This window comes from Clarias gariepinus, chromosome 22 (assembly GCF_024256425.1).
Source record: "Clarias gariepinus isolate MV-2021 ecotype Netherlands chromosome 22, CGAR_prim_01v2, whole genome shotgun sequence".
NCBI lineage: Eukaryota > Metazoa > Chordata > Actinopteri > Siluriformes > Clariidae > Clarias > Clarias gariepinus.
The window spans coordinates 19,372,440-19,488,689 of NC_071121.1; the positions used below are offsets into that span (position 1 = coordinate 19,372,440).

At 36.8% G+C, this 116,250-nt stretch overlaps 2 protein-coding genes across 3 annotated transcripts; one reads left to right on the forward strand and one right to left on the reverse strand.

Annotated features, from left to right (window-relative positions):
- Positions 1-5,424: 5,424 nt before the first annotated feature.
- On the forward strand, positions 5,425-57,118 carry itga5 (integrin, alpha 5 (fibronectin receptor, alpha polypeptide)). Its single transcript, XM_053482722.1, has 30 exons — positions 5,425-5,865; positions 21,433-21,566; positions 27,263-27,363; positions 28,832-28,955; positions 29,538-29,599; positions 29,747-29,792; positions 29,888-30,016; positions 30,152-30,196; positions 31,263-31,306; positions 31,565-31,618; positions 33,435-33,487; positions 33,644-33,852; positions 33,999-34,199; positions 34,307-34,352; positions 34,431-34,544; positions 37,489-37,544; positions 39,616-39,767; positions 39,927-40,064; positions 42,203-42,270; positions 43,856-44,003; positions 46,341-46,433; positions 47,880-47,959; positions 48,092-48,172; positions 48,259-48,364; positions 49,225-49,383; positions 50,823-50,915; positions 52,246-52,359; positions 52,978-53,079; positions 53,200-53,322; positions 54,837-57,118. The coding sequence occupies exons 1-30, from the start codon at positions 5,675-5,677 to the stop codon at positions 54,915-54,917; spliced, it is 3,147 nt and encodes a 1,048-aa protein (XP_053338697.1). The 5' UTR covers positions 5,425-5,674; the 3' UTR covers positions 54,918-57,118.
- Positions 57,119-57,180: 62 nt separating this feature from the next.
- On the reverse strand, positions 57,181-105,249 carry rapgef3 (Rap guanine nucleotide exchange factor (GEF) 3). 2 transcript variants are annotated; one of them, XM_053482724.1, is made up of 28 exons: positions 105,090-105,249; positions 98,069-98,136; positions 91,274-91,318; positions 82,610-82,716; positions 80,533-80,654; positions 80,223-80,403; positions 76,956-77,040; positions 76,805-76,865; positions 76,201-76,277; positions 75,883-76,029; positions 75,691-75,797; positions 74,029-74,117; positions 70,878-70,956; positions 70,495-70,645; positions 70,285-70,367; positions 69,920-69,950; positions 67,492-67,570; positions 66,278-66,418; positions 65,965-66,062; positions 62,761-62,886; positions 61,040-61,221; positions 59,915-60,005; positions 59,380-59,430; positions 59,201-59,288; positions 58,515-58,579; positions 58,374-58,428; positions 58,210-58,281; positions 57,181-58,097 (listed from the first exon to the last, which is right to left on the reverse strand). In XM_053482724.1, the coding sequence occupies exons 2-28, from the start codon at positions 98,132-98,134 to the stop codon at positions 57,979-57,981; spliced, it is 2,598 nt and encodes an 865-aa protein (XP_053338699.1). In that variant the 5' UTR covers positions 98,135-98,136; positions 105,090-105,249; the 3' UTR covers positions 57,181-57,978. The 2 variants fall into 2 exon arrangements, with proteins under 2 accessions (XP_053338699.1, XP_053338698.1); XM_053482723.1 differs by lacking the exons at positions 98,069-98,136; positions 105,090-105,249 and adding an exon at positions 95,535-95,993.
- Between the last annotated feature and the right edge of the window lie 11,001 nt (positions 105,250-116,250).

Here is a 116,250-nt window from a genome sequence, read left to right on the forward strand (position 1 = left end):
GCACAGTGCTGTTGTCATTTGATCGGATATTTGAAGGATTGCATGAATATTCATGTTGTGCATGTTTTCCTAATAAAGTGGGGATATAAATGAATGTAGGGTGAAAGCGGTCATGACAATCCAAAGTATGATTACTCATACAGATATATAAGGTAAAGCAACATGCTTGTGCAACTTTCACTTCTGGAGAACATTTCTTTTACAAGAGTATATATAGTTTTGCAGTACACCGATATGTATTTGGTTGTTATTTGCAATAACATAAATTTGTTACTGATGTAAAAATTTAGACGGAAAGCAGAACTGCAGGGGAGGAGTTCCTCAAAGGAGCTGTGGTGGGCCTAAGCAACAAGAACAAAACATCAACACATCAGCCGTACTTTCCATGAGCATCAACCGGAGCAACAATCACTGTTGTAGCATTCAAAGTAAATAATGTTATAAAGATTGTTGTTATAGCTAAGATTTTTTCAAGTTATATTAAGTTCTATTATTAATAGTAATTTGCTTTGATTTTAGTAGTTTCCAACCTTTGGCTTCTAAAAAGTTTATTTTTAATGAAGAGAGCAACAAGAAAAAGAATCACAGAGTGTGAATGTAAAACATTTAAATAGTTGCAGAGACAGGAAAACATATACAGTGTATGTCCCTACTTGTCTGAGAAAAATACAAGTAAGTCTTATCAAATTTCAAAATAAGGTACAAACCTGTTGAATTACTATTATGTACGAGAATATAATATAGTTAAGCCTTGCATACACCCATAGTGTAAAAAGCATGCATATGTTTATTTCTAATTCTTCTTATTATTGTATTTAAGCTGTATTGTTTGAAGGTTTATGCAGGTTATATAACTATGTACATCAAAATGCTTTTGTGAAAATTAATGTTTTATTATTTTAAAAAACAAGGATGCCCACCAGCATGTAAGTACATGCATACGTGATGCATAAGTGTGAGAATAAGCATAAGCACTGCGTGTACAGTACAAGACATAAGTACTATATTTAAACAAACTATTTTGGGCGAACAGTGTGAGGCACTTGTGTGTTTTGTTGGGCCACATGTTGGTTGCTATGTGAGTGAGTGTGCCGCGTGCGTGTGTGATGTCACACTGAAAGCATGAATGGTCTCCTCCTCATTGTATGTGTAACTGGGGAAACTAAAGGAAATTAAGAAGAACTTAATTCCCATAAGAAAGCCTCATAACACCACTCATAAAGTACTTGGCAAAAAGAAACACTCATGCAGTGAAATGGAAAGAAGGAAATGTAAAATTTGACCTATTTTTGTATTAATTTTTAATTTATTGACATTTATTACTTAATATTACAGTATGTCCACTAAATAAGCTTATAAACTACAGATAACAAACCCTCCATATGATGCTAACACCCAAATCCAGCTGCATTACCTAATCTATTCTGTTTACTCATGAATTCTCCAGAGCATTAGCCAATTTTATGTTGTAATTTTTAAACTGCACCTTCCATTACTGTGTCAACGGGATTTTCACTGTAATATGGTATCATAGGCTGTTGATGAGGGATGTGTTTATTGTACAGTAGAATGCACATATCCTTCCCTGTGTCATATTATGGAGGAGAAAGACAGACAAAATTCAGTTAGTGTGGTGAATTTACAGGCACTTAGCTAAGGGGTAGGTGGGGTTGACCTTTTTTAAAGTGATGTCTACAAAGAGAGAGAGTTTATCTTAGCTGAAGACAAGTAATGAGTAATTGACTCTTTGGAAATCCTCTTATCTCTCTTCAAACTATGTATCCTCAAGCCTTTCCAGGTTACTGAGACTTTTAACCCATGTTGGTCACATGAATGCTATATTCAAACCAAAATCATCTGTACAAGTCTGATTTGGTGACAGAAAGAGAGATCATTTTAGTAGGGAAATATGTTAGTAGGGGTGATATAATGTATGGTGTAAGAATCTGGCATAACACATTACATGTGCACATGGCTTCATTTACAAAGTGTCAGAGATATCAAAGAAAATCAATTCATACAATAGCTATTTAACCAGAACACAAGTCTTCCTGTTAACTAAGTCACATGCACGAAATATGTGATGGCAGATTCTTACACCATTTTCCATTCCCAAAATGACTTCTCTATCTGATTCTTTCTATATATACGAGTAAACTAGGCTATGATTACAGTTGACCGTTTGACCCCAACAGCTGTGAATTTCCCCCTTCAACACCCTAGTGTCTTAAATAGAATATGTCTGATCACATACTTTCTCCAAATTGCTGTTAACTGTGTTTGAGGTACCTAATTTGGCTCCAGTTTAGCTGCTGAAACAGAAAGTTAATCACACAAACCATTCCATGGTAGTCCGAAGTAACTGGGCAGAGTTTGCCATTATTATATATTATATGCCACTGTTCATTAAATTACTTTCATTACATCAAATTTCATTACATACAGTAATGTCAATCAGCTGTGCTCCTTTGTAAATTGAATTAAAACAGTGTATTCTTTGTCATTTTTCTTACATTAGCTCTTTATTAAGTGGCCTACCTATTTATTTTGTAATAAATTTAAGGTCTATGTAGTGATTACAACAATGAACATATGGAGAGGACCTTTAAAAAAACCTCACTATTAGGATGCTACCTGGCTAATATAATCTAGCATTAACATACAGAAAAAGTTTAATTCCTCATACATGTCTAGTCTTTAAACAAGTTAAACAAAACATAAAGTCTTTAAACATTTGAATACACTTGGATTATAAGAAGATAAGATTTAGTAACATTTAATTGAACCAAACAGCTGTTTTACTTACAGTACTGTGCAAACATCTTGGGAACATAAGCAAAGGTGCTATCATGCCACAAGCAAAGATGCTTTCTAAAAAAATTCTGCATTAAAGAAACTTCTCTAAAGAGCACTAAAGAGTAATAAAATAAACACAGTCAATATTTTGTGTAAAAACACTTCACTTGAAAATTATCAGTACTGTTACATGCAGGTTTGTGCAGAATAGTAAATGTACATATTATTGCAGACATGATAAACATCTTTTTTTGCTTATTTTTTGTGTTTGTTTTTGCTTTACTACTCTTTACTCTCTAATGTATATTATTTTTTTCTATTATTGTGTTATTTAATGCTGTTGCGGAACTGCACATTTCCTTCAGGATTAATAAAGATATGTCTTATCTTAACTTATCCTATTTTTTCCTTCTTATCTTACTGTTGTTTTTATTAGCTTATTATTTTTATTACTAAATGAGTTTTAACTCTGCTTTTATAAAGCTGCCCTCTTTAACTGACACGTTACAAGCAGCTGCATGGACATTGACCTTGGCCTTTTCACCATGGGTTAAATATGGGTGGCTTTGCATGGGTGAAAACAATATGAATAATATAATTAACTTAAATTATACTTTAATTTATGTTTTACTTGAAAGAACTTTGGTTTGCATTATAGTTAATAGGCAAAGTAATACAACTACAAGCATAAAAGCATTAATATTATTGTGCCTTCTGTGTCTGTGCTTTATTAAACAGTTTCCATTCAATTTTCCAGTTAATCATTTCTGTGCTTGACCACACAAAACAGTACATCTGTAAAAAGCAGAAATACAATGCATCACATACAGTACACAGAGCTGAGTCTCAGACATAGTGTCACAAGTGTAGTTATGGTAATGAACTTGAAGAATGTTCCAATTATGAATTTGAATTAAATTACAAACATTTAAAAATTATTTTCAGTGAATCTCAGTTAAAATTTGTCTGATGGTTCTGCAATTTTATGAAGATGTTTAAGGGTATGATCAGGGAAACAACTGAAACCATTTACCTGTAGACATTTTCTAAAATAGACAGTAGACTGTAAAGAGTTTTTGAAATAGTAGTTATAGCTTTAGCAACATTTTAACTGAAACAGTCAGCTTTAGTTACAGACAGATTTAAAGCTTTGTTTACAATGACAGATAAGACAAGATTCCATCCTAATAATTAATAAACGCATTTCATGTAAATAAAATAGGGTGGGCATGGTGGAACAGTGGGTGGTGTATTATTTACACACAGCTCCTGGGTCCATGATTTTGTCCTGAGCTTGGTCCAATACACAGACATGTATTTTCCGTTAGTGTTTGCGTGAGTTTCCTCCAGGTTCTCCAGTTTCCTCTCAAACTAGATTAGTTATGCTATTTTTTAACAACAGATTCATTTTTGGCTTAAACTAAAAGAGAGTCAGTAATATTAATTGTTTAAATTAAGCAACCTAACAGGAAATACCTAGACAGCAAGAAAAACATTCCAGTCATATTTTCCAGTATTTCTGATCACTGGAAAATGTGTGGGTTAAAGAAAATGTACAATGAAAGCTGAAGAGCTGATCCATTATCCTATACTGGTTTTCATATTTTTTTAAACTCAAACCCAAATGTCTTAAGGGTATAGCTACCCAGTACTTATAACCCATATGTGCTTTTCGAAAATCCCATTTTAGATTAAATCCCATTTAGTTTCAGAATTACGTACTCTCCTGGGAAAGCTTTTGACTAGATTTGGGAGTAGATCTGTGGGGATTTGTGCCCACTCAACCACAAGAGCACTATTGATGTCAGCCACTGATGTCATGCAAGGGGGTCTGGTATGTAGTCAGTGTTCTAATTCATCACCAAAGTTTTCAGACTGGGGTTAAGGTCAGGGATCTGTACAGGCCACACCACAACAACCTTGAGGAACTATGTTTTAATGGATCTAGCTTTGTGCTCAGGGACAGGGAACAGGGCTGCACTAAGTCACACTGTTTCAGTTAAGGGAAATCCTAATGCATCTGAATACACATTTCAGACAGTTGGTTGCTTCCACGTATGTGGCAACAGTTCCGGGAAGGCCCACATATTGGTGTGATGGATAGGTGGCTAGATACTTTTGGCCACATTGTTTAGTAATTAATAAGTTTTGGAATATCTACTTAGCAGCTTTTAAACTCGGCAGTTAGATAATTACTGCTAAATAATCTGCTAAAACACAATATGATTACAACATTAAAACATATGAAAATGGTGATTATTATTATGATATCTCTCAAGATCCCAGATGCTTTACAGTTTGCGTAATTTACATCAAATCTGTATTTCATTATTTTTACATTTGGGCTACTTTTTAAATTAAACAAACTTATTATATACTGTAGTTTTAACAAGTAAAAAAAACTTTTGAAATATAGCAGATTTATTAAATGCATGAAAGAAAAAAAAGGAATGAGACGTGTATACAATTCAAATTCACAGTGAAAGTTCCTACTGAAATACTGTCGTTAGCTTCAATCCTCCACAAACCCCCCTAGCATTCAGAGCTCAGGCCGCGCAGTTCAGAGGCTCCGCCCACACGCAGCTTATCACGACTCCCCCAATATTACCGCAATTAAGAGAGAAAGGGAGCGGAGGAAGGAGACGGTGGAACCGGAGCGTGCTACAGTGACCTGAGTTGGCGAAAGGAAGAGAAAACACATTAAAGGCTTCTACATTGAAGGTCGATTTAAGGAACGTACAAAAGACATGAGATTTGCCTAGAGTCTGGTGGGTTTATTTTGTACCGATTGAGGAGGACGCCATTTGACTCGTCACCTTTGTTGAAAAGAAACGGGCGAGTTTAATAAGTCGATAGGTGGACTGACACCTCGGGTATTATGGGATCCAAACGGCACCGCGTAAGCACGGCGGCAACTTTATTCCACGCAGGCTGCTCACTTTTAATCACTTGCATTTTTCCTTGGACCGCCGCGTTCAACTTAGATGTAGAAAACCCGTCGATATACAGCGGACCAGCAGGCAGCTACTTCGGTTATTCGGTGGACTTTTATATGGCACAGTCGGCACGGTGAGTTCAGTTTTCTGTTTAGTTTCTTCATGTGTAAAATGTAGCTCAATGTTTGTGACTGAGCAGTGTATACTGTATATAAACTATACATCAGTTAAAGTTTAACTTCATTTTCACAGTCTTAGTTTTAAAAACGTTTACAATAATAATAATAATAATAATAAAAGATGCCAGAACTCAGTGAAACTCTGCGTAAGGTTTTCAGTAAGCAGATCTTCAGCACAGGAGTCTCTCCAGTTGTTTTAAGTCCAAGCTCAGTATGTGAAAAGCCATATAGATGAAAGTCTTATTCACAGCTAGAGACTGACAGTCTCTTAAAAGTTTCACTGTTTGTTCAGGATGATCCCTAACACTGAATTTTGCGTGAACAGAGAACCCTAAAGACCCCTCTTTGCTGGACTCTACGCAGACCTTTTAATAAAACTCTCCTTTGTTTCCTGCCTACCTAATAACTGCATAATGCAGCAGTGTTTCAAGCCATATTTAGTGCATGTACAGGGGAAGGTTTGACGTCAGCAACAGGAAAGTGATTCAGCTCTTGAGAAGGGAATTTGGAGTGTTCTGTAATTGCCCCTGATTGTATGCAAGTTACTAACTCACCCCACAGGGAGGATACAGCCCACATTACCACAAACTAACCTTGGATAAAGGATACTGCAAACAATAGTGATGATACCTGAAACTTTTAACTTCTTCTTGGGTATAAATTCTACATTTCATACATATCATTTATATGTGTAATCTGATTTTGAGAAGTGTTTTGTATTCTATCACACAGCTCGGTCACTGTCCTCCCTTTGCAAGACAGACTGAGATGCCTTGGCGCCAGTGTGACTCATTGTTATAATGAGTAAGACCCCAAGCTTAGATCAGAAATTTAACAACTTTAATACATCATGCCTTCCTCTGTTTTTCCTATGAGACGCAGTGACACACTGACTAGACATTTGCGATGACTGTGTTGTCCGACCTGTGAATTGGCTGTCTGTTTAGAGTGAACAAGAAAGATGTTGATTGCCTCGCTTACATCGGTGATTTTTTTTCTAGATGTTTTGAGGAGGAAAAAAAATCATTGGTTTGGGGTCAGATAGTGGTTGTTTAGGTTCACAGGCTTTTGAATGAAAGGTTAGAAACTTTCTTGTTCTTGATCATAGACAGAACCTCATCAGATTGCAATGGTCTAAGGACGATTGCTCAATATGGATGGGATATAATGACCAGCTCTGTCTGTTTTTGTTGTTTTGTGCCTGTTTAAGTACTGCTTGTCGTAAGACTTTACATTAAGTGACATTCAATTTAATGTGATAGTTCATTAAGAGCTCTGTGTGTGTGTGTGTGTGTGTTGGTTCATTCATCCATGTAGCTCAGAGAGTATATGAGGTAAATCTTTTTGCAGCCCTCTGCTAATGTAATTTTACATGGTTTTTAAACCCCTCACCCAACTCCCATATTTCATGCCATGCAACCCCCACCCTCTCCATCTCCCTCACTCTCATGAGCTATGAAGTCACAGCAAAAACAGCAGCTGCTCTTACTACCATTACTTCATCTGAACCTCAATTTCCCATGGAACCTTGCTGACAAAAAACTAAAAAGTTTCAACTAGGATTTGCAAAAATTTTCAATGTACACAAACATTTTTGTACATCTGTTCGAAGCCAAGGTTTCGAGAAAGAAGGGAGGCTTGCCCGTAGTCTACCTTATTTCATTCAATCACATTCAGTCTTCATCATATTTCTCATACATTTTTGCATGGATGACTGGCATTTCACTAAAGCTGAGAAAATTAAACACTTTTATTTTCATGTGTGCACCTGCTTCTGTTTGAACAGAGAGTTTTTTTTTAACGGCCACGGCTTTTCGGACTCTGTTTTGTGGTGTGGTTGTTGGGAGTTGTCAAATACAGAAAGTTGGATTTGTTCCAGCCATACCCTGAGCCAGCTGTTTGAAGCTTCTGCAATGCAGAATCTACACGAGTATTTTCTTTTACTTTTTGTTGTATATTAAAAAAATCCTTTCATCAGAACTTTGTAATGCCTCCATAGAGACATGTATTGTAATCGTATGATGTTGCTTGACTAAATTCTAATTAAACATTGCGAAGACTGAAGAAGAAGACCGCTTGAGGGCAGGGTTCACACACTTGTAAACTTTGCAAACTGTACAAATGGACTCTGTTTTATCATGTCATGGCCGGTCCTTAAGGATTTAAACATTTGCAAAATGAATGGCAAAACATCTGCTTATTCTCTAGAGCTGAACATGTTTTCAGCTCTATTTTGTCAAATATTTAGGCTTTACGACAGAAATTTTGGGTTTTCAATCAAAATGATTATCTTTAGCTAAAGCATTAGAAAAAACGTAATTCATTGTGTGGAGGAGTAGCGCATTCCACTCTCTCTACATAGCATGGAGATAAGGAGAGAGAGCTCTTTAGCAGCACTAGGTCAGAGATCAGGGTCTAAACATTGGATTAAATTTTCACTGGGGAGGGTAAAGAATATTTAAAAATGGAAATATTTTGCATGCATATTTATTCATTTTAGAAAAAGCTCTTTTGTTTTGCCTGGGCCCCTTACTTACTGTATTAGAAGATGCATGAAAAAAAATCTGAGAATTTTATTGCATGTTTTACATTTAAATAACAAGGACTACTTTGTAGCTTGAGATATTTAGGCATGGCTTCAAATGTGCTTAAAAGCTTATTTCATTTTAAAAGAATGAATTGTTTTCTGAATTGAATCCATATAATTTAAGACTGCAGTAATGTTCAACTATTTTACTTGTTCACGTGTTTCACATGTCATACATCATATGTGAGACATTTAATGTGCATATTACATTTATTGTTATTTTGAACTTGATCCATGATGGTAATGCCTCATGTAAATTGGTGGATGTTGGGTAAGGGTAAAATGCCAAATCAATATTTTTCCAGGGTTTAAATGGTAATTTAGCGATTTTGGAATTGTTAAAAGAATTTTGGTATCTACTTTTTGTTAAATTCAAGAAATATCTTCTAGTTATTCACCCACTGTCTATTCTGTGTGAAAATCAACAAATTTGTGCAGACCAAGCCACAGAGCATTGTTCCAGCCAATCAGCAAAAAGCTCTTTTTTGTTTCAGCTAATCAACAAAGTGGTGCGGACCATGCCCCTGATTGCTGAATTAGCTGGAACAATGCTCTGTGGCTGGAATAATGCTCACAATCCCTTGTTCCACATGTCCACAAGTAGTGCCCTTGATTAGTGGTTAGAGTGGGATTCGGGATTTAGCCTTGTGTTAGAAGCTAATTAGCTTTGTAGCTTGCATCAGCCATGAACAGGCCAAGGTAATTCTAAATGACTTGGACGCAAATACTAAAGAGACAGTGTTGTTTAAGATGACCTAACATTATCAGATTGGTTATGTTGCTTCTGTGCCTGGTTTTGAAAGTGTTTTTGTCTGGCAGATGAAAAAGTGGGCAAAAGTAATGATAAAGTCCAAAATGAGGCAGAGATTGCTCTATTTCTTCTTGACAAGTGGATAATGTTAATTTTACTATTTTGTACAATCATTATATTAGTATTGCCCCCATTGTGTAGGTAAATGTCACATTTGTGTGACGGGTTATGCTAAACTAAAAGGTAAAATTTGCTCATGGACATTCAGCTTAATTTTTGGTTTATCAAGATATGCTGTTGCTGGTGTTGGTTGTTGTGCTGATGTTGGTTTGGTAGATTTGTGGGCATTGACATCTGGAGCTGGTACGCTGGGAAACCATCTATATGAGAAAACATCAGTATGGGTAATTATAAAACTATAGCATTTAGCAAATTATCACAAATAACTTTAATTTTATGATCACTGAAGAAGACCTGGCTGAATTTCGATTTGTTATAAGCGGTGCATTGTGCAGAAAGGAGTGAATTTTATATCAGAGTTTTTAGAGATATGAGAAGTACTCGTAGCTTGACATCAGTTGCCAGCTGACTATTAGCTAAACCTGAAATTAGCAGTTATAAATAAAGGAGGCAGAGATTTAATCTGTTATTTTAAGATTCATTTAAGAATACAATAATTGATAACAATCTCATAGGAAAATAACTGAAGGACTGGGTAATGGCTTTCTAGCTGGCTTAGGTAGGTTTATTTTTTAAGGGCCTAATATTTCACCTTCCCTGTACATGCTAAGTCTGTGGTTTTGTTAAAGGCTTAAAGTACTCCATTATATTTTGATGCCATGTTTGTGTGTTTGGCTGTTATTTGTTATTTGTTTGGCTGTTATTTATTACTGTTTAGCTAGCCCAGGTGTGTTGGGGAGAGCTTCTGAAGAAGCACTTGTAGGATCATGTTGTTTGGTTTTTGCATTTAGATATCTTGTATAACACACATTTCTCCAGAATTGATTATTATACTTTTAAGGACGATTTGTCCCAATAAGCTGCTTATTTTATTATTATTGTTTAGAAATGTTGTGCAGAGGTAAGTGTTGAAGCTAAACTTTTTATTGTAATATGTTTTATACACTTTTCTTTGTCCTGGTTAACGATTCAGTATTAGCATAGCTCTTTTAGCTGACTATAATCTGAACCCTGTTTTTGGGAGTTAATGCGGATAAGCTTGGTCAGTACCGGAACAATAGTAGGTTCCCCTGTGCTATCTAGAGACGGTTTTATTGCCTGTCTGAAAAGGCTGGTTTGAATAATGGGCCCCTGTCCTGATTAGTATACATTCTCTTCTCGTGGTAAAGGACTCAGTTGCTGAGTCACGGCAGGTCAAATTGGCCATGTACAGTGCCCTTAGGCACCAAGCTCTGGCTGGTGTTCAGTTGATGTGAAGAGCACTTGGGGATGCATTTATATTCAAAATGCTTTGTTTTGAAGTAAAACCAAAGCTTCGATTGGGTCAATTATAAAAAGGTTTCTTTAAAAATGTGCCTGCCTTTGGGCAAATAGTTGATTTAGCAGAGACGGACATAAAGGGGTTGATGCTAATGGTTAGTTGCTTGTCCTGGAGTCTTTGCTTTTTCCTTTTTTGTAAATGAAAAAACAATGCAGAGTTGTAACTTTTGAGAGGTGCGACATTGCATTGCTGTTGACGTATGAATCATGATTATTTTGGGCTCGTCCTTATGTCTCAGACAAGGTGTGAAACCACACTGTTATGTTCCTATGCTGCATGTAAAAAAAAAAAAAAAAAAAAGCAATTATAGGGTTACATTTGTGCAAAGTGTTAGCTGAACAACATTGTTATGAGGAAACAAACATTATCTATATTCCACTGCCTTGTACTTTAGACCCCAGGAATGCATGGGATGTTCCTACCTAATCACTTCTTTGTTTTTGATGATTAAAAGGTGACCTAAGTCTTGGTTTGTAGGTGTTCTGCTGTGGTAGATGTTATCCTTTGGCAGGAAATGCTTTCGTGGTTACAAAAGATTCTAAATGATGGTGTTTCTGATCAACAGGAAAGTTCTACAAGGTAGTAGCGTATATGATCAATTTCTCATACCATGGGAAGAAACCTGATTATACTTAACCTGGTTATGGTGTGTGGAATCCCCATAGTATAACGTCATCTCATTTTCTTGCGTTCTGTAATAATTAATGACTATTCCAATGATGTAGTGGAAATGAAGCCAGCTCTTTAAGTGAGAGCTTCAGTCGTTTAAGTAGAACCTGGTTTTAGCATCATCTTTTGGGAAGCAAATTCTGTACAGCAGCATGAAGCTAATCAGATGCAGGTTCGAAGAGCAGACTGACCATTCAGACAGGGCATACCAAGTGGCTAGAGCAGCATCTGCTTTTTTGCTGAATGTTTTGTAATTGCCTGCCTGGAGTCTGAATAAATCATTTGGTAATATTAATATGCAGTGCCATCTTAAAGTACTTTTGGGATATTTATAGTTCAGGTTCTGCACTTGAATAAATGTATGAGTTCAGTTGAGTTTTACTGATTTTATTTATGTAGCGCTTTTAACAACAGACATTTTCACAAAGCACTTTTATTCTGGATTTTAAAAAAATGCATTGATTTTTAAAACAAATGAAATATTACAGTCAGTCCCTAATGACCAAGCTGAAGGTGGCAAAAAAACTTCCTGAGTCAACATGAGGAAATATTTTGAAAACAACCAGATTTATAAGCAAACCCATCCTTAAGTGGGTGATGCCAGATAGAGCGAATTACAAATAAATCCATAAATATGCCTGAATTATTTTCTTTGCCTTATTTTAATATATCTGTAATATTTAACAAATTGAGATTTAATAATTACTAGCTGAGAAAAGTAAGCTTGAATAGTTAAGTATTATTATTATTATTATTATTATTATTATTATTATTATTATTATCTTCCACTGAAATGGTGTGTGGCAGCAGCCAAAAAGTTAAAAAGTAAAAATCTTACTGGATTAGCAGACTTGTGATTACAGCGGCAATGCATGTTTTTAGGGTAATTCCATATGAGATCATATCATGGTCACCATCTCTGATTTGGCTGCAACAAATTTTTGTGAGTGCTCCTATGACTAATGCACCAACTTGATCTTAATGATTAACATATAAAGGTCCTTCAAGATCTGGCCCTTCAAATCTATCTTTTACAAAGGGGCAATTATATAATAAATTTTAAAGTCCCCTACATTAAATAAATCGGTAAGTCATGAGTGCACAAAGTGGGTGAATCCTCCTAACCATTAAGGCACTTGCCTTTTGTTCAGGGTACTCACAAAATATGTTTCAGCCAAATTGCGGTCAGTCAAAATAAGATCCTTGGTTGATTTCCATGGGGACTCTAGAATAATCTGATCGGCAGTACATATATTTGCACCTGTGATTTAAAACTCAAAAGTGAATGATGCGAGTGTGTGAGAGTAGGAGTACTTTGCCTTTGTCTTTTTCTGTTCTACAGTACATAACATGGAACCATAGCTAATCAATCCAAGCTAATAACTGCTTCCCTCTGGTCATTGTAAATCACTCTCATGAGAAGATAGGCATGAGTAGGGGTTATACAATGTAAGAGAAACCCTTGCAGGACACTATGCCTGTAAACATTAACACCTAAAGACAATTTTCTGTAGCAAATTTACCATGATCCCCGTTGGGTCATGTCCTAATACCACTTTTTGACAGATTGAGCATGAGTACAAGAAATTTCATTTAGATATATTTAGATACTTGCCTATACTGAGTACTGATACCAGTACCGGGTGTTGTCCCACAGCACAAAATAAACGGAACTTTTCAGAGTGCCTGTTGTTGCTGGTGTGTAAACCATGAAAATGTTTAGCATGTAGAATAACACCTGTGCAAAGTAAAATCCTCATCAACCCTTCTGTCATGCTTTTATACACACTTATGCTTTGTTTTTTAGAGTAAGAAAATTATATTTCATTACATGCAACTATGCCATATTCATATGTCTGATCATTATAATTAACAGTAAATAAATCTCTGGGCAGGAAATTGCTTCCTTTCAAACGTCAGCTTTTTGGAATCATTCAGCACCATGGCAACATGTTGGAAACAGCAACAATGTATCAAGTCACAACACAAACTATTTACAAAATCTATGTATATTGACCATTTCTCACCACAGTCAATGTTTGAAAGCCAAGGATAAATGTTTTAGAAAATAAAAGATTATCTTGGTTGTGTTGTTTTTGTCATGTCATCAGTGACGAAACTTTTAACTTGTGTTGCACTCATGATGTAGTTATCTTTTTTAAGCTAGTGTTTATAACTCCATTGCCCATTTGCATTTATAAAATCATTTTTCATTGTATTTTTGTGTTTTGTTACTATTGTCATAGAAAATGCCTCTGAAAGTGCCTGGCAAGCAAACAAGACAATGAAACACCAAGAAATGTACTGCCAAGCTTTGTCAGCAAGACCGACTAAAGAGAGTTGTGCTGTTAGACTAGCAGTACTGATTAGAGTGAGATGCATTGCTAAGTTTGCACATAAAAGTTATAGCGACATATAAAACCTATGAGACTTACATGTATGGATTGGCAAGCATTGGCAAATATACTATTAGCTGTAGATGATGATTTTTGATTTCATTCTGATTCCTTTCTGATGAGTAATTCCATCTCAAATCAACCAGTCGAAGAGAGATTTTCCACCATCACTTCTCAGATTTTGCTGATTTTTTTTTTTCACCAATTGTTGGTATTGGCAAGAAAACAAAAACCCCCAATTTTTTTGTCCCAACTCCCACTCGTTAAATAATGGCATCCATCTTGATTTTTGGCCTCGACGCGCTTCAAGACGTGCCACACTCCTTTTTGAAATCCTCTTTTTCTTGATAACTCACTTGCTATATGTCATATGGAGATGAAACTGGGTATATTTATGTAATTTTTCATGTAGATTCAGATTCTGCAATCAAATATATATCGTGATAAATATTTTTGGCCATATTGCCCTGCCCTAATCAAGATAATCAGATAGTTTTGTTTTAGGGGGCACTGCTCACATCTGTGCAACATATAGTCACGAGAATCCAAAGAACAGACGAGCTTTGCCATCAAGTCTTTGTAATCAGATTATGATTAAGACAACAAACTACATTGGAAAGATTCAGTAAATAAATTAACATGAATGAAACACACTCACTGCTTTTGTTTTTCTGCACTTAATTAGTACCAAGAAAAAGATGATGCAATCACCAAGTTCCTTGAGTGCGAGGTCACTCATGGAGTTGGTTGGAGATAATTCAACTTTCTGATCAGTATGAACCTGAATGGTTCAGTTACAGGATACTGTTTGACAGTGATACAGGTATCTTACATGTACCACCATAAAATGACACATTTACTGGTATATAAGGCTTATTGTATAGATCCATGTACATTCTCTGTATATAAAATGTGTATCAAATCGTAAAACATTTGCAAAACCTGGACAATTAATTTTTGATGATTTCTATAAAACAGGGCATAACACACCCCTGGTTTTTATTTATTTTCAAGATGAGGTGATGTAAAGTAACCCCTATTTTTTTGGGTAACTTATATACATGGGTTAGGGTTAGACCTTGGGTTCTGGGGGGTCGGTAAGGGGTACCCCCCAAATTTTTTTTTCAGAAATATCTCCATAACCACAAGAGTTCCAAAATTCTGGTTTTAGAATCTGAATCTACAAGAATTACATAAATATACCCAGTTTCATCTCCATTTAACATATAGCAAGTGAGTTATCAACAAAAAGAGGATTTCAAAAAGGTCCACGTCTCGAAGCGCGTCGAGGCCAAAAATCAAGATGGCTGCCATTTTTTAACGAGCGGGAGTTGGGACAAAAAAAATTGGGGGGTTTTATTTTCATGGCAATACCAACAATTGGTGAAAAAATCAGCAAAACCTGTGATCATGTGGTGGAACCCACTGGTTGATTTGAGATGGAATCTCGCCCTGATCAAAAAATAAAATGTTGTTGGCGTAAGTGGACCACAGGGTAAATATTGCAAGATAAACGATACATTTATACCTCTTTTGTTGTCAGTCTTGTGACATCTTTTTGCCTTGCATTTTAACCCTGAGTGAAGATGAATAGTTTATCTAAATATGTACAATCACTCACTCTTCAGAAGCAGAACTAGTCTTTCTGGATAAAGTTTATCTAGATGATGTGACAGGCAGGATCATCTCCACTAAAAATGGATATAGTTATACACCTATCTGACAAAGTAACCAAGCATCTACACAAATGTGTTCTTCATTTTACACCATTAACTGATAATGGTGTCTGTGAAATTACAACTCATTTGTTAAATTTTTGTATGTCTTGACCATTGAGCACATAGCTATAGGCATCTTAGCTGAATCTTTCTTATTTCAACTTAGTCAGTGTTTCTTATCTTAACAGTAAATTAAGGCGTAAACCTAGGCTTACACGATATAGTTCATACAGTAAATGCTACCCATTCTCATACTGGTCAGAAGGATGAGTAACTAAGCAATATAATTTGCTGGCATGACAAATCTTAAGACACTTTAGACTCATGTTCAGTTCAGTTGTGAAGCTGTGAAATAATGCTAAGGTATAAAACTTTTAAAAAGTATTAAAAAAAAACTTCTTTTTTCAAGGTTCAGGGTCTTAAAGTGTAACAAAATTAGGAAAAGGGTAATAACTTTTACCAATAAATTGAACCAAATTTGTTTCTGAAACCCAACAATACAGCAAGATTGTTCTCTTATTTTGCCTCTGCAGAACGCTGTGATATTATCATAATGTAGGCTCCGAATGGGTCTGTATTGTAAAATTTTTGAGTAGCAATATATAGAATTTATTGAATTTTACTTAGGATGGACCATTATTCAGCTAAGAGTCAATTAAGAGTTTGTATAATAAAGAATTGCTCATTGAGTTGTTTTGCTGTTTTCTTTGACTGCATGACCTCGACAGCATCTGTTAGATAACATACAGCAGACTAGCTGCCATTTTTCTCTTTTCATCTGCATACCTTTGGGGCCAAAAGACAGAGGAGCTTGTTTAAATATGCCTACCCATGAAAAGCCAGTTTATGTACAGTTTATGAACCAGCTGCTTAATGATAGTGATAAATAGCTTCTGGCTCAGTAGTTTAATTACATCACTCTCACTCACTCATCTTCTATACCGCTTTATCCTGTATTCAGGGTCGCGGGGACCTGGAGCCTCTCCCAGGAGACTTAGGGCACGAGGCGGGGTACACCCTGGATAGGGTGTCAATCCATCACAGGGCGCACACACACACACACACACACACACACACACACACACACACACACATTCACCCACTACGGGCAATTTGGGAACACCAATCAGCCTAACCTGCATATCTGTTGGAAGAAACCGGAGTCCCTGGAGAAAACCCACCAAACATGGGGAGAACATGAACTCCATGCACATAGAGACAGGAATTGAGCCTGGCCGGGAATCGAACCCGGACCCTGGAGGTGCAAGGCGACAGTGCTAACCACTACATCACTACGTCCTTACAAAAATAATCTTAATCATTCCTGAGCAACCTACTGAGCTTCCCCTCATGTGTTTAAGTCATAAATATTTTAGTACATTCATACCATTTATAATTGTGGATTATGTTAAATGAGTAGGCTGATAAACCAGTGCTTTTTTTTCAGTAGGTTTTAAGGAATTTTAAAGAATAGTGCTCAAGTGACATAAGGTTCACACCTGGGCAGACGGTGACCATGTGTGGCTTGGGGAGTGTTTGAGACTGGTAAAATGTTTTTTTTTTTGTTAGTTTTCTTCCCCCCTCACCACCTTTAGAGAGTCTAGAGAGTGCTAGATGTCATATCAGCATTTTTTTACCCAACTTTCAATATGGCAGTGCCACATATTTGGTCTTATTAGCAAAACCGCACAAGTTTAATGTTTGAGCTGTAAACACTTTTTAGCCTGACTCTGACAGCTGGCTTTTTCCAGCGTTCTGTTGACTGCTGTTGAGACATTTGTTTGCTGCAAAAGTGCTGACGATGTTTTCTTCACTTGTCAGCAGATTGTTCATGTCTTAACATTAATCAACAAGTGTCTCATTTGCACTATATCAACGATTTGTGGACACCTAATCAATTATACCAGTGTATGATTTTTGAACATCCTATTCCAGACTTGGTTCTCTCTCTCTGCGCTCTTCTAGGAAAACTTTCCACTCCATTTTTGAGCTTGGATATTAATACTTGGCTACAAGGTCTGGGGAGCAGTCAACATGCCAGTTCATTCAATGGGGTGACCAATGAGGTCCGCTTGATTCTTGGACAACCATGATTTTATGGGCTTGGCTATATGGACATGGGCATTGTCATGCAGGAACAAATTTGGACCTCTTAGTTTCAATGAAAGGAAATTCTAGTGCTACAAAGTCATGCTATCCAATTTGTGATGACTTGTAGTGTAAAGAGCAGGTGTCAATGTACTTTTGGTCATCTAATGTACATTGTGATTTTAGTTTATTTTATGATAAAATATTTCTTAATGATTTAAAATAGTTGAAATCCATTTTCAGGAGCACAGTCTCTGTCTCAGGTCTGTGTGTGTAGTATGCGTGTTCTTTCTATGTGCTTGGTGGATTTCCTTCGGGTACTCGAGTTTCTAATTGGTCTTTCCAAATTCCCTGTAGAGTGTCTGTGTGTGTGTGTGTGTGTGTCTGTGTGTGTGCACCCTGTCCAGGATGTACACCGCCTCATGCCATGAATCCCCTGGGTTAGGCTTCCCGCCTATATGGGCTAAGCCATCTAGAGAATGAATGAATGAATGAATGAATGAAAGGCATTAAAAATATAAAATAAATAATAATTTTACAATAAATGTACAATAAGTAAATAAAAATAAATTGGGTTGGGGACCACTGCTCTAAATGCAAATTTGCATTGATTCAACCATGCAAATAAATACATCAGTAGATTTTTTTTTTCTTTTTTGTCTCTATCTGTCCTGCAACATAAATGTGACATTTTGATTTGGCAATTTGGTTAAAATAGCTTCTAGCTTGCCTTCCTAAGTAATGTGCCAGGCTCTCACCCTTCACCAGTTTACTGCACTGGAGGCTGGCTCTCTTATCTTAGCATATTTTCGACAACTAGCATTCTTTGACCCAAAGCAATCAAGCTGTTATTACTTTGCTAACATTAGCCCAATGTTTAAGAATTTAACAGGGAGAGAATGCAATTTAGGCTAGACTGATTCTCAAACTGATAAAAGGCCATTACATGCTAATTGGTGCTTATTTAGAGTTCTTTGAGATTACAATCAACTATTGTGTGCTTCTCCCTCTCTCTCTCTCTCTCTGTGTGTGTGTTTTCCTGTTTTTGTTTCTTTAAAGTGTTTTCCCTGTTCAGAGAGCATTTTTATACAGTTTTGTAGATATCTTACTATGTGTATAAGATACATCAGTGTACAAATGTTACAAATATTTGTGCAAGCCAGATAAAGAAAATTCAGATGGGTAAAGTTAGCATTTTCCAAAAGTTCAGTAACTTAAATGAAAAAAAAAACAAAAAAAACATGCAGACACATGTGTAATTGCAATGTGTAATTTTATTCAATAACTATAAAAATGGGAAGTTTGATTGACATGGGAGCATGCAAGTAACGTTGGGGAGACTCCACAGACTGTTGTGTTTTACAGAAATATTGTGCACCGGGTGGGGGTTATGTTGCAATTGCCATTTGTGTTTCTACCCGCAGAACCACTTACAAGATGTTTTTTTTGATTGTTTTGATTTTTTTTTTGTCATTCACACTATTCTGTGCCAATCCTAAATCACAGTAAATAAGTAGCTTCTGAAATACTCAAACTAGCCTCTGTTTTTTAAGAACCATGCTGTGGTCATCAAGACCACAATGTTCTCTGTTCCGGTGTTTAACTAAAGGTTTTGACCTTTTTTGCATTAGGTTGAGTTATTGCAGCATTATTCTTGTCACATTGTTGACTGATAGGAAAGAGTCGTGATTGAACAGAGGTACATGTATTGCTAATAAAGGGACAAGTTATATTAGTTATATTAGATGGAAAGATTGACCGGATAGGTTTCTTCCCCAAATGACATTACTACCAAGAGTTTACAGAGTTTTGGTAGCTCTGGGATGTTCCCTGTGTGCAGACACATGGCGGAAAATCTGACATTTCTCTCTCTGCCGGAAGAAAGCAGTTTTGTCCCCATCCCCCACCCCTTTAGGAAAACAAACAGAACACCTACTTTTGTCTTTTTTTTTTTTTTTTTTCTTTCCAGAGCTCTGTCTCTAACCAGGCAGACATTGCCTGTAGAAGTCTCCAGCCCAGGGACTGGGTTTTCTTTTGTTTCTCGTCCCCCCCAATATTCTGATACATTTGGTAGCATGCAATTTTTTTTTTTATTAAAACCTCCATTGAGATGTATGTTTTGGATTACGTAGTAAGTATAAGCTCTGTGAGGTTACCCCTAGTCATGCATCACTGACAGCAGCCCAGGGGGCAGGAAAGGGTGTTCTCTTCCTGTAGGCTTACCCCATCCCCCACTAAAGCTCACAGTGCTTATGACCCCTTTCGCATGCCTAAATGGACTCAACTTAATGATTGTTGAAAAGCAGGGGTAAGCTAACAGACTGAGGACTTGTCTGTGCTCTACCTATCCATGCCCTTTCTTGGGGTGTGCAGCGTTTCTCATTTTGTAGCTTTCTCTCTTAAAAATTCATTTTATAGTTCCCAACATTTCTTTGTTTTTTTTTTTTTTCTGGTGGCAATGTGTTCTTTTTTTATGTTTGCAATTCCCCTACTTGTTAGCACTGTGGCCTCACACCTTCAGGGCGGGGGTTCGGTTCCTGTGTGACACCCTGTGCTTGGTGGGTTTCCTTTCGGATATTCCAGTTTCCTCCCACGGTCTTAAGATGTGCACAGTAGAATAATTGGTGTTTCCAAATTGGCTGTAGTCACAGAGCAGTGTGTGTGCTTGTGTGTTCTGTGATTGATTGGCACTTTGTCCCCTGGGATAGGCTCCAGACCTCATCTGACCCTTAACAGGATAAGCAGGATAGAGAAGTGTGAGAGAGTATTTTTTTTTTCTTCCCAAGGCGAATACAGATGTGTATATATTGTTTTATATTGAAATTTACCTTCATTTTTTCATTAACTTTTGTGTACGTAGTTACATTTATCAATGCTGTTTCCTTAATGTTTTTCATCATTTATATTACTTGATTTATTTACTGCAAAGTAGGGCTGCACAATTAATCGCATAAAAACCTAAACTGCAGTGTGTACCTGTGCAATTATTTAATGGCAAAATGCTGCCATTTATTACGGAAAATATACACACAGGCCTCCGAGATATGAGGGGTACTTAGTGCTCCCACATTAATCACAGCTCTACAGACAATCAGTAACGCTGTCCTTCGAGTGTGTTACGCCACCCCAACGGTGCGTGAGCGAGCAGTTTGAAAAGATGTGGTTGGCTGGCATCACGTGTATCAGATGAAACACGTGATGGTCTTTGGCCCTCTCGACTGAGTGGTAGTGGTAACCTTAATGTGGGAGTCCCTTAGTGATGGAAAGGAATTGGATACGACTAGGGAGAAAATCTGAAAAAAGGGGAATATACACACATGCATGAATTGTTTTTCAACAATTTTTTTTCCCACTTGCACGAAATAAGAACACGTAAGTAAGTGCAGTGATTAGTGATCTGACGGTGAACCTGGCTCCATTATTTATTGAGAGAATTTTTGTGCTCAGTATGGAGAAAATGTTTTGTTGCAAAGAAGTGTGTATGGAATGGATAAAAAAGTTCAAGGAAGGTTGCAAAAGTGTTAGCCATCAAGGAGGACACTTCTGCCCACACCGTTGATTAAACTGCCAAAACTTTGAGGTATTAAAGCATCCCTCCTACAATCCTGATCTTGCTCCATCCCACTTTCACTTGTTTGGTCTCCTGAAAGCAGCCCTACGAGGATAAAGATTCACTTCTGAAAAAGTGAGGACGCCTGTGCATGCGTGCTGCGCAGCTTAGCCTTAAACATTTTTTAATGAAGGAAAAAGAGAGCTTTTTGACAGATGGACAAAGTTTATTTAAAAGCAAATTTCTTTATTTCTTTTTCAGGGATGCTAGTATCATAATTGGAGCTCCAAAAGCTAATACCAGCCAGCCGGACATCAAAGAGGGAGGTTCAGTGTTCTACTGTCCATGGAGCCGTAACCTGTCTGACTGTCACAGCATAGAGTTTGACAGGCAAGGTAAGGCTCACGTACTCAGTTTTCAATAAATCTTTACTAGTGTGGGCATTCTTTTTAGATGTACGTGTGTTACAACTGCCACAGCCCTAAAGTCTTATATAACACTTGAATTTAGCATTGAGACATCAGCTTCCACGCATACTGATGTTGACAGATACTCACATTTTACTTTTATCAATCAACGTTTTGCTTAAGCTAGTGCATATTATTCTTGTCTTCCCTTCTATCTCTTTTTTCACTTCAAAACATCTATAGAATTTTTTTTTTAAAGATGTGGAGGAGGAGAGGTGTTAGTGATGAGTTTCTGGAAATCCACATACAGACATACGGTTAGCGCTGGGCCTTTTAAATATGGCCTAGAATGTAATACATATACACCTTATTTTCTGATGGCATTCCTGAGGTCATTTCTCGGAGATGTACTGCGGTGGTGATGTTTACAATGTGTTCTGGAGAATGTCTCGGGATTGCTCTTAGGCTGATAATGGATTCTATGGTGAAGAAAAGACTATTCCCAATCTCCTAGTGAGAACGAAAGAAAATTGGTTTAAATTGATTACACATTTTAGGATTCAAATCAAGAGAATTGTGTACATTTCGATGAACATGTGCTTCATGGCCTGTATCAGTGTAGTCAGCAGACCCAGGGTTGTACTGGGCCAAGCCATCAAGTTTATCAAACACGTGTAAGGGAACAGTGAAATGTGTACTGTCAGTTGAGGCTTCCTGGCTTGTTTCTTAGGGAATTAGATTTATTATTTGTAACTTAGGCATAAGAGACCCGCTCCTAATTTCAACTGAAGTTCAACGCTTCCACTTTTTTCTTGTTGCATAAGGAAAGCTATGCACTTTTTGCAGTTGTGCAACAGTGTAATCATAAAATATAAAATACAGTACTCAAATTTGCTGTATCAAGTATATTATCAAACTTATGTAGGGTTCCAACCCAGCGCAGGGCAAAAGCAGACATTCACCCAACCAAATCATATACTATGAGCATTATGGAAAACGCCAGTCGGTCTATACTGCATGCCTTGGCATTACCCCGATATATATCCGCGCACGATATATCTACACACAGTGGAATGGCTTAAGAAGATTCCACATTGATTCTCTCATACAGATCAATGTTCCTCAAGGTTATTAAACAGAAGATATATCCTGCTTCAGCATGCAGTACAAACTGTTATTAGCAACGTTAGCCTCACAGTTTGCTTTAATTCAGCAGACGAGCTTAACAAAGAATAACTTTAAAACAGTAATGCTTCCCGCTTCAGGCTTTAACTGTTACAGTCAGGAATTGAGAATGTTATGAATGGTCTCTTGTTGAGGGCGGAGTCTGATGTTAAATGTTTTACACACACACACACACACACACACTACTTTCTTAAATTAAAACACACATCTCTGCTGTTTTTTTTGTCTGTTTTGGGCAAATAAAATGGCGACTGCTTGGCAGAGCTAAGCCTCACGCTGGACGAGGGTCTCGCCATCTTCCCCCCCCTCTCAGGAATATTGTAAGCTTCACGAATAACACAGATGCGTAGAATGTGTTTAGAAAGAAAATGTTTGCAAATTTAAATGAGGAAAAAGTGAGGGGATGTATTTGTACACACACTGATGACCTGTGAGACAAAATTATCAATATTTTTCGAATAGGTCCCCTTCAATCTTGTTACCCCATCAGTTTTTAAAACATGGTTCTCTATAAACTTTTAACAATGCCTTTATCAATGACTGCATTTATTTATTAATTCAATTAACTGTCACACAGTGGAGCACAGTGAAATATTTTCCCCCCCGCATATCCCAGTTAGCAAGCTATTAAACCCACTAACAAGTGTTTGTCTCATGGTTTTACAGCTGTTACTACACCTAGATATTAATAATGTGTTGGACAGTTTTATCTCCTCCTTTGCTTGATACAGGCCAAAGTGACCCTTCTGAAACATAGTAACATGCTGTTCATGACTATAGAAAAGTCTACTTAAGAAATGAGAAACTACTTAATGCATCAGTTAGGGTTAAAAAAATTGTTGCCAGATGAAAAATGTTAATCGCTGCAGTAATTAAATCCAAATGGTGACTTTTTTTTTAACATGGGAGTTGAACCTGAGACACCCTAGCTGACTACAGACTCCTATATGATCTCACTCTGCTCTCCATCTCATCTCTTCTGTGCTCACCAGGGGGGAGGTGAAGTGATGACAATTTTTTTTGACCACACGGACACACAGACACACAGACACGGGGACACACGGGGACTGGGGGACGGAGGGAGACAGAGACAAATACACAGACATACACGGACACGGTTGGACACACGGTCGGACACACACACGGACAGACAGACACACGGACACGGAGAGACAGACAGGGACAGACAGACACACACGGACAAGGACAGACAGGAGTGGAGCTCAAGGCAGGACTTATGCCTTGAAAGGATCTAATCAATACCAATATCTAATCTATGTTAATTAAATATATGGTCAAACATTTGGGCCCCTTTATTTTATTGATTATAAAAACAAAAGGAAAGGCAGGCTGACAAAAGCAGAAGGATAAAGTCCGACAGGTATAGTGCTATATTATCTGCTTAAATTGCTTCAGGGCTTATTGGAATCTTTTTCCCAGTGCAAATTTGAAATGACTCAGAACAAAGCCTTTAAGGCAAAGAATTGGAATGTTCTGCGATGGCAAAGCAAACACTTGACTTTATTTTAATTTGAAATGCATTTTGTTTGCTGAAGATAAATGCCCCAATATCAAGCAGGAACTTGATAGTTATCATGTTATATTGTTTGAACAATTAATGGCTCAGAGTTCTGTCTTTCGGTTCGACCCCTGGATTGCATTCGTTGTTAAAAGGGGTAAACAATCACTGGACATAGCCAATTCAACAGTTTGGAATGTCCTGAAAAAAGAAAGAAGCCAAGGTCTGCCAGGAAAAACATTAGCTATTGGTGACAAACACTGAGCTGTGCACCCTCCCCCCAAGCAAAAAAAGGGATCTCACCAATACCCAACACAGAGCCCTGATGAGGAACTCTAAATGTACTTAATAAATGAAAAAAATTATAAAAATATTAAATATCAGCTATACAACAAGATACTGTACAAATTTCTCATCATTGGCAAAAATCTCAAGGCCAGATTGGAATCCACAAAACAATGATGAGATGAGGTACAAATGTTCTGAAACCAGTAATAACCTCTACCAAAGTAATGGAAAGACCAAAGTGTGAAGAAAGATCTAGCTTATCATCCAAAACGTACAAGCACATTAGTCAAGACTGAGTTGGGTAGTGTCATGGCACATGCATGGCTGCTTCTATACCAGGCTTGGACATTTTTATTGATGATGCAGCACATAATGGTAGCAGCAGGATGAATTCAGAAGTCTACAGAAACATTCTAAGTGGCAGAAATGTCTTCGAGCAGCTAGATATTGCTGTTAAACACAGTGTTAACATAACAAAGTTTATTGGGATAATGGTGGAAGTTTTTTTTTACTGGCCAAGTCAATCACAACACCAATGCAACTGATAAGTTCACCTCTTGAAGAGGAGACCTAAGGGAGCGTTGGCCTCATATTCTTACACAATACGCGTGTGTTTGTGTGTCCTCCATTTCAGTCTGTGCGAATGTAATATAGACAGATCTCTTTCCTCTGTACTTGACAGGAGAAAGGCTTGATTGACACTTAAGGTCAATGTCATCCTGGAATAATATTAAAAGGTGATGGAGTGGTAGATGTTGTGATGTATGTTGATGAGTAATGTGAAAAGAGGTAAAAAACACAGTGGGATAAAAAAGGGAAAAAAGAGAAAGAAAGAGCTCGAAACCAAGCCAAGTTAAGGAGAGCAGAAGCACATGTGATGAATACCATATTTTACTTGGACCAAGGTTCTGTTTTTTTTTCCTTTTTCTTTTTTTTTTGTCAGTAAGGTTGGGTCCAGACCCCCTTCACTGAGTTTATTACAGAGCCTGACTTGAAGAGACGGAAATGGATGATGTTACCGCCAGATGCCCTTTCCCCTCTTACCCTCTTTCTCCCACTCATCTTTTCACAATTCCACAGGGCCCTGTTGCATCATGCTCATAAGGTTATAGTGGAAGTTGAGAAATATTTGTGGCAAAAAAGTATGAAAAAAGGACAAAAAGACATTTGGGTTTTTAGACGTTTTTCGAGCCTTTGGACGTTTAATTGAATGTCTCCGGTAAGATGTCTCAGAGATGAGTGTCATGTATCTATTGACCAGGTGCCAAGAGTATAACCTGGAGTTGTACAGTACATGTACACTCACCTAAAGAATTATTAGGAACACCATACTAATACGGTGTTTGACCTCCTTTTGCTTTCAGAACTGCCTTAAGTCTACATGGCATTGATTCAACAAGGTGCTGAAAGCATTCTTCAGAAATGTTGGCCCATATTGATAGGATAGCATCTTGCAGTTGATAGAGATTTGTGGGATGCACATCCAGGGCACAAAGCTCCCGTTCCACCACGTCTCAAAGATGCTCTATTGGGTTGAGATCTGGTGACTGTGGGGGCCATTTTAGTACAGTAAACTCATTGTCATGTTCAAGAAACCCATTTGAAAAGATTCGAGATTTGTTACATGGTGCTTTATCTTGCTGGAAGTAGCCATCAGAGGATGAGTACATGGTGGTCATATAGGAATGGACATGGTCAGAAACAATGCTCAGGTAGCCCGTGGCATTTAAACGATGCCCAATTGGCATTAAGGGGCCTAAAGTGTGCCAAGAAAACATCCCCCACACCATTACACCACCAGCAGCAGCCTGCACAGAGGTAACAAGGCATGATGGATCCATGTTCCCCCTTTCTGTTTACGCCAAATTCTGACTCTACCATTTGAACATCTCAACAGAAATTGAGACTTATCAGACCAGGGAACATTTTTCCAGTCTTCAACTGTCCAATTTTGGTGAACTTGTGCATATTGTAGCCTCTTTTTCCTATTTGTAGTGGAGATGAGTGGTACCCGGTGGGGTTTTCTGCTGTTGTAGCCCATCCGCCTCAAGGTTGTGCGTGTTGTGGCTTTACAAATGCTTTGCTGCATTCCTCGGTTGTAACGAGTGGTTATTTCAGTCAAAGTTGCTCTTCTATCAGCTTGAATCAGTCGGCCCATTCTCCTCTGACCTCTAGCATCAACAAAGCATCTTCGCCCACAGGACTGCTGCATACTGGATGTTTTTCCCTTTTTACACCATTCTTTGTAAACCATAGAAATGGTTGTGCATGAAAATCCCAGTAACTGAGCGGATTGTGAAATACTCAGACCATCCCGTCTGGCACCAACAACCATGCCATGCTCAACATTGCTTAAATCACCTTTCTTTCCTATTCTGACATTTAGTTTGGAGTTCAGGAAATGGTCTTGACCAGGACCACACTCCTTAATGCATTGAAGCAACTGCTATGTGATTGGTTTATTAGATAATTGCAATAATGAGAAATTGAACAGGTGTTCCTAATAATCCTTTAGGTGTGTGTATCTATGTGTATTGTGTTCGTATATAGGTGGAGATATAGATATACTGTAAAATATATATATATATATATATACTGTATAATATACCTACAATGTATCGGTGTGTATGTTCCTAATATGGGCGTAGTTTCACATTGTGACCTTTTCTCTCTTGCAACACAACCTTTATAGGAGATCTCAATGTGACCATCAACAGTGTCGAAACCAAAGCTGAGTTCAAATCCCACCAGTGGTTTGGAGCAACTGTACGTGCACATAAAGACTCTGTGTTGGTAAGAAATCCTGTTTGAATTTTGGCTGTCTTTATTGCCACAATTTTTTCTTTCTTTACTAATAAAAGCATACTGTTTACAGAGTATTCTTGTGTGCACAGCACCTTTTGCTGCTTGAGTACATTCACTTTTTATTTGTATAGCGCTTTTAACAAAGAGATGATATAAACCTTGAGAGGAACCAGACTCAACAGGAAACCCGTCCTCATTTGTGTGAACGGATAGCACGGATTAATGTGCATCATACTGAGACTGGTAGTTCAGTATAACAGGAGATGTGTTTAAGTTAAAATTGAGGCCAGTTCGTTTTTGGAGGCTCGGGTAGACTGTAGGAAACTCTAGTCCAGTCCTGAAGTCACAGGTCCTCAGAGAAGAGCTGTCTGCATCACCCGAGGACAGGACCGTCTTCGTGGATTTGTGTGCACTATTCCCAGTCACCACGCTCATCCCAGGCAGATCAAACAGGGCATCCATGCAACGAGATCTCCAACCAGAAGCAGGACACCAGGACGAGTCAGACAGGTCAAGGGGTCAGAGGGGGTCTGAGTCACTGGCAGCTCAGGAGTGACATGTATAGCTTGACAGAAAGACAGGTAGAGGGAACGAGAGAGAGAGAGAGAGAGAGTAGTGGAAAAGGAGAAAGCAAAAGAGAAGGAGAGATGGCAGTTGGGTATGGTCACAGTCAAACAGTGTATAGTGTGAAATGTATTTTTCGTGCAGAGTGCAAGCAGGGACTCCGGCAGGACTAACTATGACAGTGTAAAAGGCAGAACCAGAAGGCAGAGCCAGAAGGAAACACATCATACATTAATTGGCCACCACAGACTCCTGACCTTATCCCCACTGTGTAGAATGTAGAACGACTTTTTCACACACGCAGACAGACAGACGCAGACAGACAGACGCAGACAGACAGACGCAGACAGACAGACGCAGACAGACAGACGCAGACAGACAGACGCACACACAAACTTGTAAACACAGCCAGAAAGAAAACACACATACATACACACACAAAATAAAAAAAAATGCTGTACGTCCAAAGACATGGTCACAGTGTTGAATGACTATACGAGTGATGCACGCATACTGAGCCCGAGCATGGAAGACAATTACTGCTCGTATTTCAATACCTCGCTCATCAATATTTTTGCTTGTTTTGTAAAACAATTGCAGGCAAAAGTACTGACAATCCAAGGTTCCACTGTGTGTATGTATATATGTATACGTGTAAATACATACATATGTACAGTACATTTATGTGGTATTAATAAAGTACAATGTAATCTAGTTAAGAATTAAACCTTGTGGTTTAAAGATAAGACGTGTATTACTACGTTCTTCTTTCCTTATAGTTATTTAACACCATATGTAGCAATTACCTTTTTCAACTCCCTCAATGGTCTCATCCGTGTGTGTTTTTTGTGTAACTGACCTCTAACCTCCATCCTTGTTATTGACCTCTTAGGCATGTGCTCCTCTCTACTCCTGGAGAACCCAACAGGACATTCCTCAGTCAGATGTCACAGGCTCCTGCTACCTTTCCATTAAAAACTTTACCAAATTTGTGGAGTACGCACCTTGCCGCACAGGTATCTATATACATTTATAAATTTGATAGACACCCTTATCCAGAGCAACGTACACTCATCACATTACACACTACATCTAAATATTACAGCATTTATAACATTTTAAAGTGGTTTTGTTTTGGCTTATAGTTATATTTAATGTCATGGATTGTCTGCAAGAGCAAGATAGTTCCTGTTATTACTTGCATTCAAGCAACAATAAGCAGTCAACATCTGATTGTCTGTCTCTTAAGGTTAATGAGACAAAAAATGTCCTCCTGAGAAAAGTTACTTAGATTTTACAAAAAGCTGACATCACAGACTTCTTCCATAAATGTTGCATAAAATACTGCATAAAAATGCAAAAAAAAACAAACCCTACACAGCATAAATGACTGATTGTTATATTTCCCCAATCCCTGTGTACGAGCTGTTACTATAGAAACAATATAAACCCATCACACATGTTAATCAGAATTGCCGTTTGAGCTGAGCATTTAAATAAAATAACCCTTATAATAAGCTTTTGATTAATCAAATTAGAGAATTCAACCATGCTGCAGTTTAATAATAGTTTAAACTTGAATAATTCATGTGTTTCAGAATTCCATGGAATGAAAGGCCAAGGTTACTGCCAAGGTGGATTCAGTGCTGATTTCACCAAGGTCAGTAGTTGTAATTATTTGAATTCAGTTTACTTTTTTAATGTAGCAAATTTAACAAAAAATAATGCCACAAAGCAGATTTGCATTTACGTGGATGTGCTTTTAATGTGTTTGTTCAACTGGTTTTAATTTACTGTTGAAATACAGGATGGAAAGGTAGTTCTTGGGGGACCTGGCAGCTATTTTTGGCAAGGTAAAACTAGCAGATCCACAGTGACCAAACTACTGGTGTTTTTCCGGATACAGCAACATTTTAGTATTTAATGTGAAAGTCTGTTTCCTTTTTAGGACAACTTATCTCTGCTGTTAAGGAGGAGATCATCAAGGCTTATTACCCAGGCTATTTCCTCACATCAGTGGCAGGCCAGATTCAGACCAAGCAGAAAAAAGAGATCAACTTTGATGACAGCTACATGGGTAAGGTTTTTCACAATTATAAATGTAAGAAATAATATAGAAAAAATGTTGTGCATTTGTTAGTGTACTTAAATAAAGTGATTGTGTACAACTTCTCATTAATCTATCATGCTGTTTTTGTGATTTGACTTTTAGGTTACTCTGTTGCAGTAGGAGAATTTAATGGGGATGAAGATGAGGGTAAGAAATAAGACCACTCAGCTGGTTTTCCTATGGGAAAGTTCCTTGCCTAGTGCATGTGTCTGCTTTCTAGCACATATCACCACCTGGGAAAATAGAAGGAACTCTCAAGTTATCTGGCGGTGACTAGTGTTGACAAGATTTGTTTAGTAAAGCACTGCAAACACTTTTTCTTATTAATTTTTTTATTAAATAAAATAAGCACTTGTGATAATGATGTAGGTTATAGAATCTGGAAACCGGAACAAATAGTTGTTATGTATGAATTTAGTGAATTTAAATTGTAGCTTTATGACAGTAAATATTTATTTAAATGTTAAGTATTTTTATCACTGATTCTCTCTTCAAAATGAGCTATTTTTAACCTACCAGTCAGGTCTCCTTTATCATTCAACAAAATCTAAATGAGGGAAGGGCAACCAGAGATGGTCAATTTAAACTACTGCTCGTGCGGTGTCATAGAACTGTGTGACACACTTTGTGTAAAGTGATATCTGGCCTGTATTACATACATGAGCTCACATGAGCTAAATAGTGTTCAGAGCTTCAGAAATTAAAATCTCATAAATACGTAATTTCTGTAAATCATTAATTTTTTAGATTTTTAGAGTTGAATTTTTCATCATCATGCTCACACTACAACTGCAATGGGAAGATAAAAAAAATAATAGCTATGGAGTGGAGTAGAGAGAACATGAAGATAAAACTGTAATATGTAGTTAGGTTTTGCCAGCAAGCAAACATTAACACACACTAAATAGCTCAAATGTAATCCAGATAATTGCACCGATTAAAATCACTGTAGACTGAAATCTGATTCTCATTTTTTTTTACACTTCACAACTCTTCTCTTAACTGCTCTTTAAACTATATTTAAATCTTGTATTTTGTGATTTTGAATTTTAAACTCAATTTGTATTGAGTATTTTTTTTATTAATATTTACTCTTTTAACACATTTTTTTTGGTAAATTAATTTTACCCCTATTTTTTTGATTATGCAAGTATTTTTCTCATCTTTAAGACCTATTTCTTTCTTGTTTTATTCTGTTTATTCTTTGTTTCAGACTTTGTGACAGGAGTTCCTAGAGGTGTACTTCTCCATGGACAGGTAACATGTCAGGATTACTTTTACATGGCATTATTTTGGTTAAATTATGCTTATTTTTGTTTTTGAGGTAGGGGTTTGAAAGTAAGTCTGATTATAGTAAAAAAAAAAAAAAAAAAGAAAAAGGTTACAAAAAAATACTTGTACAAAAAAATACGAAAAACAAGTTGCTTCATTGAAATCTCGGACCTAAATTGAGTTCTAGTTATATAAAAATGCATATCTTACTAAAATCAAATGTTTTTAATGTATTTTCCTCAGGTGTCTATTCTGAATGGCTCTTTGGAGACCATGAAAATCTTTATTGGTGAACAGGTGGGTCAAGCCCTGGTGACATCTTTACAACTTTTACTGTGTGGTGACTGAAAAACGTTTAATATTATTATGCATTTATAATAATGAAATAAGGATTTTTTTGTTTCTGGCTAGTATTGGATTTAATATCCTTAGTAGTTTATACACTATATAGTTCACATAGTAATACAATTTCCATTTTCTCTATGTTTGGAGTGCAAAGAGGTTGGTTTGCTTAAAGATCACTTTGCTGTTTGCTAAACTTCTGCTTCAGGTTTGCTTTATAATTTGCCAATCTTACTTAGCCATATAGGCTTGCCATAGACAGATTACATTTACTGGGATGCTCCAACAAACAAATGAATGGAATCCTGGCTGTTGACCCATAAAAGCAGTAAATGACTAAGTGCTTGAGAGGAGCTATGCTGTAAACAGAAAGCGGACTAAAGCCACATCAGACCTGTAGTGGACCAGTAAGAATACAGAGTCCTCTTTCAAATAAACTTGTAATGTGAACATGAAAACAACAGAATGCCTTTTATCTTAGTCTACTTTTTGGTCCACTTTAAGGATGTTCTCAAACATTGGTCCTTTCAGTTCTCAAAATGAACTAAGAGCAATTAGTCAGCATTTATTGCATATGTGAGGTCTCAAACTTTGATCTAACTGAACTGAGACCACATTGGGATTGTAGACAGGTGACGTGCTTTCGCACTGGGATTCTGAAATATAGATCAGCAATTCTGCCATATTAATTCCAAACCTGGCCTTTAAAACAGTGGAGCTTCTTTTCTAAATAAAAAGCAATGTAAGGTTATATTTTTTTGGGCTGTAGTTGTTGCTAGCTTACATGAACTGAATTTCTTACGTGGTAGAAAATCATATACTGTCAAAGAATTGCAAAAACTCGTGTTTTATAAAGGGGTTTAGTTTATTTTCTAGGCTTAATACCAGTGGTGACATCCCTATAAAATATCACATATGTTTTAATGTACATGTAATGTGCAAAATGTTTACAAGAAACAAAACAAAAGCAGCTGGTCTCAGTTCAGTTTGCTTCAAGTCTGTGTTTCAGTTTGCTTAACCTTTGCATTGTGAACATAAAGCGCTCAAGGTTTGCTTTGCCCTTTACTATTGTATTTTATCCCTATAGGCTAAATGGAGATTAGTGAGCTACAGGGAGTCAGTTGCCTTTCCATGTTCACGAGTTTGTTAGTAATAGTAAAAATATAATATGGGTTAGATTCCAATTTTAAAGTTATGCATTTTATTAAAAAAAACAAAAAGTAACAAAAAACAAAACATACAGTTCTTACATTTACTCATTTGTTTATAGAACAGTTTAGCCAGGGCCAGATTGGAGGTGATGTAACCATAGCCAGAGCTTCAGGGAATATATAACATGAGCAGAAAAAGGACTGAGGCTATATCCGAGCCAAATCAGAGACCCGGTTTCTTTTTCAAATGAACCAACACTGTGCACACAAAAACAACTTGTATTTTTTTTGTTGGTCCACTTTAAGAGCATTGAGTCTTGTTTGTTTAAAAAGAATTAAATGTGAAATCACCCTTGGACATATTGAAGGAACCAACCCCAAGGTTCTGAGTATCAAGTTGATCTCTAGTCAAACGAAATATATTAATTCATACACAAGTTATTTATTACTAATTTATTATTACAAGCTATAAATATACTAATACTGTGGTTGAAATTATGTTACAGCTTATAAGAATACTATATATACAGTATTATATAGCTAAAGTACTAACTTTGTTGTAATTTCATTTCATTAGTAAGTTTGGGTGTAAATGAGTAATTTCCTCGAATCTCCTACAGATGGGCTCCTACTTTGGCTACGCTGTGGCTGCTACAGATCTCAACAATGATGGGTTAGTGATTTTAACACATCTCTATATTTTAACACATCCCTTTAGGTTTGCTTGTATTTTTTTTATATATACCATTGTGTATTACTGTGTGTATAAATATGTATTACTGTGTGTATTGGTTGCTTTTTATTTTCATTTAAATCTTGTCACTTCCAGACGTACAGATTTGTTGGTTGGTGCTCCCATGTTCATGAAGCATGACTCTGATGGGAGGTTGGAGGAATTAGGGCGAGTGTATGTGTATCTACAGACGGGTCCACTGGAGCTTGTTCCACATCTACCTCACCTCACTGGCACTCAAATTTTCAGTCGCTTTGGCAGCTCGATAACACCACTGGGAGATCTAAACCAGGATGGCTTTAATGGTCAGTACCAGAGCTTTGATTCATATTGTCTCTGCTTCTATCTGTATCCTTTAGTTATTTTTCTGCAGTTAATCTTATACAAAAGGGCTATCTTTGTACATTCCTACATTTTATTTGTAATATGCTCTTTATGTCTGATCCATTAGATGTTGCTATCAGTAGTCCATTTGGTGGAAAAGATGAACAAGGATTGGTTTTCATTTACAATGGATATGCAAAGGGACTCAGGGAGAAGCCCTCTCAAGTGATTGCTGGTCAGTGGTCATCAGTTACCCCTCCTTCTCCTCCTGCAAGTTTTGGCTATACCATGAAAGGAGGAAAAGACTTGGATCACAATGGCTATCCAGGTGAGAGCTGGATTAATCACAATATTTGAGCTTTGTATTTTGGTGATGTAAATCCAAAGATGGAAATGGATGGATCCTGTCTCTCTCCTGCCCTTTGTTTAATATAGATCTCATTGTTGGGGCTTTTGGAGCTGACAAGGCAGTTCTGTACAGGTAAGCCAGGTATCAGGTTATGTGCAGTCAAATTAAAGTCTGTACACAAAAAAATAAATGCTGTGTTTCATTCTGCAGATCTCGGCCAATTGTTAACACAAGTGCCTCCTTAATTGTGTATCCGACAATGATTAATCCTGAGGAGAAAACCTGCACCATCAGCAGTGGAAACCAAACCACTCATGTTTCTTGGTATGTGTTACTCTAATTAAAAATTTCACTATTATATATTTGTGTGGTGAAAGTAGACTTGAAACATGGGTTTGCTTGCAATAAGTGCATCAAGTCATGAACATCACCAAACTGTTGCATTTTTCCACTGCTGCTGTTTCAAGCTTCTACTATTTCAGTTGTTTGTTTTGGGCGTTACTCCCCTTTTTTTTCTTGTCTTCAGGAGGTGAAATCCCAGTACTGGCCAGTCTAAAACTTTCCACACTTTTCCCCTATGATGAAACCTTGTGTGGCAGTGGGTTTTGTGTCATCATTTTTGGTTTAACATTACATTATTTAAGTGTACAAGAATATATCCTCCCTGTAAAGTGACGCTTTTCAAAAGTGAAATTAATTATTAGGTATTTTGCTATTCTCAGACCAGTGGATACGCAAGTCAAAATAAGAGTACTTAAAAAAAACAAAAGTACCACTTCAGCCTTTTTTAGTGCGGTAGAAGCATCAAGTACATGCTCTTTAAGTACAAACGTACTCCGCAAAAAGACAGATTTTTTTCGGGGATATCTATTTTACTAAATTACTAAGACACGTGTAGGTTTAAATACAGTTAAGTTGATACTGTTGATAACATTACAGTACCAGTCAAGTAGAGATTTGTTTTCTGCAGAAATATAGTATAAAATGTCCATATATAAATTTATTATTATTATTTTAACGAGAATGATGGTATCAATGCTTTACAAGTTTTATATATATATATACAAATATATATATATATATATATAACCTTGAAGGCATTACAAGAGAGAAAATGTTTTAGGTCTTTTTTTGTTTTAACAGAAGTAAAAGTAGTCAACCTTCACGGCTTATAGTTTTGTTTCAAGGAAGCTGTCGCTTTTCAGATAATATGAATAAATCATTGAGTAATTTGGTTAAAAAAGAAAGATTTCAGTTTCTAATAGTCTGTGTTGTCAGTGCCCAGATAAATGCGTTGTTTTTTTTGTTTTTTCCCCATGAAGGCAGATGAAAAAGTGATTACTGGAAGATTATTAAGTTACTGAAGCTAATGTAAAAGATCCCTGGACATGATGTAATGACTTGTTAATAGAAACAATATTTGACATTAATTAAACGAATGGAGAGCAGCATTGGTATCGTCTTCCATTACTTTGGTTGTTACACTAAATAGTTGCTTCCATGCCTGTATAATGCAAGTAAGTTGGTCTATGCAGTTAAACAAGGGCATACTGCAAGCACACAGAATATAAAGGTTAAAGGACTAGCCAAAATTAGCTGTGAAACGAATACTAAATGCATAAATGCTCATAACTCTTTTTCTCAGTGTGTTAGCTAAATCCCTTCCAATCTTACCTTAACAAGTGAACCTGTTCGAGAAGCTTGAAAAAAGAGCCAGAAGAATCTGCAGGCCAGAGATCAAGTGGGTGAGATCCATTGCCCAGATACTGTAACTGTCAATCATTTTTGTAAACTAGTATTGGTGGAAGGTCAGGTCATAGTATTGTGTGAGTAATAGTGAAAAAAAGCTTATGTTTAAATAAGATAATAATAATAATTAAAAAAAAAAATATATATATATATATATATACAAATAAAATCTTTTATCAAAAAATGTAGCGAGTAGAAGTTTCTTATGGAACTTATAGAAAATAAAACACAGATGCACAAAAAAGTCTGGTAGTGAAGTATTTGTGCTCACTTCTGCCTTAATAAAAAAATCTGCTTTACCGATAAGTATTTTTTTGATAACCTGTAAGTATACATTTTGTCGTGTACCTCTTTAAACTAGACGTCACTCATTAGTGTCAGTATTAAAGCAATCCAAAGGACAGTAATGTTACTCTACAGAACGATGATGGTGGTGTTTTTAAAGGCACTATTTAAAGAAACAATCTGCCTTTGTAATTGAGGGTGGCCCCATGTTGTGGCGTTATGGAAGGAAGGTTGTTAATCCGACAACATTAACATTCAGCATGGACTTGATTTCCAACATTCTTTTATGCAGCAGACGATGAGCAGGAAGGTGGTAAAATGCAAGAAACCATTTCCGTTGTCTGTATGTAGAAATGTGCATCCTGGATTTCCTCCATCTGTTAAGAGGAAACTGCTCTGGGCTACAACGTTTTGCCTTTGCTAAAACTTCTGCCCTTCCCCTTGTCTGATTCATACAGGAAAAAAGTGTGTATATACACGGCTTGATTGCAGCTTGTTGCCTGGTAATGTTGAAACTGTGGTGGGGGAGGAGTGGGGAACTGAAAGAGGGAGAGAGTTAGGAGAGCTGACAGTGACTTTGAATGAGATATTGTGTAGTGGTGGAACACAGCTGGAAAACATCAGGGCACGCCAAGCTGCACATGCGTGTAGGACCGTGCATACATATACACGTTGTGCAGAGCAAACACATGCTTAGGGGTACACATGGGAATGTACTCCTATTTATTGCAGCCTAGGTCATGAGAGGTCTGGATTTTTTTCCCTCTATTTACTCATGTTTGTTCTCATTTATAGCTTTGTCTGTTGGCTGGTCTTTTTGCTGTTTATTCTGGCTTTTTAAACTTCTTTATAAAAAAACAAGTTATGTTACAGAAACAGAAAAAAGGTAAAATTATAAAGTCTCTTTCATGTGATTGTTCTAGTGAAAGTTACCTTAAAATGCACTTATAATATGCTAAATTACAGTCTGATCCTCTCCTGGCTTTCTGGAATTTTTCACTGAAGAAAGGCATGTTTCTTTTCTAGAAGAGAATTGCCTTGGCCCAGTTCTACTTAATCACTCAGCAGTGATGTTTTCTTTGCCAGATGTTGAATTATGAAACATTAAAACTTTAAGAACAGTCTCTGTATGGGAAACTGAATGTTCAAATCTGGCTTGATTAATGCAAATATATTTAAGGATATTTTGCCATCTTCACAGCTTTAATATTTCCATCTGCTTCACTTTGTGCAGCGTCAACTTGAGCTTCTGCCTTTCAGCCAATGGGAAGCACCTTCCAGAAAATCTAGGTGAGCCACAGTCCACATCTGCCTCCTATTATGCACATATAGTGGTGCTTTGCAAAAATAGCCATATGCTTTGACAGGATTTTTTTTGCCTTTATTTTCCGTCTCATGCTTGACAGACACGTCGCATCCTCACTTACTATGTGTCTAACTATTTTTGCTTATCCAGTTTCAGTGTTTTAATTTATGAGTATTCTTTATCCTACATGACCTTTCCATGGGGTGACTTTATTAGTTAACCCACTAAAAGAGACATCCAATGTGCTGTCCAGTCCTTGGTTTTGGTTGTCCTGAACCCTAATTGATGAGGCTGTAAATTGATAGCTAACATTTACAGAGTAATATTTGGCCAACTAGTTTGCTAGATAATCACCGTTATATAGAACTGGGTAAACAAATACGTACAGTGATACCATAGCATTCAGACTTCGCCTTTAACACTGAAATTTTGCAGAAATTTGCCTTGGCATGCAAAGCATTTTCAGCATATGAGTGAATGAACTGAGCTGAACCAAGTGCTGGTTAAGTTGAGTGTAGGTTCGAAAGCCAAGCAAAGCGAGTTTTTTGGCAAATTTTAGTTGAATGCACCATGGGTCCCAAGAATATTAAAAAGGATGGTAGCAAGAAGAAAAGGAAGCCACTTTCACTTTTGTTTTTAAAGTAGCTGTTACCAAGAAAAATCACCTTTAGTGTAATAACTGTTTTTTTGTGTTGTACAGTGGGACAAAAAAAGTATTTAATCAGCCACCAATTGTGCAAGTTCTCCCTCTTAAACAGATGAGAAAGGCCTGTTGTTTTCATTATTTATATATCTCAACTATGAGAGACAAAATAAGAAAAGAAATTTAGAAAATCACATTGTGGCATTGTTAAAGAATATTTAAATTATGGTGGAAAATAAGTTACCTGTATTAATGGCAACTGTTATCAGTATAAAAGACACCTGTCCACAACCTGAAACAGTCCCACTCCAAACTCCACTATGGCTAAGACCAAAGAGCTCTCAAAGGACACCAGAAACAAAATTGTAGACCTGCACCAGACTGGGAAGACTGAATCTGCAATAGGTAAGCAGCTTGGTGTGAAAATATCAACTGCAATTATTATAAAAATAAAAGACATACCAGACCACTGATAATCTCCCTCGATCTGGGGCTCCACACAAGATCTTACCCTGTGGGGTCAAAAAGATCACAAAAACAAAAATCCCAGAACCACACATGGGGACCTAGTGAATGACCTGCGGAGAGCTGGGACCAAAGTAACAAAGGCTACCATCAGTAACACACTGTGCCACCAGGGACTCAAATCCTGCAGTGCCAGACGTGTCCCCCTGCTTAAGCCAGTACATGTCCACGCCCGACTGAAGTTTGCTAGAAAGCATTTGGATGATCCAGAAGAGAATTGGGAAAATGTCACATGGTCAGATGAAACCAAAATAGAACTTCGTGTTTGGAGGAGAAAGAATGCTGAGTTGCATCCAAAGAACACCATACCATTTTTCATAGATGAGTTATACCTATGATGAAAAGTACAGGCCTCTCTCATCTTTTTAAATGGGAGAACTTGCACAATTGGTGGCTGACTAAATACTTTTTGCCCCACTGTATATATGGTCAGTGTAAGAAGCGTCACTGCTATGAACATCTTCTATTAGTTACATCTGTGCATTTAATGATATTAGAAGTTTGCTTCGTTTTTGTTAATTTAACCCATTTCCTTCTTGCAATATGCGAGAAAAAGAATTTCACTGTGCAGTAATGTATACAGTATGTGACAAATAACGGCTTAAATTATTATTAATGCTATTTCATTAAGTTCAATTTATTATTGAATCTTGCTGTCTAAAACTGTTTTACTTACTATTTTAAGTTTTTTTTTTATTTTATATAGTGCCTACCTAGCAACTGAAACATAACCTTGAAGATCAGGCAAAAGTTTTGCGCTATTTTGCAAAAATTACTTTTTCTTCTACAGATTTTTTTTCTTTTCCCTTGTCACCTTTAAGGCAATTTAATTAAACAACCAAATTTGTACAGTGAAGAATCATTGTGGGTTTGTCATTGTGTTTTAGTGTTTAATGTTGAAGTGCAGCTGGACCAGCATAAGCAGAAAGGCGCTGTTCGGAGGGCGTTGTTTTTGGACACCCACCAGTCCACCCTGCTGAGGAAACTTAAAGTGCTCAATGAAGCCAAGGTGTGCCACGAGACAAAAATCTACCTGAGGGTGAGTTAAATCAATGGAATTCTGTAAAAAAAAAAAAAAAGGGTAGATAATTACCTGGCTACTTTTCAGAAATACACTGCAATCTTTGTTTAGATTTCTTTTGATTTTTGTGATTATATCTAAGCCTGTCTCTGTTTGTTCTTCGCTTTTCTGTTTCAGGATGAAAAGGAGTTTCGGGATAAGCTCTCATCCATCTTTATTGCCCTCAATTTTAGTCTGGATGCACAGGCTCCCGCAGACAGACATGGCCTTTTGCCGATCCTCAACTACCAGACCACTGAGCTAATTGAGCAGAAGGTATAAATATTCATTTTGTGTTTATTTAAAGATGGGATTTTTGCATTTGTTTAAAATTATTTAACCATTAGTGTTGTTATATAGAGAATTGTACAGATAATAGTGTCACACACAATGGATGTGTCTATCCAAATAATTGACTCCTATTTCTGCAGTTTTTCAAATCATTGTGCTCCTTGTTTAAATATATGATCTATATTGAAAGCATTGGCAGGTCATGTGTTTGAGTCTTCTCAGTTCTCTCCCTATCCCTCTTTTACTCCAGTTTTCCTCTCATTCAAATTTTCAAAACATACATCTGGGAAGTGCTCCAGAGAATCTGGAAAGAAACTGCAGTGCATATACCCAGGGAGAGATTTTGGCTATGCCAGCAGGAGTAGTTTATGGGACTGATGTGGACTGAGCTATTAGTCATAGATCCAATAGTCATAGAGTCTTGGGTGTGGCTGTCGCAGCCCATTTAGCATCTAGTAAGATTTTGTATTTGTCCCAGTTTTTTTTTATATTGTCCAAACTATACCACTGTAAAGCCAAGCTTTTAGCTATGTAGCAGCCATATGGGCATGAGTCATAGAGACTGGCGTTAAACTGGACGTCAAATATTGAGTGAATAAAAAAATCAGTAATAAAACATCTTTTACAGTTTGTCATGTTCCCTACATTAATTCATTGTTAAATGTAAAGTAATGCTACCAGGGCAAGACAGACTTTACTGGGACCCATTTTCAGCTATGTATTTTGATCCATTCTACCACATGCCGTAAGAGTGAGCATGCTAGTGGTTCTTTTGTAAACTTTCTCTTCCTGATAATTTGCTCCACATGGACCATGATGGAGTAATGAATTCATGAATCTCTGCTCTCTACACAGGCAGTCCCAAGAGCTTATAATATATTCCTTTAGTACAGACACACAGTGGCTTCCAAATCTTATTAATTGCTTTTTTTTTTTTTTTTAAAGAGTCCTAGTAAATCATGTTTCTGGTTATCTCTTGTGTGTGAATATATAGAAAATATTATAGGAGAGCATTTTTCTCTTCACTTGTAGAGGTGACTATTGCATTTGTTTCTGTAAAAGAGTCTCTTAATGTGTTTCCTTTTATTTTTTTTTTCTTACTTTTCAATTTTAACAAGGGAACCAAAAACTTTTTTATTTTGTAAAAATCATGCATGGCTTTTTTTTTTATACTCTTACAACCCCAAATGTACAGTGTTTCATATTAATTAATTTTTACCATTGGATCTTAATCAGGTTTGTGTTGATGTATAATGTTGTTTACCTTTGATTTATGGTATATCATTGCAGTTATCGCTGTGTGGCTGAATTAACATTTCACCATTTTAATTTTCCTTCCTTGAGAGGTTGAGCGCTGGCCAACAGTCAGCTTTAGTGAGTTGTGCAGGAGGCAGTCTTACTCCATGGCTTTAATTAGAGCTCGGTGAGGTCTGATTACAGGGAGGGTGCTGCACTCTTTCTAATCTCCTTTTTCTATTTCTTATCCATATCGCAATCCACATACACGCAGAACTCGCAGCATCATGCTGAAGCAATTAGCTATGCTAGGGCTGTCTTTCCATGTGTAGAGTTCATACAAAAGGCTCTTTATTCCCTTTCCTCTTTCTGTTAATGAAAAAGGCATCTTAGTGGGTGTATGTGTGCATGTGTGTACATTTTGTGACAGCAGGGTCTTGCAGTCTTGATAGTCTTGCAGGTGCTTGCCCCTTAAATCACACACTGGGCAGGTGCACAAGTGCTACTTTAATAATTTTATTAATATTTTATTAATAATTAAGTTATAAGTGCAGTTCATTAACTAAACTGGAGACAGTTCCCTTTGATCTGTCTGTTATGTCTGACACATGCCTAAGTTTATTCCTCAACTCTCTTTCTCTGTGCTTTGGTTATGTGTTAAGCATACAGACTATGAACAACATTATAGCAGATCAGTTGTAATGTATAATTATTATTATTTTATTATTTTATCATTTTTAATTTGAGGATTTATTGTTATTGCTATTAATCTTATTAACCATTTCGTTATTATATTTGACGGTTCCTTCTTATAGACACTATTGGCTCAGAATTTAAATTTTTTACTTAATTTATGGGTTATTTTTCTTGTCATTTTAAAATTACAGGCCCAAATCTTACTGGACTGTGGAGACGACAACATCTGTGTACCTGACCTGAAACTTTCTGTAAAAGGGTAAGTGATTTAGCAAAGGAAGCACACATTCTGCATGCACTGTTGACTACTAAGCATGATTCAAGCCTTGTATTTATGTAGTTAGTAAACAACTGTCGGCAGTACCTGGGAAAACACATGGAAAGCGATGTTCTAATATGCATGCAAATTTAGAAAATCAAAAGTGTTTTTATTCGTAAATGCGTTTGATGTGTTGTAGAGAATCAGTTAATCATTAATGGTAAAATTGTTTATTTCCATGTGCCATTGTTAAGGACGGACACACACACACACACACACACACTCAGTATTCATTGTGAAAACAGGAAGGAGAGCTGTGCTTCACATTCTGGGATTGGCTGCTGGTGGTGGTGGTGGGGGGGGGGTGATGTAGGTTCTGGAAAATTTAAAGCTGGTTTAGTCTCCCTCTGCTTCTGGACTTTGAGGTCTATTTTAGTTTTGTAGATATGTGGCTTGATTGTAATTTTTTATTTTATGTAAACCGACTTTAAATTATTCTGAGTAATTTGATTTTGTCATATTGTGACTGGTATTTCTCAATAGTTAAAGTATGGTAATGTGTATAGTTTTGTATGAAATTGCTTAAATTTGTTCAGGTGATATTTCTAAGCCGAGTAATCAAAATCTATGAGTGAAGCTATTTAAAATTATTTTTAATCATTAAAATTCTTTGTAAAGGAGGCAGTGGGTGTAGGGGGTTTCCTCTTAAGAACAAAGCCAACTTTTAGTCATGTCTGTAATCATTGCCAAGCCATTTAACCTACAACAGCGCTGGCTCTGAGCACCAGGTTTAGGAAATTCGGCCAAGCTTTATTTACCCGTTTCATATGAAATTGTTTCCATGTGGCTTTGTTTGCAAGTTATTTCCTGTCATTATCTTACAAAGGCCATATTGGCACAATAGGACACCAGTATATGGAAATTTATTAAAGCTGTAACTGCCCACACTGACGATGCCCTGCTCATGTATAGTAGATTTATATTTTGAGCCCTAGCTATGGAAGCTCTCTCGGCCTACAGTCCCTCACAAGTGAGGCACCTAAATTTGAATTTTGCTTTAACACAGCATTACAAAGCCAAGCAGTAATTGAAAGCGTCTGTGTGGCCCTCGTATGGAATTTCTCAGTTGCGTTTGGTGCTGTGGAGAAAAAGCAGGGGAAGGGGCAGTGACAGAGTAGAGGAGGGGACTCTGGGTGGGGGGGGGGGGGTGGGTGATGGGGGGGATAACAGGAGGTGCTGTTTTACAACCATAGCCTGTGTTCTGATGCTTGTATGGCTTTATTGCTACATAGGAAAATATTTCTCCCTTGTGCATGAAGGATTTCCTTGAAGTTGGATTGTGATTCAACTGGGAATCTGAGGATGATTCAGGACATACATAGCATTCTGAATGCTGTCTGGCTAAACCTTGAACAAGATTGTGATCATTTTAAGTTGTAATTATTTTTGCAGTGTAATGGAGTTTTCCTGAGGTTGCATAGCAACCAGTTGAATAGGTCACCTTTACATTTTCGTCTTCCTTTGGTTTTGGTTTTCCTCTTTAGCAGGACTGCGATTAATGTTTAGTTTTTTTTTCTTTCTGTAGTGACAAGACAGAAGTGTACATGGGAGGTGATAATGCACTAACCCTGACTTTTAACGCACGGAATGATGGAGGTGGCGCCTATGAAGCCGAGCTCTATGTAGTACTTCCTTCAGAGGCAGACTACAGTGGAATTGCCCGCAATAACGAGGTAATTTTTATATGTATATTTTTAAAAAATATTTTAGATAGATAGATAGATAGATAGATCATGTATTATATAGAAGGTTGAATGTTGGGATTACACCTTATGGCCACATGTTTATGGACACTTAATGTCACACCATTTGTGGGTTTTCACCAAGCTGTTATCACAAAGGTTAAAGCATACAATTTGATATGATGTAGTTACAGTGCTCATGGAAGGTTTTCAGACCCTTTGTGGTTTTCCACACTTTTTATGTTTCATGCTCATCTTAAAATATTATTCAGCTCTTTTTCTCATAATACACAGAGTATGCCACAACGACAGAGTATATAGAGGTGTTTATAGTTTTTAAAAATTATTTTATTATATTTTGAACTATCCCACAAGTATTTAGACCCATCACTTACAGTAGTACCTAGTCAAAGCACCTTTGGTAACAATGACAGTCAGACCTGTTATAGACATGTGAGAGCCTTTCCTAATGTCTCCAATGAATTCAGTTAGACACAAGTAGACTCCAGTCAAGTTGTAAAAGCATGACTAGATCAATTGTGGGAGAAAAACTGATCGGAGTAGTATGCACCAGAGCTCAACTGCAAGTGTCATAACAAAGGGTCTGAAAACTTGTGTAAATATCGTGTTTCAGTCCTTATTATTATTTTAATAAATTAACAAAAAAAGATATACACCTGCTTTTACTTCGTCACTGTTGAGTATTGTGTGTAGTATGATGAAGAAATCCACTTTTCCATCTGCACAGTATATGCTGTATCATTATAGTTTTCCTTCACTGGAATTAAGTGGCCTAGTCTAAACACGTGCACGCATGACAGAGCCCCTGTGCATAAACGAGATTCTTGAAGACACGGGTTGAGAAGGTTGGAGTGGGAAACTTTAAAGTGCCACTATTATGCTTTTTCAAATATTTTTTTTCATGCAGTGTGTCATGTAGCTGTATGTGAACATAAACTATCTGCACTATCTGTAACGCTGACAGTGCATGATAAATGGAGTTTTTGTCTATTAAAAAAAAGAATCGGCTCACATTTGCCTAACGAGTCGTTAGCAAATTTATTTTTACTCCACGTCACTCCGTAACATATTTGCATAATGTCCACCCACGTTCTACGTCACGAACAACTTGCCCGCCCACGTTCTACATCACAAGCAACTTGCCCGCCATCTTACAATTTACATTACCACACTTTTGTTAATGTGACCGAGCATTCATGCCGGGTTCTCTTAAACACTTTGTAATATAAAAAAACAATAAAAACAAGAGCATACACTTCGCATACACGCGAAGGATAAGGGAACAGAGCATGCGCACTTCGCGAATAACACACGCAAGCGCGAAGAGTGTGGGCACTTCGCATACACGCGAGGAGTAAGGAAACGGAACATGCGCACTTTGTGCATCACACACACACACACACACACACACAAAATGCATGAGTAGTAATAGTGGACTAGCACTGGCGTTATTTATTTGGACGTGAGAAGGAGAGATTGTTGTGGATCATTTTCTTTCGAAGATTTTTTAACTGGATTATCTTTGACTGGACATACTGTATTCCCTGTCATCGGCCTCTCGAACTTTATTAACCCTGGTAAGACCGAACTATACTCCTCTAACACACATACAATTAACACAGACTTCGGACATTTTCCACTCACTCGCACATTATTGTTTATATCTTTGTTTGCTTATGGTGCACCTTTTTTATTTGCTTTATTTAGTTTTGTATAATACACATTTGCTTTCTCTACTTGTTTGTGTTTGTCCTTTTTGCTCACCGGCCTTTTAACGCAACACCGACACAAAGATAAAGGACCTCTCGATTTTTGTAGCCACAGTCGAGAGGTCGTTACACAGTAAAACTGACGACATCTTTTCTATGTATTGACGGGTCTCCAGAGCCGTCATTCAGTTATGGTTATGGGCGTTTCTTTTTCCGACACACGCTGTAGCGGTGGACCAATTATAAATCACCGCTGACTTATCACAGCAGTGAGGGCTCACGGAAAGGAGGGGTTTAGACAGACAGAATCTTCGAACTGAGAAATGGGGTAAAATTAAATCTATTTTTAGAGAAAACTGAAGTGTTTTTTGACCTTGCATACATGTAAACCTGTTTTAAGAGACTCATTAAACAATATTAACAACCTTTAAAATGGCATAATAGGGGCACTTTAAAAGACTTTCACATAGCACTCACCTTAACCCCACTTACAGTCGAACAGTTAGCAGAATATTTGAAAAAGAAATTTTCAGGGAAGGTGAACTTTATAATTTATAATAAATGACATTCTTAATAGTTGTTACTTGTCCTTTTCTAGAGTCTAACTCAGCTGACCTGCAGCTACGAGACACAGAATCAGACCCGGTTCCTTATCTGTGACCTGGGAAATCCCATGAAGTCTAACACCAATGTAAGTTTTTTAGTGACAAATTCTCCAGGCCACATACACCAATCAGCTCTAACATTAAAACCACTGACAGGTGATGTGAATACAATTAATTATCTGGTTACAATGACACCTGTCAGTGGTGGGATATATTAAACGAGAAGTGAATAGTATGTTCTCAAAGTCGATTGTTTTGATGGCAGTAAAATGGACAAGCAATAGGATCTGAGTGACTTTAATGAGCACCAGTTGTGATGGCTTAATGACTGCCAGGGCATCTTCAAAATAGCAGGTCCTGTGTTATATATAGTGGTAAGTCTCTATAAATATTGGACAATTGGTAAACCCGATTACAGGATCTTGGACACCTAGAGATCGCTGATGCATGTGGGGAGAAAAGGCTAGTATGTCTGGTCTGATCGCGCAGAATAGCCATGTCACACTTTTGGCTGTGATAGAAATGTTTTAGAACACAGTAGTCCTAGTACCCATACTGACCCTTCTCCACTGCAGAAAGCCCCTACACTGGGCACATGGGCTTCAAAACTGAATAACAGGATAATAGAAGATGATTACAGGACCTAGTCTGATGCATTATGTCTACTTTAACATTTTGGACGACCAGGGTTGTGTGTGTTGCTCATCTGTGGAAGACATGGCACAACTGTGTGTGTCTGCGTGCGTGTCTGTGTGTGCCTTGAGGCTAAGGTATGTGCTTTGTTCTACTTTTATCTTGAGTTATAATAAATAAATTAGGGTATAATAAATAATTTTAGGTCAAGCATTTTAATCCTGCCATTAACGTACCAAGGACTGTGCTTTTTAGAAGCTGATGTAATTTGGGTGGGTTAGTGTTATCACATGTCTGGGCTGGGAACAAGATTCTAGCTCTTGCTCTATAGGGTGACTAAGTTTTCCCATCAGAAAGAGGAAATGATGGCCATTTTGGCTTTACTCCCTATGGTCCGAAGTTCCCCTGCTAAATCACTGACTAGGGTTAGGAGTACAGATGCCTCTAGTTAAACTTGAAAAATCTCTCCTGGTTTGGTGATTTTTTTTTTTTTATTGTTGTATATTATAAAAAATTGCTTCTGTGATGATGATTAGCAAAAAAGAATATGAGCTCTCACAGGATTAGTCAAAGTCCAGGTTTAAATTTGTAGTTTTTTTTTTAATTATTATTTAAATGCTGGTTAATTTAGGTGGAAAAGAACTAAGTTTGAAGAGAAAGACTAAAGCTGTTAAGGTATACGGTGTTTGTGAAAGAGCAGTGAAATAATGATAATGAAATCTTCAGGTTATATAGGATAGTGGGATATTATGGTGTGGTTGAATTATTTATTTGCATAATGGTTTGTCTATAGCATGAAGTAAGGAGACTGCACAGACCTTCATATCAGGCTGTGCAGCTGTTTTAATACCTACAAAGTGGAAAATGTGTGAGCATTAAATGCAATCTTTTCCATGTAGCTGTGGGCAGGTCTGCGTTTCACAGTGCCTCGGCTGCGGGATTCACAGAAGGTGGTACAGTTTGACCTACAGATTCGCAGGTATGCAAGCACACGCATGTGGACACACACCCTTTAATGCTTTTACTGCCAACACATTGTAAACCTGTGCTGACTGACCTATGTGGAGACGTTCATGCTTTCTAATCCCCCTTATTTGTTCTCCTTCAACAGTAAAAATGAGAATAACTCCCAGAGTGATGTTGTCCCCTACAAGCTAGATGTGGTGGTCAAAGCCAATGTTATTTTACAGGGGTGAGTTCAGAAACTGGGTCTATTAAACTTGAACTCTCGTTGTATTTCTTTTCTCTGCTCACTATCTTTCTCGCCTTCTCTTAAAGTGTATCCCGACCAGATAAGGTCTTCTTCCCACTTTCAAACTGGAAGGTGACCAAGAATGTTGCAGTGGAGCAAGAAATTGGGCCTTCTGTAGATCACATATATGAGGTAAGAACTGTTGCTGTGTCTAATACCCAGGAAGCCAGTCATTATTCTTTATAAAGCAAATTCCTGTGTCTACAGCTGCAGAGAAAAGTCAGGCACATGACAGACACTCAGGGAGGACAGTGCTTTCTAAAAGGTTTTGCTGTACCTAATTACCACACCATATTACATAATCCTTTACTGTAGAAATAAAATATATAATTATGTAGACACAGAAATAAATTATGTAAAAACGGCTGCATATTTTTGTGTATTTATCTGTAGTTTTATATGCGCCCAAAATCCAATGATTTGACAAATCTGGTAATATTAAGTGCTCAATGCTATCTCTAAGCTTAGCAATATGAAGTGATTTAATAAAACTTGTATTGAAAAAAAGCTTAATGCATAATGCTACTAAAAATGGAGCAGCTCCAGTTTAAGCACCTTATTGAGTTAATCATATAAATTCTCTAGCCAGTCTCAAGTAATGTTTTTATGTATGATGAGAGAAGATGCCAAAATATGGTTGGTTATGAGCCAGGGACATTTTGCCTTTTTGTGGAAGGGAGCGAGCACAAGATGCTTCACAAGAGATAAAGAGGATGCAGACTCTGACGCCCAAGGATTTAAATACTTGATTAGTTTTGTATGTGTATATATATATATATATATATATATATATACACACACACACACACATACATACACACACACACACTATTACTTACAGGGTATGTACTTGTTTGCTTTTTGTTGATGATGATATATAGATGTGTTTACACAATTGTTATCGTTCATGATGCTTATGATGAATTATTCCAAAATAATTAACATATTATTTCACTTTTCTTTTACTTTCTTTCTGTAATCCCCCTTTCTAGTTGGTAAATAATGGTCCAAGCCGTATAAGTCACACACTTCTTCACCTGAAATGTCCCATGAAGCTGCAAGGCCAAAGGTTTATGTACCCTCTGGAGATCATCACTAAGGGACCTGTAAACTGCACAACAGACAAGATTGTGAACCCCCTGAATATAAAGGTATGGAATTTTGAGAAAAATTATGTTTTGACTAAATCACTATGAATAGACTGTCCTGATATGATGAACAGATGAAATATCCTTTCCTGACTACGTACAATCATGTCTTAAAGCATATGCTATATAGAAACTAATATTGTGGCATTACGAGATACATTTTTATACATATCTAGTTAAAGGACCCGTTGTTTACGGGAAAAGAGTGTAAAGCTAAAAATAAGCTGATCAGTGATATTATTTCATATTGAACCCTCATACATGTCTGCCTGTCTTTCTTTACAACAGAACTCTCTGTTAACCTATTAACACAGAGAAATAAAACATTTTTAATGGTCTTATGCCATGTTCATGCTAAGTTGTACTTCTTTTGTCGTCAGCCAAATACACTCCTTGTTCGGTAATCGGAGAGTGAATTCCAGATGAGAAAATTAAAAAGTAGATTGGGTAAAGATTAAGTTTTGTCTTAAAAATGACAAATCTTGCTGGACAGACATATATACAGATGAAAATATACATCATAGGCACACAAAGGGACCGCAGAAAAGAAGACAGCAGATTTTAAAGCACACAGATCTTCTGTAAAGAGGAATAGCTTGAATGCGTATGAGTGAATTATAATTATAATGATCATATAATCACACACAGAACTAACCAAACCGAAAATTTCCCCACTCCACTTCTCAAAAAGACACCACCCTATTTAAAGAGAAAATCATTACACAATACCCACTTCTATTTTTTCATGCTATTTTCATACACAGAAACACCAGCAATTGGTTCACAGAAAAACAATGTTCTCACTACTCATCTCTTCCAAATACCGTCTCCCACAACACACAAACATAAACCACTCCACCCTCTTACCACCACAGACATCCACTAGAATCTTAAGTATTATTACTTAGCCCATTGCCTTATGACCAGCCTAGATATGAGACTGAGCTGATAAAAATGCCATGCATATTAGTTTAGTCATATTTGCTTAATGTATTGCTTATACACACAACACATTCATCTGCACACTCCTTTTGAATTTGATGTTCTCTCAGGCTCTCTTCACTTTGATTGAATGCAACTGTAGACTTCAGTCATTGCATCCCTAGAAAACCAGCTGGAAACGAGCTTTTCTCATGTAATAGAATTAAGCTGTGTTGTAGTTTTTGTCTTTCTATGCTTGTATATTTGATTGTGAGGAGTGGATCATGTGATATTTTTCCCCCAGTGGACAAAAAGACAGAGGTTTGGATAAATTTGGTAATGCAGCCACATGTGAAATTCTGAGTGGTGTCCATGTGAGTCAGTGGGTGGTTCAGATTCAACAGTGAGCTCAGCATCTGGACCTAACGCCAAATGGGCGTTAAATTTCCACTCAGTGTTCCTCTCTCCTCCCCCTCTCTCTCTCTCTCTCTCTCTCTCTCTCTCTCTCTCTCTCTCTCCAGCTTCAGCACTCCACAGAGCAGCCTCCTTTATCAAACCACCACAGAGAGAAGCGTGAAACACACAAGGGAGATCTGGCTGCGTTGACAAACCTGGTAAGAGTACAGAAATCTTACCCAATACAGAAATTCAGCAATTGGCAGAGAAAAAAAAAAAAGCAAAATATTTCAGCACGTATTTGATACCCATACAGAATAGAGTATTACCCTGTTCTTGTTCTGAAGAACATGTAGTTATTAATAGTCATTTAAACTGTTTCTGAATGAATGGTGCAAAAAAAAAAACATCCTCATAAGGGTCCCCCTTATCTTTGAAGTCATAAGACCAGGCCATTAAGTCATGTAATGAAGTGAATCAGGCTCTGTGGGGTTAAAGAATGTCCCTGGCTGACTGACCAGCTTGAAAGGGTCATTTGTGTATGCACTGCCTCCTCTTATTGACCTGTACACCCACCTACCACTTTATTAGGAACACAATAAATTAATACTAAATAAGGCCAATTTTCCTGTGTGTTTGGATTGGATTCAAATTTGGTGGCTTGGTGATTATTGAAGAATATAAACCAAATTCATGAACATCAGAAGTTGTAGCCCATTCACCTCAAGATGTTGTGCATACTAAGATACTTTACTGCTCACGACAGTTGTACTTGTATTAAGTGTTCATCTTAATTAATGCAGCCCTTTAGTTAGCACAAACCAGACTAGACTGGCCATTTGCAGTTGACCTCTTTCATCAACAAGTTTATTCCATCCACAGAACAGGATATTTTTCTCTATTGCAGGGACTATTTTACCAGAAAATCCAAGGGGGATCAGCAGATACTCAAATCAGCCCTTCTGGCACCAACAATCATGCCATGCTCAAAATCTCGGAGATGGCATTTACTTTTTTTTTTTGTTCTTTTGATGGTTGACGTAAATTTAATTTATAACTACCGGCTCATACTTACATGGTTTTATGCGTTACATGGATGCAGGAATGCATTAGTGCACAGGTGTTGCTAATAAGGTACCCATTTTTTTATAAAATGATGGTGCAATTTAATTTTTTTTTTTAATTTTTTTTTAGCTACATGCAGCTCTGTGTCTCTGAGTCACATTCACAAAGGAAGTCATTAAGATAGTCTAATGGAATAGTCGAGCATTTTTCCCCTGCCCCCCTCTGTGATTGACTCTTATTGACTCTGAATGACAGTGTCTTGGAACACCAGCTCCACACAGCCAATCATACACAACTGCTGTGGGGATCTAATGACGTGTGTTGAAAAAACAGGATAAAAGATTTTACTGTTTGTTTCTTAATTTGGCTGGCTGTAGCTGCAGTTACCATTTAATAGTCTTCTGATTTGAAATTTAAAAAAGCCTAATCTGAATTTTTGTCTATTAACTTTGTCTGTTGTTTTCAATCTTGGGTATGTTTCAGTCCTGTTCCACGGTTGAGTGCTGGACCCTGCAGTGTAACGTGGGAGTATTAGAGAAAGGTACCAGTGCTATACTCCAGGTTCGTTCACGCATCTGGGGTGAGACCTTCAACATGGTAAGTTTCAGTGTGCACATGCAAAAAAGTGTGTTCCCATTACTGCACATATTGGCATATACATTTTGTTAATTTTTTAGAACTTAAATTAGGATTTTTTTTACCTCAGATGAACGTTATTTTAAAAAAGGCTGACTGCTTAAAATCAGCCTTATAATAATATCTAAATAATAATAACTAAATGTCAGTGTTAATCATGATCTGTAATGTTCCACTTGTGACATGTCATTTGGCAAGAATAGAGGGGGGAAAAACACTAGCCAGACACAGTAGCATTGCAGATTGCTGGTGTATGCATGTGGCCAGGTCAGCTGTTGCCTCTAAATGGAAGCTTTGTTGAAAGTCCTTACATGCTCTACATAGCTTAAGTCAACACACAGTGAATTGTTGAGCACACTGAAAATTCATTATCTGGAAACCTCAAGTTCTCATATGATTGGAATGTGTCAGGGATTCTTAGAGAAAAAAAAAATGAATGTATACTGCCCTCTGTTGCCTCTAAAAAGAATTGCAATTATTTTTACAATTAATAATTTACATGCAATATATTGAAATGCCTCTGAATGATGTATAGATCTTTCTAATACTTTTTTTTTTTTTTTTTACATTTGATTGCAGAAAAAATATAAGAATTATAATCTGGAGTGTGTAGCTAGTTACAAGGTGGAAAAGATGCCTTATGCCATTTTGCCCAGGGAGATGCCAAGTGGCTCTAAGATGGTAATTAAAATGCAACTATAATACTCTCATAAATCTGCTGAATTTGATTTATTAAGAAATAAGTGTAAAGAAAAATACCAATCTTTGAAGGTAATTTACACAATTGATATGTTCTTTCAGATGACAACACCTGTGCTGTGGAATAAACCAGACAGTCCTTATGATGTTCCTCTGTGGATCATCATTCTGGCAATACTGGCTGGTCTTTTGCTGCTGGCTCTGCTTATTTATGTTCTGTATAAAGTAAGTATGGAATAAATCATTCGGGTTTGAGATGAGATGATGAATCAGAATTTAAGCTTTGATGTCTGATATTAGCATCTAGAAAAGAAAGCTTTTATAAAGCTAAGAAAAGTGGAAGGGTTAGAGCCATTGCACAAGTGTTAGACCAATAACTTGGAGTTAATAACTTGTAAATAACCTGTAAATAGTTACTGTTAGTGAGTAAAAGGTGGGCTGATCTTCAAACATGTGTGGAGTTAAAGATTAAACTAAACACTTAACATTCTTTTTATTTACCAAGCTCTTGTACCTTTATTAGCTTGTTAGGTCTATGGCTTTTTCACAATTAGGCCAAAATTCTTTGAATATTTGCCATGCAGGGTGCCCAGACTTTTGCTTTGGCTCTTTTTCCTTTTTTGTTAATTTAGACAAGCTGTGAATAAAAACACAGAACATCCACAGACATTATCAACACCCTCTCTGGAATGCAGATATTGCAATCCACTGCTCTAGATTTTGAGGCAGATAGCAGCCATAACAAAACTTAACTTTACCAGAACATACAAGCCAATCAATCAAGCGTGGTGCAGTAAGTGACAAAGATTAGGCTTGCAAGGCCTCATTAGAACCTGCTTCCATCGTCTTTATCGATGATATAACTCATGACAATGACATCAACATTCTACAGATATTGTTTTCCAATTTAGTGAGAAAAGTCTTCAATCTAATTGGAAGGAATTAGCAAGACAATGACACAAATGACTACCAACGCAACAAATGACCCCATCAGTGAAAAATCTTTTTAGTCTGGACAAGTTAATCACCGGGAGGCATTGAGCATGCATTTCACTTCCCGAAGGAAAGACTCACAAATGATGTACTCGACTGAAAAGTGTCACAAAAGAAGGTGGCAAGTGTGTGTGGTGATGTCCTTAGGTCAATGATCTGAATGCATGCAATAATTGTATCAAGAGTTATTTATGTAAATTTACTTTATGACTAGGCGGCATGATGGCATAATGGTTAGCACTGTGTCCTCACACCTACAGGGTTGAGAGTTTAATTCGTGCTTGGGGTCTGTGTGTGTGGATCTTGCATGTTCTCCCCATGCTTGGTGGGTTTTCTCCCACAGTGCAAAGACATGCAGAGTAGGCTAACTGGTGTTTCCAAATTCCCCATTGTGTGTGCTTGTGTGCCTTGCAATGCAATGCATGTATGCCATCTGGGATAGGCTCTAGGCTTATGCAAAGGATAAGAGGTATAGAGAAGAATAATTACCCTTAAGGTTTCTGTGAGAGACAGTCAAACATGTCTATGGAAATATTAGCAAGTGACAGCAGAAATTCCAATCCATCATTGATATTCATCTTTTGATCACAAACCCTAATTTGTGATCGTCTATCTTCAGTATACAGAAAAATAAAAGGCTACGTCATGTGTCTCCTGTACTATTAAAGAGGCCTGTACAGATAATTCTAATCCATTTATAATATACAATTATAATAATATATATACCTGTTGTGTTATTCCTTTAGCTTGGTTTCTTCAAGAGAACTCCCTATGGCACTGCAATGGAAAAAGCACAGCTGAAACCTCAGGCTGCATCTGAAGCTTAAAGCAGGCTCGGAACTGCTCAGTAAGGATGAAAGACCACTGGATATCCATTGCACTGCACTGCACTGGACAGAAAGACCCCAAAGACTCAAAGCCAAATGAATGTTTTTTTGTTTTAATTTTTGTTGCCTTGCTTTGCCGTGGGTTTGGATTGCATTCACCAGTATTAGCCTCACACACTATTGCAATTTTTAGAGCCTGGTTCTATGGACTGAAAGTGTTTACTTATTGTGAAGGACAAATCTTGTTTTCTCTGCACTCATCTATGCAGTGTTTAGTGTTTTGATTTTTTTCTTCTCTTTAAAAAAATGTTTAACATATTTTGGTGCTAAAAACAATGTGTTCACATTTTGCTCACTACTTTTAAATGGCAAATAATTACAAAAGCCTTTGTTTTACTGAGTTTCAGTACTATATTTTACACACAACCAGATGTATGTATGTTTTTTTTTCTCCAAAGAATAAGGTCACAGATTTTATCACCACAACCTTCACTTTCTGCTGTCCTTTGAATGATCAATTTATGAACACTTATGTGTCTCTCATCTTAGAAGATAGAAGATAGAGTTAAAAAATACTAAAGGGTTTTAGAGGAAAAGATTTTTTCCCCCCCATTCTCTTTCGTCCACCTCTCACTCTATAAACTTGGGTTGGTGTCTGTCTCAGGTGATAAAGTTGTACAGCAGTGCTCAGATCAGGTGTGCCACACTCGAATGGGCTTGGAAATCCATTGAGGATTGTATTCCAAGTGCACATGTTCCCTCCTGCTGACCTAGTTAACAAGAGTGTTGCCTTATAAAGTCATTAGGGTCATGACTGGATGTGCATCAAGCCTTTGAAACCTCATGCAATGCCTTGAAGCAAAGCTGTGCTTTGCCGATACATAGGACAGACTTGTGCCCTATGGCACACATAGCATAGCAGGAAGTAGCAAACAATCAGTAAGGGCTCACTGTGTACATGGATTCTTTCTTATCTGTGCAAAGTACAGAAAACCCACTGTATACAGTTAGAATGAGGTTATACCCAAGTGTGTAGTAGTATTCAATGCACCCATCCAATGAGTACTGTTAGGTGTCTGTAGATATTAATAGATATGGTAAGTAAGTAAAAGACAATCCCAGTCCAAGGCATCGGTCTAAGCCAGGGACAGAATGTGGATGACACACTATTTTAGTTTGTGTTTGTTTTTCTGGGGTTTGTATGTGGATGTGTGCATACATGTGCGTCTGGCTTAATTGGTGTGAGAGATTTCTTAGTTGTATTTTCAGTTCTGGCCATCCTGAAATTTAATAGCATATTAACGCTAATGCCGAAGCTGGTGGTAAAGTGATCACTCACAGAGAGATGCTGCATTCAACTGTGTTAGAGTCTTATTAACTACAAGAAGGAAAGAGAATGGGCAGAGGGAAATGCTAGGATCTGTATGTAAAGTGCAATACTGTTTTCTCCTTTTCATCTTACTGTATTTTTTTTTTGCCTTTTTTTTAACTACAATGTTTTCATACAGACAACAACCTTTTGAGGTGGAGTAATTATTCAGGAGAGTTTATGACTATTGTTATTTTAATAATCAGATATTTGAAAATGTCCCATGCATTTTTTAAATTAGAAAATATCTTAGTTTGAGCTGGCAGGGCTTCATGTTGAATAACTTCAGCCTTTTATCTGAGCATCACACTATCATCCTGTAACAATCTGTTACAGTTCTATGTAAGAGAGAAAAATGGAAAACCAAGTTGAAACGCTGTAATTGTGGTGTTTGTTGTTAATGTTGTACCTTGAGTGAAAAAAATGGCTTGAGTGTTTTTAATCACACATTGTTTAGAAATGTAACAAGCCTTGCTACGAATTAAGACTCAAAATGATGTCATTTGCTTGTTCTCAATGCAATGTTTAGCTCAGTTTCAGACATTTATTTATACCTCCATAATTAAAATGTTTCTTTTCATATTATCTTTTTTTTCTGCAGCAGGAAGCACTGGTTATTTTTTGCCCCATCCCAACCCTTGTACCCACATAATTTCTTTTAGTTTTAATGAGGTGTATATATGATGTTGCAGGGAGGTTTTTTTTTTTCTTTTATAAAACAGACATAAAATTACATCACCCCATATTGGGGATAATTGGAGGGATGTTAAAGTAATTAATTATTTGTATGGTATTTTACAATTTGCATTTAAAATAAATCTTTCAATTTTTAGGATTGTGTGTTTCTTGTGGTTATACATGCCTTTAAATTTGCCACATTAATTTTCATATAAGCAGTATTTCAATAATTTATTTAACAAAAATAAAATTTACACAGTTTGCTTGCAATACATCTGAAATGGTAGTTGATATAGGCTGTACAATCCATTGACCTTTAATATCTTCTTTAAATGTACTTACAAAGGTTATGCTTTATGCAGTTTAAATATTATATTTCATAACAGCTATAGGTATACTAGTAACGGGTATGCCTGTTTAAAAAAAAAGTTTGGACACACCTTATGTCTTGTCATTTTTAAAAATTTTCTTTCTGTAAAACAATGCTGAAGGCATCCAAAGTATGCCATAATCTTTAAATAGTTGATATTGAAATATGTCTCCTACTTATGCTCTGTAAACTTCGTAACAGCTCTAATCTGAGGTGCTGTAAACTTTTGCTAGAACTATTAAAAAACAGTTGACCTTCGTGTCTTAAAATAACTGACTGTTGTCATTGTTAATTAATTACTTAGTTCCTTACGTTATTTGATAGTTTTAGAAAATCCAGTATTGTTCTGAATGGTAGAACATAAATAATAAAAAAATGTTAATAGTTTGTCAAAACTTTTGATTGATACTGTACAACAGATTAAGATTGCTGATATATGAATCATACACAACGAGTAGGGTTATACTGTAAGGCATTAGAGGACAGCTCAGCACTGGTAAGAAAACACCTTTATAAAGAGTCTCATCCAATCATCGATCCCAGTTCAGGGCATCATGGATTTGTCTACAGGCTGAAAACAGGAAATGATTTCCTCGTTCAGTATGGAGCTGGACCTTTGAAGGAAACGGCACAAGTTTCAATGTTCAGTGTTCTATGGCTCTGGAAAGCTGTGTCAGTTTCTTCTGATTATCAATGACATTTAGGTTCTGGATGTAGTGTTGTATACTGGTGACACTATGTAAAGGCAGCGACTGCTCAGAATCTGAATGAGGACAAAGACAAAAGATACAAAAAATAAAATAAACATACAACATTGATGTATACTAATATGGTCTTTAGCGTTAACTGTACAGTGTTGCTGTAGATTAGCTTACATGTAGATACTCGTATAGCAGGAGACTCTAAGAACATTCTTTCTGTGAAGCCCTTCTGGGGTGATGAAGGCACTGTACAAATGTGACAAAATAAGGTTTCTTATACATGTTAAACATCTACATGTTTTTTTTTGCTCTCGAGCATTACAGGGGATTAACATTACCATAAGGCTGGCTTCTACAATCCTGAACAATCTTCACTGTCCTGGCAATCATCCGCTGTGGATTTGAGGCAAAAATATAAAAGTGTTTAAACCAATAACAGCAGTGATGGTATGAAATCTCAGGAAGGTACATGGTCTCACCATTTTCTCAAAGTTAACCAGATTGTCAGTAAAATTCCGGTTACCCTCATGGATAAATGTCATGTCTGGAAAGAGATAAATAGAGTTGAATCAGTGATGAATAACTAGCACATTCTTCTGGCAGGCTTTCTACTAGATTTTGGAGCATGGCTGTGGGGAATTGTTCCAATTCAACCAGTAGAGCATTAGTGAGATCAGGCACTGATATCAGGCCTGAGGCACAGTCAGCATTCCAGTTCATCCCACAAATATTTATGTATATATTAAAAAAATGTTCAGTGCTCTTTGCAGGCTGCTCGAGTTTTCTTGCTTTGCGCACATGAGCATTGTCGTGTCCATGCACATATTTGATTGTACCTACTGTACAGCATATAAAAAGACACCTTTTACAAAGCTTCCAACTTGGTGGCAACAGGATGCAACTATGATGTGTTCAGAAACCTTCCACCATATTGTTACTGGAATGGATTTATTACAGATTAAAGACCATTATTTCAAAATCAGAGAAAAATCAATACAGCTTGGGAAATTATTTACTAAAAAATATTTTAAGTATTCACCTCTGTTACTAAATTAACTTGTTATGCAACCATTATGGTTGGTCCTTTTTCTATAGGCTGTATGGTTGATAACCGTGGTGTAATTAATGTTTTATTATCAATGAAATTTATTAATGTTTGCATTACCTTTCAGTAGCAGAGGCATAAGCGGAATGTATGGTGGGTTAAGTTTGGCCACAGCCAGTCTATACGCTCTGTGATTGTGGGATGGATCCTGCACACAGGAACAACAGGAGTCAGAAAGAGCCATGCAGCTGAGATCCTGAGTATAAATTCTTCATATGGTGTCCTAGCGCTACACTTACCAGTAACCTCTCATATGCACAGTAGATCCTTTTAGTTTTGCTTGGCAATCTCTATTAAAAACAAAAATCATAAGGACCATAAGAAAAGACCATACTTCATCAGAACATCTGGTTCATCTAAACTCCACATGAACAGTTTAGTCATACTTATGAAATAGAATGACTTGCATTATAATGAATTCTCATGGATCTTGGAAGAAACAAAACACAATGTACTATAGTATGCTGTTAAAAGGAAACATAATAAGGTAAAAATGAGCATTATTACCATGGCAACGTTGATTACTGCATAGTCCCCCCATACTATACTACTATGCTAACAGTAACAATGTTAAATTTATTACTAAAAAAACATTAATAAACTTAACATGTATAACCATTTGTAGTTATATTTAACATTGTGGAAAGATTTATGCGTCAGGAAGTTAGTTCATGTTATCACTTACTTAAATAAACTGTCATCCCAAAAAGCAGGCCTGGGAGCAGCTTGTAATGTTTCTGCTCTGAGTTCAGCGGGTATGCATCAGTTACTCACCTCCCATGTTTTATAGAGCCTCTGCACTGAACTGTTACTCAGGCCAAACATCACTGCAAAGAACAAGTTCAGGTTCTTCAGCTCCTTCAACCTAGAGAAAAAGTCACATGGCTCTTATGGGCACAAACGTCTCTGTTTAATTTTTAATCATCAGTGTTTTAACTTTCATGAATTACTGTACAAGTTGAATGTTAATGTAACTAATAGCAAACTGTTTAAACTGTGACGGCCTGATCACTATATGAGACTGGGCCATACGGTGTATGTGACCAAGTTATAGAATGCTATTTTAAAATTTCATAAAAATGATAGCCAACATGTGATTTGTCATTGTACACCAACGCTGCTAATGTAAACATTCTAATCAGTGTAAATGAATTCATATCTGTGGCGGTTTTAACTTCCAGAGCTCTATTGTTAATGTTTGACCTTAAGTGTTTCATGGTGACGCTGTCCAGATTTCCAAAGACGTCAGACAGTAAAATTAAATTGAAGGGATTAAAACTGAAGCAAAATACAGTATCAGCTTTAAATATTTAACTAATAGATTATTTTATCATGGTAGAAATTCTGTACAAATAAAGTTTAATATGCTCTAGAGATGAGGGAAAATCAACTCGGTGATGTTTTGCAATTCTTTGTGGCAATAACCACACTGACTCCAAAATCGACTTTTTGTAATTATTTTTTCATTTATATACAGTATGTTTACATTTGAGCTACAATGTAAACATACTGTATATAAATAAATAAAAAATATTTAGCAGTTGCAGACAGCACAACTTCCTGTATGGTGGGAGCAAATTATTTGCCAAATTTGTTTAGAATTATAACAAAGACTAAACATTTTTTTTTTTTATCGCATCACGATTATGATACCAACAGAATTACAAATTAAATCGCCACCTAGATATTGTCATATATCAGCCGGTTCCTGGTGATATACATATGCAAACAATAAAGCATGCTGTTACAGGAAAATTAATATAACATAATTCTGCCACAAATAATTAAACACTGGATTTATACCTGAAACTAATCATTAATAATCCCATAATCTCTTATCCAGATAGTGAAATGTGCAAATTTATTCTAAACACAAATTTCAGTTGCAGTCACACTCACACAGCTGCTATTTTAATGAACTTTTTGACCAGCATGGATCTTTTCATAAGGTCTTCACATAAGCAGAGTTCAGTCACTACCCAGTACTGCACTTTGTTGAAATGTCGCACAAACCGCTCCAGATTAGCTGTGGTTTCTCCAGGAAATTTGTTCTGGCCAAAAATGTAGTAGACAAGCTCTGCCTGTAACAGAACAGTGACAAGAAATAAGTTCACAAAACTGAAAATGATAGAGGCATAAATGATATGCCATAAAAAAGAGGGTTTCTTTTAAATCTCACACCTTTAGAAGAAAAACAAAATTGTTTATTTGTACTTTTGTGTTGTTTAAAGAGAAATATCTTTAGCCTAAGAAGATCAGAGAATGCTGTTCTTTTTTTATAAATGATTAAATTATACTTCAGTCACAGCAATGCAAACCACAAGTGAGACAGCAAACAAAAACTTTTCTCCTGTAGTTTTCTTTCTAACTTAAAAAGTTTCTGTCTTTAAACAGATATACTGTCTGTCTTATTTCTTTTATTATATTATGTATATACAGTGGGGCAAAAAAGGTGGTCAGCCACCGATTGTGCAGGTTCTCCCACTTAAAAAGATGATTTCCATCATCATGCCCTTGCCGATGGAAGGAGATTTTTCACTCAAAATCTCACGATACATGGTCCCATTCATTCTTTCCTTTACACAGATCAGTCGTCCTGGTCCCTTTGCTGAAAAACAGCCCCAAAGCATGATGTTTCCATCCCCATGCTTCACAGTAGGTATTGTGTTCTTTGGATGCAGAAGTTGAGTTTTTACCCAAAAAAATTATTTTCGTTTTATCTGACCATATGACATTTCCCCAATCCTCTTCTGGATCATCTAAATGATCTGTAGCAAACTTTAGATGGGCCTGGACATGTACTGTCTTAGGCAGGGCGACACGTCTGGCAGTCCCTGGTGGCGCAGTGTGTTACTGAGGGTGGCCTTTGTTACTTTGGTCCCAGCTCTCTGCAGGTCATTCACTAAGGCCCCCTGTGTGGTTCTGGGATTTTGGCTCACAGTTCTTGTGATAATTTTGACCCCACGGGTTGAGATCTTGCGTAGAGCCCCAGATCGAGGGAGATTATTAGTGGTCTTGTATGTCTTCCATTTTCTAATAATTGCTCCCACAGTTGATTTCTTCATACCAAGCTGCTTACCTATTGCAGATTTAGTCTTCCCATAATGGTGCAGGTCTACAATTTAGTTTTCTGGTCTCCTTTGACAGCTTTTTGGTCTTGGCCATAATGGAGTTTGGAGTGTGACTGTTTGAACTCGTTATCAGTATAAAAGACACCTGTCCACAACCACAAACAGATTCCATTAATACAGGTAACGAGTGAAGGAGAGAGGAGCCTCTTAAAGAAATTACAGGTCTGTGAGAGCCAGAAATTCTGCTCGTTTGTAGGTGACCAAATACTTATTTTACATAAAAAATTACCAATTAATTTATTAAAAATCCTACAATGTGATTTTCTGGATTTTTTTCCTATTTTGTCTCTCATAGTTGAGGTATACCTATGATGAAAATTACTTTTCATTATAGGTATATGAGAACTTGCACAATTGGTGGCTGACTAAATAAATTTTTGCCCCACTGTATGAGCTAATAATAGTCTGATCCCGAGATGCAGAAGTGTTTATAAGTGGTCATGATTCAGGTAACATGGCAAGATACAGTAAATGCTGAGAAGCCTTTACCTCCTGCATGGCCATGAAGAGTTCCCAGTCGTAGTTGGTCAGGTGGCTAGCAATCTCCTTAGAGGAAATCTGCTCCAGGAAGTCGACAGTACTCTTCTCTGGACCAAGCTGCTCTTTCAGAGGGGTCTATCAAAACACACAGTGTAAAAGCTTTTGGAGTCAAATTTCAATGGTCCTATATCTATCAGCACTTATAGCTAAACTAATCTACACACATAACTACTATGAATATATACACTATCTGGCCAAACCGATATTGCTGTTTTAGTAGGATCAAATTATTGTCCTGAATCAAGCAAAGAAAATATTAGCAAAGATTTGGAATTACTGAAATTGTGTTAAGAACTGCTCAATTGATTTTTAAAATATGAAATGATGTGGGTGAACCAACAATTTCACCGAAAAAAAATGTGGTCAGAAGAAAGATCATGAACAGAGATCACTTGAAGATGCATCATAAAAAATTTTTTGGCCAGGCAGTGTACTGTGTATTAGAGAGACCTCAAATGGATTACTACTGTAAATACACTTACATTGGTTAATGCTTATTAGTTAAAGCTAATTCCACAAAAATTAGAAACGTTCCTGAATACAACCCCCACAAGTGAAAATTTTGGTACTTTTCAATTCAGTCTTTTTTCACATTTTTTTTAGTTAACAGCTAAAAACATACTCAATGATGAATCATGGTATTACAATACAGTGGTACCTTGGCATTCAAACACCCTGCCTCACCAAAGAACTGAAATTTTGCAGGCATACAAAGCATTTTAAGCATATGAGAAAACGAACCGAGCCATACTGAATGCCGCCTAAGTTGCGTTGCATGTAAGCCATTTAAAATAATATGTAAACTCACTTTGATTGCCTGGCCATGCATGCTTCTGTCAGTGGAAAGCCAAGCAAAGTAAGTTTATGTATTTTTTTGTGTTTTTTTTTGCAGCATTTTGATCAAGATTTTGTGAAGATATAGCACCATGTGTCCCAAGAATGTTAGCAACAACGGTAGCAAAAAGAAAAGAGAGCAACTTTCAGTTTTGTTTTTAAAGCATCTAAGCTAAGAAGCTAAGAGGAATAAAAAAAATCAGGTTAAGTGAGGTTTAATATCTATTTATTTCCTCCTAGATGTTTATGTAACTTCATTTGCGTGGAATTTAACTGCACTCTCATAGGCATGTTTTAAAAAATGCAAATTTTTTATGATAAGGGAATTTATCATTTAAACTTCAAAGTAGCATGTTTTATGGCAGCACAGTGGTTTAGTGGTTAGCACTGTTGCCTTGCACCTCCAGGGTCGGGGTCCATTCCCGGTCAGGCTCGATTCCTGTCGCTGTGTGCATGTTTTCCCTGTGCTTGGTGGGTTTCCTCCCACAGTCCAAAGACATGTAGATTGGGCTAATTGGCGTTCAAATTGCCCATAAATAAATTGTAAATAAATGTGAGTGTATGTGTGTGTGCCCTGCAATGGATTGGCACCCTCAGGGTGTACCCCGCCTCGTGCTCTAAGCCTCCTGGGATAGGAATACAGTGGAACCTTGGATTACGAGCAAAATTCGTTCCGGAAGTGGGCTCGTATTTCAAAACACTGGTAAACCAAATTTATTTTTCACATAAGAAATAATAGAAACTTAAGTTATTCATTCCACAGCCCAAAAAATAAATACATAAAAATAATTTATACAAAATATAAAGTAAAAATAAAACAAATTAACCTGCACTTTACCTTTAAAAAAATAAAAAAATAAATCCAGACAGATAAGTGTTTCTGATTATGCGCGCAGGGGCTGTGTGTGTGTTTGTGCATGTGTGTAAAGCTAAAGAGAAGACTCCTACTTTCAGCCCATCCCGTCTCCCCCTTCTCATCTTACACAGTAAACTTCACACATACGCACACATACACACACATACACAGACATTAATGAAAAGACTGTTTAGCAAGGAACATCGCTAATGACACTTACATGAGCGCATACTAACGGAATCACTGCTGTAAAGTAAAACAAACAAACAAATAAACCTGCACTTTACCTTTGGAAAGAATCACGACAGAGCACTGTTTTTGTGAAGAGCCATGTCTGTGTTTGTCTGTGTGTGAAGCACCCCCTAACTGCTTCACACACAGACAAACACAGACATGGCTCTCTCACACACACACACACACAAACACACACACACACACAATCCACTAAAGGAAGGAGAGAGAGAGAGAGAGAGAGAAAGAGTGTGTGTGAACCAGCACTGTGTCAAATTACGACGCGCACACCACATAAAGCACACACATAACGAGAGGCTGAGGGAGAAAATGGATTTTTAACCTTCTAATGAGACTTTTTTTTGCCTTACACACGCGCACACATATAAGACCACACCAGTAAGAGACGCACACTAAGACCCAGCAGGGGAGACGATTACCCACAATTCCACAGCACAAGAGAGAGAAAATCCGTTGGCCGTTGTCTCAGTTGTGATCATGTGATGCTCGGCTTCAAAACAAGAAGAGCATGCGTGATACATAATACTCGGTACTCATAAACCAAGACTTGCTCGTTTTTTAAGACAAAATTGATTAATAATCTGTGATCGTCTTGCACAACACTCGCAAACTGCGTTACTCACAATCCGAGGTTTCACTGTACAGAATAAAGAGGTATAGAAGATGAGTGAGTTTGTAAGTAGCATGTTTTTTCTTGCCGTGTGCAGACTACGATGGAGCAAAGCCAATGTGTTACCTCAAGCTCGGCCAAATACACCTGTGAAAACTGCATTTAAATTTCAGTAATTCAGTAATTTTTATGTAATGTGTGCACAAACAAACAGACAGACAAAATTCCAAATACCATTTTGGTGTTTTATTACTCATCTTACATTCTATTACTCATTTGTAATCTATTACTCATCTCACTTTACAGTTTTATTATATGTAGATTTTACTTTATGTACATGTCTTTTCTAAATGTTTTGACTGCTTCAATTTGCATGCCGAGGTACCACTGTATTTGGATTTTTTTTAAATAATACATAAACAGTTAAAATGTATTAGTTACTGATGGTACATTAACAGTGAATTGCATGTTTTATTTATGTTAACTTATACTTAAATAAAGCTTTAGAAAAATATCTGTATCAGCAATCATCTTGATTGGTGTCAGTAGTTTTTCTTGCATAAGTGCACATTTAAGTATTTCATAGGCGAGAGACACTCACCAGCTGCTCTACTTGAGAAGCAGTGCACAAGAAGAGCCGCTCATTCAGTCCCAGAGATGTGAAAACGGCTGTAGAATCCAGCTTGAGCTGAACTCTCTCTAAAAATACAACCATACAAGTTTATACAACTCTAGGGGGAAAACCATTCAGCTCATCACTGCATCTTATATTACACTTACTAGTCATATTTCTGTTCTTGTGTGCGTGTGGTAGTGCATTGAAAAAACAAGTCTGTACAGTATTTGACTACATCTTCACTGCACTTTAGTTTTAAACATCCCTATTGTGCAATATCAAACTGTACATTACATACCTCCTGAAGAGTTCATTTTCACCAACACATGGTCTGCATCAAAAGCATCCATCAAAGCATCCATAATGTCCTGCACTGAGCAGTTCACAGGCAGCATCAGTGTTATGGATTTATGTTCTGGTTTGAAAATCTCATACAAAACTGCAAATATGTTAAAAAATATCTATTACTGAGATATCCCAATAATTATAAAATGTTACATTCTGTTTTATACTGAAATTTTGACAAAAAACTTATTTAAAAATGTACTAATTTAATGATTAATAAAACTTTACTCTGCCATGCTTAAATAAAGTTGTATACTCTAATATTTTGTTGCATCTCCCTTAGCTTTGATTACGGTGACATTATTTCAACAACCTTCAACAACAACATGCAATGTCATTTCTATTCAGAGTAAAGCTTTTGTTGATGAAGTCTAGCTATTCTGTCATCTTATTTCCAGCACACCTCAAAGACTTAAGGCAGTTAGGGTCAGGTCTATGTCTGATAATAATTTGTTCCCAAATTATGTGCAAAATTACACACACCCAGAACCACTCTTACAATTTGAGCCTGAGCAATCTTGGCTTAGCTATCCTAGATTATGCCAATCAGTAAAAAAAAATTCTAATGATGTGATACTCCGATCATTCTGTACAAGTCAGGGGTCTGTTACTCTCTGCTCCGGGGGCTCTGTGTTACGGCTGACCCTACAGTCTGATCCCAGATTCTATTTTGTTTCCCATTGTTTTTTTTGTTTTTTTGGCTCTTCTTTTACGCTCCTATCCAGAGCGACTTACATTTTTATCTCATTACACATCTGAAGGTTCAGGGCCTTGCTCAAGGGCCCAACAGTGGCAACTGTGGTTGTGGGATTTGAACCTGGGATCTTCCAAACCGTAGTCCAATGCCTTAACCACTGAGCTACCTCTGGTAAATCCCAATCTTTATGCTCCCTAGCGATTACTGACGCAACTAAGTAGTGTTTTCTAATGTTAATTCTTAAGGATTCCAACATGGTTGTCTGGGAAATGGAAAGCTACTTACTGTAAAGCTGAAAGTATTCTTTTGGCTATAGCACATTAACCACTGCAGCAATTATCCAAGGAAAAGCTCTCAAGCATAAGTATTTGCTTATATAAATTTAAACAGTGATTTGTTTTGACCAGGCAGTATAAAAGAAACACGACAAATCATGTAACAATTGTTAAGGAAATGTGTATGAGTTTAACCTGTGTCTTGAGCTCTGATTGGATGGCACTTCCTAGTTGGCTCCTCATAAGTGGCAAACCAATCAAATTTTTGATTCAACTGAAAAAAAATCAAATGAATAAAAGAAATTAAATTTATCCATAAAACAGTTGACACTATTAATAACAACTGCATATATATTCTTTGCACATCTTTATTAAAATTTGAACAATAAAAATTTGAAGGCTAGAGTTATTTTTAAACCTTTGGATATCCTCTAATATTCACATTGTTTTTTTAAGATTAACTATCTCTTCTTTAAGCTTCCCCATGACTCAGTATTCATCCAAGTCAGCACAACCCTGAACAAACCGAGTAAGAGCTCAAATACCCATGGCTATTCATACAAAGTAAAACTAATTACACTCAGATAAGTCACAGGTGTGAAAACTTACCATATAATAATAGCAATTTAAACGTTTGTCAGTTTGTGTGGACATTGTCAGGCCAATCATTTAAAGTTATTTCAACTTTAGATCAGTAACATTTGAGTAATTTCTTTGATGATTTTAATTTAAAAAGAGCTCTCAAATATATGTGATAATAACTGGCTTCACCCACTACTAACCTGAAATAATATATTTATAGTGTAATAGGTGTATTACTATTTATAGTAATAGGTGGCACGGTGGTGTAGTGGTTAGCACTGTTGCTATATATATATATATATATATATATATATATATATATATTTATTTATCTGTGAAGTAAAAAGGTTAAAAAGTCAGTAGCAGTGCGGAAGATTGCACATTTCTGCAAAATTCTCAAAAGTAGGCAAAACCAAGTGTCATTAAATAGGTTCTTTGTTAAATAAGTTTTTTTTTAGAGCAGCTGTCACAGTAGCCTCCACCGTCCTCCTCTCCTCTTTCGTCTTAATTCAGCCACGATTCTTATCAAAGGTAAAGTGCAGGTTAAATAATTTTTAATTATATATAATTTATTATATAAATATTTTTGGGCTCTGAAACAAATCATCTGAGTTTCAATAATTGCTTATGGGGAAATTTGCTTTTATACATGAGTGATTTGATATACTGTACAAGCACGCTTCCAAAGCGAATTATGCTCGCAATCCAAAGTTATATATAAAATCTGTGTGTAGAAGGGTTTAGTAATAGTCAAATACAACCTTAGGCATCTACACTACAACATATACAGTAACTCTGCTCACTGTGCCATTATATATTTAACAAAAATGAACCCAAAAGGAATAAATAATGTGGGCAATACTAAGTAACCTTGATCATGCTTCTTAAGCGAACCTCAATTGTGCTTCCACGTTCTTTTTAGACAGAAGAGGTTTTCTTCTGAAAACCTTTTTAAACAAACTACACTTATGCAGTCTTTTTCTAATTGTGCTGTTCATGGACTTTGCTTCATTGCTTATGTCTTTCCCTCTTTTCTGCATTGTGCTAACACACACCTGAATGCTGCAGACCAGCAAACTGCCAAACTTCTCCTTCTATAGAGGTATATAGGTATATAGATATATAAGGGCTGATGATTTGCACCACCTGGCTGCAACCTATCCTCTTAAATTCTGTGGAAGAAGTAAGGGAGTACTATTGCCTGTAGGTTTTTTTTGGTTTATTTTTGTTAAATAAATAATGGCACGGTGAAATAACCTTTATGTTGTTATTTGTCTGATGTTGAATTTACATTATACTAAAACTTGCTATGATCAGATGAATTTTATTCAGTTTTTACACAAAACACTTACAATTAAAAGAGGGGGTACTAACTTTTGAACATGACTATATATACTGTATGCAGTACCAGTAAATGTTTGAACAAACCTATTTCCTCAGTGGTTACTTTTTTAAATTATTATTTTCAATAATAAATTGTACATTAATACAAGCTATAAAAGAACATGTAGTAAACGAGTGTTAAACAATCCAGATTTTTTTATATTATAAATCGCCCAACGTAACTACATTTTGATGACATTCTCTCATCCAATTCACTAAGCTCAAGCTAAGGCGGCTGCTCAAAAATATAAAAAATATTCTGGGTTAGTTAACACATTTTTGTTGACTACATAATTTGTATATTTGTTGTCATAATTTAATTGTCTTCTGTATTAATATACATATGTTAAAATAATTAAAAAATAATGAAAAAAAAACATTAAGATTTGTTCAAACTTTTGACTGGTACATCACATGTTTAATAACATTTAAACATATAGTGATGAAAATGCATAAAAAGACAAAAATAATGCTAAAATAATTTTTGGCAGGAGATTCTTATGCCATTCACAGGATTATAAGTGTACTAATTGTTGTTGATTTTTCCATGGCTTAGTGAGTTTACCTTGCTATGAACTTTTTGTGTTTGGAACTTACTAAGATATTACTGTTTGTATTCTTATCTATGTAGTTTTGTTATAGATATTATGGAACTTACCTTCATAAGTGTTTGACCTCCATTCTCTGAACTGAAAGGAAATTAGACATGACTGTAAGACTATAAATGTATAAAGTTGTTGAATTTTTTGTATAATGACTAGCTGTCTATAGTTATTGCATACTTTATGGATAGGAAATAATATTTTTTGTCAAAAGAAAAAAGACAGGACAAAAATGCTGAATGACATTACACATGGACTGTAAACTTCTTGCACTTCCTGGCATTTATCACCAAAAAAAGGTAAAAGAGATAATAAACAGATTTATAAAGTAGTATTGGCATAAACATATACATAATTACAAACATAAACAAAGGCGCCTTTAATGTAATGGTAATGTGTTAATGTTTGTGTTCTTACATACACTCTGTTTTTTTTCCTATCCCTCAGCTGCTCCTTAAGCATGTTTGAGAGTCTTGTGTCATCCATCACCTCCTCTTTTAGTTTCTACAAAAAAGAAATAGTCCATAAAAGAGATATTTATTAAGATGGAACAATATGCTAAATGATGAATACACAACTCTCTTTGCCCTTTAGGCCTTTAAACTGGAATGCCGGAACTGACAAAACAAACCTCGAGGAAGTGGGAGGCCACAGGGTCTTCCTTCAGCTGTGAGCCGCAGAGAGCTACCCATTGGCTCACTAGTTTCACAACTTTTTGCCTGGTGTTGAGAGCATAAGCTGCTTTTTCCAGCTCAGAGCCTTCAGATGACTCAGTGTGGTAGGTACAATGAAGATTAAAGAAAACGTAGCTTTTTTTTTAAATAAAGTGTATAGCTCATGTGTCTAATGTCCTAGAAGAATAAACAGGCAAGAATATCTGTAAATAACAACTGCACTATTGGTGAAATAAAAGCCTAAGAACTATTCTAAAGCTAAAAAAAATAGTAGCACTATGTCGTACACAAATATTAGCATTTGATTACAGGACATAAAATGGTACCAGTGAAAGGATATTGGTGCTGAAGGGCAGGGCAGAGCTGTGCAGAGGGCATGAATACTTGGTGTGTGAGAAGAAAGTCATTAACACAGGCATCTACAGAATAATGGAACAATCACATATGAAAACACACACATACTGTACAGCCTCCACCACCACACACACTGTACTTGATTGTATTAAAAATTTGAGATTCTTTTTAAAAACATTATTTTTCCATTACATATAAATATTCACAGATCAGCCATAAGACCATAAGGTGATGTGAACAAAATTGATCATCAACTTTAGGACAGTAAAGTGGTCACAGGATTATTGGTACCCAAGGCTCACCCATGGCCGCTGGGACCAAAAGCCAACAAATCAACTTGAACCCACCACTGCAACACCAATGCAGCATAAATTTTAGAAAAAAAGTAACTGCTGGCCAATATAGACACACCGTAACACCTTGTGCACCACAAGCCATCCCTGACCCAATCTCCAAACTCTCCAAACCCCAATCCAATTGAGCACACATGGGATGCACCGGGCAAACAAGTCCGATCCACGGAGGCCCCAGTCTGCAACCCACAGCACCCAAACATCATATCATACCACCAGAGGTCCTGCAAAGTCATGCCCCAAGTGGGTTAGAGCCACCCCAGTGGCATATGAGGGACCCATAACATACATGGTTTAATATTAATGGTTTTAATGTTGTAAATAATTCAGTTCATACGTTTTCAATGTGTCCTTTTAAACTTCTCTGAAATAGCTTTATATCTATGGAAAAAACACAATGGGATGTGATATAGAAAATTAATCAACAATATAGTGGTTTAGTGAGACCCAACAAGGATCTGATTATTTTTCTATAATACATCCCCCCCCCAAAAAAAAAAAAAAAAAATTATAATAATATATATATATATATATATATATATATATATATATATATATATAGGCTAATTCAGAGCACAGACAGGTTCGTGCAGATGAAGGCAGAATGAGATGACAAATTCATCAGATTAAGAGAGAAGCTGCTGAAATGCCATTACAAAGCATAAAACAGGTATTCGGCCACCGCTAACCAATGCTCACAAGCAGAAACAGTTGCAGTGGACCCAGGGATACATGAAGACTAATTTTTAAACAGTCTTGGTTACTTATGAGTGTCGTAAAACCTTGGATGGTCCAGATGGATGGAGTAGTGGATGATTGTAATATGAACAAGGAGATGCCGGAGTCATGTTTTGGGCCAAAATCATGGGGAGAGAGCTGGTAGGCCCCTGTAGGGTCCCCCTGAAGGTGTGAAAATGACCCCTGCAAAGTATATTGACTGACCCCTTTCTTTCATGGTACAAAAAGAAGAACTGTGCCTTCCGTAGCAAAATCATCTTCATGCACGACAATGCACCATCTCATGCTGCGAAGAATAGCTCTGTGTCATTGGCTGCTATGGGCATAAAAGATGAGAAACTCATGGTGTGGCCACCATCCTCCCCTGACCTCAACCCCATTGAGAACCTTTGGAAAATCCTCAAAAGATCTATGAGGGTGGGAGGCAGTTTGATTCAAAACAGGAGCTCTGGGAGGCTATTCTGACATCCTGCAAAGAAATTCAAGCAGACACTGTCCAAAAACTCACAAGTTCAATGGATGCAAGAATTGTGAAGGTGAGATCAAAAAAGGTGTCCTATGTTAAGATGTAACATGCCCTGTTAGGATGTTTTTGATTGAAATAGTTTTTGATTTCAGTAAATATGACCTCCTAATGCTGCAAATTCAACAAAAGCCTATTTTCAGTTCTTTACAGCCTATAAAATGTTTTAACTCTGTTGTGCATAATAATTTGGAAGAGTGCATTTTCATTTTTTTTTTTATAAATATTGTTATCATTAGGGGGCTTGTTCAATAAAATACAAATTAATTGCTTATAGTTGATGACAAAAAAATTAAACTGACTAATATATGTTGAAGAATGGTGAAGAATCAGCCCAGAACCACACGGGAGGAGCTGGTCAATGCCGTGAACAGAGTTTGGCCCATCGTTTGCAAGGCTACCATTAGTAATACACTAAGACATCATGGTTTAAACTCTTGCATCGAACGGAAGGTTCCCCTGCTTAAGTCAACCCATGTCCAGGCCCGTCTGAAGTTTGCCAGGGACCATCTGGATGATCCAGAGGAGTCATGGGAGAATGTCCTGTGGGCCGATGAGACCAAAGTAGAACGTTTTGCTCTTAACTCCATTCGCCGTGTTTGGAGGAAAAGACTAGACTGTATTAAGGAGAGGATAAACGGGGCCATGTATTGTGACATATTGGGCAAAAACCTCCTTCCCTCAGTCAGAGAATTAAAGAAGGGTCGTGGCTCCGTAAGAAGCAAATGGACTATTTAAAAGCAAAATAACTGGTCTTTTAGGGTTAGAAATCTGGCTGATAAGCAAGTGATCAAATACTTATTTGACACAGCAATTCACAAATACATTTTTTTTTTTAAATCATCCAATGCGATTTCCGGATTTTTCTTTTTAGATTCTGTCTCTTACAGTGGAAATGCACCTATGCTGAAAATTGGAGACCCTTTCATGATTTCTAAGTAACGAACTTTTACAATTACAGGGTGATCAAATACTTATTGACCTCTGTACTGTACTGTATATATATATATATATTTTTTTTTTTTTTTTTCTTCTTTTTTTTCGAAAAATCATTTCACAAAGCTTCACTATATTAGTGACTGCACATTTTTATTTGTTCTCCTGCATAATTATAGTTTATTCGCGTCAGACTTATTAAGACAAGTGCTAATATACTGTTTATCTGTGATTTGTAGTACAGCAAGCACTATTGTGCAATTAAAGAAAATTAATCTATAGTTTCTGACCAATCAAATTTGAAAATTCAACAGTATGGTATAACCTTTATTATGGTATAACATATTATTTCTGACTGAGCAATCTGACAAGGGCATTCCTATAGTTGTGATAACGCTGTGCCCTCATGCTTATGCCACCACAGCTGATATTCATCACAACAGCACTCCCTCTCATGTGATATTGCTTAATGCAATATACATTGCAAGTTTATTACTTTAATCATATATACATAACTGGCAGTTTAGTTTCTTATACAAGAAATGTAAAAGTTATAGAAAGACATGCTGCACATGCAGGTGTCAGACCTATGGGATCACAGCCATTAGTGTCCAGTTTAACTGTCTCTAGGACATGTTCAAGAATCTTCTCTGGTGTTCCTGACATCACTGTATACCTGAGAAAAAAGTCAGAGAGAATGTATGATGAGATGGTGAGCCATGTACAGTTTCCAATAGCACCAAAACACTAATTTTACTGTTTTTGTCTTACATTGTCCATTGTGCATTAGTGTTAAATGATATGCTGTCGTGTCCTGTTATTGGTGTAAACATCTTTTTGTCTGCTCTGTTTATTTGCTTTTGTTAGTCCACTATTAGTTTGTACAGTATATGTATACTATAGGTATCAAATAGCCAGCAGTGCAATACAAAAAAATATGCAGTTACAGACCAAGACGGATCAAACATTGTAATGAAAAACAATGTGGTCTCTGATTTTGACTATGGCATGAATGTTAGTATTAAATGGAATGCTTTGAGGTTTTAATAAACAGCTTATCTTTTGGCAATATCACACAATAATGTTTACGCAGAAATAACTTGTTTCAGCAAGAGAAATCAGAGGAGAATAACTTCACATTTGAAGATCACAAGAACAATCATGCAGCAATCATGAACATAGTTTCATCAAAACTGGATAGTTCAACACTGGAAAAAGACTAGGTGTTTTTTTTTCTAACTTTAACTGTCCAATTTTGGTGAGCATAAGCATGCCCACGACAGCCTCAGATTCCCGTTCTTTGCTGACAGTCATGGAACCAAATGTGGTCTTTTATCTCAAGGTTTGATGTTTTGTGCATGCTGAGATGCTTTTCTACTTACCATGGTTGTATAGAGTAATTATTTGAGGTTCCTCCATACTGGTACCTCACCAATCTGGCCATTGTTGTCTCTTAGCAACAAGGAGTTTTTTACCAATGTTTTTGTTTTTTTCTCACCTTTCTAAGTAAACTAAGTGTTGTGTGTTCATGAGATCAGCAGTTTACAAAATATTCGAACTATCCCATGTGGTACCGATTGATTCTATAATGGATTATGGTTTACTCTGTATTTAGCATGCCTGCCTGGGCTTTGACCATGACTTATCAACACCATTTACATTTGTTGGATCCACCCCAGTAAAAGCACTGCTAGCCTTATGCACTAGCAATCTGCCACACTCATGTGCTAGTGCTGCAAACTATCAATCAATCAATCAATCAATCAATCAAAAAAAAAAAAACCCAAATTGCAGTATGCACCCATTTATTATAGATAATAGTGTGGAATTTATGGAGAGTTTGTCATTAATTTAATTCTTTATTTTTAATAATTTAGAAGCAAACATTCTCTTAATGAGTTCATTTGTGCTATTATTTGCATTATTGTTAGCTTACAATTAAATATAAAATGGTTAATTTAATAGTAAATTATCGCAATTGAAACGTGTCAAAATAATTGCAATGCAGTTTATGTGCCTATTTCTTTGTTCACGATTACTACTTTCCATTTTAATAGAAAATATATATTGCCTTACCTACCTTAGCATGAATACCTTCATAAATGTTTTACTGTTTCTGATAAGCTTTACTTTTAAATATCTTTAGGTCTGTTGTTGCTCACAATCATAAAAACACACACAAGTACTTTATAAAGCTTTTTGGACATTCAGAAAAAAATAATTAAGAGCAGAATTATGTTTAAATTTACTTGTTGCTGCTTCCTGTCTGATGTGGTGCCTCCTGGCCTGAGCTTTTCTCAAGGACAAGGACAACTTTCCCATGTTCCTCTAAACGTACTGTATTAGCCTCCACGTCCTAAAATACATTAAAAAGTGTTTTTCCACAAAACTGCAAGATGTGGTAATTTGGTGTTGTATGCAGACATACTTTCGCAACTTACCTTAAGTATGCGAATAAAATCTTGCTTGTCTACTCTGAGAAAGTGACAATTGTCTTCCCTCAGTATGATGGTGGCAGCACGAGGAGCATCATTCACTAAAGCAAGCTGGCCAAAGTCTTCTCCTTCATGCAGCGTGGTCACCAAGCCCTTCCCAGACACACACACAGAAACACAATAAAGTTTCCCTCACTTTTCATAAAGCCACCTACTATATAAAGAGTTGTAGAACAATGTGGTGGCCTTTAATTAAATGGCCACCATACAAAGGAGTTCTGAAAAACACATAACAGTAACAAAGGTCCATCCTAATGACTTTACCTTGCCATGTGTGATAACATTAACAGAGCCCCTCCAGATGATGTACCAGGATGTACCTTTGTCCCCTTGGCTGAACACTGAAATAATACTACAATAAATACCCTGAACATGCTGTACTTACAAATAGACATATAACCATTCTGTTCATTTGTTCTAAAAGTATAACCTAATAATATCAGTGGAAACAAAAACCATTAAACATATAAACAATCTATTAATTATCACTTATCAGTAGGGGTGGCTAATCAATTTCATACATATTAGTTTCACAGTAAAAGTCTGTACTCGTCTTAATCAAATAATATTTATGATTTTCAGGCAATGAGAATGAACTCAATCATAATATTGACAGCTTTTGATGCCTAATGATCCACAGCTGGAGAGGCATACACTTCCTACTCAACATGCAAAGACCAGCTCTGTCAAATGTATAGCTGAATATTAAATTATCATGAATCCACCAGATAACATCCTACATTATCCATCACTGCGGTTTGATGTTTTCTTATATTTAAACAAAGCTTGCACTGCCTTTAACACAGTTAAATCAATAGGGCTTTCCTTGCACACTGCTGTTCAAACGTAAGTTTGCTTTTGCACTCACACACTGTGTCTGCCTTGGCATAGGACTCAAAGACAAGCACTGCAGCCAGCTCTTTGCGAACCTAGAAGTATCAACAATAAGAAAGGGAAAGGGTTGATGCATGTATTTGTTACAGAGACAGGAGGAAGCTACATAGAAAGTGCTCACTCACAGAAGTCGACAAATGGGCGACAGCCTTAACATGTAGCAGCTCCTCATAGATAACTTCCACATCCTCAGCTGTCCTTTGGCTTGGACTGACATAAAAAAAGACAGTTATTACATAATCAAAAGATGCTATATGACAGTATGGCCAAGGCGGTTCCTGAGAATAGTGGGATTATATAATCATTGTTTTGCCATTTAAAAGCTTGTTGTTTATTTGTGCATGTTGATCATGTACATTTTTGCTCCGAATAATTTCACACATTAGTTGTCTTGGAAATGGTTTGTTTATTAAGCAAAGATGGACGCTTTGCATGGCAATCTTTTATAACTGCAATGTGTGAACTGTTGATCACAAAAATCCAATTTAAATGAAAATCCAATATAAATGAAAAGTCTTGTACTGTAGATGACATCATTCCATGCATTTGTACATTTATACATTTATAAAATAGCACTATACAGTAGAATACAGTAATTTATAAAATAATTTACTGTAGTTTGTTGTAAAAATTTTATTGTCAATGTACGTATTTAAATTTTCAGTAACAGATTATCAATTATATACCAGTAAACTGGTGACAGGATCATAGGCTATTTTAAGCCTGTACAGACCAAATGCTATTTGATGAGCTCCCACAGACAGAACACTACCAGATGACCCAGTAAACCACAGTCCGTTGTGCACAGTGCCCAGCACAACAAGAGCCCAATAGCCGCTGACCGACACCTAAACTTTCCACACCCATTCTGAATGATCATCCACGAGACACGCCTGACAAACAAATCCACAAATGCACCCCTCCACCATAGCACACCCCTAGACGTCCTGAAGAGTCTAGATGGTTTTAATATTTATGTATTTAATATTATGCCTGAACAGTGTCTAGATTCATTGGATGTTTGGATTTTATTAAAGTGAAATATTTCAAGCTTTTTTTCTCCCAAGTTCTTGAATCAGTTTTTCTTGACAATCTTAAGACTGCGGAAACCATTTTTTTTGTGTGTCTTTTTTTCTCCATCACACTCTTTGGTTACAGTCAATTTTCCATGTATATGCTTTAATAAAGCAATCTGTGAACTGCCAGCCCTTTCAGCAATGACCTTCCTTCTTGTGGAGGGTGTTGGTGTTTTCTGGATAAGTGTCAAGTCAGGAGTCTTTTCCATGATTATGGTTGTGTTTAAGCATAAATATTTGACAATGGCCAAATTGTGATGGCTAGATGAGTCGGTCAAAGCATCACCCAAATTTCAGGTCTTGTGGTGTGTTCCTGATAAGTAGTGATTATTATCTACCAAAAATGGACCATAAAAGTAGCCTCAAACGCTAATGCTTTCAATAATAGAAAGATGTCACAGTGTATGTGCTTATGCTAACCCCTGTTCACAGCTGACAGTGCCTACAATAGGCATATAAACACCAGAAATAAAGTAGGGAGCACTAGAAGAAGAAGGTGGTTTGATCTATACAATTACATTTACTTTTACATCATGAGGAGGGGCGAATGTCACTTTCCCGGGGAGAAGATGGACCAGGGTACACTATGGGAAGAAGGCAAACCAAAATAATGTGATGCTCTAAACAATGTTCTGCCTGGAAACCTTGTGTCCTAGAGGTCAAGTGGATGTTACTTTTAGATGTTCCACCTATTTTGTTGCAAAGCATGTACAATCCTACAGTATGTGGCAACAGACATCCCTAATTTTAGAGGCCTCCTTCAGTAGATTAAAGTACACGGACACACTACAAAGTGGTTCAGGGATAGTTTGAGGAAAGTTCAAGGTGTTTGGTTGGCCTCCAAATTCCCCAGATCTCAATCAGATCACGCATCTGTGGAATGTGCTGGACTAACAAGTCTGATCCACAAATGCCCCACATTGCAATTTACAAGACTTAGATCTGCTGTTAATGTGCTGAGAAACATTAGACACACAGTCCAATGTATATTTAGCAGACCAATAAAATATGTGTAGATTCACAAAGTAGTTCATAAGGTATACACACACATACACAATATAGGTTGTAAGCTCTAACCCTACAGTATATATATATGAACCAATGAACATATATAGGAACATATATACATAAAAACCACTTAGGTTTTAGGTTAACTTTGTGTTACTGGCCGTGTGCTATGGAGTTAGTGGCGTATCCATAAGGTGCTGTAGGTTACGGGATGGGGCCCTTTAGAGTCGGACTTGTTTCTTTGGCGCATTCCATGGATGCTCGGTTGGCTTGACATTTGGGGAATGTGAAGGCCAGTCAACAACCTTGAACTCTTTGCCTGCTAAGCCCAGAGCGCTGCTCTGAGTGTTCTGATACCTTTCTATAATGGCTGCCGTTGACATTTTTCAGTGGTTTATTCTGCATTGGCTTTTCTGTAGGATCAGATTGGCAAGCTATCCTTTGGTCCTCACTGGGTACAGTTAACTGGTTTATTTATTTTTTGGGGAGATTTTTTCCAGATTTTTTCCCCTAATTTTAGTCGTGTCCAATTCCTCCCCGTCACTAGGGGGCTCCCACATTAAGGCTTCTACTACCAATCAGTCAGCAGGGCCGAAGACTATCACGTCTTTCCTCCGAACAACGTGACACCAACCGCATCTTTTCAGATCAATTTTCAGATGAAAAAAAAAAAAAATTAAAAATGTTGGCTCCTGGATTTTGCATGAAAATAAAAAGCAGCAACAAACCTACCGAAAAAAACTCACATTCTCCAGCACACCCAGTTAAAGCTAACCTACCTGTTTATCTTACAATACTGTAAAAAAGTTTTACATACATGGTTACACAGAATGCCATAAGCAAACATCCCTTTTATAACATTTCCACAGAAAAGAAACTTCTATGAAGAGCACTAACGTGAAATAAAACAAACACAGTAAATATCTGGTTTGAAAATGCACTGCATGAAAATAATACATATTGTTAGATTTAGATTTGTGCAGTTTTATAAGTAAAAGTCTACATTTTTTGTTTACGTTTGCAAACTGGTCTGTTATGTAATATGTTGCTTACTTTAAAGGCATGCAAATATTCTTCTGTAATGGCATTTCTTTATTATTTAAATGTCTTTATTTATAAAGGTTCATTTAGGTTCGGAAATATTGAATGGTTTTGTACGTAATGAAGATATGATAAACATACTGTATATAACAAAACTTCTAAAAAAATACACACATACATACACACACACATATATACTGTATATACACACACAACATGACTAAATGAAGTAAATAAGTGAATTTGTCACATTAATTTTAATCTCACCTTTTGCGTAGTTTCATATTTAGAAGAGCATCAGGGCCCATCTGGACCAAGAATGATAAACCTTCTTGAAGCTCATCATCTTTTGTGTCTTTTTCACTGGTTGTGTTATTCAGATCAAATTCAGTCTCCATAAATCGGTAAAACTGTGTGTCTTTGTCATGAAAGTCAAACTCTTGCTTCACTAAAATAGAGATTATGTTCAAAACAAACCAGCTTTTGAATACAGGAGACCTTCTCATCAGGTTAAGAATTATGGAAATGTTGCTAAATTTTGCTATTAAAAAATTAATAGGTTATGTAACCCAGTTACCATTTACAATAATGCCTTCATCGATTAACACCTGCCACATGCCAACAGTCTGATTTCGGGACTGGGAGCAGTCATTCAGCTTCATCAGAAAGTCAACAAGTTCCTTCCCACTGCAACACTGTCTGCATTAAAAAAAGAATATTTACATGATCATGTAAGTAAAAAAGAAGTAATAACATTCAATACTGTATAACACTAACACGAATTGTTCATGTCAGTCTTTTTTATTGAGAAAAAATATGCTCTTAAAAATCTGCAAAGTTAAAAATAATTTTTAGGTCAGCAGATTTAAAAAAAAAGTGTTCAACCCATTCAAAGTACTAGTACTTTAGTAGCAGCTTAAAGTATGTTGCGATAGGGGTACGGTCTGTTGCTCCTACTAGCTTTGCACACTGGTATGGGGATAATTTTTTTTTTCTTTCTTTTGTAGCAGATTTTCTCCAGGTTCTTAAGGCTAGTTGATGTTTTTTAAAAATTTAAAAGCTTTTATTTCTTTTATTACATTCCAAGAAAGTCAGAAGTTTACATACACTTAGCTAGTAATTGTTGGATTTCAATTGTTTTACATTGGTCAAATGTTTCTGGTAGTCTTCTGCAAGCTTCTTACAATAAGTTGCTCAATTTTAGCTTATTCCTTCTGACAAAACTAGTGTAACTGAGTCAAGTTTATAGGTCTTCTTTTCCCTTTTTCAGTTCTCGCCACACATTTCATTAATTAATGCTTGATTGAGGTCAGGACCACTCCAATACCTCAACCTTTTTTATACATTAAATATTATAGCATGAATGCAAAAATAGCAAACTATAAATGAAATAATCTGTAAACAATTTTGGAAAAAAACTTGTGTCATGCATGACACAGATTTCTTAACTTAGGCTAAAACTATAGTTTGTTCTGTGGATTTCTGTGGGGTGGTTAAAAAAATCACCTTTAATGACAGCCTAAGTGTACACTATGTATGTAAACTTCCAACTTCACCTGTATGTTTTCAGGTTCTAAATAATAATAATGTCTGGTCTTTACCAACTTTTACAAACAAATCAGTAACCTCATGCGACAACACTAAAACAAAAAGTTTCAATATGCAATATTTCCCCCCAAAAAAGAATCCAACATACAAAAATGTCATAAAAAAAATAATAAAATACACACATATAGGTATACCCTTCCTCCTTCCACAACTGCAAGCATTCTGGTGTTAATAATGAAATTAAATGTACAGAATCAGTTAATTATCAAGTGTTACTAAATCTACAGTACAGTATAGAGGCAGAACATCTTGCCAAGATGAAAGGAAATCAGCCATTACCTTAGAGAAGCAACCGTTACTGATTATCAGTGTGTGAAGGGTTATAAGACCATCTTCACAGAATTTAAAATTCAACATTCTACAGACAGAAGGACTGTTAATGCCTTTAACAGAGATCTGTAAATAGAGCTAAAGGAGGGATACAATTTTATGAAAATAACTGCACAATCAGAAAAGGACTGAACAAGCATGACTTTCAAGCATGGATGGCTAGTAAAAAGGCCATTCTCTACGGGGATTTAGCAACACAATTTTTTATTTCTTCTAATATTTCTTGGTCACTTCTCCTAGCAGCAGGCAAGCATGGCAGTGGAGGGGTGATGATTTGTTCTTTTTTTTTTTTTTTTTTAGCAACATGAACTTGTAAACTTGCAGTCAAATAAACACTAATGAACTCCATTTTATACCACAGCATTTTTTAGACAAATCTGAGGTCATCTGTGTAGCAGTTTAAGCTTGGCTGAAAATGATCCCTGGCACACCAGTAAACTGATTTGAATTGCTAATTGCTAATAGTGAATTGCTAAAAAAAGAAGAAAACTTTACATTTTTAAGTTACTTGAACATTGAGATATGTTGGGATTTGTTATAGGTTTGTTAAAAGTAAGTAGAAGAACACTGTTTGACCCAGATAAATGAACTCAGCACTAAAAAAAAAGTGTCCTTCTTTGTGATAAAAATGATGTTTTATATGATGTGTATTCTCTGTCCTGTAAGAGAAAAACACAGTTTATTTAGGAACTTTTAATAGTAATAGACAGATATACCTGTAGGTCTTAAGGTGATGTTTTCTGTCTCTGATTAGATCTGGATTTCTTTCCTTCAGTGCACTATACACCACACGAGCTGCCTTTAAGACCCGATCAGACAAAAACTAAATAAAGAATAGAAATAAAAAAAAGCATAAATTGTACTTGCATGCATTTATAATACAGTGAACTGTGTTTAAAATAAAGTTGTAAAATGGCACATTTAGAAGGCTTAACTTCCTAAACTTAACTTGTCCTGATGAGCTTTTGGTCTGAATGTGTGCTTGGTGTAGGTGACAATACAGTATGCAGATGCATTGCTCTGATTTACTTCCTTTTATTTAACTACAGTCTAAAGAAGCAAAGAATGAACTAAACAATAAACAACATACTTCCTATTCCGTGTGTGTGTGTGTGTGTGTGTGTGTGTGTGTGTGTGTTGTTTTTGAGTGTGCATGCACATGTGTGGGTGACTGGCTGTTGTGAGAATGGGTCATGTTACTCTGATCTCCCTCACCTACTCTGCAGAGGCTGATGAATGTGTAGGTTTTAAGCACGCTACACGACTACTTCCTTTCACCTCAAACCCCTGTTTGTGCTCCGGTGTGGTTTCTCAAACTTTCTGTTACATCACAAGTGTCCCTTTCTAAATCAAACCTTTTCTTAACTATAGTCTTAACCTGCATCGAGCAAGACTGCACCCTTGAATCACCTATTGACTCTTTATTCTCTATTCGTACACTATAATACTTAATTTAAAGTGAAATGTGAAAAAATAGATAAAAGAATTTGTTGATTTTTCTGATTACGTTCCACTATTTAAAAGTAATAAAGATGCTAAAGTCAAGAATATAAAATAACACATCATTACAAGAAAAAAAAAACCACATAATTAAGTAGATTGAAAAACAGTAAAAAAATGAAAAACAATTTTTCCACATGTATCCTGGCTCATATATTTTAATTAGTTTAAATTACAGATTTACTATTTTTAATTGCCATAGACAAAATGAAATGAAATATTACAAAGTGGGACAGCCCTGGAGGGTTTAAGCCCTGAGCTAAATAAGTGACGAGATGAAAGACTCAAACACAGGGACACAGGGCTGTGAAAAAGTATGTATTACAAGTATCTACAAGTATGTAGACTGTTTGTGGTTAGATTAATCATATTGTCTCAATGAAATATATTTTTAAGTGTTTCTATTTACTTATACCTATTTCTTTGTAAGTGTTAAAAATGAGGTTGAACTTTTTCTAACAGTGCAAATTTAATATTTTCATTTCTCAATGCTCCCTAGGGTCCCCTTGGGGTTCAGTCTACTTAGAGCCTCTGGAATTTCCCCTCTGGATACACACAAACACACACACACACAAACACACACACACACACACACGCGCACACACACACACACACACACACACACACACTGAACAAACCTTACTTACATTTATTACAATGTATTTACATTATCAAGTTGCTTGTTTATTTCTTGCGACATAGTTTGTGATGACTTAAGTACAACATGGTTACAGTACATATGTTTTATCATTATCCTCTCCTTCTCTCTCATGTTGTTTGGTAATTTTTTTTTTACAGTTCTGTCCTCTGTCCCACCCCAGAGACCTCTAGCTTGGTTAGTCACAAATGATAATTTAACTGATTTCTGGCCTGTGAAGGACTGGATGACCTTAGTCTAATCAGTCTAAATCAGTCTGCACTCACTTTATTTTACATGCAGTAACAACAATAAAACACCCGCAAACAAGTACAAAACAACTGTTAGTACTTATTACTACTCTTAAAATGGCAAAAAAACTGAAATCCGTGACAACTGAAATTGTGACTATAACTCATCACATAAAAACAACTATTTTACTCTAAATAAGATAAGTGGAATATTTCCTTATTTTAACAAACTGTTTTAGTATTTTTAACAGCTGTGAGCTACAGAACTGAATTGCTGAGAACTTACTTGCCATGTCTAGTTTGATTGGTATAAAACTTTCCTGACCAGACCATCAATCTCAATCTACTAAATATTCCCACTGCCCATGGACACTATGTCCACAGAACTGTAAATCTCACTTCTGTCCTCTAGACCACAGCCGAGTCACTTAGAGGGCAAATACGGGATGGTAAGGTTACACAAAAGGTCATGGTTATTCTCATCCATTTTCCCAGGACTCCTGATTACATTGCTGAACAAATTGCATTTAATGTCATAGCTGAAAAGTTATGCTAGAACAGAATTATGTTGAATTATTACCCTAATATTGAGTGACATAAATTCTTAATACAATATTATGTAATTGTCCTTGTGTGTTTTTGGACTATCATGAATCTTATACTGTACTGTACTTACTACAGCTATGGCTTCTCCACAAATTAATGAATGTTAATTTAGGTATTAATCCAATGCTTAGGAGTTTAACTTACAGACTTACTCACATAATTAAAATTTTGCGGCAGACACTAGTGTTACCAGTAGTAGGGTGGCCTTGCTGGGCTAGAATGAAGACTCCACAATAATTGTGGAAACTACACTTTCTAAAACATGCTTTTTTCTCAGGCATTAACTACATTCAGAGGTAGAAGGTAACTTTAGTTAATACATTTGCTTTGTTACTGTACTTACAGTAAGTACATTTTTCACGTATCTGTACTTTACTTGAGTACTCTAATTAGTGTTTTTTTTCTTTCAGTCCACTACCTCCTGAAACATATATCTGTACTTTATACCTCACTACACTACTGCATGGCATTCTGTTCCATAAACACAGTAGTGTTTAGTATTTGTAGCAGTAATATAGCCAGTGGTATTATGAGTAATTCCATGATTTGCCTTTCCTCAGTGAGACGCTTAATCGTGTAGCAGGTGTTTGAAATCAGAAGCAGAAATGTTAGACAGCAGTGAAAAACTGACGAAAAGTACCCGCAGACAGAGACAGAGTTTTTTCTATTTTAAACTTTTCTTTTAAAAACTTTTTCTTAAAGGCTACTGTAAAGACATGAGGGTGTTACTTTTGATACTTAAGTAAATTTGAAGGTGGGTACTTTGAGGAAATTTAGGAATATGAGGATGTCTACTTTTACTTGAGTAATATTTTACCTAGGGTAGCTCTTCTATCACTCAAGTGCAGGATTTGTGTACTTTGACCCCAAATGACTATCTTTCATCAAAAACATACTGACACACTCATGTGATGTGCCTCATTATTTTTTAACTAGACATGTGTCAGCTATTGTAAAATGGACGTACAATATATTGCCAAAAGTATTCTCACTCCTCACTCACCCATCCAAATTATTGAATAAGGTGTCAGTTAATGGGCACCTAGGCATGCAGACTGCTTCTACAAACATTTGTGAAAGAATGGGTCTCTCTCAGGAGCTCAGTAAATTTTAGTGTGGTACCGTGATAGGATGCCACCTGTGCAACAAGTCGTGAAATTTCCTCACTACCAAATATTTCACAATTTGTTCCACTTTTGTATTATAACAAAGTGAAAGTAATTGGGAACAACATCAACTCAGCGATGAAGTGGGTAAGCGGATGCTGGTCAGCGGATGCTGAGATGAATAGTGCACAGAGGTTTCCAACTTTCTGCAAAGTTGATAGCTACAGACCTCCAAACTTCATGTGGCCTTTGATTAGTTTAAGAACGGTGCGTAGAGACCTTCATGGGATGGGTTTCCATGGCAAAGCAGCTGCATCCAAGCGAAGGGCAATGTCACCAAGGGCAATGCAAAGCATCGGATGCAGTGGTGTAAAACACGCCGCCACTGGACTCTTGACGTGTTCTCTGGAGGGATGAATCATGCTTCTCTGTCCGGCAATCTGTTGGACGTGCCAGGGTTTGGCAGTTGCCAGGAGTACGGTACTTGTCTAACTGCATTTGCAGTTGGGCTCGGCCCCTTAGTTCCAGTGAAAGGAACTCTTAATGCGTCAGCATACCAAGACACTTTGGACAATTTCATGTTTCCAACTTTGTGAGCTTGGAGGTGACTCCTTCCTCTTCCAACATAACTGCGCACCAGTGCACAAAGCAAGGTCCATAAAAACATGAATGAGAAAGTTTAATGTGGATGAACTTGACTGGTCGGCACAGAGTCCTGACTCAACCAGACAGGACACCTTTAAAATGAATTAGAGCAGTGACTGCGAGCCAGGCCTTCTTATCCAACATCAGTGTCTGACCGCACAATGGTCCTTCTGCAAAAATGTTCAAAATTTCCCCTAAACACACTCCCAAAACCTTGTGGAAAGCCTTGCCCAAAGAGTTGAAGGTGTTATAGCTCCAAAGGGTGGGCCAACAGCATATTAAATCTTATGGATTAAGAATTAAAGGTTACTCAAGTTCATATGCATGTGGAGGCAGGCGAGCGAATACTTTTGACAAGTCATACTCAGACATACATATTACGTTACTAATGTTTATTTAACATATATTTGGCGAGGTCACCTAAACAAATGCAAGTAACACTACTGCAACCTCCTCATTATTTTTTCATCACAATGTACTTTATTCCGCCCATAGTCTACACAAGGAAATGTTGCAGGAAGACCAGCTTCAACCAAAACAGTGTGTTGATTTCCACAGGAAAAAGCTCTGTAAAACCCTAGACCTAACGCCTTAGCCTCTCCTGTTTTGGTGCAGTCTGTAACAACCCAGCCAAAATCTTTTTGTATGAATAGCTGGGTTTTTACAGTCTGGGTCATATATAATAGAAATGGTTGGATTTTTTTCAGTTGTAGAAATACTGAGCTAGCATTCAATTTGACCAATTGTGAGATGTCCTGCAGACATCCTGTAGACATGTACAAAATCTTAAGAGCTTGCGTATGTGGGTTCTAATTCTGTCTTAGAATTTAAGTAGTATAATTCAGGAAAAAGAAGTACTCCTGCATTCTTATAAGAAAAATTTCCCTTTCTGGCACCTCATTAAGGGTCACAGATAAGACCAATACTGCATACATCAGGGTGAGTGTAGGGTGGGAAAGAAACACTGGCAGAAAAGTTCTCTGGCTATGCATAAAAAAAGGTGGTGTTGACAATGTCTGTACTAAAAAAAAGCCCACAACAGCTTTAAACAGGATCAAGATAGACCAAATTTTTTGATAAAAATGGGGCAAATTGCTAGAATACAAAATGTTTTAATTTAAAGTATTCATTATGACAACTGACTATTTATTGTGCAAAACTGATGGATTAAAAATATTCTTTTTGTTTATTGCAATATACTTTAGATTTTTTTGGTGCTCAGAAAACAGCACTCAGTCATTCATATGATACAGCTGTGGAAGTGGCATCTATTGATAAGGAACAGGCATTAGAGACACAAAAAAGGCTTATTCATTTCTGTATTTCTTTTGAAGCATTTAATACAAGGGTGTTAAGGTTTAATAATAATAATGATGATACAATTTATTTAAATTGCACAATTTGTATACACTACATTCTATTTCACATGACTACAAACCATGCCACATGATTCAGTCACATGCTAAGTTTCACTGGATTTCAAACCTGTTTCCAACCAACTACACCCCTTGATATAACCAGGATATTTAAACACTCTTTGGAAAATCTTGCTTCTAGCCAGTTTTAATGACATTGTTCTGGTGTGTGTTCTGACCTTGTTTTCATGTTTGCCTGCATTTAGCCTGATTGCTGACCGCCTGTCCCTTGCTTGTTTTTGACTGTGAATTTGGCACAGTCTCTGTAAAATCTACAGGTAGGTAAAACTGCACTGTATTATGATCTGTATTATGAGAATTTAATAGGTCACTGTGACACTCATTCACCTTCTGTCATCTTCAGTACTGTAATGTAAATGAGTCTTGGTAACATGCTCTTTGGGGTGCTACTGTATGTGGATTATTTTCCAATAGCAAACACCCTGCGTTTTATTCTCTACTTTAAGGTGGGGTGGCGTGAAGCGTTTAAATTCCAATATTTTCCCTCATTGTTATGCATCTACTTCAAAATTCACATGTTAATTTTAACTTAGTACATTGAATTTAAATTGAATTAGCATTTGTCTCATTTAGAAATGGCTAAGGGCTTCATTAGTACTGTATGTGTTAGTATGCAAGTTCTTCATGGATCAAATCAGTCATAGAAACTTGTGCTTACTCAGACAGTAAAATTTGGTCGCTTAATGGGGCAAGTAATCTTCAGGCAAATGGAATTTTAGTTGTTAGATAGTAAAAATAAATATGACATTTTTATTCAATTTTCCATTTTAAAAAGTTATTGTTGTTAGCCCCAGATAGCTAATGCCCCAAGTTGAGTATGTTGCAAAATCAGAGGCTGTGTTACTGACACAACAATCTGAGCCTTTATTTTCAACTGTGTGACAGCTCTGACAACAGATTATCAATAAATTATAATCCATATACAGTGCATTCGGAAAGTATTTATAGCGCATCACTTTTTCCCCATTTTGTTATGTCACAGTCTTATTCTAAATAGGATTAAATGAATTTTTTCCTCAGAATTCCACACACAACACCCCATAATGACAACATGATTTTTGCAAATTTATTAGAAATAAAAAATTGAGAAAGCACATGTACATAAGTGTTGACAGCCTTTGCAAAATTGAGTTCAGGCACATCCTATTTCCCCTGATCATCCTTGAGATGTTTCTGCAGCCTAATTGGAGCCCGCCTGTGGTAAATTCAGTTGATTGGACATGATTTGGAAAGGCACACACCTGTATATAAGGTCCCACAATTGACATGTCAGAGCACAAACCAAGCATAAAGTCAAAGAAATTGTCTGTAGATCTCCGAGACAGGATTGTCTCGAGGCACAAATCTGGGGAAGGTTATAGAAAAAATTCTGCTGCTTTGAAGGTTCCAATGAGCACAGTGGCCTCCATCATCTGTTAGTGGCGAAGCTCGAAACCAGGACTCTTCCTAGAGCTGGCCGGCCATCTAAACTGAGCGATCGGGGGAGAAGGGCCTTAGTCAGGGAGGTGACCAAGAACCCAATGGTCACTCTGTCAGAGCTACAGAGGTCCTCTGTGGAGAGAGGAGAACCTTCCAGAAGGAGAACCATTTCTGCAGCAATCCACCAATCAGGCCTATATGGTAGAGTGGCCAGAGAGTCCCATCAGCCCTGAGAATTTTGTTTCTTATGGTTTAAAAGTCCTTCAGGTGCCTTTTGGCAAACTCCAGGCAGGCTGCCATGTGCCTTTTACTAAGGAGTGGCTTCCATCTGGCCACTCTACCACTGGGAAATTGAACTTTATATCACTCTAAACTCACAGGTTTTTTCATAACTGTCAATCACGCTAATTGTGTAATGGGTGAAAGTAGGTTGGTACATTCTGCAGCAAGAAGTTAACGTACTGTAGCTGATATTCTAAAGCGGAACAAGTGGAATGCTAGCATAATTCACCCGTTATCAGTCGCTACCTGTTGGTCAACAACTCCACCAGGTGCAATTAGTTAGTTCTGCCAGTTGTGAAAGGATATATGTCGCCAGAGGAAAATAACTTTATTACAGCTGTGATATATATATATATATATATATATATATATAGCACAGCACTCCCACTTATGTAATGTTGCTTAAACAAAGACATATGATGAAAACCAGCGAGACAGAGCTAAAAGTGAAAGAGGAAAGGAAATTTCTCCACAATTGGTCTGAAATGATTTCTATGGTCTGCTATTATCAGGAATGACTCAATGTGTGTTTTACTGTACGTGCATGGAAGAAATCAGATATAAGATGAAATAAAATTTAATAACTATGAAATTATATTGTCATATAAACAATAATCAATGATGATTGTAGAACTGTTCCCAATTCCATTTTATTCATTAGATCTCTCTATAGTACTCATGTATACAGGTTTTCAATCCAAAATTTATTATTTTTTTGCATTTATTTATATAATTTCCACCACTAGGATGAATGTAAATAATTATACAGTGTAAATCTACAGTGATCTTTTTAGTCATTTACATAGCTGTTTCTTTACATAGTTAAATAGTGGAAGCTGATTGGCTGGTGTCATTTCAAACACTGATTGATGCTTTGCAGTTAGAACCTTATATAACCTAAGTAAAGAGTGACTTTAAAATAGCAAAATTTAAAAATAAGACTTTATTTTTATATTTGACTTGTAGGTTTGGCAAGTACACCATCTTTTAAAAAGATTAATGTCAAGCCCTGAATTCATGGTAAAGCAAGGCTTACACAATAGCAGAGACTGATGGCAACGTACACCAACAATAGAGATAGAGGGTGTAGACACAGATCTGTGTAACAGATTTTTTACAAAAGTGAACCATTGGTGTGACGTCACTGCTGAGGGGTGAGGTTGCTGAGTGTCTAGAAACTGAATCCAACAGGTGAATTTTCTTTACAAAGGATTAAAAAGTTTAGGTTATTAAGTTAATAACTTAAATGCTTTCAATGTGAGCTTGTAAGTTTGGTATAGAATAAACTAACTTAATTTAAGAGAGTGTATAATGGGTCTTTTTGTGCATTAAATAAAAGGAGCAAGATCTACTAATAAAAGGGGGAAAATAATATATTGTCTTGTAAGCATTATTAGTTAATGCTTATATAAGCGATTTAATTGCAGATATGTGGATAGTATTTACAGCTTAAAACTTTTAAAGGTTTGACACCATTTTTTTTTCAAGACATTCATACCTGCTTCATTGTGTCCTGTGTGTCCAAGGCCTCAGGCAGTGGTGTCTGTGGGGAAATACAAGAAAGAATATGATGTTGATGTAAAGAACTGAAGTGACTGAACTTAATAAAATTCATAAAACTGTAATCTTTAACTTAATCGTGTATTTCAGTGTGAGAAGCTGTAGGACAAGGGCCTTACAAGGAAGTTCGATAGACAGGACACACATACCTCTAATGATTCCTAGAGGAATGTCATCTACTGTGCCTTTTTAATGAAGCTACAAATATGTGATTAGTCATGTGTTATCACAGTAATAGCACCCAGTCATACAGGTATTTGCAGTTCATTGTAACTCAATTATCAGTGTGAGATGCGGTAGACACATCTAAAAACTTTAGGTTTGTCTCTGACCAAATAGCATTATAACAGGTTTAACAGGTTGCCAAAACATTTGTGGTATGGAAAATCAGATGAGTTTCATATGAACAGCTATTGTTTTTAAGGCAATAAGTATCTACTTAAACTAATGTTTAATGGTTAAAATCAAATTCCAAAAACACAGGAAAAAATCCAACAGCAAACAGAAAATAAACATGGTGTCATTTAATACCCATATGTGTGTATTTGCATATTCCTCTTACTGTATAATTTGTGATTTTCTATAAAGAATTCTAGTGTTTCCCCATGTTAAATAGACAGGCATTGTAGGCTGATTGCTATTTTCAAATGTCCTGTAGTGTGTACTTGGGTGTGTAAGTACTTGAAACTGTATTATGTCACAAGCCGCATACACTTATGAGGTGACTATCACTCAAGCAGCACTTAGAGCTTGTGGTGATACTTAGCATGAAAACAGAGAATACAGTTCTCCTTGCAATCAAAGCCAAGCTGAATCAATAGCTTCCCATACTGCTTCTGTGTGGCATGATGATCATGCATAGAGGCGCTGAAAGAATTAATCAAGAAGTTAACTGGCATGTGATTTGAGATATACAAGAGGTTTGAGACTTGACTTAGGGTAAAAGGCAGGGTACACCCTGGACAGGATCCATCACAGGGCAAACGCAGATACACATTCATATGGTCATTAGGGAATGCCAGAATGCCCCTTATTGTGGGAGAAAACCGTAGGACCCAGAGAAAATCCACCAAGCACAAAGAAACATGCAAACCCCATGCACACAGACAATTTTTCTCTGAAGTATTAAGTATAAAGTATAAGGTATTTCTTTATATTTGTTATGATCCTCCTGTATTTGTCCCAGTTTTTTGGTGTTTTAGACTTTTGCATTTTGTGAGACTCTTTCCCAGCACACGCTACACTAGTCAGTTGTTTTTAATGACATTCACCTGCACCTTGTCCTGTCTAATTAGTTTGCTTATTTATAGGCCATGTTTCAGTCTGCTCTTTGTCTTGTGGCTGTTTTATTTACTGCTGTTATTATCCTGTTTAGGCCACTATTATCTGTGTTTGCTTTTCTGTTCCGTTTAATTCAATAGCCTAGTTAATTAGCCTTAGTGATAGTTCCTAGTCACAGTGTTCATGTTCATGTCGGTAACCCGTGTTTTTACTTCACTTACATAACAAACATCGGTCTGCACTTACACCCTGCCTCTCCACAATACATGACAATATTCTTATTGGTTTGCAACACAAATGTGCCAAATATTTATTTACATCATTATAGTAGGTCCTTATCAATCGCAATTAGTATTAATAATAATATAAATAAAATATAATAATAACATTTTATCCTCCCTGGTGACTTTGAGGTAGTTTCAGTAAAACTTCTGAAGCTGGCATGCTTAGCTGGCAGGTGGAACTGTCCTCATCTTATCTAAGCTATGTACATTCTCTAAAATATCTGTACACCATACTTCCACATTTGCGGGTAAGACCTGTTTATAACCTTAGTTTTACAACACTCAGGTCAGGTGTTGTATGGTATCGCAACATCTGCCTTGTGCAATGTTAAAGTGACAAAGGAGGCCTACACAGGCTGTTTAATATTGTTTATGTATTAACCTTTCTACTGTAATTGTCTGGGTCTTGTGAAAACTTCTCCCTGAATACAAGAGCAACAAACAAATGAATCAGCCAGTGCTGAAGTCTGAGAATGGTTGAACACTTGGTCCTGGAATATCAGTTGGGAGGACAATGTTCTGTCTCCACGTCTGAAAGTTGCTCCAAAACTAATATTTGTGTACAAGGTGACACTGGATTACTTTATGCCACTGTTCTCCGAGTGCCTTTATTCTTATAGTGGGCATTCTTCTAGCAACTGAATCAGTCAAAATATTTGTCATCAATATAATAATGTAAATAGCATAGACGTTTTACACGTTTTTTTTTATGGGTGCATAACCTTAGAAATCTGGATGCCGCATCATAGAAATAGAGAAGAAGAAGTAAGTTGTGAATATTTCAGGTCAGAGCTGTTAAGTTGTTCTTCTGCTCTAGTGAAGGTAGTTATGGGCTACAGAAATTGCATGACAGTTTAAATTAGTTACATACGGATTAAAAGCACAGGTGAATAAAAACGTGAGCAAATGATAGCTGACATTGGTGTAGTTTGCTAAAGATCAGTTCTGATTTAATGTTAACCTTGTTTCACAGTGCTGGTGCACTTTAACCTTAAGTTGCTAGATAGTGCTTTCCACCATGTGTGTACCACTGTAGGGTAGGGGGTTGTCTGGTTTTGCAGCCACCCAACAAGTTGCAACCAATACCCTGCAAAGCCTAATTCTATCACCTTTATAAACTATGTGATGCTTTTATATATTAAAGTATGTTTTCTCTGATTTTTTGCCGTTGGTACATAATAAAAAAAGTATTTAATTGAGTATAAAATGGTCATCAAAGAGTACCTCTTTTTTATTTTTTAAACAAATGTTTAAAGTAGGACATGTTACTTTGTAGTAATATTAATATTGTTGTTAATCAAAATATATTTAAAATTCGGGCCTCAGGTCTGTGTGCGTACAGTAGCGTTGGCATGTTCTCCCTATGCTTGGTGGGTTTCCTCCGGATACTTTGTTTTCCGCTCGCAGTCTAAAGTCAGATTAGGGTTAATGCTATTCCTAAATTACCTGTAGTGTGAGACTGACCATGTGAGTGTGTGTGTATGTGTGCCCTCTGATGGATTGACACCCCATCCAGGGTGTACCCTCCTTTGTGCCCTAAGTCTCCTGGGATAGACTCCAGGCCCCTGGCAACTCTGTATACAGGATAAAGTGGTATAGATGATGAGTGAGTAATTGAGTAATTTCTGTTAATACAATGTATAGAAATGTACTATATAATGTACTATATAATAGCAAGTCGCGATACATGTTACATTTTCAATAAGGGCTGGGCCCCTCTAAAGGTCAGATCCTAGTATTGTCCCTGGTGGACAGGCAATTTAACAGTAACATGAACAATATATTCTTATCTAGTTAATCAACTGCAAATTAGCTTAAACATTTTCAACCCCTAAGCTATAATTGTTAACTTCCACACATTGTTAATCAAAAAATATTATCCTAGATTTACAATAAGCTGTTTAGTAACAAGTTTTGGTCATGTTTTTATTTTCCATGTTTAAACACACCTCTCTGCAAACTGTGAATGAGTTGTAGCGAGATGTGAATCATATTGTCAGCATGTAAAGTCCTCAGAGCTAATATTAGTGCATGAACAGACAGAGCTAATTAAGATAGCAGCTAATTAAAGACGGTAAAACAAACAAATCTTGTTGAATTTAAACACATAGTATGCTAAATATCAGATGGTCACAGAGCCGTAGGTCTGCAGTGTTGACAAACAGAGAAGGTATTACAGTAAGTAGTGACAGTTCAGCAGGTGAAAGTTTCTGGCAGTCTGTGTCTTTGTGTGCAAAACATCTTGAAGGTTCATTTACAAACGTGACTTTGACAATAAACAATAAGCTAAAAATAGGAGATTGTTAATACTTTTGGCCAGGCATTATACACACACACACCCTTGCAAAGACAATGGAAAACACAGTGTTTCCAACCCAGGCCTGGTTGTTTGTTTTTGGGTCATAAGCAGTGACTGGAGGATGTGTAGTAAGCCACTGATCCAAGTCTCACAGCAAGCTTTTTAACAACCAACTAAGAAATAATTAAAGAGTTCAAAATGAGGTTTCAGAATTTAGCTAAATGTTTCATTTATTACAAATCCTTAATTTTCATGCAGCAACAATACAGACTGAACTAACTGCAACGTCAGATTACATAAGACTCCAGTAGATTACACGAGGAACAGTGACTTACCCAGCTGATGCCCCTGATACCCGCTTTCTCCGCGGAATAGCGATCGGGAAACACTTGGTAATTATAACTCCGAAACAGATGCATTTTTTTACACGGATTTAATATCGAGCACTGTCTGTCTGAGAACATCTGCGGAAGCATTTCATGATAAAGCGAGCTATGCCGATAGAGCCCGATACACTCTCACTCTCCGTGCTCCCCTGAGGAGGTTACACACTCCGGCGCTGATAGATTCATCCCGTGTCACACAGCACAACTCCTGCATGCCGCTGCCAGCCACCTGACGCTCCTCGCGCGGGTGTGTGCGGCTGCGTGTGTGTGTGTGTGAGAGGAAGCCTACGCTCTTACTGTACTGTAAGTGTGCAAATACCGACAGGAACAGCCCACTCAGTCCTAACCTCTTCTACAGAAACAGGCACTCCCACAGGTCCAGTTCTAGCATTAACAACAACAACTAAGTGCGACGCAGGAAACAAAAATACATGACAGTGAAAAACACTAATTACAGAAATGTTAAGAATGTGACTTTTGCTGGGTTTGTTAAGAGGCTAACCTAAAGGCTTTGCGAGTCACGTGGTTTTCTACTCTGATTTGTACTTTTTAATAGGGGTCATATGAGTCTCTATTAAAAAACAAAAACTCTTTATTCCCAAGAGCCACCTCTTCACCACTGATTAGGGATAATTTTTTTTTTTTTTACTGTCAATGACTGAGCTCTCTATTTTTTTTTTTTGTCTTTCCCTCTTGTCTAATCATGGCATGTGTAGACACGTCTTATGTATTAATCTGTGTTCATGTAGACATAATGATGAGAACATGTAGTTTGGAGGTGTGTTGAGAAATGCATTCATCACTCCTGGTCTATTCAAATAAAATAAAATAAAAAAATATATAGTGGTGGCATGGTGGCAAACTGGTTAACACTGTTGCCTTCTACAGTACCTCCAGGGTCCGAGTTCGATTCCCACCTTGGGGTCTGTGTGCATGGAGTTTGTATGTTCTTCCCATGCGTGGTGGGTTTCCTCCCACAGTCCAAAAACATGGAGCTTAGGTTAACTGCATTTTCCAAATTACTCGTGTGGATGTTTGTGTGCCCTGAGATAGATTGGCACCCTGTCCAGGGTGTACCCAGCCTCATGCCATAAGTCTCCTTGAATAGGAGGCTCTCTATGACTCTGTAACCAGTATAAAGTGGTATAAACAGCAAGTTAATTTGTAGATGGCACTGTGTGGTCTGAAATAGTTTTCTAACTGTATTTGTTTAATTTTGCACTATTTTGCACTTTCCTTTTGTGTAAGGAAAGGACACAGAGACAGAGATCATCAGGCATCATGGTGAAGTGTCATGCTTGGCATTTATTGAGTCAGAATGTGGCAGAATTATTATAGTGTGTAAGAGATTTTCCGATTTTTGTTTGAGTAACAGGCTTATGTAATGTTTACTCCTGGTTATGATATTTGTGCACTTGTTCTATACGCACCTTTTCACTTAATTCTGTGTGCACTACATATATTACATAAATACATTACATAGGATCTCTGTACTATCACTGCAAGGAAAAAGAGCATGACATCACACCAATGTGACTGTAAAATTTACACCCTGGTGTGACATAGTGATTTAGTAATATTTTCGGTGCCTGCATTTTTTCCTAGGTTAGTTTAATTAACACACAATCACCCGCAGAGAGCCTGCTAACCTGTTATGGCACTAGGTTTAAAATAAAACCATGCTATAAAATATTATTACCCAGATTTAGCTAAAGAAAGCTACCCATTTCATACTAATTTCTCTGTTTTTTCTTTTTAATTTTATAAAGATGCTTTGCAAAAATGACCATTGTTAAAGGTGCTATAAAAATTACATTAATTTGAATTAATATGCACTTTTTGGGTAGCTCATTTCTGTTTACTCCTATGTATTATATGTTCAGTGAGTTTTTATCAGTTCTATAAACTTGGTAAATCCTATAAATTTGGTTAATTCATTTTCTGTTGTTGTGCACTTGTAATCTAGATTATCTAAATTACAGTAGCAGCATTGAATTACATATGTTGCTTGAAAGCTTAGATCTACAATTTAATGTAAACATTGATAGTGGTGCAATGGATCTAAATGTTAGTACCTTAAACCTTAACTTTATCAATTTAAAGTGATCACAGTGTAACACAATTATGCTCATGGTTTGCCTTTTTGAACCCCCTTCCTATTTTTGCATGTTCACTTATCTGTACCTTGCAGCTGCCTGAACAAACCTTAGATAGTTTGGAGAAATGGGTGTGATCATGTACAGTAGGAGGTTTGCCTGGATCTCTGTTCTCTTACCAAAATGTTTTAAGAATGAAGTGAGTAATTGAATAAACATGAAATGCTTTCCTTAGGAAAGACTATTGCCCACCACTTACATTTCCACAAATATTTTTTTCATTTTGGCAGGACCACTAGAAAGAGTGACTATAAAATAGTTTGTGTTTACTTAGATTGATCTGTTTTAGTCAGTGTCTGTATTGTAGGCTGTGTTTACCTAGCTTACCTTGTCAGCTGTTGTCCTCCTGGTTTGGGGCAGTGTAGGCATTATGTGTGTGTCATCAGAAGACATGACTGCAAAGGATGGGGTAAGGAGGAGTAATAAAAAAGAGGAGAGAAATACCTTTTATAATCAAACCAATAAGTTCCCACTAATGGAGTCTGGTTCACTCCATGTCAAAAAAGAGAAACAAAATCTAGTCAGAAATACCATGGACACAGACAGGATATTTAACCGAGCTAAAACTGGGACAAAACCTAGCACAAGAGCAGGCATTGAGTTTGGTATTGCAGCTGGGTTGAGACTTGGCTTGGGAGGTGGGACATGGATGCTTGGTTTCGACTTATGGTGATTTCAAACTAGGGGCTCAGGCATGGATCTAAGTACACCTGACCCCAAAGGATTGTATGTTTGTGCAACCAATCTCTACTGGTTCAAATATGCATGTCAACCCTAGTACCTAAACACTAAGGTAGACTTAGTTTAAATGTGAAAATATTAATGCCACCTGTCTCTTCCGATATTTCTGTATGCACAGTGCATTCACTGATCTCAATCTCTGAACTTTATAGCCACAGCTTATACAATGGAAAGTTGAGATATTTTCTCCAAAGTAACAATAGAAATAGGCATAGTGTGAAGGTAGAATACCTTGTAATCCTATACTCTTTTTGTCTGTTGGCAGATCGCAAACCAAGTAGGTGCATACTAAAACCTACTGTATCGAAACTGTAGATAAACAAGTGTACTTGGGTACAGAACAATATTATAAATTCAAAAGCAAGGTGTGCAGATCAGATCAATAAAATAAAACACAAAGAACATAACAATTTTTGTTATATTGTAAAAAGTTTTGTGTATATTGTAAACATATGTTTACAACATTTACAACATTGTAAACATATGTTTACAATATACACATTACTAGCAATATAGATGGGATTGTATTATTAATAATTGCAATTTACCTCTGCTAGATCACATTTATCAACAAAAGTGCTGTTCATTGCTGTTGCGATAAAAGGAATTCAAAAAGAAAAATGATAATCAACATATGGGTGGATAAAAAGCATGTTTTGAGCAAGCATCTTGAACAAATATAAATGAAACAAGTTTTTTTTTATCACTAATGATGCTTATTTGTTTTAACTCAATTTGAAATTGAACACATTCATGTAATTCTAAGCAGAATGATCCCCAATGAACAGTTACAATATCCTTAGCGGTCTACACAACACATCAATCCTACTGAACACAAAGCCTATTCATTCCATTCTATACAACACATGAGGGGCAGAGCTTTTCTGTGTGTTTTGCATATGTATTTCTTGCACTTAATGCACATAGATTAAGTGTGTGTTTTTGGCTGACAGACTTGATTTGGACCTGGCCAGTGTCACCGTCTGCAACTGCACATGAAAGACAAAACTCACACACACACACACACACACACACACACACACACACAGCCTATATACCCCGCCCCCCCTCCCATGTTCTTCATGGAAAATGAGCCAAGGCCGAGTCTAAGGTTGCAAAAACTATTAATCACAATATTTTTCTTTTAGTAAACATTTAAAATGGGTCCCATAGGACTAAATACTATACAAGGGTTAAGGCAAGAAATTGTAATAAATAAAATAAAAACCTTAAATCAAATATTGAAGATTGAAACTATTCCTAAAAAAGACCTAAAATATTATATACTCTATTGTTAAAGTAAAGTGTTGATTATTCTTCACGATTTCTTTTTATTTACTTTTTAAATGTACACACGGGATATTTTTTCATCCACTTTTATGTATTTCTGTTAATTCACCCTTGCAATAAATAAATAAATAATTGGGCTACATCTATATTTTCATAGTCTTGGCCTGAAAAAATGTGGCTTAAGAAGCTTATTAACAATTAGGCCAATTTTAGTGAAACAAAATATATGCATATGTAACTGATCTGCCATATGAGTTCTAGTACTGATATCATGTGGCCTGTTTTTTCTCGGCATGGGCACGGTTTGAGCTCTGTCTAAGCAGGATTTTGTCAGTATGATCTGGCAACTCTGAGAGCATAGTACTAGCACAAGTGGGATAGTTTGTGCAAAGAAATATATAAACTGTGTACATGAGAGAATGCTTAATTGAGTGAAAAATACCTTCCTGCAAAATGAGAAGGAATGAGACCCAGATAAATGCGTCAGTAAACCTGTATTTCACATTATGGGGCTTAAACTTAGCAATTAATTCACATCTCACATGCTTATCAAACTGTTGGGAGAGATCATGCAGTAGATTAAATACAGTCTGGTACACTACTTGGGAATGCTCGCTTTTGGGGGAGTGGGAAGGGGGGAGCTACATGAGATCACCCTTGAGTATGTTCACTGCATATCGTACTGTGTATGACTGTGTATGTGACAAATAAAATTTGAATTTAAATTTGAATTTAGTACAGTGATAGGGCCAGGACTGAATGATAAGCCAGGGCTGGCACTTTCCATGAGTGTTAGGGGGGTATGTGTTGTGACTTAGACAAAGCAGGTGTACACTAGGCTTGGACAGAGCATGCTAAGGCTCAGACAGAGCAGGCATGGGCAAAGCTTGGCACTGCTAGGATAGAGCATAAAATTCCTGGAACATGGCATTGCATCACAGGGATAGGGTAAGAGATTCCTTGGTTAGGCCCTGACATTGCCAGAATCTCAGAACCAGGGCCATTGCTGGGACAGAAAATGTCATGACTGGGGCCTTGCATGACCATCTTACTGACCACCATCTTGTTAAATGTGGTGCGGGAAGCCACCCTGTCAGCTTCAACTCTGTCAACTCACTGATGTGTTTTGTGTTACCTATCCTTCATCAGCACGCAAAGTAATCAGCACTCACATGTGACCAGCCCTTTGTCAGGGTCCAAAGCAGGAGCTTGTTTAAACGGCTTCCCTTGTGCACTTTGTGCTGCTATGCCCCTCCCAAAACATATAGGGGGTGTCTGTGAAGAATGTTGGAGATGCAGAATCTATGTGCACACAAAGATTTATGTATCTGTGCAGTCAAAACCACAACCAAACTCCAAACTATACTATGAAGCTATGGTTAGGAGCAGAAATTGCTATCTTACAGTAAAAGGAAAACACATTAGAGACAAATGCAGGAGAGAAACTAAAAAACAAGGGCCTTACATAAGCATACTAATAATGAAATGAAACAAGGAAAGTAAACAAAACAAAAACAGAAAACATGCACTAAGACAATACACACATGAAGCAACACAATTTCAAAATAAAAGTCCCAAAAGCTGACACAAGAATACAGGCACATGTAGCACCAATGGGAGTGCCAGGACAAATTCACTGTGATAGACTGACTGTAACAAAAACCTTTGCTAACATTACTTTGGCTTCACTTTTAAATCCCTGTAATTTAGTCCCCCAATAGCCAAACATTTGTGGACGCCTGATCATCACACCCATGTGTGGGCCTTCCCCGAACTGTTATACCAAGAATAGAAGCACACAATTGAGTGGTACTGTAGTACCAACATTTTTCTTTGCTTGAATCAATGGTGCAAATGTGCACACATCGAGGTCTATTAAGACATTCTTTGCCAAGGTTTGAATAAAAGCACTAGAGTATCCTACACAGATCCCACACCACATCCCAGGGAACACCACTGGGATGAAGTGGAACACAGTCTCATGCTCACATGTGGCTGAATGGGCAAATCCCCAGTCATGTTCCAGAATCCAGTGGAAATAGTTTCCACCACATCATTTTTATTAGATCATTAAGACATATTATGCATCGTGTTTCATGCTTAAACTCAATAGTGACATTGTAGAGTAAATCATAGATACATGGTCGACTCTGGGCCTATTCCTGGAGCTCTGGGTTTAAAGCAGAAGATGTTACCCAAGAAGCCAGCTACATGCCCACAGTGGGATTAAAATGAAAAACCTAGAGAACACTCCTGCGGTGAGAAGATGCAAAATCAAACACAGACCAAAGGCAATAGCTTCAGAATAATAAAAAAAGGTATGATCTCTGTAACTTTGATCATGGCGTGGTTATTGGTAGCAGATGGGTTGGTTTAAGAACTGATTTTAGAAACTGCTGATCTCCTGGGGATTTCAAACACAACAGTCTCTAGGGTTCACACAGAATTGTGTGAAAAACAACAACACTGAGCATGGATTGGAACATGTTATGAAAAGAGATTATGGGAAAGTCAGATTGTCAGATTGATTTAAACTGCCAGGAAGGAAATAGTAACTCAAACTGTGGCAGAAACAAAAACAAAAAAGCATGAAGAATCTAATGAACAAAAGATATCTTAAATTTCAAAATATATTTATAACTTCAACATATCTACACCAGTTTGACAAACAGAGGAATCAAAACAGTTTTTACTTGGTACTATGGTAACTGTAATATGTTAATAAATTACGTCATTTCATTTTTTTTTTTTTTTGCTTATTTATAGGTCTGGCTATCTGTCATCTACCTTCTACAGTTAGTTATGAGCTTAATAGTTCTATTTTGAGGCAACTGAGAGTATTTATTTTACTGTGAATGTCTGAAAGTCACAGTGGAGGAATTATGTCTTGTGACCTCGCCAGGAGGCACGTCATCACTTTGATTCAGTTTTGATTAGGAACATCACAAGGCTGGCTCAGATCAGAGAGCACACTCTTGCCTTTGAGGTAAACTGCTGTGTTATGGGCCAGATATATGATCTTAACATTATCCAGGCAGTTATCAGGGAAAAATATTATGAAACTAGGATCCTGAAGCACTGACTATGCTAACATATATTTATTAAATCTACAGTAAATCTACAGTACATTTAAAAAAGGATTGCTGCACTAAAACAAAGGCTCGTTCTGTCCTTATTGAAGCAGTAGATGGAAGCTGTTACTGCCATCTATTGTATAAATGCAGATACTACAGCATACAGTTTACAAATTCAAGGTTCAAGTTTTGCTTTTTAAGTGAGGAATCTGCGTAACTATAAAATAAAGGGCAATCTTAAGAAAAAAGCTGGTTACTCGATTTGAACCATTAAAGTGTAGCTTTTGGAGAATGTTTAGGGTTTTTGTTTTTTTCTGAAGGTTTACCTCTTTAAGTCTCTTGTATTAACCTTGTATAACTTGATAAGGTGACTGAATTGCTTGCCTTCGTAGAGTCAACATTTCATTACATGCTAGATAATGTAGCTCCACTTATAAATAATTAGAGAGAACATACAGTACCAGCTCCTTGGTACTGTACAACAAAGTGCAACAAACAGACATGCATATAACCCTATAAAACCCATCTAACCTTATCCTCTGCATCCTTTTACACCGAGTAACTTCATGTCCCCAATCACTGCATTCATAAATCTCTTTGGTTTTCCGCTACTACTCCTGACTTGCAGTTCCAACCCCAGCGTCCTTCTACAAATATATTCGCAATCTCTCCTCTGAACATGTCCAAACCACCTAAATCCTCCCTGACTTTATCTTCAAAAGATCTAACATGGGTTGTCCCTCTGACGGATTCTTCCTGATCCTTTCCATCCAACTCACTCCCAAAGCGAACCTCAACATCTTCATCTCTGCTACCCCCAACGTTTGGCATAAAAGACATGTCTTGTTTTCTTTGTAACATTGCACAGAGTACATGAAGAACTTTTTTAGATTTTTTGAAGGTCAGGCACCATACATAATTGAGGTTCTGAGCACCGTTATTCAGGCACACCAACTGCACTGTACATGTCAAGCACGAGCAGCCAAGGAGGAAATTATTGGTTCGTTGGTATCCCAGTTTAATCAAGGGGTGGAGCCAAATCTGAAGCCAAAATAGCCTGATTGATTGTCCAGATACTCCCTGTGGATTTAAAATACCATATCAATGTTACCTCTTCAAAAACATATTACAGTATTAGCTTCCACTGTTATGCTAATGTTACACAATTATACAGTGCCTAGTCAAAAAACTCATCCTTTTAGAATAATTAAATTATTGGGCTGCATCAGGCAAAGAAAACAAAATAGGAGACGTAAAATAACTGGAACTGGGTTAACTTCTTAAAACGTTATTAAAACTACTTGTTAGTAAGGCTCATTAAAAAATTAATAAAATTTGCAAGGGGGTATAAAGATTGTAGTTTGGTGCAATATAAAAAGGACATGTGGTCTGTTGAGTACAGATTGACCCTATTTTAGAGCGACTGGTGCATCAGGATAAGAAACGTTGCGCATGAAATGATGCACCCATCATGAATAGTGCCCACTGTACAGGCCTCTGGAGACAGTGTTAAGAATTATTAGTGTTATGAGTTATGACCACTAGGAATAAAAAATTTTTTTACTTACAATTTTATATCCAGATTTCAATAAATCTGCATTATGACCATGTTCATTGTTAAAATATTATACAAATAAAACGGAATTGAATGTGTGCACACAGTTCCTATGGGAGTGGGAGTGGGATTTCCTGTATCACATCACCAACTAGACGGAATGTACTTTTGTTCCTCTTTGCGTCAGTGCTATCCCAGTGCAGCTGTTTGTAGCACTTAGAAGGTACATAGACACACGTGTGCACATGTGAACATAAGAACACTTAAGTCTATTCAAATTAAGCACACAACAGACACATCAATAGAAAACTTATATCTTGAGTAGCTCTGCTTTAGAACAGCATTAATAAAAAATTTTGTTTTGCTAGTGCCATCCTTCCATTTCACATGTCCTTCCTATTCAGAACCTGTTGTCAGCCTAGCCAAAGTGTGTTTAAGTCAGCTAGATGCTGGAAATGGTGGAGACAGAGAAAGAGGTTGCAAGGTTCTTTACTGCTCTTTGTGTGGCTTTCGATATTTCAAAGACGCACACTTAGTCACTGTTTCCTGTACATGAATTGTCATCTTTAAACAATAAACTGTTTCACAATGTAACAAAACAACACAAATCATATTTCTGTTTTAATCAAGCATAAACATGGTTTAATGTTTAACTGATGAGCTTTATAAGCTATACGTTTTTACTTACCTGTATCTCTGTTAGGAGTCTGTTAATCTATTCTTCTTTTTCTGTTTTCACTCAAACAGGATTTATATTTATCTTTTCTGTTTATCTTCTTTTTAAATTTCTGCTCTGTCTCCTTTTGTCTTGTTGGTATTGCTGTTCAGATAGACCATCAGTAAATGCATCTGCTTTTTGATTTTTTGTGAGTCAGAGTAAAACACTCACCAACTTCCTGCCATTCTCTGATTGGTTAAGCGAAATACTGGGGCACTGCGTATATATGCCCATGTTAATCTTTGTATTTATTTTTGCAGTACAATACATCTTGAGCAGATTTAAATTTTATTTTTTTTAGAGAATACTGTATAGGACAAGACACAAACCAGGGATTTTATGCATATTATACAGGCCGCAAAGACGCTTAAAGTGATTTGATAATTGAAGGGCATTATGGTCAGTGGTAGTTGTCCATAGTCTTTATATAGTTAGCATTCATGATAATGTTTTTGCCCAATACTTACATGAGTGTTACATGAAAACATCCCATGACCTTAGCCCCAGACATAGCAAGCCAAAATAAAATATACTACACTTTTAGGTGGCAGATTTTCTTCAAACTATTTCTTCATTACAATAAAGCAGAAATAAATAAGGATGTTGCTTAATTGATTTTAATCTATCTTTCTGTTTAAATGAAATAACATTTAGACACTTGATACAGCTGAATGTGGTTTTTGCAGGAATAAAGCCAATAAAGTGCTTTTTGCATACCAGTGTATGTTTTCCCCATATCATACAGAATTCTCTCATAAAGAATTGTAAATTGTGCATGTCATTGTAGAATGAAAATGAAATTCATTTAAGAATTCAATTAACAACAAAAAAATTTCCCATGAATAACTCTTTCATGAATAACGTATAGTGTACTCTTTGTACACCTATGACTGAGTGGCCACTACCAGCTCCACCGCCATCATCAAGTTTGCTGACGACACTGTCGTGGTCGGCCTGATCACAAACAACGACGAGGTGGCCTACCTGGAGGAAATCTGGAGAACTGGTGCCAGAGGAACAATCTCCTCCTGAACGTCAGCAAGACAAAGGAGCTGATAGTGGACTTTTGTACAAAGCAGGAGAGGAACTACCAGACCCCCGTCATCAACAGGAGCCCAGTGGAGAGAGTGGACAGCTTTCGATACCTCGGTGTTCACATCACGCAGGACCTGTCATGGTCCTGTCACATCAACACTGTGGTGAAAAAGGCCCGACAGCGTCTTTACCACCTTAGACGCTTGAGAGACTTCAGACTGCCGTCCAAGATGCTCAGGAATTTCTACTCCTGCACCATAGAGAGCATCCTGATGGGAAACATCACAACCTGGTTCGGGAACAGCACCATGCAGGACAGACGAGCTCTACAGAGGGTGGTGCGATCAGCTGAGTGCATCATCCTCACCGAGCTTCCTGACCTGCACTCAATCTACACCATGCGGTGCTGGACTAAGGCCTGGAAGATCGTAAAGATCCTCAGCCACCCCAGAAATGGACTGTTCTCTCTGTTGAGGTCAGGAAAGCGATTCCGCTCCCTGAAGACCAACACAGAGAGACTGAGGAGGAGCTTCTTCCTGCAGGCGATAATGTCTCCAAACCACATCACCATGCAGATCGAGTACAATCTTTTAACATCCATGGACACTATGGACACATTCACACACATCTACACACACATCTACACTCACATCTATACTTACAGGTTTATGTTTACATTCTGGACCATTGCACAAAGACACTTTAATATGGCACCGTAATAAGTCACTTTTTATGCACATTTGCACACCATCTTTCTTTCACCAAATTTAATAAAAAAAAAAAGTTCTATGTACAGTATATTTCTATTTTTATGTACAGTATATTTCTATTTGAATTTCTATTTTTATCCTAGTTAAATTTAATGTTATATCGTATATCTTTTATTTCTTTTGTTCATATTTATTTCTTATTATAAGTTTTAATTCTCTTTTTAAGGTCACTGGTGGTCGTATAAGCATTTTACTGCATATCGTTCTGTGTATGGGACAAATAATATTTGAATTTAAATTTAAATTTAAATTTGAATGAAGGCATAAAGCCAATTGACCATTACAGAAGACATCAAGTATAGTACGATCATAAACCTCTTAACCACAGTAAAACATTTAAACAATGCTAAAGTTTTAAAGAAGTTCATACATTAGTGAAGCCTACTGCAGTGGTTCACATGAACATTTAGTGTGTGGAATGCCTGATCCTTGTAAATCGATGGATAACTTGTGTCTAACGTGAGTAAAAGATGGAACTGTCTATTGGAAGTGCACACAATAATTTAAAAACAACACTTGCACATTACAGGAACATGGACCGGGAGTTATTGACACCATCATATAGTCTGGGCCTCACTTCCAAGTCATTTCCACATGTCTGGGCAATTAACAGAGATTCTGGTAGGCTAATGTTTCAGACATCAGGCAGTCTGAACATGGCTCCAGCATCCTGAAAGAACTTTCCACGCTGATGGTGTTCATGCACTATGAAATGCTAGGATTAGTGCATTTGTGTAGCAGGAGATTTTATAGAGAAATAAAGGTAGTTTTTAATTTTCAAATTGTGTTCGGTTATTCTGCATAATCAAGCCCTGGTGTGACTTAAATACCCCTTGTTTTTAATTAAAAACCAGGTTATATTCTGAATTAAAAACATGCATTTTGAGTAGATTAAAACTCTTAAAGAAATATGTACTTTATCTTTACCCTTAGGTTGATCAGCAAGATCAGTAAGACCTAATTCTTTGTATTGAAAATTATATACAGTACAGTGCATCTCATCTTAAATTGCTTTTATATAATTTAATTCAAAAAAGGTAAACTCATATACTCTAGATTCATTACATTTACTATATTTGGCAGATGTCATTTTCCAGAGTGAATTACATAAGTCATAAATGCACAAAAGTATGCATAAATGCTGAAGAATTAGAGAAAACGTAGTGCAGCCCGGGGTGTGATAAGACCTTTGAGGTAAGTGGGTGCTGGGCTGTTTTTGGCTTTCTAGGCAAGCATCAGAGTTTTGATGGCTTAGGCAAGTCAGTTGAGGGAGCAGAGTAGTTGTGTGGTGTGGGAGAACTTGGAAAGATTAAAAACAATCTCATGCAACAGCATTCTGGATCATCCGCAAAGGTCAAATGGCGCATAAAGGCAGACCTGCCAGGGGTGAGCTGCGTCCAGTCTCAAAATACCAGAGACAGAAGTGACCACACAGACCTGAGTGGCCTGTGCGGGAAGAAATGGACAAATCTTTCTGATGTTATGAAGAGGAAATCAACAAGAGGGTGCAAGGTTAGCACTGTAAGACAAAAAGGACAGGTGATTGTCAAGAGTTACCACAAGGTTGCAGACAGTGATTGAAGGTATGATTTGTGAGCTGAGATTGTAAGATTCTGATGCGGGAGGAATCACCTTGGATGAACAGTTGTTCTCACAATATTAAAATATTTCCTTAGATCAATTGATAAAAGTATTTACAAATGAGAAATATTATTGTTCTGAAAAGTATGATAATTTATGCACTCAGTACTTGGTCAGGGTTGCTTTAACACAGATTACTGTATCTATGCGGCATGGCATGCAATACTGAGGAGTTACTGAAGACTCGTTAACAGCCTTCAGTTTGTCTGTATTGTTCCGTTGAATGTTACATCATTCATATCGTATTGTATAGCCCATACATTCTCTTTGTTGTTCAAGGCAGGTGAGGTGACTGGTTAATCAAACACAGTAATATGATATTCAGTAAACCAGTTGTAATGGTATGGCACTGTGGACAGATGCTATTTCGGCATGAATTGAAATCAGGATCTCTATGAAGCTTGTCAGCAGACAGAAGCATGAGGTGGCATAAAATCTTCTAGTACGGGGCAGTGGTGACTTTGGACTTAAAACACAGTGGACCAAAACAAGCAGATGACATGGCATCCCAAATTATCACCAACTGTGGAAACTGATTTTGGTTCACTGTGTTTTAAGTCTAAAGTCAACACTGCCCTCTATTAGGAGATTTTAGGGCACTTCATGCATTATACATAATTACAATATTCAAAAACATTTTTTCGATGCACTGTAGCTATATACTGTAAGTATGTGGACCTTACTTAGCATTATTATTATTATTATTATTATTATTATCAATGCTGTTGTCGTTTGCATTATTCGGTACACGGCGCTAGGCTTGGTACAGTTAGAGAGCGCGAGCGGAAAAAGCCGAGTTCAGGCTCTGAAGCAGCGCCGCGCGCGTTATGACGTCATCATCACGGCGCTGAAGTGTGATGGCGAGTGTTTAGTTAGGACACGGCATATGTTTAGATTCATTCTTTTGGGCAAGATGGCGGGTTAAGCACATGCGTTTTATACCGAACTGCCTAGCCAGTCTCCCGCTCATTTACCCCTACCAAAAATAACATGTGTTTTGTATCCTCAAAATGCGAATATCTTCACAACAAACTTCCCACTTAAAGATTAACATCCCTCTGGCTCCCGGCGACTCAGAAATGGAGGTGCAGACCACTCAAACAGATAAACACACGACTCGTCAAAATATATGATATTTATCCATCAGATAGACCACGGTTTAATTTTGAACAAAATGCTTGTACTCTCTGTAAAATTGACATTGAGACTACTGATTACCTTTTCTTTTTTTGTGAGTTCTCTGCTATCTTTTGGGGAAACATGTCTTATTGGTTGGAGCCAAAGATGCATCCACCGCTTTTAAAAGAAAACATTATATTTGGAATACTACTGGATGATAAGAATAATAACTTTTTCATCAATATAATGTTGATTTTAGGCAAATCTTTTATTCATAAATGCAAGTGTATAAAAACTAAACCTTATTGTTCAGTCTTTAAAAAGGATTTTATTTGCAATTGTGTTCCATCATTGGAACATATGAAAGGTAAAAAGGCCAAGAAACTTGTTGGAATAATAAGAGAATTTGGTTCATTAGAAGAACAATAGAGAGACCCTTTTTCATTTACTTTTTTTCATTTCTTTTTCATTTCTTCTTCTTATTATTTTATTTAGATTTTTTTCTTTGTTTATGTCTATGCTGTTCCCTTTCAAGGGTCGCCACAGCGAATCATCTGCCTCCATTTAACCCTATCCTCTGCATCCTCTTCTCTCACACCAACTTCTTTGTTATATATTTTTTATTATTATTTCCTTGTTTCATTACTTATTTTTTGTTTAATTAATGTGTGCCTTGTTTTTTGATCAACGTTTACACAACTTTATGATGCTATTATAGTATAGTGATGCTATTATAAGTATATTTTGTTCTATGTCTTTGATCGATAAAAAAAACATGCCTCGTCTCATCTCACCCCTACAAAATCATGAAAAAACGAAGATCTTACGATGATGACATCACTAATGCAACTCTTCTGCAAGCCATAACTACACTAACTGCTTGTTTTGATTTACAAGAAGAAAAATTAGAAGATGGCGATTCAGATGCGTAGGAATAGTGTTATGATCGCAGAAATGTCAAAATCTGTTGAATTCAATGCCACTGAAATTAAAGAATGTAAAGAAAAATGCATAGAGACAAAGTCACTCCGGGAATTAACTACGTCACACAAAGATCTCGCGAAAAGAACAACTGAACTAGAGCGGTTTAAAAGAAGTCTTCAGGTAAAAGGCCTGAAGAGGAGCTCCGCAGGGAAGTGATCGGTCTTATGGCTGAAATCGCACCTCACCTGGTCCAGAAATTAAAAGACATTATTGACACAGTGCACCGAAACGGCAAGAAGGAATAAGGGAAACCAAGACAGATGATAATGCAATTTACAATGCGAAAATATAGTTAAGAAATATAAAAGTCAACTAAGAATTCGTTAGTCTGCCAGGTCCACGGAGTTCGATTCACGGAGGATTTAACGAGGAAAGACCGGCTGGCTCGCGCTGCACTGTGGCCTCTAATTGGCCTTTTCCTGCGCGTAAAGCAGGAAAGAAAGCGTACTACCGCAGCCTGTTTGGTTACATTGAAGAAAAGCGCGTTGACATAATGTGATCATTTACTGGATCTGATTACGGGTAGGATGGTGTGAGATATGAGAGTTTGGAGACACTCTAGGTTGTAGGGTATATTTTAAGTTCGTGGTCCTATACAACCTAGTTAGACCTCTGTTCTTTTCTATACAAGTAATTGCACTTTTTCTTACATTTAACAGGTTTCTTCTCTTTTTATGTTTCCTGTTAAGTTGCCATTTTCCTTAATGTCATTAGATGTTAGAGGCATTCAAATCAAGGTCAAAAGAAAAGCAGTATTCTTATTCTGTAAAGGTAATGGTTCACACTGCATATTTCTACAAGAGACACACTCCAATGTAACTGAAACTGCTTTTTGGTCTACTTAATAGGTAGATAAGATTTTACTTGGTCATGGATCCTCCTACTTGCCAGGTACTGCAATTCTGTCCTGTAAAAATGTTTTAGTAAAAAAGTTTTTAAAACTGATCCCAATGGACACTGGTTATCGGTTGTCTTAGACATTGAACATACTGTATTTTTTTCATTCTAGTTAACATATATGGTCACAATAATCCTAAACTGAATCAAAACCTACTTTCTGATTAAAAAAAAAAACTATACCCAACAGATAATATTGTGGTAGGAGGAGACTTTAACGCTGTACCAAACGAGATGCATGACAGACATCCTCCCAAATCCAATACTTCTCAACCAAATCCTCTGATTTCCTACTTCTGCACTAATCTCAAATGAATTGGTTGCTCCTCAATCCTAATCTCAAACGATTTTCTTGTCTTAGACCCAATGCATCCAGCAAATCAAGAATTGATTATTGGCTTATTTCAGATAACTTACTGTCATTTGTAAAAGACTGCGCTATTTCGGCAGCACCTTTAACAGACCATTGTCAGTGTCAAGCCAAACCACGCCACCTCAAAACAATTTCTGATTTACTTAATAGGAGAGATTCTGTAATAAAATAAAATATTTAATTTTAAAAATTAAGGACAGTAGTGATTATAATTCCCATAAAGGTAAATCGTAGTTCCTCAAATTTAAAATTCGCGAATTTTCTATTAATTACAGTAAAACTCTCACTAAAGTAAGGAGACAGCAGGAACAGAATATTATAAGTGAAATTAACAAATGCTGTAATGAAAATGCTTTAAATGATCCTACTGAAAGAAGAATGACCTCACTACATTCACAACTGGACAGTCTTTACATTAAGAAAGCCAAAGGTGCAGTTACAATAATATAAGGTTGGTGATGGACTTGGTGTATTACAGTCACTTGATAGAGGAGGATGGAATCATTCTATTTTTTTACTTTAAAAAGGCCTTTGATATGATAGAACATACTTTCTTTTTTAAATCTTTACAATATTTTGGTTTTGTTGAGCAATTTATCAGTTCTATAAAAATGATCTACAAATGAGAGATCCCTCGCTTAATGAGATGTTCCCTTGCTTATTTTAAAATCAGTGCAGTCCTTCCCTCATTATATGTTAGTGATATCGAAATAGAAAGTAAACTTTGCACCAACAAACATATAAGACAAACTATTATTCGGTCATGCTACCCCTTTTAAGTATCAAGAAAAAATACGCATATATGTACATATAATATAGGAAAACGGCCAATTTTATATATGTCACATATATGCGTACATATATGCACATATATGCGTACATATATGAGTGCATATATGCGTACATATATATGCGTGCATTTATGTACCTATATAGACATATATGTGACATATATAAAATTGGCCGTTTTCCTCTATTATATGTACATATATGCGTACATATATGTGTACATATATACGTGCATATATGTACCTATATAGGTACATGTATTCACGTATATATGTACGCATAGAAAATGTGCGAGAAATGTGGCTTTAGAGAAAAGGTAGGATTAAGAAGTGAGCAAGCGATGAATTAGTATATAGGTCCCAAGCAGATACAGTAACAATAATGGGTGCCCTACCTTATGCAGTCTCCAATGCCAAATAAACACGACCAGCTGCTCCCCATCCCCTCTGGTTGGCTTTCCACCTTAAAGTAATATTTCAAAATTATTATTAAAGAGGGTGTAAAATGAAGGTGGAGAAAGCAAGAGTTTTTTTATATACACATCACGTTTTCTTGAGGTCCAAGAAAATACAAAAATGCCAAGTAAAAAAGCGATGGCCCGCACACAAACATAATTTATTCCACAGAACATGACTGACTTGTTTTTTTTTTTTAAGGACAGAAGAGATTAGGAACATGTTTTGTACCATTCAGGTTGCAGCAAAGTCTCCAAGTCGAAGGTGCCCAGCAGCAGATTCCGCACCATGGCAGTAGCAGAGGTGGCAAGGCGGGCTGCTCTCCACGCTTCTGCCTGGCAAAACACCCCAGAGCCCTTTCAATCTGAAAAATAATTTCACATCACAATATTAATTTATTGGCAACTTTTAAAAACTTTTTCATGTTTCATACTGATTCTTGCTTAGCTTCCCAATAGTTAATAGAATTTTATGTATAAATGCAGATTAATGATAAAGATATGAAACAGTGTTTTAAGCTAACCAAAACGGAGCCAAATACATATTAGCAACCATAATCTAAAGCTATCCAAAACAACATTTATAAACATCTGTAAATTCCATAAGGCATTAGCTTAGCCACAGGGAAATATCATGTTTGTGCTACAGATAGCATGTTAGCATGATTTACCTAAACTATGTAAATGGCATTGAAAGCCAGTGTGTCACACAAGCTGACAAGAGCTAGCTGAAGTGAAGAAAATATTTACTAATATTAGTTTGATATTATCAGAATAAGAGTTATATAAGACTTAATAACTTACCAGTGTGTCCTCTGTTGGATCTATTCTCTCTTCAAAATGCTCCCGTTAATCATCAGAGCAACACAGTCTTCTTCTGAGGTAAGTGTAAACTCCTCCCACTTTCCAGAACATTCTGAAGAGTTTCCTCGGATGTGTAGTAGCGCGTGTCATCTTCCAAACGTGCAGAAAACTGAATCTGTGTGTAAACTCAAGCCTGTCTTTGTGTGTGGATGTTTTTCATGCCATTGTCCGGGGGCGTGGCCTAGTATGTAAATTAGCCGGACTGATTTCCGTGTGATTGGCGTGTGGGCGTGTCCTGCCTCGGGTCATTAGCAGATAATGAAGTGCGACAGAAATTCTAAAATGTGTATAACTATAGTTAAATTGCATAACATGCCAATTACATGTGATACCAATTTCACGTGTTCGCACATAAGTTTTTGCATTTTTTTTTAGTTAGTTCTTAGATATTGTCTTGATAATAGAAAATATGAGCGCATCATGTATGACAGTTGCCAAAGTGAGATATGAGCTAAAATGACCAGATCCTGCCATGAGCTATATAGGAGACATATCTTGTATGTACATATAGGGCTTATATGTGGATATAAAGAAGCAATACAGGAGACCTATATGGCCTGTATATGCACATATATGCACCTCAATTTTGCCTATATGCAGCATATATATTATCAGATATATATGCATATATACTGCATATAGGCTTCATATATGCGCATATATCCTCATATAGGGATATGGATATATTCCCATATTCCATGTGGGAATGACCACAAATGTGGCTTGGTGAAAACAAATCGTTGAAAAAGATCAGTGGAACTCATGGATATGTTTAATAGTGAAACTAAGGCACTATTTAAAGTACACCTACAACATTAAAAAACTGAGGGGGTTAATTGGGACTAAACACATGTGTAGCCTTAAGAAAACCACTTATCAGTGAGGCTAATCAGAAAAAGTTTGATTCACTATATATACATACACTCAACAAAAATATAAACGCAACACCTTTGTTTCGATAGACACATCAGGGCAAGAAGAGAGGCTGATGAAGTGATGGACCCATCATGCCGAGTGCCTACTGTGCATGGTGGATGATGTATTTAAATCAATGGATATTTACTTCCCTGATGATATATTATCATGATATATATATGCACATTTTTAAACATGGATTGACCGTCACAGAGTACAGACCTTAACACCATTTAAAAAATTTTAAGATGTGCTGAAGAAGACTTTATTCAGTGGTTTGATGCTCCCATTATTAATACAAGATGTTGGAAAGAAATTATTTTGACTGAGAAGTAGTATATGTGTGTGTAAGTATGAGTGTGTGTCTGTTTGTTTTCAGGAGTGCTGGCCCTTTAGGTGCTGGTCACCCATCATGTACCTTCAGGATTACTGGCGCACATGGCTGAAGTGCCTTAAGTTTCTCATTATCATCAGTTTACTTTTCTCCATGTTAGCTGTTGATACTTTTGCAACATTTAGTAAGACTCTGGCTATTACATGAAATCAAAGTGAGGTCATTGCATAGGTTCACTCTTAAAACGGGGGTAAGTTAAAAAAAAATTCAATTGGTACCAACATGGACCTTTCACAATATCTGTCGAAATAGTCACAATGTGATTTCTTTTTTATCAAATGGTGCCCTAATTAATAATTGTTTATGAGTTTAAAAAAGCAGCAGTCATAATGAAAATGCATATAATTGCATAACATTTTCATTTGCTAGGAAATGCCCATTTTTTAAATAAAAATAGATGCTGCAATCAGACGATCCCTAGGTGGCAAAGCACCATGTGTTGTGACATCATACCAGTAGTTCATTTCTGTAAAAATCTGACTTCACTAGAATGAGACTTGCCTAACCATGGATAGTCAGATACAGAGATTCTAATTGGTCCTCAAAACAAGGCACCAGCTAGCAAAGGACAATAACAAACAATAACTTTTAAAAATAGATCAACACACTTGCTTGATCAGACAAATGGATGCCATTTCACTACCCTGAACACAGAGTTTACTTGCCCTGGGTAAGCAGGCAGGCATTAATATTGAGCACTGAGTAAGCTGGGGTTGCTGTGACTGATTTGACCCGAGTGCTCGAAGAACTACTGGTGTTACATCATGTATACTGTTGAGCTCCTTGGAAATAGGTTATTCTGTCGGAAAAAAAAAAATGCAATTTTAAAGATATATTTTTACTTCCCTTCATTGTGTTATGTTTAAATTTTGAACATGGTTTCTTGAAGCAGCTAA

Bases quoted from the DNA above. Each gene is read 5' to 3' on its own strand.
- itga5 (XM_053482722.1), top strand. From the start codon at position 5,675: ATGGGATCCAAACGGCACCGCGTAAGCACGGCGGCAACTTTATTCCAC. The intron at 27,364-28,831 runs GTAAGAAATCCT...TTGACCTCTTAG, and splicing joins CACATAAAGACTCTGTGTTG to GCATGTGCTCCTCTCTACTC. The intron at 33,853-33,998 runs GTCAGTACCAGA...CTGATCCATTAG, and splicing joins AAACCAGGATGGCTTTAATG to ATGTTGCTATCAGTAGTCCA.
- rapgef3 (XM_053482723.1), bottom strand. From the start codon at position 95,675: ATGCTTCCGCAGATGTTCTCAGACAGACAGTGCTCGATATTAAATCCG. The intron at 70,646-70,877 runs ATATCCTTTCAC...TCTTCATTGTAC, and splicing joins TGCCCTGCCCTTCAGCACCA to CTACCACACTGAGTCATCTG. The intron at 59,431-59,914 runs GTGAGTAACTGA...TGTTTTTAATAG, and splicing joins GGCTCTATAAAACATGGGAG to AGATTGCCAAGCAAAACTAA.